Below are 126,933 nucleotides of genomic sequence, written 5' to 3' on the forward strand. Positions count from 1 at the left end.
GCTTTGTGGTACTGCTTTCAGTTTGTGTCCTTGTTTGTTTTCGTTTTTGTAACTGTGCTAGTTCCAATTTTTTGGAACTGGTCACAGTAAGACAATTTGATTTATAATGAAATCGGTGGGAAAACCCCACTTTTTCAACAAAAAAAAATACTAATTAATCCTTGTTTAATTAATTAAATTGAAATTAAATTGTAAAATCAAGCACTCAATTAAACAAACACAATTCAATAATGCAAAGGCTAAAATTAATTTGCCTATCACAATTTAAAAATACAAAAAATTGTTAGACAAGCATAATTAAACTAATAACACTTAATTTTAATATATTAAGCTAATTTTAAGTTAAGTTCCTATTAATCATAATCAATTATTAGTATTAATACACTTAATATAGTTTGATTGTAGTATTACATCTACTATAAAAAAAAAAAAAAAAAAAAACCTACATCCTAACAAATTTTCCGTGTATTTGTCAAACACCTATATTCTAAAATCTTCAATGGATTAAATAACTTTGATTTTGGCAAATTTAAATTCCTATTCTCATAATAAAAATTCTCATTCCCACAAAATTTTCATGTTACCGAACAGGTTATTCCACCAAATTTTCATGGAAAACAACTATATTACTACCAACAAAACAAAATCTCTCTCTCTTTTGCTACCTCAGAGCCCAGAAATTAATATATTGAAAAAGCAAAAAGGAAAATTTCAGATTCACATATTGAGACCTTATATATGTTGGAAGTTCAGACTAACTAGTTTTGATATTCATCCGGTTTATCTTATTTCCTGAAATGTTATTTTTATCAGTATTGTAAGAAAGGGGCTAAACAGTCAATTAATAGGTCATTTAGTCGATGATGGTGATCAAACTGTGAATAGATTTAGTGAAGGTGTGTGTTTGAATATTTACAATTAATCAACCGCATATCGATTAATTACTGAGTGGTACTATGTATGTCCGACGAGGGTATACCATTATTTCTTTTTTGAGAAACAATAAAGATCTAGCCCTCATTTCATTAACCTCAATTGGTTACAGTATTTTGAGTTCCTGAGAAGGAACTCTGAAAAGTAAATGCAAAAAAAGTTTTAGAGTCTGAAACATAAAGTTTGTGAAAAAAGGTTCAGAAAAATAAAGATGCAGGAAAGTAAATGACATAAATTAAATTACAATTATTGAAAGCAATTAAAGTTCTTCTTTGAGCGATTTCTCACATTTGTCCTGATCTACTTGTATTTCTTTTTGCTGATATCTCCCATTGACTTTTTACCTCTTCCACTAGCTCTGGTATTGTTTTACATTTATCTCTGAATATTTCTGCAGCAACGTTCTCTCCAAATTATGAATTGTGCAATCAGTAGCAGTTCTTTTTCTTTCTTTGATCCCCCTCCTTGTATCATGTTGATTGTGTCTGTTCTCCTTCTCTGGGTTGTTTGCAGGACTTGATCATATAACTAGTTGCCTATTGACATTCATTGAAGATCAGTTTGTTCTCCGGTATTGTTTTGCATTTATCCATGTGGCTGATTCAATTCATTGCAAGGTATATTTTATCAAAAATAAAAATAAAAACTCATTGCAGGATATCTTGGAAATTCCAAAAACAGTTTATCAGAATGGAGTTTTGAATCATTGCTCTTTTCGGAAAAAAAAAATAATGTTCTGCCATATGAGTTTAAAATTTATAATAGTTTATAACTCAAGTTCGTAGCACAATAAGAAAATAAAATTAATTAGAGTTTAGAGACAAGCAACTCAAGTCCAATAGAAAAAATGCAATTGAATAATTCGCTCTCTAACTCCAATTCGATCTCTCTAATTTCTCTCCGCTCCGGAGCTCCATGACTTGAAACGAAAAAAATAGTCTCTAACTCTAGATCTCTCCTCTCCACTCTGTAACTCGGAAAGAAAAATGCAAATGAAAACGCTGTCTGACTTGAAAAGAAAATCAAGTAGAAAGACGCTGCTCTCCGCCTACTTGTCCCTCTCTCTGTGGTACTTTAGACTTCTCATTTTTCTTTTTGGTCTTATGAAATTACAAATTAAGGTTTAAAATTTTAGATTTAATTTAGGTAGTCGATCGAATTCTAATGGATTGTTCTGTTGAATTTGTGATTGGTAGATTGAATTTTTAGATCTTAAAAGTTAGAAGTCTACTTAAAAATTCGTTTCAAAATTAAATTTGTGATTGATATATTGAATTTTTTTTATCTTAAAATTCTGAAAGAATAATATTTTTGTTGTTTTTTTGTTATGTAAAACATTATTATTTTATTTTTTTAATTATATTTTACCGAGTACTTCATTATCTAATGAATTTGAAGCATATTAACTATTTAAATTTGATTTGAAAATTTCTTGTCCTATATGATGATAATCGATAATCCTGCATATGTCCCTGTCCCTGCTCGTTCCTTTTTACAATTAATTAATCTGCTTTAATTGACTTGATGATCAGAAAAAGACAAGTCATGTCATATGCATTACAGACCGAAATTGTTATTAATATCTAAAATATTTAATTAATTTTAAATTCTAACCACTTTTTATATGATTTTCATAAATGACCAAACTGATCAAAATAATTCATATCAACATTTTAATTTATTAGAAAGACTGTGACAAATAATTCAGATTAGCATGTTTCAGACCGGATTTTTCGCGACTGTAAAAAAAATTAATATATTTTTCTTCATGTGTTATTGCAAAAAAAAATATGCTTTGAATTTGAGTTATTGATCGCGGTTTAAAAGTCACTTTTAGGTAATATAGAAAGTATTGTGATCCTTCTATTATATTTAATTTCTAAAAAGTTGTATATATTTAGAGAATTCTTTTTGAATAACAATCATTAAATAACTTGAATTTTTTTTTTCAAAAATAAATACAACTTTTTAGAAATTAAAAATGACAATATTTTCTGTATTTATTTAGAAGTGACTTTTGAACCGGGATCAATAACTCGAAATCCAAGCATTTTTATTTTTTCTAATAAAACATAAAGAAATATATTAATTTTTCTACAGCCGTGAAAAATCCGGCCTGGAAAATTTTGATCCGGGTTATTTGTCGCATTTTTTTAATAAATCAAATTATATTGTATTACATCTATTTTCAAAGAAATATATTAAATATTTCTAATATTTCAATACAAAAAATAAATAAATTATAAAATTTTATGTTTTGTAAAAAAAAAAAATAACTGGTGAGGTTTTAACAGGATGTAAAGGTAATGAATCGGTGAGTTTTTAACTGGAAAGGTGATTCAATACCAGCAATATTTTGACCGGTTTGGTCATTTCTAGAATCCTAATAAATAGTGGGTGTAATTTGAAATTAATTCAATATTTTGGATATTAACCTCACCTGGGTGTAAAGTATTGAACCAATGAGTTTTTAACTGAAAAAGTAATTCAATACCAGCAATATTATGACTGATTTGGTCATTTCTAAAAATTCTAACAAAAATTGGGTATAATTTGAAAATAGTGGGTGTAATTCGGCATTACAGCGGTTCCTTGAAAATAATTAGTTGCTTGAATTCCAAGCTTAGCAGCCCAAATGGTGCATGCGGTCCTTGTCAAGGGCTTTTGAACTAAGATCTAACGAAGTATAACTTCAGGGCCTGTTCGGCTGCACCGTGAAAATCACTGTTTACGTGGGAAAATGAAAATTCACTTGGACTGAATTTTTTTTTTTCCCACGTAAACAGTAATTTTCAGTTCAAAATTTTTCATTCCCGTACCCATTCCTATTCCCACTGGTGCAACCGAACAGGACCTCAACCTTAATTACCTGAGAGGGAAACAAATTTAGTCGACGAAACGAGCAAATTTTGCGCTATAAGACAAAAAAGAAAAAAAACTTCTGATGCCAGTTATCGAAGGAATCGATCGATCATTTCCGCTACTTTTCTTGCTTGTGTTGCTAGTTTTGTTCAAATATATTATATATTCTTTTATTCCCTTGCTTTTTGTATTGTGGAACTTCAATTCTGATTGGCCAGACCAATTGAAGAACTGGACAATGGCGATATTCGTAAATTTTGACAAATTTTTTTAAATTCAAATAAAATTTAAATTTGAAGAAAAGTTCATTTATAGTTTGTTACTGAATTTGTAGATAATATAATAATCAAATTTCATATAGTTTAAGTCACTTGATGTATGATAAAATACATATCAAATTATATTATAGACATTATGTATGAATAATATAAATCAAACTTATAAAGTTGGATTAAAATTTTAAACTTTAGTTGTTAAAATTGTCAAGATTATCGAAATAATCTCCTACATATTTTTCCAATTTCTTTATGGTTTTCGAGAATTTATAGAACATATATCATGCCATCGTGCCAAGGACTTGCAACTAATTTCAAACTAGCGTCTATATGTTACGATAATATGTTTTCTAGTGAAGTTGAAAAGAGGAAGCAATCAGAAAAGCTAGCCATAAATTCTAGCTCATGCATCCGCTCTAGTGGGGAAAACGGAGCGGATAATATTAATATCACATCCGTATTTGTTTTTTAATGAGTGGATTCAGATACAAATAATAAACATATATCAAAATTTAAAACCAAATTTTCCTTAAACAAATACGGATATGGAGCGAATAATTATCTACAAATACTGATTCGAATACGGATACGAAACAAATAATTGTCGGATAATTGAGTTATACACTTTAAGATACAAATAAAAAATAATATAAAAGACAAAAGAGTGCCTTGTTATTGTCTTCAAACAATGACTAAAACCAATTTAACATAGGTTAAAAAAAGACTACGGTCACAGGCTAAAATCTTGAATTGAAAAGAATGAAGAGTGAAGAAATAAAGGTAAAAATAAAAAATACATATATTATCAGACTGTATTCAGATTCGTATCTGAAAATTAAATATGGATATCCAATATTTGAATATCTGTATGGATACGGATGCTGATACGGATATGGTTTTAAATTTTAATTATTTGTATCTAAATAGTAGATATATATCATATAATTTAATATATATTATGAAAAAAAAAATATAATTTATTATTATAAAAAAGAGAATATATATATTCGTATCCATTTAATATCCGTATCGATCTAATATCTAATCCGTATCTATATCCAAAAAATAAAAACAAATACAGACATAGTTAATTTTATCACTATCCGATCCGTCTGCATTCCTATCTAAAGTGCAAACTAAACGATTAAAAAAATTTAAATCTATTGCCGTTTACAAATAATTAAACAACAGTCTTCGTTATTAATGCAGCCACAATCTTACGCAACACTAAACGCGTCCACACAGAAATTGAGTCAGCATCGAAGATTTCAATTTATCTAAAACAGGAGATATTGATGTCTATTCGAAATATACTGACTACTGAGCAGTGTTACCGTTGCTTTGAATTCATACCCCAAAAAAAAAAAGTAAACGGTCTGGATTTTCCACCGATAAACTCAAAATTTGATGCAAATTCCCGAAATGGGCATCCTGTTCTCGATCCTCTGATTAATCAAACGACGCAAGCTATGTTGAATTTGGAAAATGGAATACCCTGAGATCGACGGCTTGCTGATGTGCTTGTTACGCTAGTTGCTTCATCTCTTCGCAAGTCGTAACTGGGTTAGATTTTTTGGCTGCTCTCATTATTGTCATTGTCTGCTACATACAATGCATTAATGCTTTCAATTATATTAGTTGGGAACATGTGTTAACAACCATATATGCATGAATAAATAAATGTATATCAAGTAGTCTAACCAAAGAATCAAAGACTGTAAAACTAGGGGTACAAACGGGTCGGATATTACCCGTCCGAATCCGGATCCATATCTGAATTTTTGCGGATTCGGATATTCGGATACAGATAGTTATCAGAGTATATTTCCTGCATCAAATCGTGCCAAGATTTTCTTTCATTTATTTTTTGTTTCTTTAAAAATTTAGGAGAATATTTTTGTATTCATTTATCTTTTGTTTTAGAATTATATATGCTTAGAGAGAATATATTTTATATTGGTATATTTTAATTAAATTTATAGTTATGTTGGTGAATTTTAGTTAACTAGATATATATTTTGTAATAGCGTAACAAGTTAATTAGACATATATTTTGAATTAAAAATCCGAATTATATCCGTATCCGTATTCGTATCTGAAAATATCTGATCCGTATCCGTATCCGATTAATATCCGTATCTGTATCCGTATTCGAAAAAAAATACGGATACAGATATGAGTTGAGCACTATCCGATCCGTATCCGTATCCGATCCGTTTGCACCCCTATGTAAAACCCAGTCAAAATTTTGCATTTATTTCTGCTCACATTTAAAAAACTAGTCGTGCTTAATACTATCTGCTTCCAAAAACATGCCTGGAGTTGTACATATTTAAATATACTATTATGTTGACTTTTGCTGCGTTTTTCTAATTAGTAAATGGGCTTTGGGCTTCCTTTTAGTTTAAGACATAATTATTGGTAAGGTGCTTAGACGGGCTGGATTGAACTTGAACCATCAAATGGCCTGGTGCTTTTACAAACTAAAAAAGAAAAAAAAAGAAAATCTCACCCAAATACCCAATTAATAATTTTTGAATAATAGTGGACACCGATTTCATTGATATGAAACCATTGAACAGAAAACTGGTACCAAGATACCAGTCTCTGAAAATATCATACAAAATATAAAAGTGAAAATTACATCTAGAATCAAAGAGTAAGTAACAACAAAACAGAAAACATAATATGTTATCTAAACACAAAAGCTGGAAAAAGCTAACATAACCTTGAACAATTAAAAAAATAATCACATATTCATAATGACCCTTAAAGTTCTCAAAATCTCCAAAATCCAAGAAGCAGGGTTATTATCACTTCTCCTTCCACATCCAAGGGTTGGGTTGATTAGTTACCCCTCCCCTGAATGCTCCCAACCTTCATTTGTCATGTGAACATCTGATTAGACAAATCAGTTACATTTAAGAGCATAATGCATTTTAATTTATCAGCTAATAAGGAGATTTTGCTTACACCAAAATTAAGCTAGAAAAAATAATTGAACTCCAATTTTTCTCATGGAAGTAGAAGTTTGATTAAAACAAGAGAGCATTTTTATTAAGCCATGCAGTCCAAAGAGGGGCACCTCTAATAAAAGTTCAACTAACAACCTATCCTTTAATGGGATACAAGTATTAATAATTAAGTCATCAGTGGTAACTCATACCAACTATAAGTTCACTTTTAGTATGATTTATATTTAATCTAACCAGAAAAAAAAGGTTCTTAAGAGGAAGTTGTGAATCCCGAATTGTATTCAAATCATTATTAACAGGGTCAGATCTAGGATTTCCGTCGGGGGCGCGGGATGGGGGGATGGAAAAATAATAGCGAATCGGATTTAATAGCTAATTGGGGTTCAAACCCATTAGCTAATTGGATACTAAATAAAAAAAATGCTAACTTTTAATTTTCAATTCTTGGACTTCTAATTCTAATTATCAATCTGAATTTAAGAAATTTATTCTAATTACAACCCTAAATTTAATACAAATTACATATCATAATTTCATAGGAAGCAAAACAAAAATTCAAAGAGCAAATTTGATCCGGACCTATAGATTTCCATAAATTTTCAAAATTCATGGGGCCCCTGCTCCACTTGGATCCGCCCTTGATTGTTAGGGATATCCCCAAAATCTAGCCACTCATATAAAGAGTGCACAGTAAACCTATGATGTGAGGTCCATCTCGGTAAAATTGTATCCCTCTAATTGTACTAAGGAAATCACTCAATTAAAAATGATTTTAAGATCTAATTAGTTCAGAAGTTTTCAAATATCAGTAAGATTGGAGTGTTTTTTCACCGAAGAACTCGAATGTATCAACTGATGAGGAAAGGTAGTATCATTCACAAAGCATGTAACAGTAATGGCATGGATCGATCGGTTACAACAATCCACGCAAGATTCTAAAGTAGTGCTTCAACTTTTAGACAAGACGATCTTGATATCTGGCAGTCCAGTCGTCGTACCATCAAATGCTTCACCATGCTATCATTTCTAGACTAGTTCACCTCAATATTCGCAAGCTTCTTGCATTTAAATGATGAAATACTCCTCAAGCTGTTACTTGGACTTTCCACAATTTTGTGCTTACATTTCTATCTCAATACAGAAATCTCTTTACTCCTAGAGATCACCTTAGCATAAACGTTGTATTGGATACTATGTTCCAAGATTTTGCTTATCAAAGGCTACAGTTCTTTGTTTTTTCAATTGCTAAAAATAAAGAAGGGACAAAAATATCACGTACTATATATGATAGTTTATGGTGAACTGATGATATGATGACAACGGTGATTGTACCAGAGAAACATGTCCAATGGTCGCACCTTAACCTACATTGATTTTGATATACGACGACGATGATTTTGATATTTATCAACTTCATGGTCTTATCAACTAAAGCATGGAGCAGTTGCTTTACGAGTTCGTGTCACCCCAGGTACCTGAGGTGCAATTGAAACAAATGGACGGCCCAAATTAATTTTAATTTTATTCAGGCCAAACTCAATTCGGTGGTTGTTGAGGCTGTAGGGGGTCTCAGGGGCGGATCTACTGTAGCACAGGGGAGGGGGCAGCTGCCCTCCTGGATTTCGAGTTTTAGTGGTGATCTATTGGTACCCGATCGACATTGTCCTTCCCTGAAAATTTTTTTGCTCTCTTTTGATGTTTGATTTGTAATTCGGATTAAATTTAGTGTTAAAATCAAAATAAATTTCTTGAATTATGATTGATAATATTAATTATAACTTATAGGATCAGAAATTATAAGTCAGAGTATTGGAAAATATAAATCAAAACATTATTTTTTTATCAAATACTCAATTACTGGGTTTAAAACCGATAAGCTATTTAAACCTGATTCAATATTTTTTTGTCCCCCTTCCCCCCTGACGAAAATCCTGAATCCGCCCCGGGGGGTCTGCTTTAAGATTCGTGCCAAGTGAATGAACGGTTCAGATTCACCACTTGTACCTCAGATACCTGGGGTGATACGGATTCTTGCTTTACCGTGCTGTCACTTAATGCTCATTTTAGAAAACGCTCCTAAGATGAATAAGTTTTTTGATACATGACGAATGCGCTTCTTTTAGAAATATTGGTGCAGTTGAACATCCAAACTGTCATTTTATCCTTTCCCCCAAGTAGAATATTAATATTAATGAGGTACAGTTTTTCCTTTTTGGGAGTGAATGTCATTGTGCATCAACTGGCGATTCATGTTTCTCGTTACACATGCAATAAAAACATTAGCTAGCTTTCCTGAAATAGGTAGAAAGTTAGTTAAATGAGCATTACATGTCATAAAATGTACCAAAAATTTTCTTTCTACTACTGCCTATAAATATCACAATTGATCCCATCATCGATCAGTTCGTTCATCACATTACCGTTGTCTCTCACATTGACAGTACTGCCAACATGAAACTCTCCCTTTACTTTTTCTTCCCAATCCTTCTTTCATTATGCTCTCATTTTATCTCCGTCTGTGCAGCCGCTTCTCCTAAATACGACATGATATGCAATTTTGTCGTCACACATGGCAGTTTTCTTCATAATTCCGCACAGGAATGCCACTCTGTCTTTGAAACTGACCCTCAGAGTCACACAGCCGACATTAATGGCCTTGGAATTGTCGCAGCCAATATCATGGCCAGATCAGCAGCATCGGTTGCCGCAAATATAAAACATGTCATATACAATGGTTCGCTAAATTCCCAACAAGAAGCTTCCGGGCAACTGTGCGTTGATATCTACCTAAGTGCCGTTCCGACGCTGAAAAGTGCAGTGGAAGCGATAAAAAGTAAGAACTATATCAAGGCGAGTGATGCTCTATGGCAGGCCTGGCAGACTGTTGGAAAGTGTGAGGATGAGGTGAAAGACGATGAGAACGACAAGACAGATGACATGATCATGCCTTTTCTAGGCTTCTTCTGGAAAGCATCGTGGGTTGCTGCTGCGATGGGAGAATTCCTACTCGGATACCATGGTCGACACTGATTTTTTATTTTTTTTTTATTAAACAGACGGACTGTTATTGTCTTAAACTGAGCATTGAATATTTTATATTACTAATTTGTGAAGTTGACAAATTCTCCAGGATATCAAGACATCAAAATTTAGTTTAGTATTAATTTGATAGGCTTATTGTTCTGTGAAATCATATATACTAGTTAGAAGCAGAATTAAAAAACTTAAGATAAAGAAACTAGCTAAATATTATCTAGAATAGTGTAATTTTATGTTGTTAAAAAAAAACTGAAAAATATTGATCCACAATTCCACATACAAAAATTATAAAGTTTAATGAATAAAAATTTTAATTTTTAATTTATAGGGTCCTAGCTAGACATTTGCTAACGGGTAACCCGTGACCCGTTCCGGGTTACCCGTTACGGGTAACGGGTAGGACGGGTAAAGGGGTAGGTCGGGTACGGGTAAAACCCGTAACGGGTAGACGGGTAAATTTGCAAAAATGTATATCCGGTCCGTTTATTACCCGTACCCGTTGCGGGTTGACGGGTACGGGTCCGGGTATCCGGGTACGGGTCCGGTCCGCCCATTTTTTTTTTTTTTTTTCTGTTTTTTCCTTGTTTTTTTTTCTGTTTTTCTTTCCGTTTTTTTTTCTGTTTTTTTTTTCTGTTTTTCTTTCTGTTTTTTTTCAGTTTTTTTTTTTTCAGTTTTTTTTTTCAGTTTTGTATTTCCGTTTTTTTATTTTTTCTGTCTTTGTTTCTGTTTTTTTTTCCTGTTTTGTTTAATATTTTTTTTCTGTTTTTTTTACAGTGTCGTATAAATATTATTACGTGTTTATAATTCGATTTTTATAATATGAATAGTTCGATATCAAATAGAGTATATATATACATGAAATTATCAAGTCGCGTCTTTATAATTTATAAATGAATAAAATTTGTACCTTATATATAAAAATTATTCGTACGAAAATTTGTATATTTATACGGCTAAGTACAAATCTATTTATTTATTTCTTTAAGCAAGTCATTTTATTTTATTTTCAAATTCTCATTATAATTAAAACAATAAATTATTCGTACGAAAATTTGTATATTTATACGGCTAAGTACAAATCTATTTTATTTTATTTTATTTTATTTTATTTCTTCTAGCCTTCTTTGCTGCTGGTTGTTGTGGGGGGCGGGGGACAATTGGCGGAGGAGGAGCGAGACCTTCTTCTTGAATTTCAGTGACACTTGTCGAAGGAGTACCTGAAATAGGGGGGTTGAGTTGACTCGACGATGCAACGGAAGAAGTGCCTCCATATGCATACGGTGGTGGTAGTTGATGTGATTCTTGTGGAATGAATGTGTTTGGATCATTTGAAGTATAATACGGTGCACCCGTTTGGGGGTTTTGTTGATAATTTGTTTGTAGCATTTGGTCTCTTCTTTGATAATTTTGGGGAGGTTGTGGATAATTAGGTGGCGGCATTTGAGAGGAACTATCAAAATAATTTTGTGAATAATCTTGTGGATAATTTGTAGTTGGTATTTCGGGGCCAAAAATATCGGCCGACATTCTCGCGATATCTTCTTGCACCGAATCACGATGAGATGACATTTTTAAAAAATGTAAACCTATATTCAAAAATAAATACAATTACTTACCATATTCAACAAATAAATCTAACATAGTTATATAATGAATTTCAAATACAACTTCTTTAAAAAAAAAACAGAAAAAAATAAATCTTAAAAAATCCGGAAAAAACAGAAGAAGAAAAAAAGAATTTGAAAAAACAAAAATAAAATGATTAAAATCTAATCTATTGAAAAATAAATCTAACATATTAAAAAATAAATACAATTACTTACCATATTCAACAAATAAATCTAACCTAGTTATATAATGAATTTCAAATACAACTTTATTTAAAAAAAACAGAAAAAAAATAAAATTAAAAAAATCTGGAAAAAACAGAAAAAATAGGAAAAACAGAAAAAAAAAAAAAAAGAATTTGAAAAAACAATGATAAAATCTAACCTATTGAAAAATAAATCTAACATATTCAAAAATAAATACAATTACTTAACATATTCAACAAATATATCTAACCTAATTATATAATGAATTTCAAATACAACATTATTTAAAAAAAACAGAAAAAAATAAAATTAAAAAAATCTGGAAAAAAACAGAAAAAATAGGAAAAACAGAAAAAAAAAAGAATTTGAAAAAACAAAGATAAAATCTAACCTATTCAAAAATAAATCTAACATATTCAAAATCAATCTAATTATTTCACAAGTTCACATAATAAATCTATCATATTCGAAATAAATATAACTTATTCAAAATAAATTTATCATTTTCAAAAATAAATCTAACATATTCAAAATATTTCACATATTCACAAAAATGAATCTAACATATTTTTTTAACCTATTAAAAATAAATCCGAATTTCAAAAATAAAATCTAACATATTCAAAATAAATCTAATTATTTCACAAGTTCACATAATCACATCTAACAAATCTAACATAAATTAAATAAATGTAACATTCAATAAATCTAACAAATCTAACATAAATTAAATAAATCTAACAAATCTATCATAAACTAAATCTAACATTCAATTTAAATTATACATTTATCTACAACAATAAATCTAATATCAAATTTTAAATTACTCTACAAAAATAAATGAATCTAACAAAAATGAATCTAACATATTTTTTTAACCTATTAAAAATAAATCCGAATTTCAAAAATAAAATCTAACATATTCAAAATAAATCTAATTATTTCACAAGTTCACATAATCACATCTAACAAATCTAACATAAATTAAATAATTGTAACATTCAATAAATCTAACAAATCTAACATAAATTAAATAAATCTAACAAATCTATCATAAACTAAATCTAACATTCAATTTAAATTATACATTTATCTACAACAATAAATCTAATATCAAATTTTAAATTACTCTACAAAAATAAATTAATCTAACATAAAATAAATCTAACCTTTAAATTTCGCGGAAAAATCTTGCGGGAGGTGCCGAACTTTGTAATTTTGATACCTTCGTAATTCCGTAACGGGTTTAGCGAACCTCTAATTCCGTTTGCGTATTGGTAAAATGAATTAAATTACAACTATATATTTTTTTAAAAATAAATTTAAAAATTGAGAATAATGAAAAATGAGAATTTGAGATTGAGTTTGAGGGATTGAGAATTTGAGAATTTGAGAATTTGAGTTAGAATGTGGAGAGGAAGAGGATTAGAGGGGTGTATTTAAAGAAAAAATTGGAGAGGGAATAAAATTTGAAAAAAAAAAAACCGACGTGACCCGGGTGGGTCCGGCCGGGTTTGATTTGACCCGGACCGGGCCCCTCTTGAACCGGCGGTACAATTCAAAATTTGAATTTCAAAAGTGGGTACGGGTAAAGTTGGCGGGTACGGGTAACGGGTAACGGGTACGGGCAACCGGGTAAAGGGTACGGGTAACGGGTACGGGTACGGGTAGGCGGGTAGGCGGGTATAGGGGTACGGGTAGGCGGGTACGGGTTGGCGGGTAGACGGGTACGGGTACAACGGGTTATTTTTTAAATCACGTTCTCCGGTCCGTTTATTACCCGTACCCGTCTACCCGTCTACCCGTTTGTACCCGGGCAACGGGTACGGGTACCACGGGTAACGGGTACGGGCCGGGCAAAACGGGTTCTACCCGTTCCGGGTTTAGCAAAAGTCTAGTCCTAGCCACCTTTAAGACCCCTTTTATCGCCCCGGATGAGTATACTGTGTGCAGTACCACAGGGAACAAATGCTTGGGGACAAAGTTTGAAATTGCGGACACTTAATTTTGGTCCATAGTTTGTTGCATGATGAGGACAAAGTTTGAAACTGCGGACATCTAATTTTGGTCCGCAATTTCAAACTGTGGATGTGGTAAAAATTGAATTTTTCAGAAAACGTAGTTGTTTAGTTTATTTTTATTTTAAGATGGTGAAATAAAAATTTCGGGTTACTTATTCAATGAATAAATTTAATTTAATGTTTTGTAAAATATTTAGTATTTTTCATTTCAAAAAAATATTTAGTATTTATAATATTGTAAGAAAATAATTTAATTAAGTCTAGATATATATACTAAAATATCTAGAGTTTTTTTTTTACGTGACTGTAAGTTATTTCGATGCCTGTAAGTTATTTACGATAAAATTATTTCGATATTTTGTGCTAATTAGTGCATCATTTTGTGTAGTAATTAATATATAATATTTGATGAAACGAATAAATTACTACTCATATTACATTAGATAAAGTTTGAAGAAATGTATGAAATATATTTCTGAATTATTTTTCATTTTGATTATATCGTCCTTTTTAATTTTTTTTTTTACAAATTTGGAAGTGAACCGTAGCATTTGTATTTCGATAGGTGTAAATGATATTTAGAAATCGGAGCTCCCCAACTATTTTTATTTGATCAACATTTTTATTTACTAGTCAATGCTTTAAATAATTTATCTTTCTATCTAACGCAACCTCCGGTGAATTTCAACAAACATTTATTTCCTACTCAGATATCGTGGACGTTGATCAATTTTTTTTTTTCTTTCCTTGTATACAGACGTACTGTCATTCATATTCTCCAGGATATCAAGACTGTATCCCCTCAGGTACCTGAAGCTATTGCATGAGAAATCAACAGCCTGACCAAACTCAATCGGATACCTATGAATACTACAGTGGTCCGCTTTGAGATTCGTGCCAAGTTAAAATAACGGTCCGGATTTACTTTTTGCACCTCATGTACCTGGGGAGGGCCGAATTCTGTTCTTTTTATTGTTTTTTCACTTTGCATTTTTGCTTTCTTATTTGAATTGGGCTCTCATCTTCAGAAATAAAAGCTCCTACACTGACTGGGCCACCTTGGACATTATGGACCCAACAAATTGGCTAATAAAAACTGTTCAAATCTAGATGATTTAAATTATGTTCACAGTTTTATCTAATATTTTTTATCATTTATCTACTCCAATTCAGAATAGCACTTTAAAACTGTTCAAATCTTGATTTACATTTAATTTTCTCTCGAAGCAAAATTTTCCTATGCTTTCCATGAAGCTTGGTGTTCTTCAAATTTAGTGCACCATCTTAAACGGTCGCATCATCTCATTATCTTCATGATCCAATATCTGCGATAAACAAGTGATCAAATAAAAATTGTAAATCAAGTAACTGGTACCATCATTATATTATTGGTAGTCAATTTATTGTTTGATATTATGAGAATTAAGAAATTTTATCTTGACGGATATATTAAGCACAATGATATAAGTTTTTACGGTATTACTCCTAATGAGATGAAAAAAGTAAACTTACATGGCAATGGTACACATATCCCGGTTCAGCCGTTGGGTCAAAAGGAAACTTCTCATCAGCCGATAGTGGCCTAAACCGTACCAAAATCCTTGTTACAGTTCCAGGCCACATTTTGACAACATTTTTCCAACCCCTCTCATGTCGTACCACCTTGCGTTTTGTCCTCGTTACATGTTCGGCCAGATTACAAGACTTCACATCATTCTTTTTCATCATGCATTCCTTAAACTTATCTACATCTCCCAATTGCTGTGATTCCAATGCTGAAACCACACCTAAGTGCACGTGCAATGGGTGGTTATCGTCAGTCAGATTTATGACCTCCCAAATCTCATCTGTCCCTTCTTTTGGCATCTCTGTCACCGGATCGGTGAAAGATTTTGCATTTAGATACAGGTGGGTCGGGTCACCCGTTTTGCTTTCATATTCGTACATTACTATATGCCTTTTGACAGCAACTTCATTTAATTGCGGCTTTGGATATTTGAAAAGTGTGGAGGGTACATGAGAAAGGTCCTCTTCTCTCGACCGTCGAATCAAAAATTTCATTACCTTTCCATTTAAGTCATCCGTCGGATCTCCCGATGGGTATGGGTATGGTGCATCATTTAACAGAATTACTGAGTCTGAGTCAGATTCTGAAAAGTCGACAATAACATCAGCTCTTTCAGATGGGGCCAGGAGAAATTTTCTGGTTCTAACCGGCTTTGAAAGGTACACGGAGTCCGATGCCACATGGATGAATTTTGTACCGTCAGAGAAGTAAAGACTGAAGAACCGAGCATTGCTGGCATTCAGAATACGAAACCGGTATCGGCGACGGCGGACTGGCAGGTAGGGCCAGGCCTTGCCATTGACTATTATTGCAGTACCGAAGTACTCAGGTTGCCACTGTGGGTGGATGGAGGGATTGCAACCAGTGTTGTTCATATATACAAGGCCGTTGGTACGGAAGTCCCGGTCAAAGAGTACCAGTTGTCTATCAAACAGAGGACCTGAAGGGAGACCTAGAGAAGTCTCTTGAGGACTCGTGATGCGGTACGTGCCAAATAGGCCAGCTAGAATATTGACACGTGTCAAACCCATGGCATGATCATGGTACCTGTTCAATAATATCATTTAATATTTTGGTTACGCTGCTAATATTGATAGATATCATAAATAAACAAAAAAGGGTAATAAAAGTTGTAACACAATAAGCTACACAACTAGTTTTGACAAGGACATAAGGTCCGGACTGGTACAGTATGGTACCAGTACACTCATCATATTGTAAATGCTGTACCATAATGACACAACCATTCAACTCCCCTGATCACAAAAAGTTATCATGGTACGTACCAGAGATTGCCAGGTGGCTGAAAATTGGGATAGAAGTAGACAGGAGATGAGAACTGGGGTCCAGTGTCAGCGAATCCAGCCGTAAACCATGCCATGGAATTACCATCAGAAGAAGGTGGCTGGACCCCACCGTGCAGATGTACAACTGCAGGAACGCCTGAAATGGATTGTGCGGTGGTGATTGTGGTGTCCCACGGGAGGAAGTGCCGAGATGGCAGGTGATTGGTCCATGTGATGTATGTGGGGATGCCTTCGATTGCCTCGATTGTGGGCCCCGGTACTGTGGCCATCTCTTTCGTTATGCCATAAGCAAACACCCGGGTTGCTGGGAGATCCCGATGAAATTTCTGTCAAAATATAGGGCATAAAAGCATAATTGTGAATTCTTGCTTTTGATTCTTATTCACTCCACTAAGATATGCCTATGCAACAATCAAACGTCTTCCAAATATTTAAATTTAATTGAAGCCTTTTTTTGTACAACTTTTCTCTATTTATTTCCTTCTAAATTTAATTAATTTAAAAGTTACATACATGTGAGTGAGAATAAAAAAGTAACCCTTTCCGATGATAACATAATTAATTAAATTTTACTTAAAAACAATTACATACATTTAAATTATGAGAACTGACTAGCATCTATCTATAAAGAAGCACAGCATATTTGTTTAAGTTTCAGAAAATACATATACAACATGAGATATTGGCAGGTGGACATAGCAAATAAAATAAGCACAATCATTAATTTTATGATTGTACATAATTATTTTAGAATCCATACTCCATAGGCCGTAGCAAACTTTATCCTGCCAGTTTTCAAACTTTATCCTGCCAGTTTTCTGAATCTCAGAAAAGAGAAAAATCCAAAGAGGAAACTGCCAATATCTCACTGCAGGAGATAATGGGCTGGGCCAGGCTGTCTATTACCTTGGTCCTTGGCCTTTTCAATTTCATCAACAAATTCATATCCTCTCCAGTTTACTAAAACATGGAGATGCCTGTTATTGTATAATACTTGCGAGCAAGTGAGCATTCTGCCCAGATTTTTAGATTATTTAGAGAAATAAAACATAAGTATCTTATTGATTTTGAATGTGGGATTCATTATATATAAACTTATTCGACAATCATAAAAATTAATTTTTAATTTTTATTCCCAGTATATGAAATGTGAACATTGAATCTATCATGCACATAAAAATGATTAAATTTTATACAAATCTCTATAATAAATAACTTACAATTCACAACTCATATTTAATGTTTTTTATTGAATATTAAATACTATTTAAATTGTAGGAAATTTGAACATAATCACGAGTATTCTATAAATTCGTTTCTACTTTTAGAGTTATCTTTTAATCTAAAAAATATTGGCAAAATTATTAATGGATCCAAACCTTTTTAAAATTGCATTAATTATCTTGACTGGCGTGACAGCTTAAACAACAGTTGACAGAATGACAGTCTTAAATAAATGGAGACGATCCCAAATTGTTGTTGTGATAGATTTGGATAGGAGCGAACAAAACAACTATACTTGGAAGGTGACTCGGTGGCCATCTTGTCAGATAGTCTTGAAAAGATAACAAAAGCTGCTTCTACATTTGAACCTTTATTTGGATGGGAATAAGATCTTGAAAATTAATTTCGCAATATATTTTCTTTGAAAAAAAAGGTTTAATTTTTCAAAAATGGAAAATTGGATAATTCGAGCTATAGATTAAAAAAAAAATGCATCAGGGTGCGAAAATTTCAGTTTTATTTTTTGAAAATTTAACCAAATAATTGTTGTCTACAAAATTAGACAAATAACTTATTCAGCAAAGAAAAAAGCCACAATTTAAAACATGCTATTCACACAAAACAATTCCTTACAAATGACAATGTAAATTAAAAACAAAAAAGGTTGAGAGGAAAAAAACATACCCAAGTGGTGTCATACACAATTTCAGTATTTGTATTTATAATTTATGCAAGTAAAATATCTGTATAATTTCTTTTACAGAATTAAGCTGCATGCAATAAAGAAAGTCTTTTCCTTTTTATACAAAATTAGACAGATAACTTATTTCAGCAAAGAAAGAAGCCACAATTTTTTTTGAGAAATAAGAAGCCACAATTTGAAACAAGTCATATATATTCACACAATAATTCCTTACATATAACAATGCAAATTACAAAAAAAAAAAAAAAAAAAACAAAGGTGGAGAGGGAAAAAAAAAAACATACCCAAGTAGTGTCGTACATTCCGATTGTTAAGTTACCGGCGACAGGTACGCCGTCCTCGAAGCGGTACCCTTGAAGCTTAGGCATGTCCGGCAGCTCATCGACAAACATCTCAAGCTTCTTTGGTTGTAACAGGTTTATGCCATTGTCGCCATGCACATGCACAAACTCTATATATTGCACTAGCAACGCCAAGGAGAGAATGGAGGAGAGAAGATTGCTCTTCCCCATTTCTTGCTTCTTTGCGCCTTTTCTTAACTTCTATTATTATCTCTAGGTTTGTTTACTAGTATATATATAGAAAGAGAGAAGAGAAAGAAAGGTTTTAGAGATGAGATATGAATATATGATGATCATATGAAAATTGGGAATTTGGAAGTCAGAAAGTGGGTTTCATTTATGTTGTCTTTTCTTGAAAGGGATTTATGCAGATTCTAAAAGAAATATTCTTTGTATTTGTCAAAAAGAAAATAATTTCGGAAAATAATATAATAAAAAAAATATCTCTTTGATGAAATATAGAAGGCAAGATTTACTGCAGCAATGTAATTTGTAATGGGACCATCGAACAAATTAATTTCTTCTACTTAAATTTTAAATTGTTTAATACAAGACTACATAACTTTTAAATTAGCTCAAATTTAATGCATGCACAATTTAAAAAAATAAAAATAAAAATTTGTAATTTTAGCAATTCGAATTTGACTTCTCCGCCACAATTATTTTTGAGTCGCTTGAGGCCTCATGCCTTCAGCTTGACTAGAAATACAATGTATGTGTAATCAAATTATTAGATATGGAATATCTTTTTTTAGATACAAAAATAGAGATTTAGCTTACCAACTTTTATTTAATTGTTTATAAAAATATCTCTCTTTCTGGATTTTGAATCCACGATATCTCCTACGGAAAGTGTTATCTTTTGCTATTATACTAAAGGTTGATTTTATATCTGAAATAGATAATGAAATATAAATATATTTATAATAATTAAGTTCGTGTAGAGCTCGTAAACTGTAAAAAAAAAAAATTCTACACTGCTGGATAATTAGATTGATTTCAATCTAAACTCGACTCGACTTATATGATATTACAGAGATAATGCCACAATGCATCCTATCCTCAATCTACTCGCACTATAAAAAGCAACCTTGGAGCCTGACATCAAATAAAAATAAAAAAGCCAACCTGACATCATTTCTCCAAAGACCGCACCGCAGGTCGCAGGACCAAGAACGTGGAATGTAATTAATGAGCAATGAAGTACTTTCCATTTTTTTCTCACATCAGTCTTTTTGTTTCCACACATTAATTTTAAGAGGAATATTTTACATTTTAATAATATTGTTATCCGGCCCTTTAAAGTATTAAATAAAATGGTCCTCCATGCTTTCTTTTATTCTCTTTCTTTTTCCTCAAATTTCTTAGAGCAGTTATATCCGAGTAACTCAAATTAATTTCTAAATAACTATTAATTACTTTTTAAAAATTAAGGTTTTTAAAGTTTCTAACTCTCATATCTCTAAAATTAATTTTAGAGTTTCTATTAAATCACGTCAGCAACAAATTAAAAATTAAAAATAAGAAATAATTTGAGCTAATCATTTAACCAGCATAGAGTTTATAAACAGTTTCTTAATAAGAAACTCTCTCACATATCTAAATTAGAAACTATCACATCAGATTGGAAACTATAATAATACCAGGGATGCAGATTCTCTTATATTCTCTGTTATTTCTAATTGCGGGTAGATAGATAAAAAGGAAAAAAAATCTCTCACTATTACGAGACTACTTTGTTTTAATTTATACAATATTTGTTCTATTAGATAGTTTTTACACATATTAATTTTTCTATATATATCAAATAATTTGTACAGAAAAATGCAAAACTCAATCATGATGAAAAAAAACAAAAAAAGTAATATTTAAGAAATATAAAGTTTCAAATTAAAACTCTAAAAATATTAAATCAAATTACAGATTGCCGTATAATTTGAACAACTCTCAATTAATCGTCCGTACGGTTCTCCTATCCTGTAACAATTAAGGATCTAATTGATCGAGGCAGGGGCGGATCTACTGTAGCACAGGGGGGGCAGCTATCCCCCTTGGATTTCAAGTTTTAGTGGTGATTTATTGGTACCGATCAACTTTGCTCTTCCCTGAAATTGTTTTGTCCCCCTCTGGATGTTTGATTTGTAATTCGGATTAAATTTAGTATTGAAATCAAAATAAATTTTTTGAATTATGATTGGTAATATTAATTATAAGTTATAGGATCAGAAATTATAAATTAGGGTATTGAAAAATATAAATCAAAACATTGTTTCTTTATCGAGTACTCAATTAGTTAATGGGTTTAAATTTGATAAGCTATTTAAATTCAATTTGATATTTTTTTGCTCCCCTGATAAAAATTCTAGATCCACCCCTAGATTGAGGCCACCTGACTTTTATTCAGACCGGACAAATTGCAGAGCATTCTGATCTCTTAATGTCTCCACTTATCTTGACAAATTCTACACGGATCCATGGTGCACCACAATCACGTTTTTCTCTATTTGACATTTCTGTGGGCTCAATAATCTCTTAAAATTAAGATTGTGGTTTCTGAGTTTATGAATGAAAAACATCCATGATATTATGTCTGCCTCATGGCGAGAAAAGATTCCTGTTATATATCAGACAGAAACAGTTCAAAAGAGAAAGGAAGAAAATGAGAAAAAGCTGATTACTCTGTTTCTCAACATGTGAGGCGAAGTGAGGGAGGTTTGGGACCATTTTTTCCCTCCTGCTTAGAACCTTATTGGAAGCTCCACACAAGCTATAATATTCCAATCTTTTAAATATCTTCATATTGATTATTGGGTGTAGCAAACACATGTCAGCTTCTGACAAGATTTCAAAAAAAAAAAAAGATTATTGGGTGTAATTCTGTATCATACAAACACAGACTTGAGCACATGATGCACAGTCAGATTCTAGATTTTATGTGGATGGTGCCAATAAAGGAAAGTTATTGGTGGTGACAATTGAAGTTCCGTGGAAATGATACTTCCAAAAATTAAAATCTATGTTGCATGAATACGGATACGGGTATCGTATCGGATATGATACGGATACAGAGATACGGCAATTTTAAAATATCATGGATACAATACGTCTATTATATATATATATATAGAGAGAGAGAGAGATGGGCTATGGTGCATTGCAATGCATGGAGGGGTTTGTGCATTAGATCATAAATCTAAAATTCAAAATTCAAATGGCCGATCCAAACCGTTCATCTTGTTCTCCATATTAATATGTGCTTGGAGACCAAATTTTATATTTTTCTGAATTTGTTTACTATTTATTAAGTATTTTACAAAATTGTTGATCCAACGGTGGCTTAACAAAATAGTAAAATCAGCAGCCACCGTTGGATCAACAATTTTGTAAAATACTTAATAAATAGTAAACAAATTCAGAAAAATGTAAAATTTGGTCTCCAAGCACATATTAATATGGAGAACAAGATGAACGGTTCGGATCGACCATTTTGATTTTGAATTTTAGATTTATAATCCAATGCACAAATCCCTTCATACATTGCAATGCACCATAGCCCATCTCTCTCTATATATATATATATATTTTATTATTTTAATTATAATATTAATTGAACACATGTATATATAAATTAATTATTAAAAATTCTATGATGTATTCCAGTGGCAACATAGGTATAAACACAAATTGGTCTACGCACGGGATCTGGCACGACGCCATCCGTTACTATTGGTTCATATTAGCACACACTCTTTACAATCACAACTTTATATTAAATAGCAAAGCAGCTCTGTTTGAACACCAATTATGATGTATCCCAGCGGCGAAGGGGTGTGCTTTTAATTTAGACGTTCTAGGGTAGGGGTGAGTAATGAGCGAGCATGAGCGAGTTAGGGTATGCTCGTGCTCGCTCATTTAATAATGAGCGAGTTGTTAAATGAGCGAGTTCAAGCGAGCGAATAAATGAGCGAGTCAGAAATGAGCGAGTTTTAAATGAGCGAGTTATGAGCGGCTCACGAGTTATGAGTACTAAAATTTAATAAATTGTCATAATTCAATTAAATAGAATAATGACAAAAAAATCAATGGTATTACAAAAATAGAATAATAACAACATAAACTAACAATAGCATCAACAAACAACAATCAACAAAAACTAAAGCAGCACTAATAAAAATCCAACATAAATCCAAAAACATAAACTAACAACAACACACTGTTTTGAGGCGTCTGTTTAAAAAAATAAATAAATGTATAAACTATGAATATTTGGGTTGAATGTGGCGGTGGGATTAGATGTGGCAAATTTTAAATGAGCGAGTTATGAGCGAGTTGGGGCATGCTCATGCTCGCTCATTTAATAAATGAGCGAGTTGTTAATGAGCGAGTTTAAGTGAGCGGATAAATGAACGAGTTCAAGTGAACATTTAGTGAGCGAGTTATGAGCGGCTCACGAGTTATGAGCAATTTACTCACCCCTATTCTAGGGTTCGATTCACGCCAAGTGCTAGAATATATATTTTAGAAGTTGGTCTATGCGTGGTGCATGCATGCTTTGGCGCTAGTTTACGGTGCACGGGTCTACGGGCGGTCTGGCGTATCCAAGTTGGTCTATGCGCGGTGCATGCTCTGGCTTTAGTTCACAGTGCACGGCTGGCGTATCCGAGTTCGTATTCAGACACAGAACGCCGTATCCCTGTGTGTTAGGGCTGCATGAAAAGCTCGCGACTCGTGAGCCGCTCGAACTCAACTCGCTAACAACTCGTTTATTTAAAATTCGAGTTAATCTGACTCGAGTTGAGCAATTCGTTTAACTCATGAGCTGAGTTCGAGTTGGACTCAGCTCACTCGGTAACAACTCGGACTCGTTTAATTAATTATTTACCTCCGCTCCGGGCCTCCAGCCCATTTCATTTTCCTTATTTTCCTGGCTTGACTTGACGCTTTGACTCAATCACTAAGTAACTCAAGTTCTAACCTAGTTTCCACACACCACTCCGCTCTTGCTCCAGTCTCCAGAGTATCACTATTGACCCGGCGATCGTCGTCGGCGATCTGCGCCTGGCCGTTACCACCAGACTAGGAGACACGTCACGATCGCGGCCGTCTCCGTCCTCCGCGATCCGCACGATCCGTGCTCTCACTATCTAGTTCTTAGACAGTCAGACACTCAGACTCACTTCAGATTTCAGAAGTTCGGGTAAATACTCACTTTTTACTAATACTTTTGTTTTTATTTTCAGCAATCAGCTATAGAGGAAGAGAATTTGGATATTCCAATTCCAAACGAGCAATGATTACTCAAATGGTATGATATTACTTTTTTTTCTCAAAACTATAGCATATCGGTTTAGTACAAAGAATATAATTAGTTGGGTAATAAGCAACTTACAATTATTAGTTTCTAATTTCTGTCGTTGTTTCTTTCAACTAGAAAATTTCTCCACATTACCTAATATTTTATTGTAGGCTTGAATGAAGTAAGAAATTACCTTTCACAATGCCAGCTTCAAAGGGCTGGGTGAATGGACTTGCTCAATTCCTCTCTCTAATTCCTGGAATTTCAATTAATATAGGTTGAAGATTTGAAGATGAAGATGATTATCGGGGATCATTTGATCTTTTTTGTTTTGTTATCTGAAAGTGTGACATATTTTAAATATGTACTGTTTGTGTTGTTTAAATTCTGGATTGTTTGGTTGTGATATTTTGAACAGTGTGACGTATTTTTAAGTATGTCATTTGTTTCTTTTGTCAAATGATCACTGATATATTTTGAAAATGTTATGGGTTGGTATCAAATGGGTTGAGATTCTCGTAATATTTTAATTTTTAATTTGATCAAACTAGTTGCTGAAATGCACATTCACACTTTTATTTTGATTTTGATTACTATTTCGACAGTCAGCAGAGACTGTGTATGGCATATGCCTATGCTAAACTAAAAATTATAAAGAAAAACTTATCGAAAACGAGTTGACTCACGAGTTACGAGTCAACTCGAGTTACTCGCGAGTTACGAGTCAACTCGAGTTACTCGCGAGTTGAATTCGAGTCAACGAGCTAGCTCGGCTCAGAATTTCCAACTCGAGTCAGCTCGTTCCACTTTCTTCCGAGTTGAGTTCGAGTTATCCATAACTCGAGCTAACTCGGCTCGTTAGCAGCCCTACTGTGTGTCAACGCGTATCAGAGACCGTATCAAGCGGTAAAGGATACGCCAGCTCATCCGATACGCCACCTGGTGTATCTGATACGTATCAGTGCCGTATCGGGTGCATATCCGTATCCGATACGCGTGTGATACGGATACGGAGCTTAAACTGGCGTATCGGGGTAACATAGATTAAAATGGAAGAGACGCTAAACAAATTGTATATACTAAGATTATATTTATATTTATATTTTATTGAGGAATACAAGTAAATTAATACTAAATGGATTACCAAAGTGATAATTGTATCACAACTACATATAGGGATATTGCTTGGATAATTATTTAATGGATGAGAGTAATGACAAATAACATGTATATACTATTAATATTTATAATTAAACATGTATATACTATTGATATTTATAATTAAAGACTAGTATACAACACAAGAGCCTTTGACATAAAAGAAAAAGAAAAAATTAATATATTTTTACAGTAGATAGGTTAATAAATATTGATATATTTATATCCCTATGTGTTTTAATTTAAACAAATATAAATTATTTATATATGTACTGGAGTTGTGTTTATCATATTTAATGATTAATTATATATGAATGTAAATTAGCATATTCTCAAATAAAATTCTCAAACTAAAGAAGCAGATTTTCTTGAATTCTACGGGCAATTAAGCATTCTATAAGAAGGTATATTGATTCTTGAGTTCTGATTACAAACACAATAATGAAAGGACTGTTGATTGGTATTAAACTATTAATATAGCGTTCGAAACAATTTCTCCATCAAGTGATTACTCATTATGCAACTTATTAATATTGTGCTACCTCCACTTTCTCCATTAAGTGATTAATCATTATGCAATTGACTAATTAGATTTTGATACTTTACAGTCATACTTCATAAATCCACATAAATATTGCTATCAACCAAACACTAAAATACTTCCTCTCTCTCTCTCTATATATATAGTGCGATCAGAATTTTCTACCACCCAAATAAATAAAGAGATTTTGGAGGCTAGTAAGCAAAATTTGTGTTTTCTTACAAGGAAATAAAGTTGAAGCATTTTCTCAGCTCTCCTCCCTAATTATTCTTATTACTTTGATATCTCCCTTGTTACTCTTATTATTTTGAAGAGCGAAGAGCCACTCTTTATGGATTTACTGGCCTGTAGGCAATCTCAAGAGCAACTTGGAAAACATCAAACACCCGGGCATTTTAATTAAAACTCTAAAAAAAAAAAATTTACAAAAATGTCCTCAAGTTCAGTTTTTTTTAAAAAAAAAAAAACTGCCTCAACCGCTCGGGGTAGGGGCGGTCCATACTCCTAGCTGACCGTCCGGGCCAGAGGCAATCCACTAGGGACCAGACCGCCTGGGGGCCGCCGGGCAGTCCTCTATTTTTTTTTTTTAGAGATCTTAATATTTTGATTTAAATAATTTTGTGAATAAAATTTTTTTTGTTTAGAGTATATGCCAAAAAATAAGACATTTGATATATTTATGAAGTGATGTTGTAACTCTTTATAACTTTAATTTGTTTTGTCAGTTGGATATCACAAGTCTAAAGATAACACTAATTAAGAACTTGGCATTGATTCTTAATCATTTATTTTATTCAAATATACACAAGGAAATATAATTAGATTGCCTTCATGATGTCAACTTCTTCTTTTTTAGAGAATAATTAGAGAGCGAGAGAGAATAATTGGATTATTTGCTTATTGTCGACATATACCATTTGCTCGGAGATAGGCAAATGAACGCAATAAATAGTAAATGTATTTTAAAATAACTATATGAATAATTCTTGAATAATCTCTTAGGCTTTTGACTAAACAAAATACCGATCGTTGTGTCTACCGTTGAACGAAAACTTAAACTAAATTTTTGAAACACTAAACGATGTTTTTTTGAAATTCGGATGCCTGGGGTTTTTCTCCGAGCAAAATCCGAATCCGTCTCGTCCCTCCATTTCCGAAAAGTAGTCATACGCGCAAATCCGACTTTCCTAACCAAAGTTATGACTATTTAAAGTTTTTTCAAAAGCTGAACTTTGAAAATTCATAACTAATTATAGAAAAATTCAAATAAATTGAAATTTGTGTCAATTCTATGTATTTTTGAATGCTCTAAATGTTGGTGTAATCACTTTTGCAGTTTGATCCCTCTAGACTTGCTAATTTATCAGCAGATGTTAAATTTGATGTTTTTAGTGCATTAAACTATACCAGTGGTCTTTGCCTAGTGCTTGATTGCTGAGTTTGGACTTGGTACCATACCAGAGATCAATCTAGGGTGTCTAGAGTGCTTTGTGCATGGACAGAAATCTAATTTGAAATTTAAACATATTTTAGTAGCTCTAAACTACTGTTTTAGTACCAAAAATAAAGAAAAAAATCAACAAGCTATCAAAACTTGAAAATTTTTGAATCAAGATCAAGTCTTAATTAGTGTTATTTTTAGATTTATGATATCCCTGACAAATCAAATGAAAGCAATATAAGAATTCGGCTCAGATAATGATATTTGCAGCACAATAATGTAATCAATTTGGGAAAAGAAAAAATAAATAAAATAAGTCAAATAGACAGATGACAACAACAAAAAAGCCACAGCATATCCATTTGATTTGAGATCATATTTGAAACAAAATATACCAAAATATAAACTTATGACTGAAATATCGTAGAAAATTGTGCCATTTGCCCATTTCTAACATGCTCAAACAATAAAAAAAAATACAAGAAAAACAAAACAAAAAAACAAAACCAAGTCCTCCCTAGAACACGAACAGTGTTCCATGGAACTCCTCAAAGAGTCTCCAAACACCACTCTGCCACACATTTGGACAAATAACATAATAAATTCAAATCAAATATACTATATTAAACTTACTGTGGCACTATTTTCCAGACACGGATGCAAGCGTCTTCACCGGCACTGACGATACAATCTTCTTCAGTGAAGGTCAAACCGTACACACCTCCCAAGTGGGCCCCTTTGATGGTTATGCGGTGGGATGCAGGCTTCTCCAGTTCATAAACAATCACGCAGGTGTCCAGTGATCCTGTGGCTATCAGACGACTGTCAGGTGACCAAGTGAGACAGTTTATGCGGGCTGTATGGTACAACATGTTTTTCAGCTTCACCTGATACATTGCATGAACAGAATACTCTTGTTAGCATTTCATGAGCTTTATTAGAGAAAATTATCTAGGTTTCAATAATCATTAGGCACAATCCGGGTATCTATATATATAGTGCGTCAGATTGCTGCTTGTCCTGTAGTTTAACTATAACTTGTTAATACATAATAGTTAAAGATCACAACCTAACACAAAGGATATTAGTAGAAGGCAAGGATTGACAGCCAATTGTTTTTTTTTTCTTTTCTTTTAAATCTGGAATATCAAAATTCCACAAGTAGATGTGAATTCATATTGGATAAATGTGGAGTAGAAAATTTGAAGTTTTGAAAAACTTCGTCTGTGTCCCAAGCCAGGAAAAAGAACGAGGGTTCGTGATAGGCTTGGCGAGCCAGAGGTAAAAAAAAAAAAAGCCTTTTATGGAAATGAAACCCTCACGAATTGGGCAGTAGTACTAGGATAGGTGACCTCCTGGGAAGTCCTTGTGTTGCTGATTCCGGTTGGATTTCATTTCTAGCCCACCCCAACTTGTTTGGGAATAAAGGCTTTGAAGAAGAAAAGAAAAATTGCATGTTCTCTATGAGATAGATATCCCACGGGATAACAACTAGCACCTCCATTATTTTCATGGTTCATTTAATGAATCTTAAGGTAAGTACAAACACCCCCTTATATTTGCATCATGGTTTCAAACACCTTCTGCTCAAAGAGAACATGTATATCCTGACATTTCCTATACAGTTGGCAATACACTTTTTCATTTAATTTATAATTAAAAATGCCCTTCATCATCATCTTCTATGGCCATGCAATCACCAAAAAAGTTAGGATTGCAATATTAACATGGTAATAGGTATGTTGTGACATGATAATGAGATCAAGCAATATGACATATGCATATGCTGACATAGAAATCAATATATGGCAACATGACAGTGAGGTATGATGATATCAGATGCCAAAATGTGGCCAATTAGATGCACACATTAAGAGAGAAGAGAATAATTGAAGCTTGTTACAAAATTAAAGGGGTATTTGTTTTGGGGGGGCTTCAAACTTCAGTGTAAATGTAGGGAAATTTTTGTACTTTGCCTTGAATTTTATGGAAAATTAACTTTGTAAACATGTTAATGTTTCGACTAAAATCTTCAATTATTAAATGAATATGCCTGAATCTAAATTTTTTGAAGTCTAAGTACCAAAAGAAAAATGAAATTGGTCTTGACAGTTCCTATCAACCGATTTGGATTTGGCATTAAGGTTTTGTTTGTTCAAGAGCCAAAAGATTGAAAAGCAAGTTATATTTAGGCCTGTAATTAATTCACTGAATAAAGAAAAAATAATTTGACCCTCAAACATTTGTGTATCGCACAAGGATACACAATTGGAAACCTACCTCTCTGGTGGCACGGTCCCACACAACAGCCTCTCGATTTGTATCCGCAGAAGCATACATGGAACCATCAGGAGAGTACTTTATTGTTGTAATTGCCCCTCGGTGCTTCTCTATCACTGCCTCCTCTTTAAGTGCATCACCATCAACAGTATAAACATGCAATTTACCATCTTGCCCCCCCACGACAACCTCATTTCCTTCATGAGAGACAGCCACTGCTGTGACTGTAAAACCCAAATTGACATTTGAGACAATTTTTAGGTCTTTAAGTATTACGGCACCAGAGTCAGTTGCCACCAAAACAAGTCCAGGGGACCCACTTGCCAGACTCAGGTCCTTTGGTTGGGAACCAATGTCAATCGACTCAGCATCTCCACATTGATCTCCATTTAATGGGATCCTCCAGACCTAATTCGAACAAAAAGATAAATAAAAGACTCAAAAGAAGAGATAACTACTACTCAAAAGGTACCAGTTTAATGTCTACATAGATGGTATATGAAATTCACTTTCATTTTACTTATGGATTATATATTTAGTATTTATTAGAGATCTTGATTTATCTTTTTTTTTTCATTTTGCTGTGTATGATTCCTATGACACATACTTTACCATCAAGAATATAAGTTATGGAGGTAGATCATATCCTTCTGGAAAAAAAAAATGCTAATCCCCTCCAATGGAAGCATCTCAACAAAACAAGTAAATCAGAAGATATACAAGGGTACATTTGATCCAAAATAGGTGTACAAATTCAGAAAAGATACAAGGCCATAGACAGTACCCAATTCCCAAAACAACAATAACAAAACACGAAGATAACAACTCATCACCTTATTATCAAATCCAGATGTAAGAATTTCACCTTCGGTAACCAAAAAGCACTTAATTTGTGTATTCTCCTTTCTCAAGATCCTTCCACCAAACCCGAAACCCGGAATCCACTTCACAATTACACCATCATAGCTGGTTGACAGGATCCGCTTCTGTCCATCCTGTACCACGCACGACAAGGAGTTAACATTTTTCATGTGGCCTGAGAATGTTAACGGGTCCTGATCCAAGTCAGGTGCTGAGTAGAGATTGAACAACCCGCCAAGAGAAACAGTAAGTAGTTTGTCCTTTTGCCAGAAACAGGAGATCAGCATGTCATCTATGCCACCAATCCCTGGTGGGGTCAGGGTTTTTGTCACTTTTCCATTCCCATCCTCTGTTATATCCCATATTTTTGCTGTCTTGTCGGCTGACACTGTAAGGACCTATGTTGAAATATTTGTAGAGAAGAGCATGTGTGGTGGTCAATGTGCATAATTATTGGATGATAAATAAAAAAATATCATAGGTAGTGTAAATGAAAATTATCAGCCAAAAACCTTCATCTCCTTTTTGTGAACACAAATTAACACTCTACCACTCTTCTTAAATTACTAATTCATGCAAGTGATACTAAAGGTACTTTGGGCACTCTGACAAGTATGTTGTGTATTTTAGCGCACAGAATAAAAGGTTACGCAGGCTAATCTTTTCTATGCAGGGTATATTGAGCATTATATCTTTCTACAGAGTCTAGGGGATAACATAGAAGTCATTCAATAAGAGAAAAATATTTACTTGTTTACTGTCTGGGCTCCAATTAACGGCATATATGCTTCCAGTGTGGCCACCTTCAGTAGACAGCTCACCAATTTTGCTCCCAGTTTTTCCATCATAAAATAAACCTTTCTTATCAGAGCTGACGCTGATAAACTTAGTTCCATCAGGAGCATATCTCACACAATTTACAAAGTTTGTGTGATCCCTATAACAGAAATTTAGAAGCATAAAATTCAAACTATTGGTTTGTATGAGAAAATAAGTTCCAAAGATTTTTCGATTAAAAAAATAAGAAGAACAACCTGAGAGAGTGTGCGAATTTAAAAGGAGGTCCCTCATAGAAATTGACCAAGAAATCTTCACCACATGTCGCAATACGAAAGGGCCGTGTCGGCTTAAATGCACAGCTCAGCACCCTTCTTGAGTGGCCATCAAAATCACCAACTGTCGTACCAGTATCCCACCTGCACCATGTTTGAAATACTAAGAACAGCTATTTAGACTAACAAGAGTTACACACTGCATTTCCCTAAAGAAAAAGGATTGCATATGTTTTCTACATGAATCAGAATATACACATTAATTGATGCTTGAGAATTTTATATAGTATCTAACTAAAAACATAACAACGTCAAATTCTTACGCAATTAAGGCAAGATCGCAACTAATTTTAGTACAAAAAAGGAAGTATGCCTGGGAATCTAGCTCAAATCGTAGGAAATGAAATAAAACAAACTCACATACATGAATGCACGAACAAAAGATTTGCCTCTTCCATCTCCTGACACCACAATCCTCTGTCCATCAGGGGACCATTGCAAATCGTCGATCCGACCTGACAAAGGCCTGAACTCATTCTTTAGTGCCCGATCACCGTACCGACCCCACACTCTGACAACACCTGACACGTCAGCTGAAGCTACCCACTCTCCGTTCGGGGAGAACCGTGCCACCGTGACGGGATGCGAGTGCTCACCATAGACTAAGGCTTCGAGTGGGTTGAGGAGACTACGGATCACCACGGATCGACCGTTACAGTACAAGAATGAGTCCGTTTTTGGGTCGCCTGAGATCAAGATCCCACGGCCGCGCTCGGTGCTGGGTGCGCATGCGTAGGTTTCTTTTAGCTCCGCCATTAGAGAGAGAGAGACAGAGAGGTTAGCTGGAGAGGAACAAAAGAAAGCTCTGATCCTTTGATTGTTTCGTTTCCGAGCGCGCTGACACTTCCAAACGGGCCCCGCTATTCATAGTAAACGGTCAATTTATGGTCAAAGCGTGGTAATCGGAGAAATGGATGGGGGTGTCAATGGTTAGTTGGTTACTATATACCCATACCATTAAGCTTAATGACCTTATCTATATTCTAGGGTGTGCTGTGCTCACTAGGAGAGTTTGGTGAGCTAGGGTGTGTTGTGCTCACTAGGAGAGTTTGGTGAGCACAACTTCAAAAGTTTATCGGATCAATTTTAAATGTTGAATTCAAACCGTTGAAATCTATGTGCTTCATGAATGATTCATGTGCATGCAAAATTTTGAAAGTTTCGAGTTCATTTGCTACACGGTCAAGCGGTCAAAGAAATGAATATTTTATTAAGTTAATTTATAAGTTGTTTTATATAGTCAATTTTTATTATTTCTTTGACCGCTTGACCGTGTAGCAAATAAACTCAGAACTTTCAAAATTTTGCATGCACATGCATCACTCATGAAGCACATGGATTTCAACGGTTTGGATTTGGCGTTTGAAGTCAATCCGATAAACTTTTGGAGTTGTGCTCACCAAACTCTCTTAGTGAGCACATCACACCCTAGCTTTACTCTTCTATCTATATTCGTTAAGAATTTATTTTATCTTATTCCACTCATATCCATTAAAATTAGCAGATAACGAAACTGTAGTGAACGAATAACGAATAATACAAACATAATAATTTTATTATCTTTACAAATAAATAATCAAAATTTATCATGTCATACATATGCAATCACAATTACTAATATATAAAATTAAAATACAAACAGTGTTCTAAATAGCTAGCTATAGCTACACTATAGCTTTTTTCGGACCCTAAAAACTATGGCGCTATGGGTGATATATAGCTAGCTACTTAGTGCAATTGCTTATTTTTTTAACCGTCCAGCTATACCGCTATAATCACTATTTAAACCATTGAATACAAATATACAATCAATTCTAACTAATAATATTTTTATAAAGTAAAACAAATCAAAATCACAAATAACTTTTCTAACAAATTCAATTTGTTAACTAAATAACAAAACATTCAAATAAAAAAATAACATGTTTAGCATAATATTCTTCTTACAATAACATGCATAAATTTTCATATGATGTAATTTATTTTATATAATTATCTATTACCCAACGGGTACGAAATAGCATTTACCCGTACCCATATCCATTTATCTAAAGAAAAAAAATCCTTACCTATACCCATATCCATACCTAATAAGCAAACGACAAAAAAATTTATCCATACCCGTCTTATCGAATGCGATACGGGTAGGTTCAATGGGTATCATTGACACCCCTAGAAATGGAGATACTTATTTTGATCTAGAGCGTTTGAAGCAGATCGAACGGTTGGTTCTGCTCTGTCCCCTACCACCATGTGCCGTTTGTCGGTTTGTGTAGGATTATCTACACCGTCAGATTTAATAAGAATCCCTACAGATAATAACGAAGTTGTAGGGGATTATCAACATTGTCAGAGGTAACAAAAATTTACACAAACTTATGAAGTATTTTTCAATCATATAAGAAGTTTTTATTGCAAAAACTTGCAAAAAGTATGTTTGTGTGTAAATCACTAGACTTACACGTTGATTCTGCATACCACATTTTATATGCAACGTCAGATAAATCGACAAATTAAGAACATATAAAAGGGACACTAATGGTTATTATTACCCTTTTTACTCTTCTTTCTTTCCTCAATTTTTTGTATTTCTAAATCCCTAGGAATATTATTTTTTATTTATAAATCCCTAGGAATATTATTTAAAATATAGCCCATAACTTAATTTTAGTACAAGCCCCGTTCACAACCTAGCCCCCTTTTCCATTAAAAGCATCATAGTAATATTTCATATGGGGCATATGGCCATCAAACTTAACATTCTTTTCTATACTCTTTTATTTATTTAACTTGTTATTAAAAAATAAATTGACTCATTAATCAATATGCTTTCCTTTGCTTCTATTCTTGAGTTGCGGTAAATTGTAATTAAAAAAAGTATACTCTGTCCATGCAATTATGCAAATCGGGTGCATGCCAGCTTAGATGTGGAACCCAGTCGCGCCTATTTTTTTATTATAGAAATTATATAAAAATAATACAAAAATTTAATAGAGGGTAGGGAATTTTGATCCCGCGGAAGAAACCGTAAAATTTCTTTCTTTAGGTATTTCTAATTCTAAATAGTAAATATCGAATAGTTAATACAGTTTATTTAGTTATTTGGATTTTCTATAACAGTGGTTCACATTTTTGTATGAAATTAAAAATTAAAAAAATTTAGAAGTTGAATTTCTTATGTGGCCTTCTATGTAATCAATGGGTCCCAAAACAAACATTTTGATTTCTAATGAAATTAGTGGGTCCCCGCTTCTTCTGTTTAAAAAAAATATAGAAGCAAAGCTAGAGAAAACAATTTGGTGTAAAGCAGAGTAGATACAATGCTAGAAACAAGGAAGAAAAAATGACGCACAAGACAGCTAAACTTTTCAGCATTCAACTTAAGAATAATTTTACACAAAATGACATCACTATTCACTAATTACTTGAGATACAAAATGGCATACAGTTTGAGCAGAAGTTGCCTGAATTGTCAACCAAACTTTAGATCGCGAACACAGTTAGTAGAACCAAAATTGAACTCAGTTAATGTCTACATGCGAATGCACTATAATGGAATTATAAATGAACCCAAGAAGGAAAAAAACAAAAAAGGTGGAAAAAGAAAGAAAAGAGATGAATAAAGTATGGTACAAAGCAAGCTTCACTCGTACTAACAAAATCTAGCAATAAGAATAAATGACTCGATAAACCCCATTCATGTACAATTTTTGTAGCTTGCTTGCCCGTACACTCCGGGAAAAAAAGATAGACCAAAGGGGGGAGAAATGGAACAATCAATCCTTCTTATCGGGTTTGCGGATCTTAACATATGGCAAGAACCCGAACATCCTCTCGATGCGCGGGTCCCACCCAAGCTGCTGAGCTCTACAAAACATCAAGAACGTGTTTGCAAAATACGAATTGAACCCCATGAGAACATGCCACCATGCATGGCCTTGTGGATTGATGTACCAACCATTCATCTTCTTGCAAAAGGCGCGATCTACAACCCAAAACACACTTGCGAGCAGGATGGTTGCCACGTACAACTTGGCAATGCGCTTGGCGGCGTGGTCCTTGGTCTGGATGTAGTACTTGTACATGCGTGGGAGGCAAAGGAGAGAGAGGCCGATATAGTGCAGTTTGAACATGATGCCTAAGCGAAAGAAGAAGTGAAGCACTGCAAAGGAGGCGCCATAGAAGACCAAGAAGGTCGGCATCGTGCTGCGATAGTGCCAGTCGGGGGAGTAGAGCACGTACACATAAAGAAGGATCTCCCATACCATCGGGGTCTCATCACTCTGTTGCAATCTGTAGAGTCGAAAACAAAACCAAGGATTCTTAAAATTTGGGATGAAAATCAATAAAATAGGAAGATTTCAAATAATTAAATCAAAGTAGAATTGAGTTGAAAATTAGAACCCTTCCAATCCTAAATAATACAAATATAACCAGAGTGAGGCTATGGTACTTTGCAAAGCACATGTCGTTCCGTGCTATGGATCCATATCTTCATTTTTAAAAGTTTAAAATAGTCATCCAAAGTTCCAAACCATTCAACATGATCTCCATATGAAAATGAACTTGGAGACCAGATTTTATATTATTTTTAATTTTTTTACTATGTTTTTAGGTAAGTAGAAAATAACGTGATCTACAGATTCTAGACCATCCAAAAGCAATGATTGTCTACCTATCTAAAAAAATAGTACAAAAATTATAAAAAAAAATATAAACTTTGATCTCCTAGTAAATTTTCATGTGGAGATTATGTTGAGCGGTTCAGATCGACTATTTGTCAAAAAGATCCATAGCACGGACCAATCTGCGCTTTGCAAAGCCTCACTCAGATAACCAAACCTCCTGTTGTATCTCGTTACATTTAACAACAAAATTTCAAATGGGATCCTATGGAAACCTTCTCAGCTACACCAGTCAGACGATTTTTATTTCCAGAGAAGATTCACAAACACAGACCAAAAGAGAAGGAACAGAATCCGACAGACTTACACAATTTGCAAGGTTGCATGGAACAACATACTGCCAATTGAAAGTATCATGTTAAAGAGGTGAAGCGCGCTGAACCGCTTCTCAAAGCCCTGCCGTACGGCATTTATGAGCCCAATCAATGCAAGGAGGATGCATGGCACATTTGAGATGGTATTGTAGAACTCTGCAAAGTAGGAAGAGTGTGTGTAGTTTGCCTCACAATGCTCGGTTGTGGATGTTACAGGTCCCCAGAAACTCGCCACCACAGACTCGTCCATCCTTTCGCGTGCTCGTGTTCTCTATGGTCGGCGTATCTGAATAAAAAGTTGGGACTAAATCAAATTGTGTAGAAATACATTACCTCTATGGATGTAATATCAATTAATAAATTCATCTGTCCAGCATATATAGAAACTTGTAATCAAACTATCCGAAATCATACACGAGATTACACAAACATTACCATAAGTCATAACAAAAATATACTGGTAATGAAACTAACAGGTGTAATACTAATACTAATACCAGACATAAACAACAAGTAAAGAAAACAGGTAGGGAATTTAACAGCATCAACAGGAAAAAACAATGAAGGGTTATAGCTCAGTGAAATGTTATTTCGAATAATCTAAAAAATTTATTCGACATGGTTATAGCTCAGTTAAGTAGCGCCCCAAAAGCACCACCCCCTCCTCCCCTGCGCCTCCCCAACACCCGTATTGCTTCGGACTCGGGCTATTCAACCCGGAATCGGCAACCGACGATGCGATCCGGTTATTGGGCGATTTTCCCCAATGGGTCGCTTATTGGGCTTAAAAACTATTGAATCGAGGCAGCCTGATTCATCAAACTTACAGCCGAGTAACGCCGATTCGATTCTTCTAGTTTGTTGGTGACAGGCTGATTCTTCAGATTTGATTTCTTTACCAGTTCTTCACAGGGGGTGTGATTGATGAATGTTGATCGGGAAAAAAAGCCCCTTTATTCTTTTCTTTTTTTTCTTTTTGGTAGTGTTTACGTATGTATGTATTTAGGGTTTCATTAATTAAATTAAATCAAAGAGGAGAAGGGGAAAGAAATGGGTCTGGCGGGTTTAGGGTTCCGAATCTTTCGATGCTTTCTAAGTAAGCTGGAAACAATTTTTTAGGCCGTATATGTTTGGAGTATTGGTTTGCCGACTATGCTTCCTGATTTTTTTATTTAATTATAATATGAGGTTTGTATTAAGCATCTTTATTTATGGAAAATAATAATTTTATTTATACAGTTATAGATCAGTAATTTATTAGTTTTCTTCATATTAAATAATAAATATATTCCTTAAATGGAGTGTATATTAAATTTGAATAATATTCTCAAGATATTAAATGAATGTAACATGAGTTCTGCTTGGGTCCGATGTCCATTGGACTCAAAGTGGTTCCAATGGGTTCGGTAACTGTCGGATTTGCTTTAGGATTCGTGTCCGCAATTTCACGTCTGTTTTAAAATCCGTATACACGAATTTTAAAACCGATCCGACGGTTACCGAACCCATTGGAACTACTTTGGGTCCAATGGGCATCGGACCCAAGCTGCTTCCATGTAACATATATACGAGTTGGTTGTTTATACCTAGAACTACACTAAATTTTAAAAGAGGATTATAATACGAACATCTATTTTATACCTCAAAATTATGTGTACTAACTTTTTTTTGTTGATATTTAAAATTTTGAAACTCAAATGATGAACTCAAACTATTGATCTTGCTCATTTTCATGCAGTGATGTATGCACGTAAAATACTAGATCAAGTGGTCCGAAAAGGAATGAATCAAGTTAACTATGGTTGATTTATTTTAATGCATTTTTTTACTATTTTATCTAAGTATAAATTGAATTCCAAAAATTATAATATTTTCATGTGCCTTCGTCTCTAAGGATAAAGCACAAGATAAACGGTTTAACTTCGACATTTACTTAATTAAAATATAAATAAAACAATAAGTTTCTTGTTATAAATCAAATTAAATATGGTTTATGTGTGTAGATGATCATTCATCTTCGTCTCCCCACTATCTATTAATTTTCACTACTTCCACTGACCATTTATTTGTGGAATTAATTTACATGTATAATTTTTAGCCAATAAATAGAGAGCAGGTAAACTTGTATTTAATACACAGAGAAAAAAGACACAAAGAAAGAGAATAAAAATTATGCTATTCTTCTCTCTATTTCTCTGGTTACGTATTTTTAACTTTATTTAATTTTACAGCATTTGTAATATTTTATGACACCAAAATTTTATAACATTTTAGGACTTATGAGGTTGAAACATCCTTGCATTAAAATATCAAACAAATGCTCCTTTTAAGAAATATCATTTGGTGACTATATATTTCTCGGAACAACATACCCCGAAATTTTTAAAAATATCATATTCTAAAAAAAAAAAAAACCAGATAACCTCGAAATTCTAAAAATTTGAAAAATACTCTGACCGCATCCGCTAGATGCGGACCCCTTTTGTGGAACCACATCTAGGGAATGCTGACCATAAATAGAGTTCGCATCCCCTATATGCGGCCCCTCTCTCTCTTTTTTACCCCCTTTTCCTTCTCTCTATTAGTCGAAGGAATAGCATATGAGATGATTTGAATTGGTCAAATATTTCGGCATATGAGATGGTTTGAATTGAATAGCAGAAGGAAAAAAAAAAAAAAAGGGAGGGTCGCAACTAGGGGATGCGGCTTCCATTAATGGTCCACATTTCTTAGATGCGGCCCTCAAAAAAAGAGTCCGCATCTAGGGATGCGGCCGTATCAAAATTCGAATTTTTCATAAAACGTTATTATTTGGTTTTTTTTTTTTTTTGAGTTATGGTATATTTAAAAGAGTAAAGATGTTGTCCCCCTTGAATCTGTCCCCTATCTGTCCCCCTAACAACTTTCCTTTTTTGTTCCCTCACGTGGTCAAAATCTACCATCTTCAATCTTCAATCTTCTCACGTGGCGAGGAGAGCGTGGTGCACCGTCGAGATCCGGTGAGGAGAGCGTGGTGCACCGTCGAGATCCGGCGAGGAGAGCGTGGTGCACCGTCGAGATCTGACGAGGAGAGCATGGTGCACCGTCAAGATTCGGCGGGGAGAGCGTGGTGCACCATTGGAGAGGGTCCATGCTAGCCCAGCGAAGGTTGTCACAATGCAACATATGAATACTTCATTAGTTAGATATGAATACTTCAGTTGTTAGATATGCGTACTTCATGTTACATATGAATACTTCTTGGAAGAGGTGGGATGAGAGAGATGAATCTGACTTTGAATTTTGAATTGTATAAATTATTTCGAACATGTATGAATACTTCGTAATCGTCAGTATGAATAATTCTTTAGTTAGATATGAATACTTCATTGTTTTAGATATGCATACTAGTCTGTTGAGAATATTTCTTGGTCCCAATCTGGGCAAGTGTGAATATTATTAGTGTCAGATGTGAATACTTTATTAGTTAGATATGAATAGTTATATATATGAATATTTCATTTGTTATATATTGAGTACTTCATTAGTTAGATATGAATACTTCATTTGTTATATATGCATACTTCATGTTAGATATGAATACTTCTTGGAAGAGGTGGGTGAGAGGGATGAATTTGACAATGAATTTTGAATTGTATAAATTATTTTGAACATGTATGAATACTTCGTAATCGTCAGTATGAATACTTCTTGGAAGAGGTGGGGTGAGAGATGAATCTGACTTTGAATTTTGAATTGTATAAATTATTTCAAACATGTATGAATACTTCATAATCGTCAGTATGAATACTTCATTTGTTTAGATATGAATACTTCTATATTTAGATATGAATGATATATAGTTTCGCTGTAGTGGTCCCCAATTTTGGCAAATGTCGCTTTCAGACGATTGCGGTCCCCAATCTAGGCTGTCACAAGACGTCAGCGGTCCCCCTGGTTGTTACTGGTCCCCTCCAGCTTGTGTTTACATATGACAAATAGTTATGATAATAAGTATGAATACTATAAATTCGTAGGTATGAATACTATACGTTTTGACTATTAATAAGATATCATTAATCTTGCTCTTTGGTGGTAGTTAACACGTTTTAACTATTTTTTTTTGTCTTTTAGTGCGGAGGACAGATAGGGGACTGAAGTAGGGGGACTGTTAGTCGATCCCTTTCCTTCCATTTCCTAATTATACTCTCCTGTTACTAAATTTGCTGTCTTTTTTTTTCGCCTTTTGCAAATTTCTTTGTTCTTTATCAAATTTTGCCCGTTGCAAATATTTTGGTCTTAATAGCGTGCGTGATATATGATACATTTGTTATATAATGCCGACATCCGTACCATCTAAACAAATTAATAGCAAGGATCACTATCATTGAGATATATAATTAAGAAATATAAAAAGCGGCGGTTCTAGAAGTAAAGTAGAAAAGAAAAAGAAAATGTTTTACATTTCTATTTGATTGCTTGGACACATGACTTTTCAAGTCACACAAGTTACTTTTTCGTTTCTTTTGAATTGAAGTATAAAATTTAAAGAAAAAAATTCAAATGGAAAAACTTTCTATTTGAGTGAATGGGCACATGACTTTTCAAGCCACACAAGTTACTTTTTCATTTTTTTTAATTGAAGTATAATTTTTAAAGAAAATCTTTCAAACCATATAATATTGTATAATCTTTAAGTTTTGTTTTTCAGAGGACGAAAAAAATTAATTTATAAAAACAAATAGCTCAATGTCAATGTGGCATGCAGAAACCTCTCCATGGTGTAGCAAGTCACCACCACGTGAGTTTCACGGCTAACATAATTTAATGGAGGTGATAAATGCACTCCAATAAGCGTACCACCCAAAATTTGAGTTCGGATTTTGACCAACCGATCGGTTTCAGCACGATTATTAAAGATACCCTGAATATTCCACCTCAGCAGAATTGGTCGTACCATCCGAATGCAAACTCAAAATTTGAGTTCAAGGGATCCGGAGCCCCCCAAAATTTTTATTAATAAGAAATATATTAAAAAAATATCGAAATTAGATAACGCTTTTGATTTTTTTCGAGATACAAGGAAAACATTTTGATTTAGGATCTTGATAACAATCCCCGCAGGTCTATCCCTGCAAAAAACCCCGCACAAACTGCCAAAAATATCATGGGGGGACCGCTCAATAATTAATACTCCGCAGAAACTGTTAGTATTTAACTTGAAGCATCAAAGTATTTATCGTGAATTTGCAAAGTGTTAATCCCTATGCAATGATATCTATTTAGGAAAGAATAAATCAATCAATTAGTTGTCCCCGCACAAAATTTCCTTTTTTTTTAATCATCCCCGCACAACTGGGGACCATTAAATAAACAATCCCCTCATAAATACTTGCCATTTATCCCCACACAAATTTTCCTTTTTTTTCTGGATTGTCCCCGCACATTTGGGGACCATTAAATAAACTATCCCCTCACCCAATGATAAATACTTCTCAGACATAAGGATAAATACTTTATGATACATTGATAAATACTTTATGTTACATGGATAAAAACTTATCAGATATAATTGCAACTTTCAGTACAATATGAATGATAAATACTTCTCAGACATAAGGATAAATACTTTATGATACATTAATAAATACTATATGTTACATGGATAAATACTTATCAGACATAATTGCAACTTTCAGTAAAATATCAATTATAAATATTTCTCAAACATAATGATAAATACTTTATGTTACATGAATAAATATTTTATGTTACATGGATAAATACTTCTCAGACATAATTGCAACTTACAGTAAAACATCTGTGACAATGATAAATACTTCCCATATATAATCGTAAATACTTGTCAGAACAACGATAAATATTTTCTTGAACTTGTCAATAAGTAATGTTTAATCAAATCAAAGTATTATCATGTCAGGGACAATGATAAATACTTCTCAGACATAATGATAAATACTTGTCAGAACAATGATAAATACTTTCTTGAACATCAATAAACAGATAAATATTTATTAGCGGGAATTGTTATTAAAGGATAGTATAATTAATGCGGGGATTGTTATTAGAGGACAGTATAATTAATGTGGGGATTGTTAATTAATGCGGGGATTGTTATTAAAGGGCAGTAATTAATGCGGGGATAAATGAAAATTCTTAGAGAAATTAATGCGGGGATAAAAGACAGTTTAGGGAGTTAATTTGGAGAGAGAGAGAGTGCGGGGTTAAATGGGGGGACAGAGGTGAGGGGATCAATATAATTATTCTTTGATTTATGATGGCCTCTGACCGTTATGGCTTATCACGGTCAGGATTAGTGATGCTAATCACTAACTTACTAATAACTAATAACTAATAACTAAATATATATATATAGAGAGAGAGAGAGAGAGAGATGGGCTATGGTGCATTGCAATGCATGGAGGGGTTTGTGCATTGGACCATAAATATAAAATTCAAAATCCAAATGGCCGATCCAAACCGTTCATCTTGTTCTCCATATTAATATGTGCTTGGCGACCAAATTTTACATTTTTCTGAATTTGTTTACTATTTATTAAGTATTTTACAAAATTGTTGGTGGCTGCTGATTTTACTGTTTTGTTAAGCCACCGTTGGATCAACAATTTTATAAAATACTTAATAAATAGTAAAAAATTCAGAAAAATGTAAAATTTGGTCTCCAAGCACATATTAATATGGAGAACAAGATGAACGGTTTGGATCGATCATTTGGATTTTGAATTTTAGATTTATGGTCCAGTGTACAAACCCCTCCATGCATTGCAATGCACCATAGCTCATCTCTCTCTCTCTCTCTCTCTCTCTCTATATATATATATATAGAGAGAGCTAGGCTACGGTGAGTTGCGAAGTAAAGCGACTATTTTACTTCATGCTCATATTTTGTGATTTTAAAGTTCAAAACGTCAATCCGAACCATTCATCTTGTTCTTCATATTGAAATGTGCTTGGAGACCAAATTTTACATTTTTTGGAATTTTTTTACTATTTATTAAGCAATTTTGAAAGTCGCTGATCTGATGGTCCAGAAAATTTTACTGTGTTTTTACTGTTCACAGCAAAATAGCAATTTTAAAAAATGCTTAATAAATAGTAAAAAAATTCCAAAAAATGTAAAATTTGGTCTCCAAGCACATTTCAATATGGATTAAATATCTAACGGTTCGGATTCGTAATTTGGACTTTCAAAATAAAAATATAGCGTGAAGTAGAAATGCGTTTTACTTCGCAACTCACCGTAGACTACCTCTATATATATATATATATTCTTGGCCGTTATTGATAGTCACGGCCAGAAAACATACTGTGATTTCATTCAACAACCAGATAGATTGCAGGGTGCAGCCATTTAACTTAAAAAAAAAAATCCTGACCGTGATAGTCTATAACGACCAGTTTTTTTTTTAAAGTTAATTAATAAGTGTAAGAGAGGAGATTTACGCTAAACCTGGCCGTGATAAGCCATAACGGCCAGAGACCGTGATAAATCAAAATGTTTTCCCTGTATCTTGAAAAAAATCAAAAGCGTTCTCTAATCTCGATATTTTTTTAATATATTTCCTACTAATAAAAATTTCAGCCGGAGCCCCACCTCTTGCCGAATTCACATCCCGAGTACAATTGAATAGGACGGTTTGAAATTGAAATTTTCAACTTGGCACGAATCTCAAAGCACAAATAATAATGCCCCTAACGCCATCCCAAGCATCCACCGGCTGAAAATTAAATATGGACCGTCCATTTCAATTGTGTTGAGTCTGACACCTGGGAGGATACGGATCACCCCTTGCTGACATTCTATAATACACTGGTCAAAGATTCATTCATACCAATGCCCACTCGCTAGTTACAGCGTCTCTTTTCCGCCTGTAATGTACGAACTCTTTAATATCAATGATGATTTTATTAAATCCGATGGTCCGAATCTGAACTCACCATTTGAGATAACTCGGAGCAAGGCACCGTGTTTTCTAACAAAAGTGTTCATACCTTTTACAGAAATTGTTCGAAATGAAACGCAAAACGTGTTTATACCTGATACGGTCTAAGTTCTGGTAAGACTCGAGGTCCGTAATAGATTTTATGACTGAATGTGTACGTGTGTGTGGTGTCCCGTCTCGCGGAGACGGTCCAAGATATAAAGTCGGGATTAATTAAGAACACGAGAGAAATTATGAGGCACTATAACTCTACCCTATACCGTGTCTTGAGTAGTAAAAGTGTCAGCCCCGATTCAATAGAACTGTTCACCTTAAATAGTCTTCTTCAGTCCTGACATCCCGTGTTGTCAGAACTGTCAGGGGGGATCGCAATGGGGCGACCAAGCTTACGTGGAACGCAGCGACATCCGCATACACATAATGCAGGAGTCGCATAATGGACAGTAACGTCCGCATAAAAGCGGTGATTAAGTCGCACCCGCTCTATACAGACGGTTATTGGAGGTGATCTTAAGCCGATTCTGAACCGGACTTTGGATCAAGGTGTTCCCACCTCGGGTCGGGCCATGTAGTTGGGCCGCTTATATATTCCATCCTGCTCCTTTTATTTGCTCTTGGATTGATTTCATCATAGTAGCTTTTAACCTAAATCTTTTTTATAATTCAATATTAATTTTATAAGGACCTTGGTCAGATGGCCTATCAATACCACATATATGATATAAAAAAAAAATTGCCGATTGGAACTATTCATATGTTTACACTTTACACTATTACGTTTCATTTGAACATTCTTTAAAAAGATGTTTAAACAAATTTTAATACTAATTTTTATGGCAAAGAGAAGTGTTTGTGGTGGAGACGACGGAGTAGTGGGGTCAATGATGACGAATGAAAGAGGCCCGATTTTTTATTAATATACATAAATACATAAAAATTTACAAAAATATCCAAGATTTTTGAGGATTATTAAAAATTCAAATAGCCAGAATTTCTGATTTTCCTCTTTCTTTGAGAGACACCAGAAATCCTGGTGGTTATGAAAGAAAGGAAAACCAGGATTCCTAACGATTCTAGGTATATATTTATGTTTTGGAATTAGATATCATTGGACATAGCCGAACATTAAATTGTAATATTTCTGATTTTTCTATTTTAATTAAATAGAAAACTTTATGATTTTTTTTCTATTGAAATATTAGAAATATTTTTTCATATTTTTTAAAATAGATAGAATGCTATAGAATTGAATTTTATGATAAAGACTATGATAAAATAACCCGGATAAAAAAATTTCAATCATGATTTTTTGCTGGCATAAGAAAAATTAAAATATTTCTTTCTGTGTTACTGGAGAAAAAATAAATTTTTTTATCTGATTTATTGATTTTGGTTCAAAAGTCACTTCTGAGTAAATAAAAAATTATTATAGTTCTTCTCGTATATTCAAATTCTAAGGTACTCCATTTATTTCCTTAGTAGCTATTTTATATTTTTAATATTTTTAATATTTTTCTAAAATCATTTATAAATAAATAGATGAAGTACCTTAGAATTTGAATGTATTGAGAGGGCCACGAGAATTTCTTTATTTATCCAGAAGTGACTTTTGAACCGAGATTAATAACTCAGATTCAATTTTTTTTTCTCCAGTAACACACAAAGAAATATTTAAATTATTCTTATAGCCACAAAAAAATCTGACTGAAAAATATTGATCCGGATTATTTGTCACAGTCTTTATCGTAAAATCAGTTCTATCGTAAAATTTTCTATCAGATAGTGATAAAATGTAGATCCGGATTATTTGTCACAGAATTCCATCTGTTTTCAAAGAAATATAAAAATATTTATATTTCAATTGAAAAAAAATGATAAAATCTTCTATTTAATTAAAATAGAAAAATCAGAAATCTTACAATTTAATGTTCGGCTTTGTCGCATGATGTTAAATAAATAAATATATGTGTGTGTATATATATATATATATATATATATATATATATATAGAGAGAGAGATAGGCTAATGTGCTTTCGGTAGCATATGGGTGGAAATACACACGGTCCAAATTTGAAATTTCAAAATGTAAAAAAGTCGATCTGGACCGTTCATTTTGTTCTCCATATTAATATGTGCTTGGAGACCAAATTTTACATTTTTCTGAATTTTTTTACTATTTATTAAGCCACTTGGAAAATTGCTGATCCAACGGTGGCTTAACAAAACAGTAAAACCGTTGGATTAGCGATTTTCAGAGTGGCTTAATAAATAGTAAAAAAAATTCAGAAAATATAAAATTTGGTCTCCAAGCACACACACACACACACACACATATATATATAGAGAGAGAGATGGGCTATGATGCATTGTAATGTATAGACTCTTTTGTAAATTGAATTATAAATCACCGAATTCAAAGATCAATGACTGATCCAAATTGTTCATCTTTTTATCCATATTAATATGTGTTTGGAGACCAAATTTAACATTTTTTGAAATTTTTTTACTATTTTTTTAGATTTATTGAAAATCGTTGTTTTCAGACAAATTTGGACCATAAAAAAACAACAATTTTGAATAAATCTAAAAAAATAGTAAAAATTTTTCAAAAAAATGTAAAATTTGGTCTCCAAACACATATTAATATAAAGAACAAGATGAACGGTTTGGATCGGTTATTTGGACTTTGAATCCGGTGATTTATAGTCCAATGTACAAAAAAGACTATACATTGCAATGCACCATAGCCTATCTCTCTCTCTCTCTATGGATAAGCTACCATACATTACAATGCACATGCATTTTTGTGTATTGGACTATAAAACACCGGATTCAAAGTCCAAATGACCGATCCAAACCGTTCATCTTGTTCTCCATATTAATATGTTCTTGGAGACCAAATTTTATATTTTTTGGAATTTTTTTACTATTTATTAAGGCACTTTGAAAATCATTGATCCAACGGTGCCTTTTGATTTTACTGTTACTGTTGGATCAGCGATTTTCAAAGTGGCTTAATAAATAGTAAAAAAATTCTAAAAAATATAAAATTTGGTCTCCAAGTACATATTAATATGGAGAACAAGTTGAACGGTTTGGACCAGTCATTTAGACTTTGAATTGGTGATTTATAGTTCAATGCACAAAAAAATATTTATGCATTGCAATGTATGATAGTCTTACTCTATATATATATATATATATAGAGAGAGAGAGAGAGAGAGGGATGGGTTATGGTGCATTGCAATGCATAGGCACTCTTGTGCATTAGACCATAAATCATCGATTCAAAGTCCAAATGACTGATCCAAACCGTTCATCTTGTTCTCCATAGTAATATGTGCCTGGAGACCAAATTTTACATTTTTTGGAATTTTTTTACTATTTATTAAGCCACTTTGAAAATCGCTGATCTGATGGTCCAGAAATTTTTACTGTTTTTACTGTTCACCTAGATTTTCAATAAATCTAAAAAAATAGTAAAAAAATTTCAAAAAATATAAAATTTGGTCTCCAAGCACATATTAATATGGAGAATAAGATGAACAGCTTGGATCAGTCATTTGGACTTTGAATCGATGATTTATGGTCCAATGCACAAGGGACTTATGCATTGCAATGCACCATAGCCCATCTCTCTCTCTATATCTCCATTCTATTATTAAGCACGTTGGGTGTCCGATCCGCCAACGGCTACGATTGAAAGATGAAACTTTGGATTTGATCTCAGCCCTCCAATTACATAATTTGTCTTATTTTGATTAAATGCATCTATTTTATGTATAAAAGTCTAAATTTAGTTAAAAGTATACTCACCACATGTGCTGTCACACGATGGGTTACAATTAAAATTGAACAAAATTCTGAAATTTAGCGATATATTTATTCATTTCCTTATTTTTTTTGTTTCTATATTTCTTCTCTTTAATTGAGAAGACTCCACCTTCCATTTTCTTATTTCTTTGTTTCCTTATTTCTTCTTCGTTTCTATACGGATCATAATGGAAATCATTTTTTTTATTTCCTTATTTCTCTTTCTTTGTTTCTATAAATATTGGTGTGGGCAATTTAAAATATATTTTCAATATATAATATATCAATGTGTGCGTGTGTGTGTATTCTACATTAGAAACAAAGAAGAAGAAGAATACAAAATTGGAATGTGTGTAAGTATATATTTTTCTTATAATATGTGTGTGTATATATATCCTATACATACACATGATAACACTTTTTATTTATGTTTTTTTATATCATATTATATGTCGATATTGAATTGTTGTATGATATTTAATATTAGATTCGAATCAAGCTATTATTTGATATTATTGGTACATAAAAACAAAGAATCATCACATCATCAAATTGTTATTAGAGATCACAATTAAAGTTAATTAAAAATACAAAATCATATAAATTTTCTATTAACATGTGTCTTAATTTTTAGATAATTATTATTTTCATTGATATATTTGTTTCTTATAATATATCCCCGTTGCAACGCACGGGTATGATACTAGTGTGTGTGTGTATATATATATATATATATATATATATAGAGAGAGAGAGAGATAGAGATGGGCTATGGTGCATTGCAATGGATGGAGGGGTTTGTGCATTGGACCATAAATCTAAAATTCAAAATTCAAATCACCGATCCAAACCATTCATCTTGTTCTCCATATTAATATGTGGTTGGAGACCAAATTTTACATTTTTCTGAATTTTTTTACTATTTATTAAGTATTTTACAAAATTGTTGATCCAACGGTGGCTGCTGATTTTACTGTTTTGTTAAGCCACTGTTGGATCAACAATTTTGTAAAATACTTAATAAATAGTAACAAAATTTAGAAAAATGTAAAATTTGGTCTCCAAGCACATATTAATATGGAGAACAAGATGAACGATTTGGATCGGTCATTTGAATTTTGAATTTTAGATTTATGGTCAAATGCACAAACCCCTCCATGCATTGCAATGCACCATAGCCCATCTCTCTCTCTCTCTATATATATATATATGTATGTATGTATCCTGAATTGTAAGAATTCTTAGCGGCTCTAAAAAATAAATCAGCCGCCATAATTCCTGATAGTTTGAGCACTTTTAAAAATTCTGAAAAAACTTGAATATTTTTTGTAATATTATTTATTTATGGATATTAATAAAAAAAAATCGGGAAAGAGGCGTAGGATGATGAGTTTGAGATAACGTATTTTATCAAAAGACAGTAAAAAAGAGTTTTATTTAAAGAAAAAAAGAAAAAAAAAGAATATAAATTTTAAAATGAGAATAAGAAGTACAATAATAATTTCTGTAATGTAATTTTTTTTTTTGAGTCGAAGGCCCTTAGGCTTTGATTGAATTTGAAATTGTTTGCTAATACAGGAAAATTAAAGCAAAAGTTAAAACTATTTTAGATTTGCTGAAATGGAAAAATTCTACAGTAGAGATCTATTGCTACCAGTACACAGTTTAAGTAAAAGCTACAACAGTATTTGAGTAATCCCATTGCCCCTTCTCTGGAGCTGCTGGTACGCTGCTGTAAAGGACCACCACTGACTCTTTTTTGTTAGTTTCCTTGTTGCTGGAAAACTTCCGAATTGAGTTGTGTGTGGATGGTAAAGTTCAATTCCGAAACTTCACCTATTGTGCCTTGAAACTGTCTTCCCGTTCGTCTTGCCCAGTTTGCCAAATTGTGTGGGTCATGTACCATTTGTCTCGTAGCCTTGACAATGGCAGTGTAAGTGTTGCATTGTGAGAATATTCTCCCACATTCTGCCACTGTATGAGCCGCTCTCCAACTTGGTAAATCTTCCACACTGTTCCTATGAATTGCATTGATTAGTACCTGACAATCAGACATGATGGTAATCCTAACCATCCTCCTCTCTTCGTACCGATCCAGTACCATTTTCAGTGTTTTTGGCATTGCCATGGCTTCGGCATGTAATGGATCCATAGCCCTTGTTGCCCCATATTGTATTGTCAAGAGTTCACCTTTCTCATCATAGCAAATCAACCCCCAACCTGCTCTATTGGACCCTTCCCAGGATACATCTGTGAGGAACACTTCTGTACCACTCGGTATTGCAACCTTGGTTAGCCGTTGTACTCCATCTCTGCCTCCTTTAACATGCTGACTCCACTGTCTGTTGTCTGTGTTCCTTACTTGCACTTGGACTGAAACTGGTGTTGCCCTTTTGTTTGTGAAAATTGCCTCGTTCCTAGCCTTCCACAGATACCATGCTATACTCGCAATTATGCTGGCTTGTTCTGTATTGCGCCTTTGCATGAGCTGCAACAATGCTGCTGGAAAAGACAGTGGAAGATGGTCCACTGTTATTCTAAAATCCGAGGCCCTCCATGTATCCCGGGCAATTTGGCAGAAGAACAAGGTGTGCATGAGATATTCAGTTTCTAAGCCGCATCTTGGACATTTTGGATTGGTGGTGGTTATTCTTGCACTTAGTTTGGCTAGGGTTGGTAATCCATCATGGATTGCACGCCACAGAAAGAACTGTATGCGTGGTATGATTAGATTATTTGCCCATACCTCCTTCCATGCGGCAATCTGAATTGGGGCGAAGTGTGGAGCTGCTTGCACTTGATTAAATAATTTTTCATACCCTTCTCTAGTTGTATATGCTCCCCTAGTACTGCTCAGCCATATCAATCGATCACCGATCAAAGGATTTGCCTCAGGTTTGGGAGCCGTATTCTCAATGTGTATCAGGGCCCCCTATCCCATTAGTGCTCTGATTTTGTCTCGGTCCCACTGTCCCGTGTCCCCGTGTATAAGATCCGCTACCCGACTGTCTCTTTGGGCATTGGATGTTATCACTTGGGGTACCCAACCATCATACCACGGCTGATTTATCGCTCCAATACTCATACCTTCTCCCACATGCCACATCAGATCATCATTGAATAAAACTTTCAACTGTTGTATTGCCCTTCCTAACGGGCTATACCCTCCTCCCCTTGAGTTAGCCCACAGACCTTTTCTTGGGTAATATTTTGCTTTGAAAATCTGAATCCACAATTTATCCTGATCACTTGCCAACTGCCACACCAATTTAAGGAGAAAAGCCTCATTGAAGAGTCTAATGTCCCTCACTCCCAACCCCCCATCTTCTTTTTTCATACACACCTTATCCCAACCGATTAGAGATACGTACCTTGCCTTGTCGAGTTTGCCCCAAAGAAACTTGCGGATGATTGTTGTGACAGCTTTTACCGTCCTTGTTGGTATCTTTGCCACTGACATGTAGTACACCGGCAGCGAGAGTAACACCGATTTCACCAAGGTTAGTCCACCCGCATGCGAGAGCAGATTTGTCTTCCACCCCGAGAGCTTGTCTTGCACTTTTTCTAGTAGTTGTTTGTGTGATAGGTCTCTTGCCCCTCCTGCCTGTGTTACTAGAATTCCCAGATACTTCTCTTGTTCTTGCGCCAATTTTGCCTCAAATTCAGCCATGATCATTTCTCTTGCTTTTGGTTCACAATTTCCACTAAACCAAATAGTAGACTTTTGAGGGTTCACCACTAAACCCGAATAGTCCCCAAATAGGTCTAGAATGCCTTTGATATGTCTCACTTCAGCCACGGTTGCCTCTCCAAAAATAATTAAGTCATCCGCATACATCAGGTGTGTTATCTTTGGAGCCGAGTGAGCTAGTCTGATGCCTTGTATGTTTTTTGTCTCGTAGGGATTCATTGAAGTGTTTAGTTAAGATTCCATTACGAGAATGAAGAGATACGGTGATAATGGGCAACCTTGCCGAAGTCCCCTGGTCGGTTTTAGGAAGCCATCCCCTTTCCCATTTACTAAGATTGTGACTTTGCTCATATCCATGCAATTACAGATAAGGTTGATTAATCGGCTAGGCATTTTAATGGATTTCATGGCACCCACAACAAACCTCCAATTGACAGTGTCAAAGGCTTTCGTGATATCCGCCTTTAATGCAAAAGATTTCCCCTTGTACCCACGGTCTTGGAAAGAGTGCAGTACCTCCTTGATGAGGATTGTGTTGTCGGTTATATTTCTTCCTTTCAAAAAAGCCGTTTGGCTATTGGAAATAATTCGCATCATGTGTGGCTGAAGCCTGTTTGCAATTATTTTCATTAGAAGTCGGTACATCATGTTCCTAATGGTGATAGGCCGGTAGTCTTTTGGCCTTTGTGCTTCTTCCATCTTAGGAATCAATACTATCTGACTTCTTAGCCAATCGTGTGGTGGTTTTCCTTCTTGAAAAGTCTGAATTATTGCCTTTGTGATCCCCTCTTTGAAGGTCTCCCATGACATCTGTAGAAGCCTAGCCATAATTCCATCTGGGCCCGGGGCTTTGTCGGGTCCCATTTGGAAAAAGGCCTCCTTGATTTCAGCTTTTGTTGGCGGCCTGGAGAGTAACTCTTGGTCTGCACTTGTGATCACGGCCTCCTCTGTCTCATTAGCATGTTCAAAGTATAGGCCAAACTCTTCCTCACTTCTCTGTTGTGGTGGTTGCTTGTACAATTCCTTAAAGAATTTAACAAACTCCCATCGTATCGCGGCATCTGCTGCTGCCACCGAACCAGTTTCTGTTTCAATATGTGTTATCATGTTTCTTCTTCTGCGATTTGTGGTCATGATGTGAAAAAATGCCGTGTTTCGATCTCCTTCTGTGAACCATTGCAGCCTAGACCGCTTCCTCCAGTAATCTGACAGGTTATTCTCCGCTTGGTAATATTCTTCCAATAGGCAATTTCCCACCTCTCTGGACTATGTGCTGGGATGTAGTGACTGAAAAGCCAATAATCTGGTTTGGGCCTGATTTAAACGGGTTTGCAGATTCTCCACCGTACGGACCCATTCTGTTATGCCTTTTCTGAGTAGTTCTGCTCTAACATGCCATGGTTGATTTTCTGACTCCTTCCACCTTATCTCACATACTTCTTTAAGGTGTTGCGTCCATGAAGTTGTTGTCTAACTTTTTATTCTCACAGAACAGGGTCCTGATTTCCACAGTAACCCAAATTTTGAGTTTGGATCCGGACCATGCGATTTGAAATTCTGATCAATTTGGTTGGTGGTGGAAAGCATGTTTTTTCAAATATTCGTGCGAGAGCAGATCGGACAGTCTGGGTCCAAAACTAAAAATTTGAGTTACTTAAATAATTCGAATTCGCCGGAATGAGCGCCGCTGAAGGAGTTTGCACCTGCCCAAAGTAATAAAAACTGGAACCCATTCCCGTAAAAGGCCATAGGCCGTGGCCCATGGTATAGATTCGGTCGAAACCAGAATTCAATCACCCAAGGTACCTTAAATTTTGAATTTGGATTTGGACCGTCCGATCTCATTGACGCGAATATTGAATGAGCCCGTGCATTCCACATCGCAGATCCTGATCAGATGGTGGTGGTATAAACTTAAAATTTGAGTTACTTCAAGTGTCCGGACTCGACGAATCCGCCCCGTCCGACCTTACCTCTCCTCCTTCCCAGTCGGGACTTGCCTCTCTCTCTCCATCCGTCCCCAGCGTGGGTGCCTCTCTCTCCATCCGTCCAAGTCGAGATCAGGAGATCTGATCTGTGTTGCTCTCTCTCTCTTCACCGTCTGTGCACCCCTCTCTTCGTCGCGTCAAGCTCTCCTCTCTCCTCGGTAAGATTGTCTCCATCCAATTTATTGTAAATTTTTGTCCTACTGAATTTTGTTATATTTCATCCAAATTTCGTCCAGTTCGTTGGATCCCTTTCGTTTCTGAAGATGGTACTGGTACAATGGAACAATGACGTTTCTGTAATTATTTGATCCGAATGGTCTTGTACGAGTTTGTTTCTTCAACCAAAACAGAAGCTTTTTCTGTAATTGTTTCTGCCAAGGTATTGATTCAAATAGGCTAGATTTTGTGACTTTTGTTTTGAAACATAAGGAAGTAAATCAGCCAAATTCTTACTGGTCTGAGTAGGGCTCATAGATCTTACCTGGACTTAGACTGCACCAAATTTTAAGATTGTAATCCTTTGGCAATTCTGTGATCTAAAGACAGTTATTTTATATTGTTTATTTGTTATTGTTTCTATGTTCGTGAATTAGGTTTTGATTTTTGATATAGATTGTTTTCTTATTTCTTCAATAGCCTGAAGGAGAAATAGTATATTGGGCCTATACATCTTAAAGACCCCTTCTCTACCAGATACAGCAGGTACACCACTTTTCTTGTTAATGTTTTTGCTAAGATTTTTGAATTACATTTTTAGCCTTTGTCCAATTCCCTACGAGAATTCTTGTTTCGGATTTGCAATTTGGAGAAATAGATTAAATTTTAATTATGTCATGAGGTTGTTGTTTAGAATTTGCCTTGGAATATTCTGTTTGAATAAACCTGACACCACCAAAACTATGTTCTGGTATTGTTTATCATCCACTTGATACACAACTGAATCCCTATCAACCTACTATATCAGTATCCACGGCTGTAGTTTACGTCTTCTTGGAAAATCTTGTTTTTTAAGTAAGTTTCTCTCCTGATTTACATGTAATTTCAAACATGCCCTAAATGCATGTTAATGGGTTAAAATTACCACTTACCTCCATACATAGCTTGATAATTTGAAATACTGGAAAAAGGTTGTGAAACAAAGTTTGGTTGTTTGGCAATATATGTTAATCAAGTAGCTTTCTGCAACCAAACAAAATTGAAGTTACTAAATGACTAAATGTAATTCCTTGTTTTAATTAAGTAGCTTTCCGCAACCAAACAAATTGAAGTTACTAAATGACTAAATATAATTCCCTGTTTTAAGTGAGCTTATATTGAATTTTTGTTCTTTAATATACCTACTAAGGAGTCATATAAACTATATAGCCTATATTGTAATTATCAATTCTGGGCTATATAGCTTTAGTATTTCTAGTGGTATCTGGTTCCTAAGTTGCAAAAGTTAGGCTTTTTCGAGCCAGGCCAATATTGGACATTCTGTGGGAGAGCCAGGCTTGATCATTTTATCCTAAATTTGAGCTGAATCTGATCTGGACATGGCAGGGTATGAGCCGTAGGTTTGCCCATTAGCAGGCCTACCTATGGGCCACCCCCTTGACCGTTGTTCTACCTCTGGAATTAGTTATATATTATAGCACCAGATATGAAGAGAGGAAGCTAGGATTTCTCTTTTGAGGCACCTGATTTTACAATTCAAATTCACTTTATAAACATTCAAAAGCATCATGAATGATTATTGTGTTTTTGTTAACATAACAGTATTATAGTTTCTAATAGCTATGTAAAATTCGACTGAAAGCAAACCTAGGTAGGTTTGATCTGACTATCACCCTATTGGTGCTCTACATGATCAAACTATAACCAAGTCAAATAAAATTTTGAGATTAAAATTTATTTTTTCCATTGTTTCTCCTGTTGGTGTTGTTTAATTCCCTCCCTGTATTTCACTTGTTCTTTTGATAATTGAAGGCTTTGTGCTGTGCCAGTCTGGCATTAGTATTATACTCATAGTTTCATTACCAATATATTATGTTATGGTAATGTTCATGAAATCATGGGGATATATCCGTTAGTTTTATTACAAATTTCTATATATGCTGGATAGATGAATTTATTAATTGTTATAACATCCATACAGGTAATAATTTTTCTACACAGTATGATTTAGCCCCAACTTTTTTTCTCAAATCCAGATACGCCGACCACAGAGAACACACGCGCGCACGCAAAAGGATGGACGAGTCAGTGGTCGCAAGTTTCTGGGGACCCGTAACATCCACAACCGAGCTCTGTGAGGCGAACTACACGCACTCCTCCTACATTGCAGAGTTCTACAATACCATCTCAAATGTGCCATGCATCCTTCTTGCATTGATTGGGATCATAAATGCAGTGCGGCAGGGCTTTGAGAAGCGGTTCAGTGCTCTTCACCTCTTCAACATGATACTTGCTATTGGCAGTATGTTGTTCCATGCAACCTTGCAACTCGTGTAAGTCTATTGGACTTTGTTCCTTTTCTTTTTGTTAAAACAATTCTTGTGCTTGTCCTCTGGAAATCAAATTCGTCTGATCTGATTTTGACATACGGTTCGTCTTTAAAAAGACACAAATTTTCAAAAATATTTTTTTCTTAAAAAATAGAGTTATTTTGAAAAACAAAACATTAAATTGGAGTTTAATAAAAAAAACTTCCTAGGATTTGAACCGAAAAGTCAATTACATTGCTGAGCCGTATGCAACGAACAAAAGATGCCTGTACGGTGGTTCAATTATATATTATTCTTGTTATTTTCTTATCCTTTAGTTTAGCCCAATTCTGTAAGATAGAAGAACCGTTCATGATGTTATATCAATATCATCAGGGTTTTGATTTACCTACAAAAAGACATAATTCCAAGTTGTTCATGCTATCTAAGTTGGGAATATTCGGTGACCAGAGGCTGATTCAATTAGAGACAATGGGGGTCAATTGACCCCCATTGTTTTTTTTTTCAAAATCCATTTACTAGGGATGTATTTGTTATATATTTTAGTGTAAAATGCTATTGGTACTTTAAAATTGACCCCCATACTTTTGTTAAAATTTTATATACTTGAACCCCATTTTTTTTTAAGAAAAAAACTAACTATTTAATATGTGTGTAATCTGGGGACTTGTAGTGTTTTCCCTAAAAAAAAAATGAGAACTCAAGTACCTCTTCACGTGAAAATCTCACTCTCCCACTCTCAAATTCTCTCTCCAGCTGACCTACCCTTTCAATGTGGTATCCCCATTGAAACCTTTTTTGTTTTAGTATGTGTTTTGACCCTCATTAGTTAAAACTCTGCTTCCGCCCCTTTCGGTGACCCCTAGATGCCAAGCCCTTGCCTGCAGAATTGGAGAGATTTGGTTATATTTGAATTAAATAAGATAGGAAGGGTTCTGATTTTCAACTCAATTAGACTGATTTAGGCATTTCAAATCTTCCTCTTTTATTGAATTTTTCCCTATTTTTTAAGAAATCTCACTTTTGGTTGGACCCTACAGATTGCAACAGAGTGATGAGACCCCAATGGTATGGGAGATCCTTCTCTATGTGTACGTGCTCTACTCCCCCGATTGGAACTATAGGAGCACAATGCCGACCTTCCTGGTCCTCTATGGCGCCTCCTTTGCGGCACTTCACTTCTTCTTTTGCTTTGGCATCATGTTCAAACTACACTACATCGGCCTCTCTCTCCTCTGCCTCCCACGCATGTACAAGTACTACATCCAGACTAAGGACCACGCCGCCAAGCGCATCGCCAAGTTGTACGTGGCGACCATCCTGCTAGCAAGTGTGTTTTATGTCGTCGATCGTGCCTTCTGCAAGAAGATGAATGGTTGGTACATCAATCCCCAGGGCCATGCGTGGTGGCATGTTCTCATGGGGTTCAATTCATATTTTGCAAACACATTCTTGATGTTCTGTAGAGCACAGCAGCGTGGGTGGGACCCACGCATTGAGAGGTTGTTTGGGTTCTTGCCATATGTTAAGATTCGCAAACCCGATAAGAAGGATTGATTGTTCCTTTCCTCCCCCTTTGATCTCTCTTTTTTATCCCCAGAGTGTATGGGCAAACAAGCCGCAAAAATTGTACATGGAATGGGGTTTTGTCGAGTCATTTATTCTTATTGCTAGATTTTGTTAGGAGTGAAGCTTGCTTTGTACCATACTGATTCATTTCTTTTCTTTCTTTTTCTTCCTTTTTTTTTTTTTTAATTTCTTGGGTTCATTTATGTTTCTACTATAGTGCAATGGGATGTAGACATTAACCGAGTTCAATTTTGGTTTTACTAACTGTGTTCACGAACTAAAGTTTGGCTGCCAATTCGTGTAACTCCTGATCAGACTGTATGGCATTTTGTATTTTAATTGATTAGTTAATGGTGTTGCCATTTTGTGTAAAATTGTTCTAAAGTTGAAATGCTGAACAATTTAGCTGTCTTTGCATAATTTTTAATTCCTTGTATTTTCTTATAAAAATGGGTACGGGTTCAATTAGTGATACCCCTCCACCCTTGCATTTTTTATCACTCGATTAAAAAGATTGCAGATTTTCTGGAAAATGATATTAGTTCTCTGCAGTGTGCATACTGCAGAGGATAATATGATAAAGAGTTTATTTTTAAATTTTTTTTTCCTTTTCCTTCCATCTTTTGTTATTTGTTGACTAAATTTTCATTGACATGTCTTCTCATATTTCAAAATAAAATTTCTATCTAAACCTGTGGAAAAATATCAAAATTAAAAAGTTACTAGTTCAATTCAGAAATAGAATCTGACATAAACTATACTGGGCATATGCATTTTCTACTTGTATTAATTTAGTAGTTGATGCTATTCGTCAACCGATTTCACAGTTAGTTAACTAGCTTCCTCCTTTCAAAATAAGGGGTTCCCGACTGAATACACTTCTATCAGCAACCGGTGTTTATTGAACTTTGCCACATCGCAAAATGAACTCTTTTGCCGTCTCCCTTTTCACTTTCTCTGGGTCTCGTGAAAAGCTACATGGGCCAAAGCCCATTTTCCTTTTTTGCTTGAGGATATCAAATTTTTTTGTATCGGCATATCTTCTTTTGCTTGCTTCCTCCTACAACAAGGTTTGTGATGATTATTATGAATATTTTTCCTATTGTTTTTTTGTTTAGAGAAGGGAGTACAACAAGCTTTATAATTGGTTTTGTAGCTGATGTTCTGAGTCAGATTATGAATGAATAATTGAGTGAGCCTGTGATACTCTGTAATAGACATATATATGAAGTCATACTTTGGATTTATATTTTTGTTTTTAAAGTCCTAACAGCTCAAGATGACCTAAATAAGAAAAGAGTAAGGCTTGGGTGCTATGGATAGCATAAGGTCATCCATGCTACGGCCTCAAAATCCTATTATATAAATTTCAAACTTCAATTTAAGTAGCTCAACAAATTGTTTATATAATAAACTTGTAAAATACTAATTTTTACAATTTTTAGAATTTTTTTACTATTTTTTATGATTTATGAAAGATGTTCAAAAATAGCCTAAAAATAAAATAAAATTGTCAATATTTTAGGTCATTTTTTGTCATTTTCATAAATCATAAAAAATAGTAAAAAAATTCAAAAATAATAAAATTTGGTATTTCACAAATTTATTATATAACAAATTTATTGAGTTACTTAAATCGAAATTTCTTGTTTATACTATAGCTTTTTGAGGCCGTGCGTAGCACGGATGACCTTATGCTATCCATAGCACCCAAGCCTTACTCATAAGAAAATGTACTTCGAGACTAAATTTTACATCTGTTTAAATTTGTTTAGTAATTTTAGATAAATAGAACATTACTACTTTTGAATGGTTTAGAATCGTAATTTTCAACCTATCTAACAAAAGTATTTTTTTTTACAAATGTAAATTTGGTTTTGAAGTTCATTTTCATAAAAAGACCATGTATATTGTATATTGTGAAGTACCTATTGGTTTTTGAACTTTTTAAACTTGATTTGAAATAATATTTGCTCTAATTATAAAAAAATAAGACGTGTGTAAAAATTGGAATCCTGTTATTAATTATATCAAAGTCCATTACTGAGTCGCATTTCAATTTTCAAAAGGTTAAGAATGGAGGGCATGTATAAAATAAAGAAAAAGCAAAGCCCAATTTTTTTTTTTTGGGAAAACTTTTGCAGAGACTGCAAAGTAATGAGAAAGAATCAAATTCTCCACCTTTGAATAATTAACAATTCTAAGACTTTCATTCTAACCAACGACCTCCCCAAAAAAGCCCATTGTTAAATGCTCAAATTTTGCAACGGTGACACGCTGATGATTTCCCATGCAACTCAGAGCGCAAATCAAAGATGAGTAATGAGCCACAGACAGAGATGCGATAAGAATTTTGTATGCATTAACTTTGCAGCAAAAATATAGGGTAAATTTTCCTAAAAGTCACTAAACTTTGTACTTTGCCACGAATTGGTCATTCAGTTTTGATTTGTTCCAATCAAGTCACTTAACTTTTCATTTATTCTAAATTAGTCACTCTATAACTTTTTCATCCAAAATGCTAACGGAATATTCTCATTCCGTTAAAATTTTGAACGGAACGAGCATACTCCGTTAGCATTTTGAACGGAATGGATATTTTCCATTAGTATTTTGAATGAAAAAATTATAGAGTGACCAATTTGGAACAAATAAAAAATTGAGTGACTTAATTAAAACAAATCAAAATTGATTGATCAATTTGTGACAAAGTACAAAGTTTAGTAACATCTAGAAAAATTTATCCAAAGATATATCTATCATACGTAGGTATGATATCATGAGTTCCTTCGGAAAACATGACATCTGATTTCTTGCTAACCGGTCCCTCAAGAGCTGCCAAATTTGTTATCCTCTTTTTACAATATAATATACTCACACCATTTTGGTTAACTAATTAATATAATGATCCGTGTTAAGTGCAATATAATATCACTGATTTTTTTTGTTTTTTTATCAGAAAGCTTGTATTGCTCATATTCTTTAGCAATCTTAAATGATGGTGAGAAACAACTAAATAGGATTTTTGGAATTTAGGAACATATATTCTATCGTTTAACATAAATATTTATTTCAACAGAAATGTACAGAAACCGTTGACTATTCTATTACAATACAATAATAAAGATAATCAAACCTCGAATTATAATGTTCTTTCGTTTCTAGTAATATTTTTAAGAACATCACAATAATTTGGATATCCTAGCTAGAACCATCCTTGAAATATAACATGGAGTGTGATCTGGGCTGAAGGGACATGGGCCCTATGACGAGAGCGGAACAAATCCTTATTAAGCAAAAAATGGTGCATCATTTGATAAATGACACAGCACTGGAGATTTTTCAGTGGACAATCTTGCTTTGAAGAAACCGAATTAATTATATTTTGAGATTGTAAATATATAAAGTATTAGAATATTTTTGTAATAAATCTTTTTTATCAATACAATTATTGGCATTTTCCGCCAACCATAAAAAAGGAAAAGAAATATAACATGGACTTACATTTTATCTTCTTTCTTTGCTAGTTAATTAGCGAAAACCATCAAAAAATCAGGTCTGACTTTATTACTGGAATCCACTTTTTCTATCTCTAGGCAAGGAAATTAAGATGCACATTTTTTTTTTTTTGATAAAAGGCTTTCTTAGCCCGTTTCATATTACTGAAACAAAAAGAGAACAAATGTCTGGTACAGCACAAAATACGCAGAAGTTCAAAAAGAAAAGCTACAGTAAAAAATCATAGTCTTGTTCCTAGCTAGTTAAGGTTACTAATCAGTCAACTTAAAGTCACTTAAACAGTGGGGGCTTCATCTTCTTCCATCGGATCTGGTGTCACCATCAGCTCCTGTTCCTGTCCTTGATATAGAACGATTTGCAAATCCTCTGGTCCCCACACCTGCAGTGGTATGGCATCAACATCATATGGCAGCCAATACGGGATAAGCTCTCTTGTCTGTTTCTTGAGTATCCCTGTCCAGTAATGAAGTAAAGAAATAATCAGTAGAATGACAGTACGAAAAGTATGATGTGTAACAGTATTAAAGCAACGATCATTTCTAATTTTCCATACTGTCCAACAAAACGCACTAAACATGATTAAAAAGGCTGTTTGATGTGCTTTGCTCAATCTACAAGCAAAGTTGATGATATCCTGAATAGAGGTCCAATCTTTATAAAAGGAGGAACTATGACCCATCCAAAACCATATTATTAAGATGCACATTAGTTTGGCTTATAGCGGTTTCTAATTACTAAAACGTGGTGCGCCTAACAGAACTTGAATTTTCAAAGCAACCTTATTTTTAGCATAATAATGCCTGGCCTTATGAGAAATAAAGCTGTACTGGAGCATTATTTTCAGTATTGTACATTGTATATATACAAGAAATTAGCTGGTTACTTGCTGCTAAATTTATAATTAATTCAACAATTATTGAATTGATCGGGCCACTTTTGCTGACTTCAACTGTTGAGATTGCTACCCGGTCGAATGATGGAAAATTGATTATATTATATAAAATTTAATTAATCCATAATGATTTAAGTTGAAAGTTCCTATTTTTTTTTTCAATTATGATAAACAATTTAGCTGATAATATAGTTTGACACAGTTAATTATCACAAAACCTAATGTACAAGTCCCAATCGAAATAATTAATATAATTAACCAATTTTTATTACTTAACAAATAGGCTTTATCAAATTAATATTCAAATCACAAGGAGGTATGAGAAATGTTGGCTTATCAGTTTTAAGTAATTAACTGATTTGGGGTGAGTTCTAATAGTGCATGCATACTGAATTCTAAGAATATATGATGAATAATGTAAATGCATGTTGATTTTCTAAATGCGAGTAATTTAAATTAATATGATGAGAAAGAGTATCTAGAGTTACGGGTTCACATGCAGTAATATGTTAATTATATATCTTTATTTATTTTTCTAATATTTTGATTGTGATAGTTGATGAAATATTATTCTAAGATAAATAGTTATTTGCTTTTGTGACATCGATCATATCGTGCTTAAGTTAATTTAATCTTCTAATTATGTTTGTGACTTACCATTTTAACCAAAAATACAATATTTCTGATCACTCTCATCTCTCTTGTTTTGTTCACTCTCTTTGTGGATAGATTTACTTAATAAAGTCATATTTAATTGTCCCAATAGTGTGTGTGTGTGTATAAACTACTTATATGCGCTATTATTAAGTTATTAAAGTGTTTGTGAGCTTTAATTATAAAAAATATTGGATAAATTTTAAATGATAAATATGAAGCGTGCATGAAAATAATATATTGCATAAGTAATATATTTACATGAAAATTATATTAATGCTTAAAAAAATTAATATAAAATGAAGCATTCAATTATTATAACGTGGGTAACGATATGCATGCTTGCATCATAAGTTCAAAACGAGACAAACGGTAAGAGCCAAGCTATACATGGTCAATGTTGTTATTCAAGAGAAGATGGTGCACATGACACGATAATTAAATAATTAAATTCGCTTGCCTATGTGCCAATTTGCAAAAAAAAAAAAAAAAAAAAAAAATTAAATTCGCTGGTTGACCTTTAATCAACTATTGCTACCTACGTACGTCATCAGCATGACATTATGTCTTGCATTAATTAATTGCTTCTTAATTTTATTCAACTTGTCATTTGTAATTAATTTTGGAAAATACTTATATCAAAGATCAAATTAGATTTAATAATGGAGTTGCACTATAAAAGCATTCATGATTCCGTTTGAATTTGAAGGGAGCGGAGCATCATGGCCTCCTTCAGAAAAATAGTTCTCTGGCGTTTAATTTTTCTGCTAATATCTACAGTTTCTGTTCAAGTCCATAGTCAGCCTGATTCTAATGGTAACGCTCTCCTATTCAAATGCATTGTTATTGTAACATATTCTCTCTCTAAAATTTTAGCTCTAGCTGTGCCAAGTATTTATTTTCTCCCTCCCTCTCTCAATCCCTATTTTAGCACTAACTGTAAATGCTACTGCCAAAAGTCAATTTAACACCAATTAATTTTTGATATAAGAGTGCAAAGCATATTGTTTGAGCTTGCCTTTTATTAATTTATTTGACAAAAAAAAAATTGGTGACTTAATTATTTTTTACAGGATTTCTGAGCATTGATTGTGGACTTTCTGAAACATCTAGCTATGTTGAAGAAGATAATAAATTAAATTATGTATCCGATGAGAAATTTATTGACACTGGAGTCAACTCAAACATCAGTTCTGATATTATCTCTAAAGATGGCAAGAATTATTTGAAAGAATATCTCACCGTCAGATACTTTCCCGATGGAATTCGAAACTGCTACACCTTAAGATCCTTGACAGTCGGATCTAATTATCTTATAAGAGGCACATTCTTTTATGGAAACTACGATAACAAAAACAATCCACCTACCTTTGATATTTACTTAGGGGTTAACTTCTGGAATACAGTAAATGCAACAACGATTTCTTTTCCTGAAATTATTGTCGCTGCTAATGCTAGTTTCTTGGAAGTTTGTCTAGTTAATACAAAGAAGGGCGCTCCTTTTATCTCTTCATTACACTTGAGGCAATTGACGAACTTGTATCCATACGTAAATTCGACAACATCTTTGATTTTCGTGCGGAGGGATAATTTCGGAGCAAGCGATTTCATCGTAAGGTCAGTATGCAAATATCTATATTTATCTAAAAATTTTAGTGAAAATAATTAATATGCAATCTTGCTCAATTAAAATAGGTATCCTGATGACAAATATGACCGGTGGTGGCTGAATAACACATACGATAGCACATGGTCAGCAATCTCAACCAATGCAAGTATTGATTACGTCGATCTGGACTTCGGGACCCCTTCTCGAGTGTTTCAGACTGCTGCTGCCACTACAAGTACCAATCAACCCTTTGTTATCTATTGGAGTAGCAAAGACACAACCATCAAATATTATTACATCCTTCACTTTTATGAGACCCAGGACACATCCAAGACTGGTTCAAGGGATTTTTACATATCTGAAAGAGGAAATCAGCTTTGGGATTCACCATACCCAGGTTCGCGAAAGGGAGGATGGGTCGCTGGCCCAACCACAGGTTTTACCTATTATAATGTATCACTTAAGGCTACTGCAAATTCGACGCTTCCACCTGCAATGAATGCATTTGAGCTCTATACTGTTGCATCCGTCGGAGCCACAACTTATGCTCAAGATGGTAACATTTTGTACTTTTGAAATTACTAATCTTCGATTAAAATTTGGTTATATATATGATATTAGACGTAATTAGTTGAAACCCCACTTGGTTTTTTCATTTTTCTCACACACAAAAATTTGGTTAGTTGGTTATACTCCACTATTCTCTCCTTTTAGCTATTAATTAATTTACATTTTCTTTTTGGTTATAATTTGAAGAGCAAGTCATCCTCCTTTTCCTTTACCCAGAAGAGAACGTACTGAAAATGAAGGAAAATTTGTAGGAACACACAGTAAACACTTCATTTGAATTTTATCTGCCTTGTGTATGCCAAAAGTTTTGTTGATTTACTCAGGCATGGATTTTTCAAGGTGACTTTGCCTTTTACATGCAGTTGCTGCCATTAATAGTATCAAGGATTACTATGGGATCAAGAAAGGGTGGAGTGGTGATCCTTGTCTTCCTAGAGAGTTCATTTGGACTGGTATTAACTGCACCAGCAGCTCTTCCAGCATTACTAGGATCACAAGCTTGTTAGTTTAATTTCTTTCTCTTCTGACATATTTTCATCAAATATGACTTGATTAATTCTGAACTATATATACATTTTCGTTGGAGTAAATTATAGGAATTATCCTTAAATACAACTGGTATGTGATGCCATGCAGAACGAATGATTGTTCTATAAGCGTACGACACCAATAATCTTCAGAGAATAAAATTGAGAGAACACCAAAATAAAGGGGAGAAACGTCTCTCCTTAATTTTATAGAAATAATATCCAAAAAAAATGTTCTTCTTTTCTCACCCACAAGCCGGGTTATATAGCTATTAGCCTATTACTCAATGCAGAAATATTTAGGAAAACTACTAATATTTGGTAGCATATTATAGAAATAATTCAAATTACTAAAATAGAAATTAGACAATATAGAGCTGCTGTCTAGAGGCTAAATTCAGAAATAAAAATCTAAATAGAAAAGATTACTATAAATCCAAACTAAGTAAATAATTTTCTCATTTTGCTTGCTGGAATTAATCGTCTTAATCGGGCACTCCTGCATCAATATGACATTTTAGTCCTTAAAATTTTTAAAATGTTACTTTGGTCTTTAAAGTATTGCTCCACCATTTTGATCCTTAGGGTTCAAAAGTTTTACTTTGGTTCTGAAAGATTTTAGTCTATACCAAATTGCTTCTATATATGCTTAACATTAATTGAAAAAAGTGATACTTTCTCCTATCGTAACATTTGTCATTTTTAAATATTCAAAGTTTCAAACCAGTGCAAGTTCTGTAGCATTAATGTTCCTATCATAAATAAATAATTAGAAAACTACTTACATATATCATATCATAAGTATAATTATGACTTGGATGCGAATGAGATCGATCTTCATCTAATTTTTTAATCGGTGAAAATAGTAGAAATATTTGATCTGTTAAAAGTAAAAAAAAAATTAAGGATCTAAATTATGAAATATGTGATATTTTAAGGATCATAAATGTATTTTTGAAACTGTAAAGATATAATGAAAACTGAGTGATACTTTAATGACTAAAGAGATTGACATTGTTAAAATTTTAAGGACCATAATAAAAAATCTAGTGATACTTGAGCACCATTTATATAATTTACTCTTTTTCATGTTTTGCTTCAGAGTTAGAAGCTACGAACTCCACATAACTATTTCATCATATATAGATCGATGACTTTTTCTATTTTCAGGAACTTATCTTCTAGCTCATTGACTGGTCCATTAAACTACTCCTTTGGATATCTTACTGCTCTGGAGTATTTGTAAGTTCCATTAACCTACGAGGCCGATATTAGTGTATTTCAAAGGGTGCTCAGCCACCTTATAATTTTAAAACTTTTTATTATGTACATTGAAATTTAATTAAATTTTCTTCTTCTTTTAAGTTTTTGTATAGTTCAGGTATATACCTCTTATATATAAAATATCAAGTGTTTGTTTGTAGTCTATTGGTTGAAGTTTCTATTATAGTTGTTGTGAGAGACTTAGGATTCAAATCTTACCTATCACAGTATACATTTTTTTCATTTTATGTTTCAACTACCCCCATCCCTGTCTATCTAAATTTTCTAGTTCCCCCTCTAAGATCAAGTATCTTATAATTTTGTATAATGTAGCTTTCGTACCTTCATTTTGTATTGTGTTCAATGTTTATCCTGACAACATTTGGTTCTATATATTGGTTGATTATTTATTTTTTGTTACATTCATTTACATAACAATTGCTTCTTAATTATTTTTCAGGAACTTGTCTAGCAATGATTTGTTCGGAAATCTAACTACTCTAGACAATTTAACAGCTCTTAAATTGCTGTACGCTTTTCAAGCAACCTTAAATATATCCATTTTCAAATCTTACTCGATGCTTTTCATGATAATCATTTTGTTGGCTTTACTGCAGGGATATAACAGGAGACAAAAATATTTCGACTGCCCTCCCTCCTGAACTTCTGAAAAGAAAGGAAAATGGAATGCTAGATTATAGGTATTAATTTGGTTATTCCTCGTTTTTTTTTATGAAATACATATAAGTAAAAGGTTTGTACAGTTTGTAGTTGATTTTACTGGCACGATTCAACATAAATATACAATTGAGGATAAAGCACAGGACAAGATCATATTCATATTCCAGCAGTGACGAATGCAGTGACATTGTTAATTAAACATAATTAATATAAAGACAAATATTAGCCAATTATACCGACTCTAAACTACATTGACTTTGTTCTTTTATATAGACGAATAAAAAATTAAAAACACAAGCAAAAAATTATAAAACTATTAGACATTCTCTACTCACATTCACATACTTAGTAATTTATAATAATAGTTATTTTTGACAAGCTCTTGAACAAACTCAAAGATTCAAGTAAACTTATTTCTGTATGTGTTTATATAGTGATACCAATATAATTAGACGTCTTGATGGGGTTATGTTCATGATTAAGTTAATTTTTGTAGTTATATAACATTAAGAATGAAAGCAAATGGTTTTCAGTGGATTTTCTGTTTTAAGAAAGAATATTGAGAGAGAGAGAGAGGAGCTAGTTTAGAGAGACGCCAAAACGAAAGATCACATGAAAAATTAAAAATTAAAATTTGTATTACTTGATGGCTTTTGGTTGGTATTTCTAGTTCCCGTTGGCATTTTATTATTCTTTAATGTTTCGGATGATAGGTATTCTCCGAGTCTATCTCCTCCTCCTCCTCCTCCTCCTCCTCCTAAGAACTTTATAATACTGATTGTAGTGGCAGTCCTAGTGCTTGTTATTGCAGTTGCCATTGCAGTTATCTTAAGGTTGAAAAGGAGAAAATGTAAGTTTTGCCTGTTCTCAAGTTCATTTTTGTTGTTGTTTTATTTGTTTCATTTTATGACTGCCGATGATTTGTTTCCTCCAAGCATTTTGGATGCCAGATGAGCAAACTTATCAAAGCAAAGCCAGAAATATACAAATTGATTACACACCAACACAAAAAGATAATGGTCAGTCCTAAGTCCTAACCAGACAGTACTTTACCGACTTTCTATACTAAAATAAGTAAATAGCTGGTTCCTTTATGTGTTCCTTTAAAATACAAAAATGTAGATGTACATGTACATATCTGATACTATTTTTTATAAACAGATAACAGAATAATCGCACCAAAGCCAACTGAAAGTTTTGAATCAAATTTACCACAATCAAGCAACCTGAATGAGAAACCTCAATCAAGAGGAGGAGAACAAATTCTTCCAGATTTCGGAAATCGTAAATTCAGTTATGATGATTTGAAGAAAATTACAAATGACTTCAAGAATAATATCGGCACCGGAGGATATGGAAGCGTGTATCTGGGTCTCCTAGAAAATGGAGTTCAAGTGGCAGTAAAGATGCTCTCTCAATCGTCTTCACAGGGGCTTAAGGAGTTTCTAGCCGAGGTAAACTTTTGGAAAATGTGCTATACAAACAGTATGTTATAATACGGCTGCTGTGAAGTCCCTTAGATAATAACTCAATGATATATGTATTTAATACATCTTCTTCTTCTTTTTTTCCAGGCTGAAAACTTGACAAGAGTTCATCACAAAAATTTGGTCTCACTAATGGGCTATTGCATTGATAAAAATAGCATGTCACTTGTGTATGAGTACATGCAGGGAGGAAATCTACATGATAAGCTCAAAGGTGATTATACTCGTTGGTGATCTCTTCTCAAAGACAAAGATTATGAATTATCACAAAGTGGAAGAATCTTATGTTGTGGTTTTGAATCCTATAATTGCAGATAATGTAAGGCCTCTTGATTGGAAGCTACGACTTCGAATTGCATATGAGTCTGCACTAGGTACAGCTTGAAACACTTTATAATCCTATACAATTTATAAGTAATTATTCTTATCATTTTGAAACTAAATAAAATGTATAGCAGAAGAGAGACAGTTAATTTCTTGGACTAAATTAAAATATCAAAATATTACTAAATAAAATATGTTTTAGATTTCCCCAACTTCTATCCTTTCGAAAAAAAAACAACAACACAGACTCTCTAGCTAGGAATGTGTTCAAGAACAAAAAAACTAATTACATAGCTTAGTGTTAAGAACGTTCGTCAGTAGCTTGAAAACTGTATATAGTGAATAATACATTTCAAAACAAACACAATGAAGGATTGGAGTATTTGCATAAAGCATGTAATCCACCACTAATCCATAGAGATGTCAAGACTAGCAACATTCTCTTAAATGCAAATCTCGAGGCAAAGATTGCCGACTTTGGACTCTCCAGGGCTTTTAACAATGATGGAAGCAGCCATGTTTCAACCAGAATAGTAGGCACCCCTGGTTATCTGGATCCCGAGTAAGACCCCTTTCTATATTAAATCTGCATTTTATTTTCTATGTTTTCCCTAATGACATCTTAACTGCAAAAATATATATATAAATTATATATAATCATGTGATCTATGCTAAAATTAGCCAATTATAAGATAAGAATGTTTGGTTTTTTTTTTTTTTGGACATGAAGCAAATGTAACAAGTTTGATTTATAGTTCTCGTGCGTAGTAATTAACTATATATTGCATGCATTTTCAGGTACTATTTATCAAACCAGCTAAGTGTAAAGAGTGATGTGTTTAGTTTTGGAGTTGTTCTGCTAGAAATCATCACGGGTCGACCCCCTATTACCATGGGTCTAGAAGGAGGTAGCTTGATACAATGGGTGAGTCAAAAACTATCCGGAGGAGATATCAAAAGCATAGTGGACCCTAAGATGCAAAGCAAGTATGACATAAACTCAGCCTGGAAGGTTACCGAACTAGCATGTAGTTGCACTGAACCCACCTCATCTAAGAGGCCAACCATGGCTGGAGTAGTTGCTGAGCTAAAGGAAAGCATGGATTTGCAAATATCCACGGAGGAAATTCATATGAAAAGCACAGAGAACTTTGTATCTGACGTAAGTCAGGACAGTAATTTTGAGATGGCTTACATGGGTGGAATGCCAGCACCAGGTCCCAGTGTGAGGTAATTTCGTATACCACATAATTTCATCGATTCGATGTTCTGGCATATGGGGGACAACTTGCTGGAACTTGAAAAATAGTTATTTTTCTGTTGTATGCAACAATTTTTTGTATTTTATTGGATTAGATTTGTAGATTTGAAGCCTTTGGAAAGTTTATTTTGTTTTGCTGTTTGCAAGATGTTCGCTTTGGAAAGTTTATTTTGTTTGGTGTTGCTTTTGGATTCCATATTGTACATCATAACTTTCTAAGAGTAAATTTTCATTCTTAATCTAGATTACAAATTTCTCTGTACAATTCTTTACTATCCCTCCAATTTAAAAATTAGCAATTTTGTGCTTTATATATTTTTTTAATGAATACTTGTTATCTCCCTTATAAAGTCAAATTATACTGTAGCTTGTTTAGTCCATCAATCTCAATTTTCTATTTTCATCACTGAATGTTTGATAGAAGAAAATGTTGCAATAAGTTACGGTGAACCGCAATAGTAACGAAGATCGGCAAAATTGATACACGCATGCACGAGAGAGACATGCTCACAGATATCATGTCTTTCAAGGTCTTTGATAATCCTCTGAACCTGAAAGAGATGAGGCTTGCTAGGAGCAATAATTATGGAGATTACATATTTCCATGTGATAATTTTAAATGGGGCAGCCAGAGAAGAGTTTCTTTAAAAGGTTGTTGTCTAGTACCAGTCAACGCCAAAAAGAATTAATTCTCCCTATTTCTTATCTACAGTATGTATGCAATATAGATCCTGTGTAGAATGTTAGTGTTCAAAATTATAGTTTATATGTTACAATTGTGAACGTAATTTGAGTCGCTAAAAGAACCAAGTCTACCGTATTACATCTAATTATGTTAAATGGTTAATATGTCATTAAAATTTATAAATAAAAGTAAAATGTAACAACTTGCAATTATTATTATTGTTTTCATTTTGCATCAAGGATTAAGAAACCCAATAGAGTACTCCATTTATTTGTTCACCCGGAATCCGGCCCATCTGATCGGCCCGTGTTAATTGTCCGATCGAAAGGCAGCCCAGCGCTCATTGTTACTGGCTCCAAATCCTCCGAGGTAACAGAAATTTATTTTATATCAGGACCGTCCGTCAGAATCCGAGCAATCCGATCCAAGGTAGAATGCAAGGTGGACTTTCATATATTCGTGCCGATTATGATTGAACGGTGAGGATCTCAACATAAATATTCTGTTACCTTTTGTGATATGAATTCCGGTGTTCTCTTCTAAAAGACAATAACTGGAGACCTCCGTTATCTTATAACACTGCTCTCACTAACTCCCTCCATGGCACGCTTTCTTCCATCTCTCCGTCTTCTTCGAGACCGTACGCTCCAGTCACAAGTTCTACAGGTTGACGAAGTGTTTTCCAGGTTGTTTCGCGGGTGTTGTTGTAATGACGCTTCTTTGACTCGAACGATCCGAGGTACCTACGTCATCTTTCTCTGTCTTATTCCATACTAAAACTCATGCCCATAAGGTGTTTGATGTGTTTACTCTATTAATTATTGAGTAATAAGGTAGCTTCTTTCTTCTATACTAAGGGATTCTCATGGCCATGACTGTTTGTTGTTATTTTGGGTGTCAATTTTGTCAAATAATTTCTGATTCATTATTACCGTAAGGTGTTTGATAATATGCCTGTTTGGGTTGATTTCACCCATGGACATGAGGCTATCATTGGTTGATCATTTGGACACTCTTGTAGGATCACGGTTTTACACTAGAGACCCGCCACATTACGACTTATTCGGCAAAGGAAGAAGGCCAGGAGATGAAGAATTCAGGAAAGCATGGGCTCAGGATGTGGATGAAGAAGATTGTCTCTGGACTGGTACGGTACCAATCCTAGTAGTGTACTGATTGTCATCCCCAGTTACTATGTGTTGTGTGTCATCTGTTTAGTTTGTAGTAGGATGTCAATTTCTTCTGGTTCATTCCTGTAAATTGATTTTGGTAATTTGGTGTGATGGTACTAGTGAGGTACTCTACCCTGTTTACAAATATTCACTTTTTTGACCTAATTTTCCATGTCACCACAATTTCTTTCTAGTTATCTTCATATTCCCCACATTAATTTTTAAATTGTGCAATCAAGCTTCAACCCGATATACCCTCAGTTTAAACTAACCCCAATCAGGTGAAAAGAGTTTGTGAAATGGTTCATAGTTATTGCCATTAGACTTGTAAGAAGGAAATACTAACAAACTGCCACTCTACCAGTTGAATAAAAGAATCAGAAAATACATTACAATAATATACAATCAAGAACCCCAATGTAATCCAACTTTGAAGAAAAGCCTCAATCTAAGAGAATATCTCCGACAAGTTACCATGCTTGAATTTAAATTTGAATTTTCGTTCTAACCTAACGTAATGGAAATGACAGGGAGTGAAGATGAAAATGAAGAGGAAAGCACCACAAACCAAACCGACTTAGAAAAGGAGATGAGAAAAGTGAAGCAGAAAGCAAGAGAAAACTCAAACCTGATAGATGCGGACGACAGCGATGAGCTGAGGAGCATATGCCCCTCAAGCGATGACGACGAGATGAGTCTGTGGAGCGGCACCGAGGATGATGACGATGACGATGTGCCCACCGAACCACACCCCAATGAGAAGAGCGATGCATATATCGACAAGGTTTTTGACTTTGACGAGATGCCCAAGTACCGTACCATTTCGGAGATGCTCAAGGCTGAAGAGGAACCGCCCGAGCTGTCTCCTGGAAAACAGGTATGTTTGCGAATTTTGTGTGATGCTGCTCATAGGCGGATCTAGCTTAGCAGCCCCCATGATTTCAAAAAAAATTAAGCATGTATATTGAAATTTAATGAGTGAGGCTATGGTGCTTTGCAATGTACACCTACCAAGTGTGCTTCGATACAACAAAGGTTCGATGCGCTTCAATTTTAATCAAGAATGCATCTTGACACAAATTTAATTTAATTGAATTTTCCTTTTTTTAAGTTTTTATATTCATGGAATGCTAAGTTGTGCTTGCCTAGTGGTTAGTGAATTTCATTTATATATTTTCACATCCCAAGGACCACACATTATGTATTTTCACATATTATGCATTTTATGTTCAGCTCCCCATCTAAATTTTCTAGTTCCGCCCTTGATGCCGCTTGGTATAATAGTTATATGCCTTGACTTTAGTTTTGTTTTAGTTGTTTATGTTTTCATTTTGTCAGTTATTTTTTGTTCTTCCTTACTGCTTTAGAAGTTTTGATATATCCTGTTATGCTCAGAGTGGTCTGCTAGGTACCGGTACGAGTTACAACTGATACTGTGATCTGTAGAGTATCACTCAGACTAGTGATTTTCTAGTATTGCTTTAGTACATGAATTAGTACTGGACATCAGGTGGTACTAAATTGGTACAAGAAAAGATGAAGCAAACTATAGCCAATTTATGCTAGGAACATTTTTGTGTTCAACTGTGCCTAAGTGTTTTACAAAATCCATTCACAATGTGTATAGAATCAATGAGCAATTATGCTAATAAGTTGGCAAAGTATTTACATCCAAGAGTGAGGCTATGGTATTATGCATAGCTCAAATTGGTCCATACTACGGATCAATATTTTTGTTTTCAAAGTTCAAATAGTCAATCTAAACCTTTCAACATGATTTTCGTATGAATATGTACTTGCAAAGTAAATTTTACATTTTAAAGAATTTTCTTACTACTTTTGAATGGTCTGAATCTTTAGATCAAGTGATTTTCTACCTATCTAAAAAAAATAGTAAAAAAATTCTAAAAAATGTAAATTTTGATTTACATGTACATTTTCATATTGAGATCAAATTGAATGGTTCAGATCGATTGTTTGGACTTTGAAAATGGAAATATTGATCCATAGTACCGACCAATATGCGCTATGCATAATTTCGTAGCCTCACTCTTGTATCCAATGTGAGCACTAACCTATGGGCCCATCACAGGCTAGGAAATTAGCAGTTGAAAATGCACTGAAGAAACTCAAGAAAGGACCTGACGGTCGTTACATGAATGTCTATGAGGTGATAACCGACATTGACATTTTAATTGGAGCATTTGAAAATATTGTGTCGGGTCCTGAGTATGCTGAGCTGAGGGAAGGTGGGCCCAAGAAACTGAACATGCAATTCTTCAAGGACATACAAGCGCGCATGCGGGACCCCAATTTTAAATTTTCACCTGAGGTGAAACTGAAACCTAAGAACAAGCTTGTGCCGAAAAAGAAGTGGCAGCGGGCCCAGGCAAGAAAAAGAAAGGATGCTAAGCGTTAAGAGGAGTTTTTTGTTTTTAATCTCCTGGTTTTGTTGATGCGTGATTGAGCAATCTGTAAAGCAAAATTGTTGTAGCATAAAAAGCATAAAATTAGAATTATTTTATACTAAATGTTTATGCACTTCTGGAAATGTTTTGTGCGCTTCAACCTGGTACAATCAGGCAAAACTATAGGTGCTGGTTCATTTAAGCCCATATTTTTTTTTAAGAATATATGGGGAGTTTAGGCCCCAAATTTCATTAGTTTAACACATAGGTATGAAATTAGAAGAGTTGAGGAAGTAAGAAAGGTAAAACAAAAATAAAATTAACACAATTATATTACAAATGAAACAGATTAATCTGGAAACCACATTATGTAACCAGTTATTTCTTTGACCGCTTGACCGTGTAGCAAATAAACTCAAAACTTTCAAAATTTTGCATGCACATGCATCACTCATGAAGCACATGGATTTCAACGATTTGGATTTGGCGTTTAAAGTCAATCCGATAAACTTTTGGAGTTGTGCTCACCAAACTCTCTTAGTGAGCACATCACACCCTAGCTTTACTCTTCTATCTATATTCGTTAAGAATTTATTTTATCTTATTCCACTCATATCCATTAAAATTAGCAGATAACGAAACTGTAGTGAACGAATAACGAATAATACAAGCATAATAATTTTATTATTTTTACAAATAAATAATCAAAATTTATCATGTCATACATATGCAATCACAATTACTAATATATAAAATTAAAATACAAACAGTGTTCTAAATAGCTAGCTATAGCTACACTATAGCCTTTTTCGGACCCTAAAAACTATGGCGCTATGGGTGATATATAACTAGCTACTTAGTGCAATTACTTTTTTTTTTTAACCGTCCCGCTATACCGTTATAATCACTATTTAAACCATTGAATACAAATATACAATCAATTCTAACTAATAATATTTTTATAAAGTAAAACAAATCAAAATCACAAATAACTTTTCTAACAAATTCAATCTGTTAACTAAATAACAAAACATTCAAATAAAAAAATAACATGTTTAGCATAATATTATTCTTACAATAACATGCATAAATTTTCTTATGATGTAATTTATTTTATATAATCATCTGTTACCCAACGGGTATGAAATATCATTTACCCGTACCCATATCTATTTATCTAAAGAAAAAAAATCCTTACCTGTACCCATATCCATACCTAATAAGCAAACGAAAAAAAAAATTATCCATACCCGTCTTATCGAATGCGATACGGGTAGAGTCAATGGGTATCATTGACACCCCTAGAAATGGAGATACTTATTTTGATCTAGAGTGTTTGAAGCAGATCGAACGGTTGGTTCTGCTGTCCCCTATAGTGTTTGGTAAATGCCCCCGGGGGCCCAACCCAGACCGGTCCGCCCGTGCCCGTGCCACGGGTATGCACGGGTACACGGGCACGGGTATTAAACGGGCCAGACCCGGTTTTTTGGAAAAATGCCCGTGATAACCCGGACCCTCGTACCCGTAACCTGTACCCGTGACGCCCGTGAACCCGTGCGCCCGTGGCAGATTTTTTTTTTTTTTTACTTTTGATCTAAAATTCAAAATTTTAACTCAAATTCCCCCCCCCCCCCCCCCCCCCCCCCCCCCCCCATGCCCCCACAACCCCACTTTCTACTCGGACCCCTACCCATTTTTTTTTTTTTTTAAATTCAAATTTTAATCCCTCCAAACAAAATTCTATAAAATATACACCCATTCCTTACAAATTTTCACATCTCTCTCAATATTTTCATCTCTCATTTTCTCAATCTCATTCTCAATATTTTTATTATTCTCCAATTTTAATTTTATTGTTAAAAAAAATATAGTAGCTAATTTAACAAATACGCAAACGCAAACACGCAAACGCAAACGGAATTACGAAGGTATTCTCGAAGATTTTCCCGCGAAATTAAAAAGGTAACATTAATTTTTGGTAGATTACATTTTGGTAGATTACATTTTGGTAGATTAAATTTTGTTAGATTGAAATATTGAATATTAGATTTATTTTTGTAGAGTAATTTAAAAATTAAATTTGATGTTAGATTTATTTTTGTAGAGAAATTTAGAATTTAAATTGAATGTTAGATTTTGTTTATGTTAGATTTATTGAATGTTAAGTAATTAGATTTGTTATATTTATTGAATGTTACATTTATTAAATTTGTTAAGTAATTAGATTTGTAAGATTTATTTTATGTTAGATTTGTTAGATTTATTTAGTTTATGTTAGATTTGTTAGATGTGTAGTAATTAGATTTGTTTTGAATATGTTAGATTTTATTTTTGAAATTCGGATTTATTTTTAATAGGTTAATAAAAGATGTTAGATTTTTTTTTTTTGAATATGTGATGTTAGATTTTATTTTTGAAATTCGGATTTATTTTTAATAGGTTAATAAAAGATGTTAGATTTATTTTTTTGAATATGTGAAGTAATTTTATTTGTTTTGAATAGGTTAGATTTTATTTTTGAAATTCGGATTTATTTTTAATAGGTTAAATAAAGATGTTAGATTTTTTTTTTTGAATATGTGAAGTAATTTGATTTGTTTTGAATATGTTAGATTTTATTTTTTGAAATTCGGATTTATTTTTAATATGTTAATAAAAGATGTTAGATTTTTTTTTTAATATGTGAAGTGATTTGATTTGTTTTGAATAGGTTATATTTATTCTATTAAGAATGAGTGCCAACACAGCGGAATCTCATACGCGAGCTCTCAGCCCGATTGCAGAGCCCTCAGCGGAATCTCGTACACGAGCCCTCCCCTACTTCCGCTCAAGAGATCTCGATGAACTTATGAAAGAAGAAAACCCCGAGAACCTTCATGAAAAGTCCCAACAACGTACAAACAAAGAACCGGTAGATTTTTGCAATCCCTGTTACCAATATGGGAAGAGGAGTGAGATGTTCTGTTGCGTAGAATGTTTGCAAACTTTCCACCCTTCCTGCATTAGCGCCTACCCGACACGCACAAGGGAGAATATAAGGTTCAAGCATTTTATATGCCCATCCTGCGCCTTAGACAAGTCTAAGCGAAGCAGGCAAAAAAGAAAACGAAAGAAGCAGTGGAACTCTGATTTCGATTAGGATTATCTCAACGTTGTATTACTTTTATTTTCAAACGCGACCTATCAGTTGCTAGTTGTAATTTCCTTTACTTCAATGTTATTTTTCCTTCATTTATCTCAATTAATTTTTTATTTTCAAAATTGAGTATTTATGACTTTAATTCACAACAAATGAAATTTTTATCTTTTGATTTTCTTATTTTGTCTTGTATATATGTATTATTTATTTTTATAGGAAAGATATAATTACATAAGCAATTAAAATGTGTTAATTATAACAAAAATTATTGAGTTCAAAAACAAATATAATTACTTATATTTCAAATGGAGAGTGAACAAATAAATCAGAATTTTTATAGGTTATAATCTATTTTTAACAAATATAATTACTATGTCAAATGAATTTTAATAGGTATGAATTTGGATTTATAATTGATTGATTTTCAAAGAAAAAAAAACAGAAAAAAAAACAGAAAAAAAACAGAAAAAAAAACAGAAAAAAAAACAGAAAAAAAGAACAAAAAAAAAGAACAAAAAAACTGAACAAAAAAACTGAACAAAAACAGAACAAAAAACAGAACAAAAACAGAACAAAAAACAGAACAAAAAAAAAGCGAAAAAAGCGAAAAAAAAAGAAACAGAAACAGAAACAGAAAAACAGAAAAAAAAAAAAATCGGTCCGGACCGCCCGGCCCCCCGTACCCGGACCGTCCTGCCCCCGAACCCGTGACGGGCACGGGTATTAAACGGGCAGGGCAGGATTTTTGAAAAAAAAACCCGTGATGCCCGGCCCGTTGTACCCGTGTGCCCGTGACGCCCGTGACCGTGGCTACCCGTGCCCGGGTTTTGCCCGGACCGCCCGGCCCGGCCCGGTCCGGCCCGTTTACCAAACACGAGTCCCCTACTACCATGTGCCGTTTGTCGGTTTGTGTAGGATTATCTACACCGTCAGATTTAATAAGAATCCCCACAGATAATAACGAAGTTGTAGGGGATTATCAACATTGTCAGAGCCTCAGAGGTAACAAAAATTTACACAAACTTATGAAGTATTTTCAAATTTCAATCATATAAGAAGTTTTTATTGCAAAAACTTGCAAAAAGTATGTTTGTGTGTAAATTGCTAGACTTACACGTTGATTCTACATACCACATTTTATGCAGGGTCAATACAATAGAAGAATTAGAAGAGCAGTGGTTCAATACTTTGTTATTACTAATGATGTCAAGGTAACTCTTTTTTTATCATTTTTTCGCATGCAAATTTATCATTTTTTCTAAGTCTAATATATCATGAAATTACTAATGCAAGCTGTTTTCATTTATATCATTTTTCACATGCAAATTTAAAGAACTGTGCAGTTTTAGAAGTTCTGAGATTTCTAAGTCTAATATCATGAAATTAGAGATTACAAGTTGTGAAAATGAAAAGGAAGACAAGTGACAAGTCTAATCAATAGATTGTAAATGAACTACTAATTCAAAATACTTGTTGGCTGTATATTATTAGCACAATTTTGTAGAGATTATTGAAATCTTGGATCTTTTAAATTTTAGTAATTTTAATAGTCTTCATGTCTCTGTTGACAGAGAATGATAGAATCTTGGAGCTTTCCTTTTCTGGATAAATTCAGAGGCGATGCAAATATTCAAATATGTGAGGTAATTAGAGCAATCATTCTATTTTTAGTTTGGAACTGTTTTCTAAATTTGCTTGGATCCATATCACTAAATTCTGCTGCCATTTGTTTGTAAAAGGGGTCTTCAGGTATTCTTGAGATGTGCTCCTTGTTGGTACTGGTTGCTTTTGTTTGATGACTGCTGCCATTAAATAGTTTATAGATGAAATTAAACTAGTTTATACAAATTTATTTTTATTAAACAACATAATTGAATTAATTATGCAGATCAGAGCAATAGAAGAAGAGGAAGAGTAGTGCTTTGTAATTACTAATGATGTTGAGGTGTTGAGGTAACTCTTTTTTTATGAACTACTAAAACTATAATTTGTAAAACAGTAAATGAATTAGCATTTTGTACTATATCATAATATTGGTATTCCTAGCAGGTTGGAGCAAGAGAATAATTAGGTGAAGAGTGCTTGTTGCTTAGGTGCTAAATAATGTGTAACTGTTAAATTTTTATTTTTAGCTTAGTATTAAATTATACTTTGTTGTGTTGTTGTTTTGCTGTGCTGGAACTTTTGTTGTTGTGTTGTTTTGCTGTGTATTGGAACTTTTGTTGCTGTGCTGTTTTGCGTAGTATTAATTTATGCTTAGGGCTGTGCTGCCATCTCACCTTGGATATATATTTTTTAGTATATGCTTGCTATTAATTTATGCTTGTGCTGAACTGTTGATTATATAAAAAAAATATTGTTAGTTGGTTGGGCATGTTAGGGCCGGGCCGGGTAAGGCAGCCCATGGGCACAGACAGGCAGGTATGGGCAGGCCTGGGCTTGGAGGAAAGGCCCATGGGCAGGCCGGGCCTAAATTTTCAAGCCCGTTAGTTTGGGCCAGGCAGGCGGGCCATTGATTTTTAACAGGCAGGCTAGGCCTGGGCTAGGCAAAATACCCGTGGGCTCAGCCCATTGCCATCCCTAGTCAGAGGTAACAAAAATTTACACAAACTTATGAAGTATTTTCAAATTTCAATCATATAAGAAGTTTTTATTGCAAAAACTTGCAAAAAGTATGTTTGTGTGTAAATTGCTAGACTTACACGTTGATTCTACATACCACATTTTATATGCAACGTCAGATAAATCGACAAATTAAGAACATATAAAAGGGACACTAATGGTTATTATTACCCTTTTTACTCTTCTTTCTTTCCTCAATTTTTTGTATTTCTAAATCCCTAGGAATATCATTTTGTATTTATAAATCCCTAGGAATATTATTTAAAATATAGCCCATAACTTAATTTTAGTACAAGCCCGTTCACAACCTAGCCCCCTTTTCCATTAAAAGCATCATAGTAATATTTCATATGGGGCATATGGCCATCAAACTTAACATTCTTTTCTATACTCTTTTATTTATTTAACTTGTTATTAAAAAATAAATTGACTCATTAATTATTATGCTTTCCTTTGCTTCTATTCTTGAGTTGCGGTCAATTGTAATTAAAAAAAAGTATACTCTGTCCATGCAATTATGCAAATCGGGTGCATGCCAGCTTAGATGTGGAACCCAGTCGCACCTATTTTTTTATTATAGAAATTATATAAAAATAATACAAAATTTTAATAGAGGGTAGGGAATTTTGATCCCGCGGAAGAAACCGTAAAATTTCATTCTTTAGGTATTTCTAATTCTAAATAGTAAATATTTAGTTATTTGGATTTTCTATAACAGTGGTTCACATTTTTGTATGAAATTAAAAAAATTTAGAAGTTGAATTTCTTATGTGGCCTTCTATGTAATCAATGGGTCCCCGCTTCTTCTTTTTAAAAAAAAATAGAAGCAAAGCTAGAGAAAACAATTTGGTGTAAAGCAGAGTAGATACAATGCTAGAAACAAGGAAGAAAAAATGACGCAAAAGACAGCTAAACTTTTCAGCATTCAACTTAAGAATAATTTTACACAAAATGACATCACTATTCACTAATTACTTGAGATACAAAATGGCATACAGTTTGAGCAGAAGTTGCCTGAATTGTCAACCAAACTTTAGATCGCGAACACAGTTAGTAGAACCAAAATTGAACTCAGTTAATGTCTACATGCGAATGCACTATAATGGAATCATAAATGAACCCAAGAAGGAAAAAAAAAAAAGGTGGAAAAAGAAAGAAAAGAGATGAATAAAGTATGGTACAAAGCAAGCTTCACTCGTACTAACAAAATCTAGCAATAAGAATAAATGACTCGATAAACCCCATTCATGTACAATTTTTGTAGCTTGCTTGCCCGTACACTCCGGGGAAAAAAAGATAGACCAAAGGGGGGAGAAAAGGAACAATCAATCCTTCTTATCGGGTTTGCGGATCTTAACATATGGCAAGAACCCGAACATCCTCTCGATGCGTGGGTCCCACCCAAGCTGCTGAGCTCTACAAAACATCAAGAACGTGTTTGCAAAATACGAATTGAACCCCATGAGAACATGCCACCATGCATGGCCTTGTGGATTGATGTACCAACCATTCATCTTCTTGCAAAAGGCGCGATCTACAACCCAAAACACACTTGCGAGCAGGATGGTTGCCACGTACAACTTGGCAATGCGCTTGGCGGCGTGGTCCTTGGTCTGGATGTAGTACTTGTACATGCGTGGGAGGCAAAGGAGAGAGAGGCCGATATAGTGCAGTTTGAACATGATGCCTAAGCGAAAGAAGAAGTGAAGCACTGCAAAGGAGGCGCCATAGAAGACCAAGAAGGTCGGCATCGTGCTGCGATAGTGCCAGTCGGGGGAGTAGAGCACGTACACATAAAGAAGGATCTCCCATACCATCGGGGTCTCATCACTCTGTTGCAATCTGTAGATTCGAAAACAAAACCAAGGATTCTTAAAATTTGGGATAAAAATCAATAAAATAGGAAGATTTCAAATAATTAAATCAAAGTAGAATTGAGTTGAAAATTAGAACCCTTCCAATCCTATATGATACAAATATAACCAGAGTGAGGCTATGGTACTTTGCAAAGCACATGTCGTTCCGTGCTATGGATCCATATCTTCATTTTTAAAAGTTTAATATAGTCATCCAAACCATTCAACATGATCTCCATATGAAAATGAACTTGGAGACCAGATTTTATATTATTTTTAATTTTTTTACTATGTTTTTAGGTAAGTAGAAAATAATGTGATCTAAAGATTCTAGACCATCCAAAAGCAATGATTGTCTACCTATCTAAACAAATAGTACAAAAATTATAAAAAAAATATAAACTTTGATCTCCTAGTAAATTTTCATGTGGAGATTATGTTGAGCAGTTCAGGTCGACTATTTGTCAGAAAGATCCATAGCACGGACCAATCTGCGCTTTGCAAAGCCTCACTCAGATAACCAAACCTCCTGTTGTATCTCATTACATTTAAGTATTTAACAACGAAATTTCAAATGGGATCCTATGGAAACCTTCTCAGCTACACCAGTCAGACGATTTTTATTTCCAGAGAAGATTCACAAACACAGCCCAAAAGAGAAGGAACAGAATCCGACAGACTTACACAATTTGCAAGGTTGCATGGAACAACATGCTGCCAATTGAAAGTATCATGTTAAAGAGGTGAAGCGCACTGAACCGCTTCTCAAAGCCCTGCCGTACTGCATTTATGAGCCCAATCAATGCAAGGAGGATGCATGGCACATTTGAGATGGTATTGTAGAACTCTGCAAAGTAGGAAGAGTGTGTGTAGTTTGCCTCACAATGCTCGGTTGTGGATGTTACAGGTCCCCAGAAACTCGCCACCACAGACTCGTCCATCCTTTCGCGTGCGCGTGTTCTCTTTGGTCGGCGTATCTGAATTTGAGATAAAAAAGTTGGGACTTAATCAAATTGTGTAGAAAAACATTTGCTCTATGGATGTAATATCAATTAATAAATTCATCTGTCCAGCATATATAGAAACTTGTAATCAAACTATCTGAAATCATCCACGAGATTACACAAACATTACCATAAGTCATAACAAAAATATACTGGTAATGAAACTAACAGGTGTAATACTAATACTAATACTAATACCAGACATAAACAACAAGTAAAGAAAACAGGTAGGGAATTTAACAGCATCAACAGGAAAAAACAATGAAGGGTTATAGCTCAGTGAAATGTAATTTCGAATAATCTAAAAAATTTATTCGACATGGTTATAGCTCAGTTAAGTAGCGCCCCAAAAGCACCACCCCCTCCTCCCCTGCGCCTCCCCAACACCCGTATTGCTTCGGACTCGGGCTATTCAACCCGGAATCGGCAACCGACGATGCGATCCGGTTATTGTGCGATTTTCCCCAATGGGTCGCTTATTGGGCTTAAAAACTATTGAATCGAGGCAGCCTGATTCATCAAACTTACAGCCGAGTAACGCCGATTCGATTCTTCTAGTTTGTTGGTGACAGGCTGATTCTTCAGATTTGATTTCTTTACCAGTTCTTCACAGGGGGTGTGATTGATGAATGTTGATCGGGAAAAAAAGCCCCATTATTCTTTTCTTTTCTTTTTTCTTTTTGGTAGTGTTTACGTATGTATGTATTTAGGGTTTCATTAATTAAATTGAAACAAAGAGGAGCAGGGGAAAGAAATGGGTCTGGCGGGTTTAGGGTTCCGAATCTTTCGATGCTTTCTAAGTAAGCTGGAAACAATTTTCTAGGCCGTATATGTTTGGAGTATTGGTTTGCCGACTATGCTTCCTGATTTTTTTATTTAATTATAATATGAGGTTTGTATTAAGCATCTTTATTTATGGAAAATAATAATTTTATTTATACAGTTATAGATCAGTAATTTATTAGTTTTCTTCATATTAAATAATAAATATATTCCTTAAATGGAGTGTATATTAAATTTGAATAATATTCTCAAGATATTAAATGAATGTAACATATATACGAGTTGGTTGTTTATACCTAGAACTACACTAAATTTTAAAAGAGGATTCTAATACGAACATCTATTTTATACCTCAAAATTATGTGTACTAACTTTTTTTTGTTGATACTTAAAATTTTGAAACTCAAATTAACTATGGTTTGAAACTCAAATTATGTGTACTAGCTTAAGAGCACCCTAATTTTGAAACTCAAATTATGTGTACTAACTATTGATCTTGCTCATTTTCATGCAGTGATGTATGCACGTAAAATACTAGATCAAGTGGTCCGAAAAGGAATGAATCAAGTTAACTATGGTTGATTTATTTTAATGCATTTTTTTACTATTTTATCTAAGTATAAATTGAATTTCAAAAATGATAATAGTTTCATGTGCCTGTGTCTCTAAGGATAAAGCACAAGATAAACAGTTTAACTTCGACATTTACTTAATTAAAATATAAATAAAACAATAAGTTTCTTGTTATAAATCAAATTAAATATGGTTTATGTGTGTGGATGATCATTCATCTTCGTCTCCCCACTATCTATTAATTTTCACTACTTCCACTGACCATTTATTTGTGGAATTAATTTACATGTATAATTTTTAGCCAATAAATAGAGAGCAGGTAAACTTGTATTTAATACACAGAGAAAAAAGACACAAAGAAAGAGAATAAAAATTATGCTATTCTTCTCTCTATTTCTCTGGTTACGTATTTTTAACTTTATTTAATTTTACAGCATTTGTAATATTTTATGACACCAAAATTTTATAACATTTTAGGACTTCATGAACTTATGAGGTTGAAACATCCTTGCATTAAAATATCAAACAAATGCTCCTTTTAAGAAATATCATTTGGTGACTATATATTTCTCGGAACAACATGCCCCGAAATTTTTAAAAATATCATATTCTAAAAAAAATAAACCAAATAACCACAAAATCCTAAAAATTTGAAAAATACTCTGACCGAATCCGCTAGATGCGGACCCCTTTTGTGGAACCACATCTAGAGAATGCTGACCATAAATAGAGTTCGCATCCCCTATATGTGGCCCCTCTCTCCCTTTTTTACCCCATTTTCCTTCTCTCTGTTAGTCGAAGGAATAGCATATGAGATGGTTTGAATTGGTCAAATATTTCGGCATATGAGGTGGTTTGAATAGCAGAAGGAAAAAAAAAAAAAAAAAAAAGGGGAGGGTCGCAACTAGGGGATGCGGCTTCCATTAATGGTCCGCATTTCTTAGATGTGGCCCTCAGAAAAGGGGTCCGCATCTAAGGATGCGGCCGTGTCAAAATTCGAATTTTTCATAAAACGTTATTATTTGGTTTTTTTTTTTTTTAGTATGGTATATTTAAAAATATGCCCACTGCAAATATACAAATTTGTTCCCGTTTTTGTTGCCTCATTCATTCTAGTTTCGCTTATTAATTTCCTTCCATTTCCTAATTATACTCTCCTGTTACTAAATTTGCTGTCTTTTTTTTTTGCCTTTTGCAAATTTCTTTGTTCTTTATCAAATTTTGCCCGTTGCAAATATTTTGGTCTTAATAGCGTGCGTGATATATGATACATTTGTTATATAATGCCGACATCCGTACCATCTAAACAAATTAATAGCAAGCATCACTATCATTGAGATATATAATTAAGAAATATAAAAAGCGGCGGTTCTAGAAGTAAAGTAGAAAAGAAAAAGAAAATGTTTTACATTTCTATTTGAGTGCTTGGCCACATGACTTTTCAAGTCAGACAAGTTACTTTTTCGTTTCTTTTGAATTGAAGTATAAAATTTAAAGAAAAAAATTCAAATGGAAAAACTTTCTATTTGAGTGAATGGGCACATGACTTTTCAAGGGATCCGGAGCCCCCCGAAATTTTTATTAATAAGAAATATATTAAAAAAATATCGAAATTAGATAACGTTTTTGATTTTTTTCGAGATATAAGGAAAATGTTTTGATTTATGACGGCATCTGACCATTATGGCTTATCACGGTCAGAATTAGTGATGCTAATCACTAACTTACTAATAAAAAAATAAAAATAAATATTCTTGGCCGTTATTGATAGTCACGGCCAGGAAACATACTGTGATTTCATTCAACAGCCAGATAGATTGCAGGGTGCAGCCATTTAACTTTAAAAAAAAAAAATCCTGGCCGTGAAAGTCTATAATGGCCAATTTTTTTTTTAAAGTTAATTAATAAGTATAAGAGGGAAGATTTACGCTAAACCTGGCCATAATAAGTCATAACGGCCAGAGACCGTGATAAATCAAAACGTTTTTCCTATATCTTGAAAAAAATCAAAAACGTTCTCTAATCTCGATATTTTTTTAATATATTTTCTACTAATAAAAATTTCGGCCGGAGCCCCACCTCTTGCCGAATTCACATCCCGAGTACAATTGAATAGGACGGTTTGAAATTGAAATTTTCAACTTGGCACGAATCTCAAAGAACAAATAATAATGCCCCTAACGCCATCCCAAGCATCCACCGGCTGAAAATTAAATATGGACCGTCCATTTCAATTGTGTTGAGTCTGATACCTGGGAGGATACGGATCACCCCTTGCCGACATTCTATAATACACTGGTCAAAGATTCATTCATACCAATGCCCACGCGTTAGTTAATGTACGAACTCTTTAATATCAATGATGATTTTATTAAATCCGATGGTCCGAATCTGAACTCACCATTTGAGATAACTCGGAGCAAGGCACCGTGTTTTCTAACAAAAGTGTTCATACCTTTTACAGAAATTGTTCGAAATGAAACGCAAAACGTGTTTATACCTGATACTGTCTAAGTTTTGGTAAGACTCGAGGTCCGTAATAGGTTTTATGACTGAATGTGTACGTGTGTGTGGTGTCCCGTCTCGCGGAGACAGTCCGAGATATAAAGTCGGGATTAATTAAGAACCCGAGAGAAATTATGAGGCACTATAACTCTACCCTATACCGTGTCTTGAGTAGTAAAAGTGTCAGCCCCGATTCAATAGAACTGTTCACCTTAAATAGTCTTCTTCAGTCCTGACATCCCGTGTTGTCAAAACTGTCAGAGGGGATCGCAATGGGGCGACCAAGCTTACGTGGAACGCAGCGACATCCGCATACACATAATGCGGGGGTCGCATAATGGACAGTAACGTCCGCATAAAAGCGGTGATTAAGTCGCACCCGCTCTATACAGACGGTTATTGGAGGTGATCTTAAGCCGATTCTGAACCGGACATTGGATCAAGGTGTTCCCACCTCGGGTCGGGCCATGTAGTTGGGCCGCTTATATATTCCATCCTGATCATTTTATTTGCTCTTGGATTGATTTCATCAAAGTAGCTTTTAACCTAAATCTTTTTTATAATTCAATATTAATTTTATAAGGACCTTGGTCAGATGGCCTATCAATACCACATATATGATATAAAAAAAAAATTGCCGATTGGAACTATTCATATGTTTACACTTTACACTATTACGTTTCATTTGAACATTCTTTAAAAAGATGTTTAAACAAATTTTAATACTAGTTTTTATGGCAAAGAGAAGTGTTTGCGGTGGAGACGACGGAGTAGTGGGGTCAATGATGACGAATGAAAGAGGCCCGATTTTTTATTAATATACATAAATACATAAAAATTTACAAAAATATCCAAGATTTTTGAGGATTATTAAAAATTTAAATAGCCAGAATTTCTGATTTTCCTCTTTCTTTGAGAGACACCAGAAATCCTGGTGGTTATGAAAGAAAGGAAAACCAGGATTCCTAACGGTTCTAGGTATATATTTATTTTTTGGAATTAGATATCATTGGACATAGCCGAACATTAAATTGTAATATTTCTGATTTTTCTATTTTAATTAAATAGAAAACTTTATGATTTTTTTTCTATTGAAATATTACAAATATTTTTTCATATTTTTTAAAATAGATAGAATGCTATAGAATTGAATTTTATGATAAAGACTACGATAAAATAACCCGGATAAAAAAATTTCAATCATTATTTTTTGCTGGCATAAGAAAAATTAAAATATTTCTTTCTGTGTTACTGGAGAAAAAATAATATTTTTTTATCTGATTTATTGATTTTGGTTCAAAAGTCACTTCTGAGTAAATAAAAAATTATTATAGTTCTTCTCGTATATTCAAATTCTAAGGTACTCCATTTATTTCCTTAGTAGCTATTTTATATTTTTAATATTTTTAATATTTTTCTAAAATCATTTATAGATAAATAGATGAAGTACCTTAGAATTTGAATGTATTGAGAGGGCCACGAGAATTTCTTTATTTATCCAGAAGTGACTTTTGAACCGAGATCAATAACTCAGATTCAAAAAAATTTTATTTTTTCTCCAGTAACACACAAAGAAATATTTGAATTATTCTTATAGCCACAAAAAAATCTGACTGAAAAATATTGATCCGGATTATTTGTCGCAGTCTTTATCGTAAAATCAGTTCTATCGTAAAATTTTCTATCAAATAGTGATAAAATGTAGATCCGGATTATTTGTTACAGAATTTCATCTGTTTTCAAAGAAATATAAAAATATTTATATTTCAATTGAAAAAAAATGATAAAATCTTCTATTTAATTAAAATAGAAAAATCAGAAATCTTACAATTTAATGTTCGGCTTTGCCACATGATGTTAAATAAATAAATATGTGTGTGTGTGTATATATATATATATAGAGAGAGAGAGAGATAGGCTAATGTGCTTTCGGTAGCATATGGGTGGAAATACACACGGTCCAAATTTAAAATTTTAAAATGTAAAAAATCGATCTGAACCGTTCATCTTGTTCTCCATATTAATATGTGCTTGGAGACCAAATTTTACATTTTTCTGAATTTTTTTACTATTTATTAAGCCACTTGGAAAATTGCTGATCCAACGGTGGCTTAACAAAACAGTAAAACCGTTGGATTAGCGATTTGGTCTCCAAGCACACACACACACACACATATATATAAAGAGAGAGAGAGATGGGCTATGATGCATTGTAATGTATAGACTCTTTTGTAAATTGAATTATAAATCACCGAATTCAAAGATCAATGACCGATCCAAATTGTTCATCTTTTTATCCATATTAATGTGTTTGGAGACCAAATTTAACATTCTTTGAAAAAAATTTACTATTTTTTTAGATTTATTGAAAATCGTTGTTTTCAGACAAATTTGGACCATAAAAAAACAACAATTTTGAATAAATCTAAAAAAATAGTAAATTTTTTTCAAATAATGTAAAATTTGGTCTCCAAACACATATTAATATAAAAGAACAAGATGAACGGTTTGGATCGATTATTTAGACCTTGAATCCGGTGATTTATAGTCCAATGTACAAAAAAGGCTATACATTGCAATGCACCATAGCCTCTCTCTCTCTCTCTCTCTATATATATATATATATATATATATATATTATATGGATAAGCTACCATACATTACAATGCACATGCATTTTTGTGTATTGGACTATAAAACACCGGATTCAAAGTCCAAATGACTGATCCAAACCGTTCATCTTGTTCTCCATATTAATATGTTCTTGGAGACCAAATTTTATATTTTTGGGAATTTTTTTACTATTTATTAAGGCACTTTGAAAATCATTGATCCAACGGTGCCTTTTGATTTTACTGTTACCGTTGGATCAGCGATTTTCAAAGTGGCTTAATAAATAGTAAAAAAATTCTAAAAAATATAAAATTTGGTCTCCAAGTACATATTAATATGGAGAACAAGATGAATGGTTTGGACCGGTCATTTAGACTTTGAATTGGTGATTTATAGTTCAATGCACAAAAAAATACTTATGCATTGCAATGTATGATAGTCTTACTCTATATATATATATATATATATATATATATATATATATAGAGTTAGGCTAGGGTGCTATGGATAGCATAGTGGCCTCTATGCTACGGCTCAATATTCGAGTTTTCAAAATCCAAACGGTCGATCCGAACCGTTCATCTTATTCTCCATATTAATATCTGCTTGGAGACCAAATTTTATAATTTTCTGAATTTTTTTACTATTTATTAAGCCACTTTGAAAATCGCTAATCCAACGGTTTTACTGTTTTGTGCAGCCACCGTTGGATCAACAATTTTGTAAAATACTTAATAAATAGTAAAAAAATTCAGAAAAATGTAAAATTTGGTCTCCAAGCAGATATTAATATGAAGAATAAGATGAACGGTTCGGATCGACCGTTTGGATTTTGAAAACTCGAATATTGAGCCGTAGCATAGAGGCCACTATGCTATCCATAGCACCCCAGCCTAACTCTATATATATATATATATATATATATATATAGAGAGAAAGAGAGAGAGAGAGATGAGTTATGATGCATTGCAATGCATAGGCACTCTTGTGCATTGGACCATAAATCATCGATTCAAAGTCCAAATGACCGATCCAAACCGTTCATCTTGTTCTCCATAGTAATATGTGCTTGGAGACCAAATTTTACATTTTTTGGAATTTTTTTACTATTTATTAAGCCACTTTGAAAATCGCTGATCTGATGGTCCAGAAATTTTTACTGTTCACCCAGATTTTCAATAAATCTAAAAAAATAGTAAAAAAATTTCAAAAAATATAAAATTTGGTCTCCAAGCACATATTAATATGGAGAATAAGATGAACGACTTGGATCGGTCATTTGGACTTTGAATCGATGATTTATGGTCCAATGCACCATAGCCCATCTCTCTCTCTATATCTCCATTCTATTATTAAGCACGTTGGGTGTCCAATCCGCCAACAGCTACGATTGAAAGATGAAACTTTGGATTTGATCTCAGCCCTCCAATTACATAATTTGTCTTCTTTTGATTAAATGCATCTATTTTATGTATAAAAGTCTAAATTTAGTTAAAAGTATACTCACCACATGTGCTGTCACACGATGTGTTACAATTAAAATTGAACAAAATTCTGAAATTTAGCGATATATTTATTCATTTCCTTATTTTTTTTTGTTTCTATATTTCTTCTCTTTAATTGAGAAGACTCCACCTTCCATTTTCTTTTTTCTTATTTCTTTGTTTCCTTACTTCTTCTTCATTTCTATATGGATCATAATGGAAATCATTTTTTTTTATTTCCTTATTTCTCTTTCTTTGTTTCTATAAATATTGGTGTGGGCAATTTAAAATATATTTTCAATATATAATATATCAATGTGTGTGTGTGTGTGTATTCTACATTAGAAACAAAGAAGAAGAAGAATACAAAATTGGAATGTGTGTAAGTATATATTTTTCTTATAATATGTGTGTATATATATATCCTATACATACACATGATAACACTTTTTATTTATGTTTTTTTATATCATATTATATGTCGATATTGAATTGTTGTATGATATTTAATATTAGATTCGAATCAAGCTATTATTTGATATTATTGGTACTTAAAAATAAAGAATCATCACATCATCAAATTGTTATTAGAGATCACAATTAAAGTTAATTAAAAATACAAAATCATATAAATTTTCTATTAACATGTGTCTTAATTTTTAGATAATTATTATTTTTATTGATATATTTGTTTCTTATAATATATCCCCGTTGCAACGCATGGGTATGATACTACTACTATATATATATATATGTATGTATGTATCCTGAATTGTAAGAATTCTTAGCGGCTCTAAAAAATAAATCAGCCGCCATAATTCTTGATAGTTTGAGCACTTTTAAAAATTATGAAAAAACTTGAATATTTTTTGTAATATTATTTATTTATGGATATTAATAAAAAAAATCGGGAAAGAGGCGTAGGATGATGAGTTTGAGATAACGTATTTTATCAAAAGACAGAAATAAAAAAGAGTTTTATTTAAAGAAAAAAAAAGAATATAAATTTTAAAATGCGAATAAGAAGTACAATAATAATTTCTGTAATGTAATTTTTTTTTTGAGTCGAAGGCCCTTAGGCTTTGATTGAATTTGAAATTGTTTGCTAATACAGGAAAATTAAAGCAAAAGTTAAAACTATTTTAGATTTGCTGAAATGGAAAAATTCTACAGTAGAGATCTATTGCTACCAGTACACAGTTTAAGTAAAAGCTACAACAGTATTTGAGTAATCCCATTGCCCTTTCTTTGGAGCTGCTGGTACGCTGCTGTAAAGGACCACCACTGACTCTTTTTTGTTAGTTTCCTTGTTGCTGGAAAACTTTCGAATTGAGTTGTGTGTGGATGGTAAAGTTCAATTCTGAAACTTCACCAATTGTGCCTTGAAACTGTCTTCCCGTTCGTCTTGCCCAGTTTGCCAAATTGTGTGGGTCCTGTATCATTTGTCTCGTAGCTTTGACAATGGCAGTGTAAGTGTTGCATTGGGAGAATATTATCCCACATTCTGCCACTGTAAGAGCTGCTCTCCAACTTGGTAAATCTTCCACATTGTTCCTATGAATTGCATTGATTAGTACCTGACAATCAGACACGATGGTAATCCTAACCGTCCTCCTCTCTTCATACCGATCCAGTACCATTTTCAGTGTTTTTGGCATTGCCATGGCTTCGGCATGTAATGGATCCATAGCCCTTGTTGCCCCATATTGTATTGTCAAGAGTTCACATTTCTCATCATAGCAAATCAACCCCCAACCTGCTCTATTGGACCCTTCCCATGATACATCTGTGAGGAACACTTCTGTACCACTCGGTATTGCAACCTTGGTTAGCCTTTGTACTCCATCTCTGCCTCCTTTAACATGCTGACTCCACTGTCTATTGTCTGTGTTCCTTACTTGCACTAGGACTGAAACTGGTGTTGCCCTTTTGTTTGTGAAAATTGCCTCGTTCCTAGCCTTCCACAGATACCATGCTATACTCGCAATTATGCTGGCTTGTTCTGTATTGCGCCCTTGCATGAGCTGCAACAGTGCTGCTAGAAAAGACAGTGGAAGGTGGTCCACTGTTATTCTAAAATCCGAGGCCCTCCATGTTTCCCGGGCAATTTGGCAGAAAAACAAGGTGTGCATGAGATATTCAGTTTCTAAGCCGCATCTTGGACATTTTGGATTGATGGTGGTTATTCTTGCACTTAGTTTGGCTAGGGTTGGTAATCCATCATGGATTGCACGCCACAGAAAGAACTGTATGCGTGGTATGATTAGATTATTTGCCCATACCTCCTTCCATGCGGCAATCTGAATTGGGGCGAAGTGTGGAGCTGCTCGCACTTGATTAAATAATTTTTCATACCCTTCTCTAGTTGTATATGCTCCCCTAGTACTGCTCAGTCATATCAATCGATCACCGATCAAAGGATTTGCCTCAGGTTTGGGAGCCGTATTCTCAATATGTATCAGGGCCCCCTCTCCCATTAGTGCTATAATTTTGTCTCGGTCCAACTGTCCTGTGTCCCCGTGTATAAGATCCGCTACCCGACTGTCTCTTTGGGCATTGGATGTTATCACTTGGGGTACCCAACCATCATACCACGGCTGGTTTATCGCTCCAATACTCATACCTTCTCCCACATGCCACATCAGATCATCATTGAAGAAAACTTTCAACTGTTGTATTGCCCTTCCTAACGGGCTATACCCTCCTCCCCTTGAGTTAGCCCACAGACCTTTTCTTGGGTAATATTTTACTTTGAAAATCTGAATCCACAATTTATCCTGATCACTTGCCAACTGCCACACCAATTTAAGGAGCAAAGCCTCACTGAAGAGTCTAATGTCCCTCACTCTCAACCCCCCCATCTTCTTTTTTCATACACACCTTATCCCAACCGATTAGAGATACGTACCTTGCCTTGTCGAGTTTGCCCCAAAGAAACTTGCGAATGATTGTTGTGACAACTTTTACCGTCCTTGTTGGTATCTTTGCCACTGACATGTAGTACACCGGCAGCGAGAGTAACACCGATTTCACCAAGGTTAGTCTACCCGCATGCGAGAGCAGATTTGTCTTCCACCCCAAGAGCTTGTCTTGCACTTTTTCTAGTAGTTGTTTGTGTGATAGGTCTCTTGCCCCTCCTGCCTGTGTTACTAGAATTCCCAGATACTTCTCTTGTTCTTGCGCCAATTTTGCCTCAAACTCAGCCATGGTCATTTCTCTTGCTTTTGGTTCACAATTTCCACTAAACCAAATAGTAGACTTTTGAGGGTTCACCACTAAACCCGAATAGTCCCCAAATAGGTCTAGAATGCCTTTGATATGTCTTACTTCAGCCACGGTTGCCTCTCCAAAAATAATTAAGTCATCCGCATACATCAGGTGTGTTATCTTTGGAGCCGAGTGAGCTAGTTTGATGCCTTGTATGTTTTTTGTCTCTTAGGGATTCATTGAAGTGTTTAGTTAAGAATTCCATTACGAGAATGAAGAGATACGGTGATAATGGGCAACCTTGCCGAAGTCCCCGGGTCGGTTTTACGAAGCCAGCCCCTTGCCCATTTACTAAGATTGTGACTTTGCTCATATCCATGCAATTACAAATAAGGTTGATTAATCGGCTAAGCATTTTAATGGATTTCATGGCACCCGCAACAAACCTCCAATTGACAGTGTCAAAGGCTTTCGTGATATCCGCCTTTAATGCAAAAGATTTCCCCTTGTACCCACGGTCTTGGAAAGAGTGCAGTACCTCCTTGATGAGGATTGTGTTGTCGGCTATATTTCTTCCTTTCAAAAAAGCCGTTTGGCTATTGGAAATAATTCGCATCATGTGTGACTGAAGCCTGTTTGCAATTATTTTCATTAGAAGTCGGTACATCATGTTCCCAATGGTGATAGGCCGGTAGTCTTTTGGCCTTTGTGCTTCTTCCATCTTAGGAATCAATACTATCTAACTTCTTAGCCAATCGTGTGGTGGTTTTCCTTCTTGAAAAGTCTGAATTATTGCCTTTGTGATCCCCTCTTTGAAGGTCTCCCATGACATCTGTAGAAGCCTAGCCATAATTCCATCTGGTCCCGGGGCTTTGTCGGGTCCCATTTGGAAAAAGGCCTCCTTGATTTCAGCTTTTGTTGGCGGCCTGGAGAGTAACTCTTGGTCTGCACTTGTGATCATGGCCTCCTCTGTCTCATTAGCATGTTCAAAGTATAGGCCAAACTCTTCCTCACTTCTCTGTTGTGGTGGTTGCTTGTACAATTCCTTATGGGACCCGACAAACTCCCATCGTATCGCGGCATCTACTACTGCCACCGAACCAGTTTCTGTTTCAATATGTGTTATCATGTTTCTTCTTCTGCGATTTGTGGCCATGATGTGAAAAAATGCCGTGTTTCGATCTCCTTTTGTGAACCATTGCAGCCTAGACCGCTGCCTCCAGTAATCTAACAGGTCATTCTCCGCTTGGTAATATTCTTCCAATAGCCGATTTCCCACCTCTCTGGACTATGTGCTGGGATGTAGTGACTGAAAAGCCAATAATCTGGTTTGGGCCTGATTTAAACGGGTTTGCGGATTCTCCACCGTACGGACCCATTCTGTTATGCCTTTTCTGAGTAGTTTTGCTCTAACATGCCATGGTTGATTTTCTGACTCCTTCCACCTTATCTCACATACTTCTTTAAGGTGTTGCGTCCATGAAGTTGTTGTCTAACTTTTTATTCTCACAGAACAGGGTCCTGATTTCCACAGTAACCCAAATTTTGAGTTTGGATCCGGACCGTGCGATTCGAAATTCTGATCAATTTGGTTGGTGGTGGAAAGCATGTTTTTTAAAATATTTGTGCGAGAGCAGATCGGACGGTCTGGGTCCAAAACTAAAAATTTGAGTTACTTAAATAATCCAAATTCGCCGGAATGAGCGCCGCTGAAGGAGTTTGCACCTGCCCAAAGTAATAAAAACTGGAACCCATTCCTGTAAAAGGCCATAGGCCGTGGCCCATGGTATAGATTCGGCCGAAACTGGAATTCAATCACCTAAGGTACCTTAAATTTTGAATTTGGATTTGGACCGTCCGATCTCATTGACGCGAATATTGAATGAGCCCGTGCATTCCACATCGCAGATCCTGATCAGATGGTGGTGGTATAAACTTAAAATTTGAGTTACTTCAGGTGTCCGGACTCGACGAATCCGCCCCGTCCGACCTTACCTCTCCTCCTTCCCAGTCGGGACTTGCCTCTCTCTCTCCATCCGTCCCCAGCGTGGGTGCCTCTCTCTCCATCCGTCCAAGTCGAGATCAGGAGATCTGATCTGTGTTGCTATCTCTCTCTTCACCGTCTGTGCACCCCTCTCTCCGTCGCATCAAGCTTTCCTCTCTCCTTGGTAAGATTGTCTCCATCCAATTTATTGTAAATTTTTCTCCTACTGAATTTTGTTATATTTCATCCAAATTTCGCCCAGTTTGTTGGATCCCTTTTGTTTCTGAAGATGCTACTGGTACAATGGAACAATGACGTTTCTGTAATTATTTGATCCGAATGGTCTTGTACGAGTTTGTTTCTTCAACCAAAACATAAGCTTTTTCTGTAATTGTTTCTGCCAAGTTATTGATTCAAATAGGCTAGATTTTGTGACTTTTGTTTTGAAACAGAAGGAAGTAAATCAGCCAAATTCTTACTGGTCTGAGTAGGGCTCATAGATCTTACCTGGACTTAGACTGCACCAAATTTTAAGATTGTAATCCTTTGGCAATTCTGTGATCTAAAGATAGTTATTTTATGTTGTTTATTTGTTATTGTTTCTATGTTCGTGAATTAGGTTTTGATTTTTGATATAGATTGTTTTCTTATTTCTTCAATAGCCTGAAGGAGAAATAGTATATTGGGCCTATACATCTTAAAGACCCCTTCTCTACCAGATACAGCAGGTACAACACTTCTCTTGTTAATGTTTTTGCTAAGATTTTTGAATTACATTTTTAGCCTTTGTCCAATTCCCTACGAGAATTCTTGTTGCGGATTTGCAATTTGGAGGAATAGATTAAATTTTAATTATGTCATGAGGTTGTTGTTTAGAATTTGCGTTGGAATATTCTGTTTGAATAAACCTGACACCACCAAAACTATGTTCTGGTATTGTTTATCATCCACTTGATACACAACTGAATCCCTATCAACCTACTATATCAGTATCCACGGCTGTAGTTTACGTCTTCTTGGAAAATCTTGTTTTTTAAGTAAGTTTCTCTCCTGATTTACATGTAATTTCAAACATGGCCTAAATGCATGTTAATGGGTTAAAATTACCACTTACCTCCATACATAGCTTGATAATTTGAAATACTGGAAAAAGGTTGTGAAACAAAGCTAGGTTGTTTGGCAATATATGTTAATCAAGTAGCTTTCCGCATCCAAACAAAATTGAAGTTACTAAATGACTAAATGTAATTCCTTGTTTTAATTAAGTAGCTTTCCGCAACCAAACAAATTGAAGTTACTAAATGACTAAATATAATTTCCTGTTTTAAGTGAGCTTATATTGAATTTTGTTCTTTAATATACCTACTAAGGAGTCATATAAACTATATAGCCTATATTGTAATTATCAATTCCGGGCTATATAGCTTTAGTATTTCTAGTGGTATCTGGTTCCTGAGTAGCAAAAGTTAGGCTTTTTCGAGCCAGGCCGATATTGGACATTCTGTGGGAGAGCCAGGCTTGATCATTTTATCCTAAATTTGAGCTGAATCTGATCTGGACATGGTAGGGTATGAGCCATAGGTTTGCCCATTAGCAGGCCTACCTATGGGCCACCCCATGACCGTTGTTCTACCTCTGGAATTAGTTATATATTATAGCACCAGATATGAAGAGAGGAAGCTAGAATTTCTCTTTTGAGGCACCTGATTTTACAATTCAAATTCACTTTATAAACATTCAAAAGCATCATGAATGATTATTGTGTTTTTGTTAACATAACAGTATTATAGTTTCTAATAGCTATGTAAAATTCGACTGAAAGCAAACCTAGGTAGGTTTGATCTGACTATCACCCTATTGGTGCTCTACATGATCAAACTATAACCAAGTCAAATAAAATTTTGAGATTAAAATTTATTTTTTCCATTGTTTCTCCTGTTGGTGTTGTTTAATTCCCTCCCTGTATTTCACTTGTTCTTTTGATAATTGAAGGCTTTGTGCTGTGCCAGTCTGGCATTAGTATTATACTCATAGTTTCATTACCAATATATTCTATTATGGTAATGTTCATGAAATCATGGGGATATATCCGTTAGTTTTATTACAAATTTCTATATATGCTGGATAGATGAATTTATTAATTGTTATAACATCCATACAGGTAATAATTTTTCTACACAGTATGATTTAGCCCCAACTTTTTTTCTCAAATCCAGATACGCCGACCACAGAGAACACACACGCGCACGCAAAAGGATGGACGAGTCAGTGGTCGCAAGTTTCTGGGGACCCGTAACATCCACAACCGAGCTCTGTGAGGCGAACTACACGCACTCCTCCTACATTGCAGAGTTCTACAATACCATCTCAAATGTGCCATGCATCCTTCTTGCATTGATTGGGATCATAAATGCAGTGCGGCAGGGCTTTGAGAAGCGGTTCAGTGCTCTTCACCTCTTCAACATGATACTTGCTATTGGCAGTATGTTGTTCCATGCAACCTTGCAACTCATGTAAGTATATTGGACTTTGTTCCTTTTCTTTTTGTTAAAACAATTCTTGTGCTTGTCCTCTAGAAATCAAATTCGTCTGATCTGATTTTGACATACGGTTCGTCTTTAAAAAGACACAAATTTTCAAAAATATTTTTTTCTTAAAAAAAATAGAGTTATTTTGAAAAACAAAACATTAAATTGGAGTTTAATAAAAAAAACTTCCTAGGATTTGAACCGAAAAGTCAATTACATTGCTGAGCCGTATGCAACGAACAAAAGATGCCTGTACGGTGGTTCAATTATATATTATTCTTGTTATTTTCTTATCCTTTAGTTTAGCCCAATTCTGTAAGATAGAAGAACCGTCCATGATGTTATATCAATATCATCAGGGTTTTGATTCACCTACAAAAAGACATATTTCCAAGTTGTTCATGCTATCTAAGTTGGGAATATTCGGTGACCAGAGGCTGATTCAATTAGAGACAATGGGGGTCAATTGACCCCCATTGTTTTTTTTTTTTTTTTCAAAATCCATTTACTAGGGATGTATTTGTTATATATTTTAGTGTAAAATACTATTGGTACTTTAAAATTGACCCCCATACTTTTGTTAAAATTTTATATACTTTAACCCCATTTTTTTTAAGAAAAAAACTAACTATTTAATATGCGTGTAATCTGGGGACTTGTAGTATTTTCCCTAAAAAAAAAATGAGAACTCAAGTACCTCTTCACGTGAAACTCTCACTCTCCCACTCTCAAATTCTCTCTCCAGCTGACCTAACCTTTCAATGTGGTATCCCCATTGAAACCTTTTTTGTTTTAGTATGTGTTTTGACCCCCATTAGTTAAAACTCTGCTTCCGCCCCTTTCGGTGACCCCTAGATGCCAAAGGTGCCCTTTCCTGCAGAATTGGAGATTTGGTTATATTTGAATTTATTAAAATAGGAAGGGTTCTGATTTTCAACTCAATTAGACTGATTTAGGCATTTCAAATCTTCCTCTTTTATTGAATTTTTCCCTATTTTTCAAGAAATCTCACTTTTGGTTGGACCCTACAGATTGCAACAAAGTGATGAGACCCCAATGGTATGGGAGATCCTTCTCTATGTGTACGTGCTCTACTCCCCCGATTGGAACTATAGGAGCACGATGCCGACCTTCCTGGTCCTCTATGGCGCCTCCTTTGCGGCACTTCACTTCTTCTTTCGCTTAGGCATTATGTTCAAACTACACTACATCGGCCTCTCTCTCCTCTGCCTCCCACGCATGTACAAGTACTACATCCAGACCAAGGACCACGCCGCCAAGCGCATCGCCAAGTTGTACGTGGCGACCATCCTGCTAGCAAGCGTGTTTTATGTCGTCGATCGTGCCTTCTGCAAGAAGATGAATGGTTGGTACATCAATCCCCAGGGCCATGTGTGGTGGCATGTTCTCATGGGGTTCAATTCATATTTTGCAAACACGTTCTTGATGTTCTGTAGAGCACAACAGCGTGGGTGGGACCCACGCATTGAGAGGTTGTTTGGGTTCTTGCCATATGTTAAGATTCGCAAACCCGATAAGAAGGATTGATTGTTCCTTTCCTCCCCCTTTGATCTCTCTTTTTTTGTCCCCAGAGTGTATGGGCAAAAAATGTACATGGAATGGGGTTTTGTCGAGTCATTTATTCTTATTGCAAGATTTTGTTAGGAGTGAAGCTTGCTTTGTACCATACTGATTCATTTCTTTTCTTTCTTTTTCTTCCTTTTTTTTTATTTCCTGGGTTCATTTATGTTTCTACTATAGTGCAATGGGATGTAGACATTAACCGAGTTCAATTTTGGTTTTACTAACTGTGTTCACGAACTAAAGTTTGGCTGCCAATTCGTGTAACTCCTGATCAGACTGTATGGCATTTTGTATTTTAATTGATTAGTGAATGGTGTTGCCATTTTGTATAAATTGTTCTAAAGTTGAAATGCTGAACAATTTAGCTGTCTTTGCATAATTTTTAATTCCTTGTATTTTCTTATAAAAATGGGTACGGGTTCAATTAGTGATACCACTCCACCCTTGCAAAGCCCATTTTCCTTTTTTTGCTTGAGGATATCAAATTTTTTTGTATCGGCATATCTTCTTTTGCTTGCTTCCTTCTACAACAAGGTTTGTGATGATTATTATGAATATTTTTCCTATTGTTTTTTTGTTTAGAGAAGGGAGTGCAACAAGCTTTATAATTGGTTTTGTAGCTGATGTTCTGAGTCAGATAATGAATGAATAATTGAGTGAGCCTGTGATACTTTGTAATAGACATATATATGAAGTCATGCTTTGGATTTATATTTTTGTTTTTAAAGTCCAAACAGCTCAATATGAACTAAATAAGAAAAGAGTAAGGCTTGGGTGCTATGAATAGCATAAGGTCATCCGTGCTACAGCCTCAAAATCCTAATATATAAATTTCAAACTTCAATTTAAGTAGCTCAATAAATTGTTTATATAATAAACTTGTAAAATACTAATTTTTACAATTTTTAAAATTTTTTTACTATTTTTTATGATTTATGAAAGATGTTCAAAAATGGCCTAAAAATAAAAGAATATTGTCAATATTTTAGGCCATTTTTTGACATTTTCATAAATCATAAAAAATAGTAAAAAACAATTCAAAAATAGTAAAATTTGGTATTCCGCAAATTTATTATATAACCAATTTATTGAGCTACTTAAATCGAAATGTCTAGTTTATACTATAAGTTTTTGAGGCAGTATGTAGCACGGATGACCTTATGCTATCCATAGCACTCAAGCCTTACTCATAAGAAAATGTATTTCGAGACTAAATTTTGTATCTGTTTAAATTTGTTTAGTAATTTTAGATAAATAGAACATTACTACTTTTGAATGGTTTAGAATCGTAATTTTCAACCTATCTAACCAAAGTATTTTTTTTTACAAATGTAAATTTGGTTTTGAAGTTCATTTTCATAAAAAGACCATGTATATTGTATATTGTGAAGTACCTATTGGTTTTTGAACTTTTTAAACTTGATTTGAAATAATATTTGCTCTAATTATAAAAAAATAAGACGTTGTGTGTAAAAATTGGAATCCTGTTATTAATTATATCAAAGTCCATTACTGAGTCACATTTCAATTTTCAAAAGGTTAAGAATGGAGGGCATGTATAAAATAAAGAAAAAGCAAAGCCCAATTTTTTTTTTTGGAAAACTTTTGCAGAGACTGCAAAGTAATGAGAAAGAATCAAATTCTCCACCTTAACCAACGACCTCCCCAAAAAAGCCCATTGTTAAATGCTCAAATTTTGCAACTAGGGTGACACGCTGATGATTTCCCATGCAACTCAGAGCGCAAATCAAAGATGAGTAATGAGCCACAGACAGAGATGCGATAAGAATTTTGTATGCATTAACTTTGCAGCAAAGATCTAGGGTAAATTTTCCTAGAGGCCACTAAACTTTGTGCTTTGTCACGAATTGATCACTCAGTTTTAATTTGTTCTAATTAAGTCACTCAACTTTTCATTTATTCTAAATTAGTCACTCTATAACTTTTTCATCTAAAATGTTAACGGAATATTCTCATTCTTTTAGAATTTTGGAAGAAACGAGTATACTCTGTTAGCATTTTGGACGGAAAGGACATTTTCCATTAGTATTTTGAATGAAAAAGTAATAGAGTGATTAAAAATAAAAAAGTTATAGAGTAATTAATTTGAAACAAATGAAAAATTAAATGACTTAATTGAAACAAATCAAAATTGAGTGATTAATTTGTGACAAAATACAAAATTTAGTAACATCTAAAGAAATTTATCCAAAGATATATCTATCATACGTAGGTATGATATCATGAGTTCCTTCGGAAAACATGACATCTGATTTCTTGCTAACTGGTCCCTCAAGAGCTGCCAAATTTGTTATCCTCTTTTTACAATATAATATACTCACACCATTTTGGTTAACTAATTAATATAATGATCCATGTTAAGTGCAATATAATATCACTGATTTTTTTTTTTTTTATCAGAAAGCTTGTATTGCTCATATTCTTTAGCAATCTTAAATGTTGGTGAGAACTGAGAAACAATTAAATAAGATTTTTGGAATTTAGGAACATATATTCTATCTTTTAACATAAATATTTATTTCAACAGAAATGTACAGAAACCGTTGACCATTATATTACAATACAATAATAAAGATAATCAAACCTCGAATTATAATATTCTTTCGTTTCTAGCAATATTTTTAATAGGCAAATGTAATATCACAATAATTTGAATATCCTAGCTAGAACCATCCTTGAAATATAACATGGAGTGTGATCTGAGCCGAAGGGACATGGGCCCTATGACGAGAGCGGAACAAACCCTTATTAAGCAAAAAATGGTGCATCATTTGATAAATGACACAGCACTGGAGATTTTTCAGTGGACAATCTTGCTTTGAAGAAACCGAATTAATTATATTTTGAGATTGTAAATATATAGAGTATTAGAATATTTTTGTAATAAATCTTTTTTATCAATACAATTATTGGCATTTTCCGCCAACCATAAAAAAGGAAAAGAAATATAACATGGACTTACATTTTATCTTCTTTCTTTGCTAGTTAATTAGCGAAAACCATCAAAAAATCAGGTCTGACTTTATTACTGGAATCCACTTTTTCTATCTCTAGGCAAGGAAATTAAGATGCACATTAGTTTGGCTTCTAGCGGTTTCTAATTACTAAAACATGGTGCGCCTAACAGAACTTGAATTTTCAAAGCAACCTTATTTTTAGCATAATAATGCCTGGCCTTATGAGAAATAAAGCTGTACTGGAGCATTATTTTCAGTATTGTACATTGTATATATACAAGAAATTAGCTGGTTACTTGCTGCTAAATTTATAATTAATTCAACAATTATTGAATTGATCAGGCCACTTTTGCTGACTTCAACTGTTGAGATTGCTACCCGGTCGAATGATGGAAAATTGATTATATTATATAAAATTTAATTAATCCATAATGATTTTAGTTGAAAGTTCCTTTTTTTTTCAATGATGATAAACAATTTAGCTGATAATATAGTTTGACACAGTTAATTATCACAAAACCTAATGTACAAGTCCCAATCGAAATAATTAATATAATTAACCAATTTTTATTACTTAACAAATAGGCTTTATCAAATTAATATTCAAATCACAAGGAGGTATGAGAAATGTTGGCTTATCAGTTTTAAGTAATTAACTGATTTGGGGTGAGTTCTAATAGTGCATGCGTACTGAATTCTAAGAATATATGATGAATAATGTAAATGCATGTTGATTTTCTAAATGCGAGTAATTTAAATTAATATGATGAGATAGAGTATCTAGAGTTACGGGTTCACATGCAGTAATATGTTAATTATATATCTTTATTTATTTTTCTAATATTTTGATTGTGATAGTTGATGAAATATTATTCTAAGATAAATAGTTATTTGCTTTTGTGACATCCATCATATCGTGCTTAAGTTAATTTAATCTTCTAATTATGTTTGTGACTTACCATTTTAACCAAAAATACAATATTTCTGATCACTCTCATCTCTCTTGTTTTGTTCACTCTCTTTGTGGATAGATTTACTTAATAAAGTCATATTTAATTGTCCCAATAGTGTGTGTGTGTGTGTATAAACTACTTATATGCGCTATTATTAAGTTATTAAAGTGTTTGTGAGCTTTAATTATAAAAAATATTGGATAAATTTTAAATGATAAATATGAAGCGTGCATGAAAATAATATATTGCATAAGTAATATATTTACATGAAAATTATATTAATGCTTAAAAAAATTAATATAAAATGAAGCATTCAATTATTATAACGTGGGTAACGATATGCATGCTTGCATCATAAGTTCAAAACGAGACGAACGGTAAGAGCCTAGCTATACATGGTCATTGTTGTTATCCAAGAGAAGATGGTGCACATGACACGATAATTAAATAATTAAATTCGCTTGCCTATGTGCCAATTTGCACAAAAAAAAAAAAAAGCTACCAACTCCACATAACTATTTCATCATATATAGATCGATGACTTTTTCTATTTTCAGGAACTTATCTTCTAGCTCATTGACTGGTCCATTAAACTACTCCTTTGGATATCTTACTGCTCTGGAGTATTTGTAAGTTCCATTAACCTACGAGGCCGATATTAGTGTATTTCAAAGGGTGCTCAGCCACCTTATAATTTTAAAACTTTTTATTATGTACATTGAAATTTAATTAAATTTTGTTCTTCTTTTAAGTTTTTGTATAGTTCAGGTACCTCTTATATATAAAATATCAAGTGTTTGTTTGTAGTCTATTGGTTGAAGTTTCTTATAGTTGTTGCGAGAGACTTAGATTGAAATCTTACCTATCACAATATACATTTTTTAATTTTATGTTTCAACTACCCCCGTCCCTGTCTATCTAAATTTTCTAGTTCCCCCTCTAAGATCAAGTATATATATGTACAACTTAATTATGGAATCTTATAATTTTGTATAATGTAGCTTTCGTACCTTCATTTTGTATTGTGCTCAATGTTTATCCTGACAACATTTGGTTCTATATATTCACTACTAGAATCTCGGTTTGTTGCATGGATAAAATTTGACTTGTAGCATCGGCTTACCCATGCAACAATCCCTAAAAATGTCAGTTGCATGGGTTACCAATCAAACTTGTTGCATGAGTAACTGTTGCATGGGACTACCCATGCAACAAATTTAACTGTGTCAGAAATGTCAATATTTGTTGCATGGACTTAACCATGCAACAATTATTTTTAACCATGCAACAAACCGAGATTCTAGTAGTGATTGGTTGATTATTTATTTTTTGTTACATTCATTTACATAACAATTGCTTCTTAATTATTTTTCAGGAACTTGTCTAGCAATGATTTGTCCGGAAATCTAACTACTCTAGACAATTTAACAGCTCTTAAATTGCTGTACGCTTTTCAAGCAACCTTAAATATATCCAGTTTCAAATCTTACTCGATGCCTTTCATGATAATCATTTTGTTGGTTTTACTGCAGGTATATAACAAGAAACAAAAATATTTCGACTGCCCTCCCTCCTGAACTTCTGAAAAGAAAGGAAAATGGAATGCTAGATTATAGGTATTAATTTGGTTATTCCTCGTTTTTTTTTTATGAAATACATATAAGTAAAAGGTTTGTACAGTTTGTAGTTGATTTTACTGGCACGATTCAACATAAATATACAATTGAGGATAAAGCACAGGACAAGATCATATTCATATTCCAGCAGTGACGTTGTTAATTAAACATAATTAATATAAAGACAAATATTAGCCAATTATACCGACTCTAAACTACATTGACTTTGTTCTTTTATAGAGACGAATAAAAAATTAAAAACACAAGCAAAAAATTATAAAACTATTAGACATTCTCTACTCACATTCACATACTTAGTAATTTATAATAATAGTTATTTTTGACAAGCTCTTGAACAAACTCAAAGATTCAAGTAAACTTATTTCTGTATGTGTTTATATAGTGATACCAATATAATTAGACGTCTTGATGGGGTTATGTTCATGATTAAGTTAATTTTTGTAGTTATATAACATTAAGAATGAAAGCAAATGGTTTTCAGTTGATTTTCTGTTTTAAGAAAGAATATTGAGAGAGAGAGAGAGAGGAGCTAGTTTAGAGAGACGCCAAAACGAAAGATCACATGAAAAATTAAAAATTAAAATTTGTATTACTTGATGGCTTTTGGTTGGTATTTCTAGTTCCCGTTGGCATTTTATTATTCTTTAATGTTTCGGATGATAGGTATCTGAGTCTATCTCCTCCTCCTCCTTCTCCTAAGAAGAACTTTATAATACCAATTGTAGTGGCAGTCCTAGTGCTTGTTATTGCAGTTGCCATTGCAGTTATCTTAAGGTTGAAAAGGAGAAAATGTAAGTTTTGCCTGTTCTCAAGTTCATTTTTGTTGTTGTTTTATTTGTTTCATTTTATGACTGCCGATGATTTGTTTCCTCCAAGCATTTTGGATGCCAGATGAGCAAACTTATCAAAGCAAAGCCAGAAATGTACAAATTGATCACACACCAACACAAAAAGATAATGGTCAGTCCTAAGTCCTAACCAGACAGTACTTTACCGACTTTCTATACTAAAATAAGTAAATAGCTGGTTCCTTTATGTGTTCCTTTAAAATACAAAAATGTAGATATACATGTACATATCTGATACTATTTTTTATAAACAGATAACAGAATAATCGCACCAAAGCCAACTGAAAGTTTTGAATCAAATTTACCACAATCAAGCAACCTGAATGAGAAACCTCAATCAAGAGGATCAGGAGAACAAATTCTTCCAGATTTCGGAAATCGTAAATTCAGTTATGATGATTTGAAGAAAATTACAAATGACTTCAAGAATAATATCGGCACCGGAGGATATGGAAGCGTGTATTTGGGTCTCCTAGAAAATGGAGTTCAAGTGGCAGTAAAGATGCTCTCTCAATCGTCTTCACAGGGGCTTAAGGAGTTTCTAGCCGAGGTAAACTTTTGGAAAATGTGCTATACAAACAGTATGTTATAATACGGCTGCTGTGAAGTCCCTTAGATAATAACTCAATGATATATGTATTTAATACATCTTCTTCTTTTTTTTTCCAGGCTGAAAACTTGACAAGAGTTCATCACAAAAATTTGGTCTCACTAATGGGCTATTGCATTGATAAAAATAGCATGTCACTTGTGTATGAGTACATGCAGGGAGGAAATCTACATGATAAGCTCAAAGGTGATTATACTCGTTGGTGATCTCTTCTCAAAGACAAAGATTATGAATTATCACAAAGTGGAAGAATCTTATGTTGTGGTTTTGAATCCTATAATTGCAGATAATGTAAGGCCTCTTGATTGGAAGCTACGACTTCGAATTGCATATGAGTCTGCACTAGGTACAGCTTGAAACACTTTATAATCCTATACAATTTATAAGTAATTATTCTTATCATTTTGAAACTAAATAAAATGTATAGCAGAAGAGAGACAGTTAATTTCTTGGACTACATTAAAATATCAAAATATTACTAAATAAAATATGTTTTAGATTTCCCCAACTTCTATCCTTTCAAAAAAAAAACAACAACACAGACTCTCTAGCTAGGAATGTGTTCAAGAACAAAAAAACTAATTACATAGCTTAGTGTTAAGAACGTTCGTCAGTAGCTTGAAAACTGTATATAGTGAATAATACATTTCAAAACAAACACAATGAAGGATTGGAGTATTTGCATAAAGCATGTAATCCACCACTAATCCATAGAGATGTCAAGACTAGCAACATTCTCTTAAATGCAAATCTTGAGGCAAAGATTGCCGACTTTGGACTCTCCAGGGCTTTTAACAATGATGGAAGCAGCCATGTTTCAACCAGAATAGTAGGCACCCCTGGTTATCTGGATCCCGAGTAAGACCTCTTTCTATATTAAATCTGCATTTTATTTTCTATGTTTTCCCTAATGACATCTTAACTGCAAAAATATATATAATCATGTGATCTATGCTAAAATTAGCCAATTATAAGATAAGAATGTTTGGTTTTTTTTTTTTTGGACATGAAGCAAATGTAACAAGTTTGATTTATAGTTCTCGTGCGTAGTAATTAACTATATATTGCATGCATTTTCAGGTACTATTTATCAAACCAGCTAAGTGTAAAGAGTGATGTGTTTAGTTTTGGAGTTGTTCTGCTAGAAATCATCACGGGTCGACCCCCTATTACCATGGGTCTAGAAGGAGGTAGCTTGATACAATGGGTGAGTCAAAAACTATCCGGAGGAGATATCAAAAGCATAGTGGACCCTAAGATGCAAAGCAAGTATGACATAAACTCAGCCTGGAAGGTTACCGAACTAGCATGTAGTTGCACTGAACCCACCTCATCTAAGAGGCCAACCATGGCTGGAGTAGTTGCTGAGCTAAAGGAAAGCATGGATTTGCAAATATCCACGGAGGAAATTCATGTGAAAAGCACAGAGAACTTTGTATCTGACGTAAGTCAGGACAGTAATTTTGAGATGGCTTACATGGGTGGAATGCCAGCACCAGGTCCCAGTGTGAGGTAATTTCGTATACCACATAATTTCATCGATTCGATGTTCTGGCATATGGGGGACAACTTTCTGGAACTTGAAAAATAGTTATTTTTCTGTTGTATATATGCAACATTTTTTTGTATTTTATTGGATTAGATTTGTAGATTTGAAGCCTTTGGAAAGTTTATTTTGTTTTGCTGTTTGCAAGATGTTCGCTTTGGAAAGTTTATTTTGTTTGGTGTTGCTTTTGGATTCCATATTGTACATCATAACTTTCTAAGAGTAAATTTTCATTCTTAATCTAGATTACAAATTGAGTGAGTCTGGTACTATGCATATTACGATTTGTTATCGTGCTACGGCTCTATATTTGAGTTTTCAAATCCTAACGGTCGATCCGAACCGTTCATCTTGTTCTCCATATTAATATGTGTTTGGAGACCAAATTTTACATTTTTTGAAATTTTTTTTTACTATTTTTTTAGATTTATTGAAAATCACTGTTTTTGGATGGTCCAGAATTTTCATATCAAGTGATTTTCTAAATATCTAAAAAAATAGTAAAAAAAATTTCAAAAAATGTAAATTTGGTCTCCAAACACATATTAATATGGAGAACAAGATGAACAGTTCGGATCGACCGTTAGAATTTGAAAACTCAAATATAAAGCCGTAGCACGGTAACAACCCGTGATATGCATAGTACCATAGACTCACTCTTACAAATTTCTCTGTACAATTCTTTACTATCCCTCCAATTTAAAAATTAGCAATTTTGTGCTTTATATTTTTTTTTAATGAATACTTGTTATCTCCCTTATAAAGTCAAATTATACTGTAGCTTGTTTAGTCCATCAATCTCAATTTTCTATTTTCATCACTGAATGTTTGATAGAAGAAAATGTTGCAATAAGTTACGGTGAACCGCAATAGTAACGAAGATCGGCAAAATTGACACACGCATGCACGAGAGAGACATGCTCACAGATATCATGTCTTGCAAGGTCTTTGATAATCCTCTGAACCTGAAAGAGATGAGGCTTGCTAGGAGCAATAATTATGGAGATTACATATTTCCATGTGATAATTTTAAATGGGGCAGCCAGAGAAGAGTTTCTTTAAAAGGTTGTTGTCTAGTACCAGTCAACGCCAAAAAGAATTAATTCTCCCTATTTCTTATCTACAGTATGTATGCAATATAGATCCTGTGTAGAATGTTAGTGTTCAAAATTATAGTTTATATGTTACAATTGTGAACGTAATTTGAGTCGCTAAAAGAACCAAGTCTACCGTATTACACCTAATTATGTTAAATGGTTAATATGTCATTAAAATTTATAAATAAAAGTAAAATGTAACAACTTGCAATTTGTTATGAATAAAATATTAATGTAGATGTTCATAACTCCCAACATTCATTCTCCACTATTCTCATTACTCCATGCACTACAATTGGAATTGATGGCCACTACTATTGAAATTTATTTCTCTATTTATTTAGATGATTTTTCATTTACAATTTGTAGCCTATAAATAGAGGCTTTGTAATATTGTATTGTACACATATATGAGAAATATATGAATAAAGAGATTGTCATCTTTTTCTCTCTATCTAGTTTATTCTTCTTTATGCTTGTTTATCTTTATTTTATAACACAATTATTATTATTGTTTTCATTTTGCATAACCCAATAGAGTACATTTATTTGTTCACCCGGAATCCGGCCCATCTTATCGGCCCGTGTTAATTGTCCGATCGAAAGGCAGCCCAGCGCTCATTGTTACTGGCTCCAAATCCTCCGAGGTAACAGAAATTTATTTTATATCAGGACCGTCCGTCAGAATCCGAGCAATCCGATCCAAGGTAGAATGCAAGGTGGACTTTCATATATTCGTGCCGATTATGATTGAACGGTGAGGATCTCAACATAAATATTCTGTTACCTTATGTGATATGAATTCCGGTGTTCTCTTCTAAAAGACAATAAACTGGAGACCTCCGTTATCTTATAACGCTGCTCTCACTAACTCCCTCCATGGCACGCTTTCTTCCATCTCTCCGTCTTCTTCAAGGCCGTACGCTCCAGTCACAAGTTCTACAGGTTGACGAAGTGTTTTCCAGGTTGTTTCGCGGGTGTTGTTGTAATGACGCTTCTTTGACTTGAACGATCCGAGGTACCTACGTCATCTTTCTCTGTCTTATTCCATACTAAAACTCATGCCCATAAGGTGTTTGATGTGTTTACTCTATTAATTATTGAGTAATAAGGTAGCTTCTTTCTTCTATACTAAGGGATTCTCATGGCCATGAGTGTTTGTTGTTATTTTGGGTGTCAATTTTGTCAAATAATTTCTGATTCATTATTACCGTAAGGTGTTTGATAATATGCCTGTTTGGGTTGATTTCACCCATGGACATGAGGCTATCATTGGTTGATCATTTGGACACTCTTGTAGGATCACGGTTTTACACTAGAGACCCGCCACATTACGACTTATTCGGCAAAGGAAGAAGGCCAGGAGATGAAGAATTCAGGAAAGCATGGGCTCAGGATGTGGATGAAGAAGATTGTCTCTGGACTGGTACGGTACCAATCCTAGTAGTGTACTGATTGTCATCCCCAGTTACTATGTGTTGTGTGTCATCTGTTTAGTTTGTAGTAGGATGTCAATTTCTTCTGGTTCATTCCTGTAAATTGCTTTTGGTAATTTGGTGTGATGGTACTAGTGAGGTACTCTACCCTGTTTACAAATATTCACTTTTTTGACCTAATTTTCCATGTCACCACAATTTCTTTCTAGTTATCTTCATATTCCCCACATTAATTTTTAAATTGTGCAATCAAGCTTCAACCCGATATACCCTCAGTTTAAACTAAACCCCAATCAGGTGAAAAGAGTTTGTGAAATGGTTCATAGTTATTGCCATTAGACTTGTAAGAAGGAAATACTAACAAACTGCCACTCTACCAGTTGAATAAAAGAATCAGAAAATACGTTACAATAATATACAATCAAGAACCCCAATGTAATCCAACTTTGAAGAAAAGCTTCAATCTAAGAGAATATCTCCGACAAGTTACCATGCTTGAATTTAAATTTGAATTTTCGTTCTAACCTAACGTAATGGAAATGACAGGGAGTGAAGATGAAAATGAAGAGGAAAGCACCACAAACCAAACCGACTTAGAAAAGGAGATGAGAAAAGTGAAGCAGAAAGCAAGAGAAAACTCAAACCTGATAGATGCGGACGACAGCGATGAGCTGAGGAGCATATGCCCCTCAAGCGATGATGACGAGATGAATCTGTGGAGCGGCACCGAGGATGATGACGATGACGATGTGCCCACCGAACCACACCCCAATGAGAAGAGCGATGCATATATCGACAAGGTTTTTGACTTTGACGAGATGCCCAACTACCGTACCATTTCGGAGATGCTCAAGGCTGAAGAGGAACCGCCCGAGCTGTCTCCTGGAAAACAGGTACGTTTGCGAATTTTGTGTGATGCTGCTCATAGGCGGATCTAGCTTAGCAGCCCCCATGATTTCAAAAAAAATTAAGCATGTATATTGAAATTTAATGAGTGAGGCTATGGTGCTTTGCAATGTACACCTACCAAGTGTGCTTCGATACAACAAAGGTTCAATGTGCTTCAATTTTAATCAAGAATGCATCTTGACACAAATTTAATTTAATTTAATTTTCCTTTTTTTAAGTTTTTATATTCATGGAATGCTAAGTTGTGCTTGCCTAGTGGTTAGTGAATTTCATTTATGTATTTTCACATCCCAAGGACCACACATTATGTATTTTCACATATTATGCATTTTATGTTCAGCCCCCCATCTAAATTTTCTAGTTCCGCCCTTGATGCCGCTTGGTATAATAGTTATATGCCTTGACTTTAGTTTTGTTTTAGTTGTTTATGTTTTCATTTTGTCAGTTATTTTTTGTTCTTACTTACTGCTTTAGAAGTTTTGATATATCCTGTTATGCTCAGAGTGGTCTGCTAGGTACCGGTACGAGTTACAACTGATACTGTGATCTGTAGAGTATCACTCAGACTAGTGATTTTCTAGTATTGCTTTAGTACATGAATTAGTACTGGACATCAGGTGGTACTAAATTGGTACAAGAAAAGATGAAGCAAACTATAGCCAATTTATGCTAGGAACATTTTTGTGTTCAACTGTGCCTAAGTGTTTTACAAAATCCATTCACAAAGTGTATAGAATCAATGAGCAATTATGCTAATAAGTTGGCAAAGTATTTACATCCAAGAGTGAGGCTATGGTACTATGCATAGCTCAGATTGGTCCATACTACGGATCAATATTTTTGTTTTCAAAGTCCAAATAGTCAATCTAAACCTTTCAACATGATTTTCATATGAATATGTACTTGCAAAGTAAATTTTACATTTTAAAGAATTTTCTTACTAATATTTAGATAGGTAAAAAATCACTACTTTTGAATGGTCTGAATCTTTAGATCAAGTGATTTTCTACCTATCTAAAAAAAATAGTAAAAATATTCTAAAAAATGTAAATTTTGATTTACATGTACATTTTCATATTGAGATCAAATTGAATGGTTCAGATCGATTGTTTGGACTTTGAAAATGGAAATATTGATCCATAGTACCGACCAATATGCGCTATGCATAATTTCGTAGCCTCACTCTTGTATCCAATGTGAGCACTAACCTATGGGCCCATCACAGGCTAGGAAATTAGCAGTTGAAAATGCACTGAAGAAACTCAAGAAAGGACCTGACGGTCGTTACATGAATGTCTATGAGGTGATAACCGACATTGACATTTTAATTGGAGCATTTGAAAATATTGTGTCGGGTCCTGAGTATGCTGAGCTGAGGGAAGGCGGGCCCAAGAAACTGAACATGCAATTCTTCAAGGACATACAAGCGCGGATGCGGGACCCCAATTTTAAATTTTCACCTGAGGTGAAACTGAAACCTAAGAACAAGCTTGTGCCGAAAAAGAAGTGGCAGCGGGCCCAGGCAAGAAAAAGAAAGGATGCTAAGCGTTAAGAGGAGGTTTTTGTTTTTAATCTCCTGATTTTGTTGATGCGTGATTGAGCAATCTGTAAAGAAAAATTGTTGTAGCATAAAAAGCATAAAATTAGAATTATTTTATACTAAATGTTTATGCACTTCTGGAAATGTTTTGTGCGCTTCAATCTGGTACAATCAGGCAAAACTATAGGTGCTGGTTCATTTAAGCCCATATTTTTTTTTAAGAATATATGGGGAGTTTAGGCCCCAAATTTCATTAGTTTAACACACAGGTATGAAATTAGAAGAGTTGAGGAAGTAAGAAAGGAAAAACAAAAATAAAATTAACACAATTATATTACAAATGAAACAGATTAATCTGGAAACCACATTATGTAACCAGTTATTTCATAACTGTTGTCAATTGTTCCTCAGTATTCTACTTTCCTAGCTAAACAAAGTGGTACGTCAATTGTTCCTCGGTATTCTACTTTCCTAGCTAAACCAAGTGGTACCTTGCCCCCATTTGAATGCACGGGATAGTATTAAACTATAAATGTAAAATGGGTTGCATTAAAATCCGTGCTATAAGAATTTGAACAATGTCGATTTCGCAGCCTATGCGAAGATTTCAACAACAACAACAGTAACAAAAAAAAAAAAACAAGAAGAAGAAGAAGAGAGTTTGAAGGATGTAGATTTTTCATGGATTAAACCATATTTTTGAGATATCTTAGGGAGGTGAACTCCCATGCATATAACGGTAATGGATGCTATGGAGAATCAACTATTTTTTTTGCTAAGCATTACAGGTTACCTTTCTAATCTTAAGCTTATTGTTCCTTTTATTATTTTTATAGTATGGAAAGGGAAAAGGCTTTGCTTTTGGAAGCAGCATGGAAACTGCATAGGTATTACTATTTACTTCCAATCAGGGTTAGCTTTCATCTCACAAATGTTTTGCTTTTATAAAATTATATTTTTTACCAAAGAAAAAAAACATTTGAGGACCAATGTCTTTTGAACTTTCACAATGTCACCACACATTTTTAGGCATCTAGCTCAAAGATTGACAGTATACCTCTTTCATCTCAGTATACTCTTTTCTTGCTAATGGAAGCTTTTTCTTTCAAACAGTATGCCTTTCTTATACAGGGTAGTAATAAGGGTGGGGATCCATTGATAATTGATTAACGTTACAATCGTAACAACATTTTTCAAACTAAACTAAACGCTTTTCCAAAAAAAAAGAAAAAGATTATGGACATATTATTGGCATTATAGATTGGTTGTGTATTTTATTTAATTTATCTATCATTTAATGCACAATAAAATTTACATGAATGTTCATCAATTAATGTGTGAGATATAAGTATAATATAGATTGGATTCCAGTATTTTGAAATCGAAATTATTCTACACCATATGTATAACTTTTAGGTGTTCCTTTCCAATCTTCAGCGTTTTGTACCTTTTTTCCCAAGTTATTTCTTAATTTTATACTATGAAAAGAAAAAGAAAAGGTTGGCTTTTGGAAGAAACAAGGAAGCTACATAGGTATCAAGCTTTATCTTCTCTCAAATATTCTTACTTTCACAGAATTATTATTAGTGTACATAAACAATTGGGAAGCATCTAGCTTAAATCCAGCCCCTTTTCAATATAGTGCAAAAAACCTCCAGACACTAACAAGATAACCCAAAAATAAAATAAAAAGAGAGAGACAAAGCACTACCGTTGTGGCCCAAACTGTACCCAACAAAATGGGGCCCACTTAAACCTTGAGCACTTATCTATCATAAGGTGTCATCGTGATTGACAGCCACACTCAGTACAAGATACAACGGTTCATTTCTTATTTCAAATTTGAACTTTTAAAGAATTCATGAAACCAAACTTTATAATGCTGTCTGTGAGTCTGTCCCTATGCTATGATATTTATCCTTTGTTCAATAGTACTATTAATTTTATAGTTTAGCACTTATATAGTACTATCAAATTTAGTATAGTTCATGTCTCCAATTGTATTTATTATGACTAATTACTAGAGATCATAAACAGTATAAATTAAAATATTTGAGACTTGCAGTAAATTCAGAAGACGCTGATATTTATCTCTGGAACCAATAACTCATTAACTTTATATATATATCCAGTTGAAGCCAGCACCGAAGAATTAGGTAATAGATAGGTTCTAGTAAATATATCTCTGATTAATAAAATGATGAAATCTACCAAGTGCCTTGCACCTGTACCAGTGGTTTTATTTGCACCGTGGGGCATTCATGTGGTCCTAGCAAATGGTCGGTGAATGGCCAACAAATGGAAATTTTGTAATAGTTGGCAATGTGTATAGTTTATTTCATACGTATATATATATCGCAACATGCATATTTTATATTTATAATATGAAGTCGTACAATTAATAGGATCTGATAATAGTCCCTGACTTTTTTCCGCATTGTTCTCATATTATAATTATCATAACTGTTTGGAGGGACTATAAAAAATTTAGTGCGTAAATTTTGTTTTTATATCTATGCACAAAATTATTTATATCTATGAGGTGAATATTTTTTGACGTAAATAATAGTCTCCCAATCAAATCCCTCAAATGATCTCAAACCATAACTACCATAACTGTTTGAGAGGACCGCAAAAACTCCAATACTAATTTTTTTTTTTTTCTGAAGTACTAATACATATGCATGAATGTATTTAAAATTTTAAACCTATGAGGTAAATAATTTTTACATAAATAATTGTCTCCCCAACCAAATCTTCCAAACTTTCCCGCACCATAAATATATGTGGGGGACCACTCAAACTAAATGGGGGAGGGACCATACACGTTTCTAAAAATATTAATATATTTGTTTACATATGGTGTTGGATGATGTATGAAAGCACTAATATCAAATATTGCAAGTATTTATACATATATATGCACCGAAGTATTCATATGTATATGTATTGTACAAAGTTTAATCTTCATGCGTTTGATCGTATCAAGTTACACATCAAGTATTAATATCTTATTTTGCTAATATTATACATATGCACTGAAGTATTTATTTTTACGAGTAACTATTTTTGTTAGAGAAAGGTTGACGCGGGAACGATTGAGAAATGTTGATGCGGGGATATAGGGTCCCACTACTTCATTAGAAGAAGGTTGACGGGGGAGTCATTGGAGGACTGAAAAATGAATGATCATAACATGTTTCGCATCAAAATATTAATAATTATTTTTCAAGTATTAATATATTATCTTATTTTCTAAGTATTTATATCTGTGAAAGTTAATGCGGAGAAAAGTGTGAGACTAAAAAAAAAGTTATATAATAAGTGGGGATCATAAGTTTTCTCTAGTGTTACTGTGGGAACAGATAAGGGACTAGAGTCGAGACATTCATATAATTATTTCAACTAATATTATAAAAGATTTTGTCATGTTAGGGTTTGAAAGAAGGGTGGAAGGAAGCTTCAACCAAGTGGGTTCTTCCTCGTGCGCACTTGCTCTTCTGATTTTTGACTTTTTACATACTAGATTTGTGCTGACATCCCTGTAGCAAACTGTTCTGGTATATATCTGTACATATCAGGTGCTATACCGTTGGTGTACATATAACAGCAGTACAGTACAGTAGTATTTGACATTTTGAGTGTTAATGTGAAACAATTGTTGGTCCCCATGGTTTTTATGTTTTTGGTTGGTGTGCTTGATCAGAATTAAAATTAAGTATTAATGACCTATTTGTTTGGTAGTAATAATTGGGGCAAGATTCAACTGGTTGCATACCTACAAAAAAAAAAAAATTAAGCATAATTAGAGGCATGCTAATTTTGTTGTATTGAAGGCATATTTGTTGTATTGAAGGCATGTTTGTTTGATTGTAATAATTGGGGCATCATTCAACATTTCAACTGGTTGCATATATATCTACAAGTGTTTTTTAGCATAATTAGAGGCATGCCAAAGAATCTTGCTATAGCTCACTGTCTTATTAGCTGATAACTCTAGGACAAAAATAAAAAAATTATGGCTTCTTGAGAGCACCGCTTATTGCCTATATATTTAAAAGATCCAATATTTAGAAAATTAAGTTATATATACTTCATACTTCATAAAGACGGTACATGCTTTAAGGCCTGTAAGTTATGTCAAATCATCAACCAATTTAAATTATTGAATCAACTATTAATTATTGTGTGACAATCATATGGTTAAAAAAATTATTTACTAATATGTACAGATATATCTAATAAATGTACAAAATTAATTACTTTATAGGTGATCATATATAAAAAAATATAGAGGTGGGCTACGGTGAGTTGCGAAGTAAAACGCGTTTCTACTTCACGCCGTATTTTTATTTTGAAAGTCCAAACGACCGATCCGAACCGTTAGATATTTAATCCATATTGAAATGTGCTTGGAGACCAAATTTTACATTTTTTGGAATTTTTTTACTATTTATTAAGCATTTTTGAAAATTGCTGTTTTGCTGTGAACAGTAAAAAACAGTAAAATTTTCTGGACCATCAGATCAGCGACTTTCAAAATTGCTTAATAAATAGTAAAAAAATTCCAAACAATGTAAAATTTGGTCTCCAAGCACATTTCAATATGAAGAACAAGATGAACGGTTCGGATCGACGTTTTGAACTTTAAAATAGCTAAATATGAGCGTGAAGTAAAATAGTCGCTTTACTTCGCAACTCACCGTAGCCTAGCTCAAAAATATATATATATATAGTTATTAATGTTGCGTACTAGAATTTATTTTAAAACCGTAGATAAAATAATGACTAATGCTGTTTACGGAGATAGGTATTTCCGTAGAGATAGTTATCACTAGCGGAATTCTTAACATGGGTACATTTTTTTTTTGTAGTCGCACATTTTTATTTGAGAGTATTCATTTTAATTAAAAAAAAAGTCACGTATGTATTAATATTTTCTAGACGAAGTCCAAATAGTCCTAGTGTATTATATTTTACAATATAAAAATTAATTGATTATTTGTCAAGCGGCTTTAATTGCATTTATTCCTCAAGCAACAATTCTCAATTTATTTCCACAATCGATTCAAAATCACACTAATTTGTAAAATTGTTTTAATTTTTGAAAGCCCGTAAGCACTAATTTGTATAGCTACTACCGTCTCTATAAGCAATTAACCTTAGAATGACATTATTATTTTTATTTTTTTTAGTATCATGATGGTAATTTGTATAGCTACTACTGACATTATTTGTTTTTTTAAATATCATGATGGCATTCAAACATTCAAAGAAAAAAAAAAAGACAGTCTCATCTTTCCGTACATCGCATGTAATCCTTCAGACACGATCTTGTTTTTTGAGACCTTAAATTGCATGCCCCAACCTTTAATTTGCTGACAGCTGTGCCTTTTAATATAATCAGCTTTTAAATATCAGTCTAAATGACCAATGCAAAATCCTATTTTCACAAAAAGAAAATAAAAAGTTAACAAGTTAAGGTCAAATTGTCTGTGGTCGCACATTTTTATGTTACCAGATTTTACAGATTTGATACCATAAGTTTTTTTTTTTAAATACTTCAGATAAAAAAAATGGCATTCTTATGTTGATTTCCACTGTATCAATTTATTTGTCCTTTTTGTGGGAGTTTTTTTTTTTATGAATTTTGTAATTTGAAAGGTTAAATATTTATTTCTCTTAGAAAAATCACAAATATCTTAACCAATATATGAATTATTCTAAACGTAATTGGAGTAAAAATTTGTAAAAAGTCTTTAGCCCATTACAATTAATTAATGAGGAGGGTTCAAATGCCTCCATGTTTTTGTGCCTCCATCATGCCTCCATCTCTCTCCATCATTTTCAAAGTTCAAACAGTCGATCTGAACCGCTCAACCTAACCTCCATACTAAAATATGCTTGGAGACCAAATTTTATATTTTTAGGAATTTTTTTACTATTTTTTTAGATAGGTACAAAAATACTGTTTTTAGATGGTTCAGATTTACTGATTTTGTACCTATCTAAAAAAATAGTAAAACAATTCCTAAAAATATAAAATTTGGTCTCCAAACATATTTTAATATGGAGGTTAGATTGAGCGGTTCGGATCGACTGTTTAAACTTTGAAAATGATAGAGAGAGATGGAGGCATTTGAACCCTCCTCTTAATTAATACATCCTTGCATCTTTCTTTCTATCCCTTTATACCGCATTGCATCTAGCTTGCAAGTCTAAAGTAGTTCTGTGATTAACGAGACTATCTGCAGGTCAAAAAGCAAATCAATCTCTGGCTTGCTTGTCTCAAAGCCACCGCTCATAAGTAACTTCTCTTTTCTTGTTTCTCAGGTTTTTCTCATGGACCTTTGCTATCACACTCCAAATATTTGCATAACAAACGTGACCCATGCATGTTGTCAGTTGTCACTATGTCACCCAGAGTTATATATGTGATTGTTACTTCAAATAAATAATATGATGTAAAATCAAATAATAATAGAGGAAATTTTTTTTAGAACCCATCTATAGTCTCGTAACTAAGACAATATCTTTCGTGTAACAGGAGGTCACAATTTTGAAATCCATACGAAGACTTTATTATGAATATGAATATTTAAAAGAGGAGGGTTCAAATGCCTCCATTTTTTGTGCCTCCATCATGCCTCCATTTTTAAAAACTTAAATAACTCAAAGTTTAAAACTTAAATGTCAAAATAAAACCGTTAGATGTGATCTATGTTATTTTCTCTATTTGTCCATAAAAAATTATCACATTTTGATTTTGCTTTTATATGAATCAATAAAATGAAAAATCAACGTCTAAAAATTATCCACAATAGTATATATTTTTATAAGCTCAAGATGACAACCAAAACAAAGTTGAAATGTCATAATTTTCTACACGTGCATAGATAAAATGATGTAGTTCATATCCAACGGTTTTATTTTGAATTTTAAGATTTAAATTTTGAGTTATTAAAGTTTTTAAAAATGGAGGCATTTGAACCCTCCTCTATTTAAAATTAGAAGGCTTAATCTTCATTTTTATCTAAAAAGAAGATAAATGGAACATTTATGTCATTTTCTCATACAAATTGACAGTAGTAAAGATGAATGATTTTCTAACTTCAAAATTATTAATTCCAGAAAAAAAAAAATCTCTTTTTATGATATGATCACAAGATATTATTGGAACGAAAATATGTCTGCGTATAAAGAAAAATATGGTTAACAAATTAATTAATTTTAAAAAAATTACATAAAGTTCACATAGTTATTTAGTGTACATTTAGCTTTATGTCAATATCACAAGTCTCATAGAAAATTCATTCGTTTTGTTTTATCAATCACGACCAAGAAATAAATTTCAACAACTAAAATAGAATACTTCAGATTATTAACGCAAGGCACATGGGACCTTCTATATTATCTCCGACAACATAAAAATATGAGCCCATTAGTATGACTCATTTAATAGAGAGAGTTTAAAAAAGTTGGTCAAATTGACACCACACACATAATTGATACATATTTTCATTAATTTGTGTAATTAAAAAATACTACAAGACCAATGTACATGACTTCTGAACTCTTTTGACTTTATATTTTTTTTTCACAGCAAGACATCTTGTCTACTCTCTTGTAACATAATATTAATATGAATGTTGTAATTTATATTCCAAACGATAGAATTTGAAAATTCTGAATGAGCAAATTTAGGTTTGAGATGGGGGAGGCGAAGCAAAAACATACCAGGTATGATGCCTTGTTAAAAAAGTAAGTGACAACATCCCCCAATGATACCAGTGAAAGAAAGCCAAGCACTGAAACACATCAAAGTTCAAAGTCTAAAAAGTAAAAACTAAAAAGAGAGAGAAAAATATATCTTTTGTGTCCATGGTTTTCCTTCTTGCCTCCTCTCTCTCTCTATCTCAGTCTCTGCCGACTGCCTTTCTTTAACTTTGGATTTTGCATGCTCTCATTTCTCTCAGCTTTTGTCTATCCTTGGTCCTTGCTTCCCCTCAGCTTTTCTCAATCCTCAGCAATCATTTAGATTCTTCATTTCTGTAATTACTATTGCCACTTCACCCAACTTTTTGCAAATCCTTTTCTGAAATCATTTAAGTAATTAGCATAGAAAATACAGTGCATTTTATCATCTTGAAATTAGACAATTTCAGATGTATGGAAAATTTTCTATTGTTGGAAGATGTGAAGCGCATGAGGAAGGGAGATCGTGTAAAGTGGGTGTCACATGGATGTGGCCACGTGGGAATACTTGCTTCCCTTGCCTCGTTTATTTATTTTACCTTATCTTATCTTATAATTTTATATTCTATAAATTTACGGTAAAATATTGTATAATATTAGACATAATAATTAACGATATCAATTTAGTTAATACTATCTTTTATAGATTTAATTACTAAGTTATAAAAGAATAAAGTATAAAATATGTGAACGAAATAATATGCCTGGTAAGTTGTACATTTAAATACTACAATGCTATTATATTTCGTAATTTATAGTACTTTTAAGGACCTTAAAGAAAAGCTATATTTAATTTGCATCATTTCATAAAACTTATAGGATGTTTATGTGACTCTAACTTCATTAATTTACGTGCTGCATGTAGATAACATATTAACTAATTAACAACTTCTAATCACATGGATATGAACACATCCGATCAAATGAGAAATGTGAGCCAAAGCTCTTTACGGTTACCACTTCTAATGCATGAAAAACTTAATGTAACTTAACATAGCGTGATTTGATCACATCACATGATAATAAAAGACAATCGCGTTATGTAAATGATCACGTCAGTGGTACATAGTGCAATCAAACATGACTTAAGTGATACTTTTTTTTTTCAGATTAGAAGTTAATTCATTGAATAAAAATAAAAAAATTCTTCAAAACATAATCAAATTTTGCAAAAATAAAATAACAGAGAAATAATGTTGAAAAAACTGATCACATGACGTGCTATGATGAAACTGATAATGTCGTGATTAATTTCTTTCTCTGACCACACGTAGGTCCACAATCACGTGAGTGGATGGTGTTTTATGTTGCTTTCAAGTTTCAATATTGGTTTGCAAAATGAGACATTTGAACCTGTTATAAGTTATAACTTATAACTGTATACATTATCCGGTACACATTAGTTGCAGAATTTTTGTCACAGAAACAGTCAAATAAATTTCAGAGTAAATAAAGGGAAAATCGAAAAATAAAAGAGAGGCGAGTGAAAGCAACGCCGACCCAACGGAACAACAGCAAGAATGCGTATCCTCTGCATTAACTCAAAACAGAATCTTTTGAGTTCGATGAATCTCAACCGTCTCATTTTAAACGGAATCAATCCGATTCATGTCTATAATATAGGGATCCTTTAATATTAGTGTGAATTTAATCTGCATGAATCTTAAAATAGATTGGATGATTGAGATGCATTAACTCAAAAGATTCCCTTTTCAGTTAACGCATAGGATATGAATTCCAGCAGCAAGGGATTAATTATGAATGTGTTTCCTCTGCATTAACTCAAAATAGAATCTTTTGGGTAATAGATCTCAACCGTCTGATTTTAAACGGAGTCAATCCAACCGCTACTTATAATATAGGTGGTCCTTTAATATTAGTGCGAATCTAGTATGTACGAATCTTATGGTCAAGATTCATTAACTCAAAAGATTCTCTCTTGAGTTAGTGCAGAGGATACGAATTCGTTAATTCTATGCTTCAACTTTCAAGGGAAGCTCCTGTATTGTATGACAGTTCATCTCTGAAACTATACTATCCAATTTTTTCATGAAGAAGCTATAAGCCTGTAACATAATTTATTGAGCGTGTCATTTAATGTCAGACATTTACTATATTGGTTCAGCTCCCTGCTCCCCCCCTGTTGTACGAAATTCAGTGAAATGGTAAGGAGCTCTGGATCATTCATTTTAAATCAAACTGTTTATTTCAATCTGACATCCTACTGCTGTTGAAGATTTAAAATTAAATGTTCCATTAAAAAAAGAAAATAGGTTTACCAGCAAGTAGCATCAGAACGCTAACAATTAGCGCTCCAGAGTGTCAGATATATTCAATAAATGGCTCTTTTTTACAGTTTATTTGTCAAATTGTTTTTAGATCCTATCCAATGCGGCTGTTAATGCGTGATAACCAGTAAGTTCCTGTGAACTGATTCACAAAAAAAAGAAAAAAAAAAAAAAGATTTGCAAGGAGATCATGTTAATGGCATACTGTACATGGCAATTTTTTTTTTATATTGTTTCAATTAAAATTACTTAAATAAATTAAAATATATTTAATAACTTAAATTTGAGGAGGGATCAAATGCAATTCTTGGTGTCTCAATTATGACTCTATTTTTAAAACTTCAGTAACTTAGAATTTAAAATTTATATGTAAAAATAAAATCATTATACATGATATATATTATTTCTCCATGTAAATTTAAAGATTATTTCAACTTTGCTTTCATTATTGTTAAGAACTTGTAAAATACACTTGTGTGAATAATTTATGAACGTTGATTTTTTAACTTATTGATTAATATAAAAATAAAATCGGAAGTGATATTTTGTTATGTATTTGTAGAAAAAATAATCCATATCACATCTAGTATTTTATTTTTGACATCCAAGTTTTTAAATTTTTATTAATAAAATTAAAACAAATAAACACATGATTAAAACTAAAAAAAATTAAAATATTTGAACCCTTCGCTTCGGAGGACAATGATGAAAATAAACGGCTGATATATAAGCCAAAAATGCGGTTAATCAAATGGCATATTGATCTCATCATTCACCACATTCTTGTACCTATTCCTATCCCCCAACCATTACACTTGTGAATTCTAAATTTCTAATCCCGTGAACCAATGCGTTGACATCATAGCGCACCAAGCTAACAAGTGTGCATGCATGCTGCTCCATATAATATGATGTACTTTTTTTTCTTTGTATTTTAATTTTTAGTGACCAAATAGGATAAATGTCTCCGGATTATTAGCCCCGGTTCACTGTCAACAATGGATTTTGAAAATAATTTAAATAGCGATGTAAACATATTTATCTATTTCGTATTTAAGAAAAAAATTAAATAAAATTACGAATTGAAAAGCAAATTTGTAGTTATGTTGTTAAACATATAGATATCCTAACAATTAAGTGTTATATAATTTTAGTATTGTTTGTTGATGCATCATGGACATTAATTTCAGATTGCTTAAATTTCAAATTGATTAAATATACAACAATCTCATCATTTTTTATAAACGTGATTTATGAATGATGTAGATTATGTCTATAACGTTGAATCTCAAAATTAAATTTTATTTTTGAACCTTGTCAAGCAACCTTCTCAATTTATTAAATATAAAAGGCACATATTAAATACCTTTTCTGATAATTTATTTAACATAACATTAGTGGAGTAGAACTTGAGTGTTCCTAGTTGATCAAGTCTCTTTATGAACTCAACTCTAAAACCTACAAATTGATTTCAAACGATAAATTCAAACTATTGAAAGTATTTTAATTTACGAATAATGCGTTTATATGTGAAAATTTTAAAGTTTTGAATAAATTTATTATAAAGTCAAGTGGTCAAAATTAAAAGGTTTATAAATTAATTTTAATGCATTCATTTTTTGAACATTTTTTGACCACTTGACTCTATACAAAATTAGTTTTGAATTTTAAATTTGCATGTAGAGGCATCACTCGTAAGGTAGAATGATTTCAACGGTTTGAATTCATCGTTTGAAGCCAATCCGATAAGTTTTATAGTTGAATTCACAAAAAAAATTGATGAACTTAGAAACACCCTAGTTCTACTCACATTAGTGCGCTTCTTGACCGATAAAATAGCCTTTGGTTCTGTTTTTTAGTTCTCCCACTTTTACTATTCCATGGAGATAATATGGCATATTTTGTTTGGAGATCGATATCTCTGCTTATATATTTTCAACTGCAAGTAAACCTCACCTTCAGCAGCCATTTACCTAATATATTTTTATATATATTAGCCTCGGGAATTGTCTACTCCAAGAAAATTATGCAGGGAAGTGACTGCAACCCTCAAACCTAATTCACTGGTTATTTATAATTGATCACATGGGCTGTTGCTCAATTTTGTTCTTTTGTGTTTCTCTGTGTTGTGAGGTTATGAT

At 33.6% G+C, this 126,933-nt stretch overlaps 10 protein-coding genes and 1 long non-coding RNA gene across 29 annotated transcripts; 7 read left to right on the plus strand and 4 right to left on the minus strand.

Annotated features, from left to right (window-relative positions):
- Positions 1 to 15,009: 15,009 nt before the first annotated feature.
- LOC144568466 (multicopper oxidase LPR1 homolog 2-like) lies at positions 15,010 to 19,379 on the minus strand. 2 transcript variants are annotated; one of them, XM_078318823.1, is made up of 4 exons: positions 19,005 to 19,379; positions 16,773 to 17,119; positions 15,432 to 16,533; positions 15,010 to 15,244 (listed from the first exon to the last, which is right to left on the minus strand). In XM_078318823.1, the coding sequence occupies exons 1-4, from the start codon at positions 19,230 to 19,232 to the stop codon at positions 15,191 to 15,193; spliced, it is 1,731 nt and encodes a 576-aa protein (XP_078174949.1). In that variant the 5' UTR covers positions 19,233 to 19,379; the 3' UTR covers positions 15,010 to 15,190. The 2 variants fall into 2 exon arrangements, with proteins under 2 accessions (XP_078174949.1, XP_078174950.1); XM_078318824.1 differs by lacking the exon at positions 19,005 to 19,379 and adding an exon at positions 18,702 to 18,749.
- Positions 19,380 to 24,023: 4,644 nt separating this feature from the next.
- On the plus strand, positions 24,024 to 24,860 carry LOC144567918 (uncharacterized). Of its 2 annotated transcripts, XR_013515558.1 has the most exons (3): positions 24,024 to 24,219; positions 24,302 to 24,366; positions 24,635 to 24,860. It is a non-coding gene; the product is annotated as an uncharacterized LOC144567918 (long non-coding RNA). The 2 variants fall into 2 exon arrangements; XR_013515557.1 differs by having other exon boundaries at positions 24,024 to 24,366.
- Positions 24,861 to 27,826: 2,966 nt separating this feature from the next.
- On the minus strand, positions 27,827 to 32,582 carry LOC144568128 (actin-interacting protein 1-2-like). Of its 2 annotated transcripts, none has more exons than XM_078318363.1 (6): positions 32,115 to 32,582; positions 31,673 to 31,834; positions 31,389 to 31,575; positions 30,611 to 31,036; positions 29,778 to 30,185; positions 27,827 to 28,384 (listed from the first exon to the last, which is right to left on the minus strand). In XM_078318363.1, the coding sequence occupies exons 1-6, from the start codon at positions 32,504 to 32,506 to the stop codon at positions 28,127 to 28,129; spliced, it is 1,833 nt and encodes a 610-aa protein (XP_078174489.1). In that variant the 5' UTR covers positions 32,507 to 32,582; the 3' UTR covers positions 27,827 to 28,126. The 2 variants fall into 2 exon arrangements, with proteins under 2 accessions (XP_078174489.1, XP_078174490.1); XM_078318364.1 differs by having other exon boundaries at positions 32,111 to 32,582.
- Positions 32,583 to 35,105: 2,523 nt separating this feature from the next.
- On the minus strand, positions 35,106 to 37,857 carry LOC144568167 (alkaline ceramidase-like). Its single transcript, XM_078318413.1, has 3 exons — positions 37,577 to 37,857; positions 36,743 to 37,035; positions 35,106 to 36,043 (listed from the first exon to the last, which is right to left on the minus strand). Exons 2-3 carry the CDS (start codon positions 36,997 to 36,999, stop codon positions 35,527 to 35,529), a joined length of 774 nt encoding a protein of 257 aa, XP_078174539.1. The 5' UTR covers positions 37,000 to 37,035; positions 37,577 to 37,857; the 3' UTR covers positions 35,106 to 35,526.
- A 16,312-nt stretch (positions 37,858 to 54,169) lies between these two features.
- LOC144568332 (alkaline ceramidase-like) lies at positions 54,170 to 58,635 on the plus strand. Of its 5 annotated transcripts, XM_078318644.1 has the most exons (5): positions 54,183 to 54,364; positions 54,443 to 54,585; positions 54,843 to 54,908; positions 56,344 to 56,695; positions 57,733 to 58,635. In XM_078318644.1, the coding sequence occupies exons 4-5, from the start codon at positions 56,439 to 56,441 to the stop codon at positions 58,247 to 58,249; spliced, it is 774 nt and encodes a 257-aa protein (XP_078174770.1). In that variant the 5' UTR covers positions 54,183 to 54,364; positions 54,443 to 54,585; positions 54,843 to 54,908; positions 56,344 to 56,438; the 3' UTR covers positions 58,250 to 58,635. The 5 variants fall into 5 exon arrangements, with proteins under 5 accessions (XP_078174771.1, XP_078174769.1, XP_078174770.1 ...); XM_078318645.1 differs by lacking the exon at positions 54,443 to 54,585 and having other exon boundaries at positions 54,170 to 54,364; positions 56,399 to 56,695; XM_078318643.1 differs by lacking the exon at positions 54,443 to 54,585 and having other exon boundaries at positions 54,182 to 54,372; positions 54,853 to 54,908; positions 56,399 to 56,695.
- A 5,413-nt stretch (positions 58,636 to 64,048) lies between these two features.
- Positions 64,049 to 71,059, plus strand: LOC144568613 (putative LRR receptor-like protein kinase At1g51890). The gene is made up of 12 exons (XM_078318986.1): positions 64,049 to 64,142; positions 64,400 to 64,943; positions 65,022 to 65,491; positions 65,868 to 66,006; positions 67,203 to 67,274; positions 67,913 to 67,996; positions 68,690 to 68,826; positions 69,138 to 69,430; positions 69,551 to 69,677; positions 69,778 to 69,837; positions 70,160 to 70,349; positions 70,586 to 71,059. Exons 1-12 carry the CDS (start codon positions 64,049 to 64,051, stop codon positions 71,019 to 71,021), a joined length of 2,646 nt encoding a protein of 881 aa, XP_078175112.1. The 3' UTR covers positions 71,022 to 71,059.
- Positions 71,060 to 72,056: 997 nt separating this feature from the next.
- Positions 72,057 to 75,456, plus strand: LOC144568164 (uncharacterized). The gene is made up of 4 exons (XM_078318409.1): positions 72,057 to 72,472; positions 72,755 to 72,880; positions 73,436 to 73,782; positions 74,998 to 75,456. The coding sequence occupies exons 1-4, from the start codon at positions 72,334 to 72,336 to the stop codon at positions 75,322 to 75,324; spliced, it is 939 nt and encodes a 312-aa protein (XP_078174535.1). The 5' UTR covers positions 72,057 to 72,333; the 3' UTR covers positions 75,325 to 75,456.
- A 6,581-nt stretch (positions 75,457 to 82,037) lies between these two features.
- On the minus strand, positions 82,038 to 84,734 carry LOC144568165 (alkaline ceramidase-like). Of its 3 annotated transcripts, none has more exons than XM_078318410.1 (3): positions 84,463 to 84,734; positions 83,615 to 83,907; positions 82,038 to 82,916 (listed from the first exon to the last, which is right to left on the minus strand). In XM_078318410.1, exons 2-3 carry the CDS (start codon positions 83,869 to 83,871, stop codon positions 82,400 to 82,402), a joined length of 774 nt encoding a protein of 257 aa, XP_078174536.1. In that variant the 5' UTR covers positions 83,872 to 83,907; positions 84,463 to 84,734; the 3' UTR covers positions 82,038 to 82,399. The 3 variants fall into 3 exon arrangements, with proteins under 3 accessions (XP_078174536.1, XP_078174537.1, XP_078174538.1); XM_078318411.1 differs by having other exon boundaries at positions 83,615 to 83,962; positions 84,463 to 84,659; XM_078318412.1 differs by having other exon boundaries at positions 84,459 to 84,659.
- Positions 84,735 to 96,933: 12,199 nt separating this feature from the next.
- On the plus strand, positions 96,934 to 101,501 carry LOC144568168 (alkaline ceramidase-like). Of its 8 annotated transcripts, none has more exons than XM_078318420.1 (4): positions 96,934 to 97,267; positions 97,746 to 97,811; positions 99,300 to 99,596; positions 100,643 to 101,501. In XM_078318420.1, exons 3-4 carry the CDS (start codon positions 99,340 to 99,342, stop codon positions 101,157 to 101,159), a joined length of 774 nt encoding a protein of 257 aa, XP_078174546.1. In that variant the 5' UTR covers positions 96,934 to 97,267; positions 97,746 to 97,811; positions 99,300 to 99,339; the 3' UTR covers positions 101,160 to 101,501. The 8 variants fall into 8 exon arrangements, with proteins under 8 accessions (XP_078174546.1, XP_078174547.1, XP_078174548.1 ...); XM_078318421.1 differs by having other exon boundaries at positions 97,753 to 97,811; XM_078318418.1 differs by having other exon boundaries at positions 96,935 to 97,275; positions 97,756 to 97,811; positions 99,245 to 99,596.
- Positions 101,502 to 105,663: 4,162 nt separating this feature from the next.
- LOC144568082 (putative LRR receptor-like protein kinase At1g51890) lies at positions 105,664 to 110,028 on the plus strand. Its single transcript, XM_078318311.1, has 10 exons — positions 105,664 to 105,755; positions 106,502 to 106,570; positions 106,659 to 106,742; positions 107,427 to 107,554; positions 107,866 to 108,161; positions 108,281 to 108,407; positions 108,508 to 108,567; positions 108,890 to 109,079; positions 109,302 to 109,733; positions 110,013 to 110,028. The coding sequence occupies exons 1-10, from the start codon at positions 105,664 to 105,666 to the stop codon at positions 110,026 to 110,028; spliced, it is 1,494 nt and encodes a 497-aa protein (XP_078174437.1).
- A 1,916-nt stretch (positions 110,029 to 111,944) lies between these two features.
- LOC144568801 (uncharacterized) lies at positions 111,945 to 118,257 on the plus strand. 3 transcript variants are annotated; one of them, XR_013515729.1, is made up of 5 exons: positions 111,945 to 112,290; positions 112,847 to 113,193; positions 114,435 to 114,767; positions 115,586 to 115,636; positions 118,185 to 118,257. XR_013515729.1 is itself a non-coding variant. In XM_078319194.1 (4 exons), the coding sequence occupies exons 1-3, from the start codon at positions 112,119 to 112,121 to the stop codon at positions 114,759 to 114,761; spliced, it is 846 nt and encodes a 281-aa protein (XP_078175320.1). In that variant the 5' UTR covers positions 111,945 to 112,118; the 3' UTR covers positions 114,762 to 114,767; positions 115,586 to 115,708. The 3 variants fall into 3 exon arrangements, 2 of the variants coding, with proteins under 2 accessions (XP_078175320.1, XP_078175318.1); XM_078319194.1 differs by lacking the exon at positions 118,185 to 118,257 and having other exon boundaries at positions 115,586 to 115,708; XM_078319192.1 differs by lacking the exons at positions 115,586 to 115,636; positions 118,185 to 118,257 and having other exon boundaries at positions 111,947 to 112,290; positions 114,435 to 114,893.
- Positions 118,258 to 126,933: the final 8,676 nt, after the last annotated feature.

This window comes from Carex rostrata, chromosome 17 (genome assembly GCF_964058835.1).
Source record: "Carex rostrata chromosome 17, lpCarRost1.2, whole genome shotgun sequence".
In the NCBI taxonomy this organism is placed as follows: Eukaryota; Viridiplantae; Streptophyta; class Magnoliopsida; order Poales; family Cyperaceae; genus Carex; species Carex rostrata.

Coding starts and splice junctions, on each gene's coding strand:
- LOC144568165 (XM_078318410.1), bottom strand. CDS start 83,871: ATGGACGAGTCTGTGGTGGCGAGTTTCTGGGGACCTGTAACATCCACA. Junction 82,917..83,614: donor CATGCAACCTTGCAAATTGT/GTAAGTCTGTCG, acceptor TCGAATCTACAG/ATTGCAACAGAGTGATGAGA.
- LOC144568613 (XM_078318986.1), top strand. CDS start 64,049: ATGGCCTCCTTCAGAAAAATAGTTCTCTGGCGTTTAATTTTTCTGCTA. Junction 68,827..69,137: donor AAGGTTGAAAAGGAGAAAAT/GTAAGTTTTGCC, acceptor TTTTATAAACAG/ATAACAGAATAATCGCACCA. Junction 70,350..70,585: donor CCTGGTTATCTGGATCCCGA/GTAAGACCCCTT, acceptor ATGCATTTTCAG/GTACTATTTATCAAACCAGC.
- LOC144568332 (XM_078318645.1), top strand. CDS start 56,439: ATGGACGAGTCAGTGGTCGCAAGTTTCTGGGGACCCGTAACATCCACA. Junction 56,696..57,732: donor CATGCAACCTTGCAACTCGT/GTAAGTCTATTG, acceptor TGGACCCTACAG/ATTGCAACAGAGTGATGAGA.
- LOC144568128 (XM_078318363.1), bottom strand. CDS start 32,506: ATGGCGGAGCTAAAAGAAACCTACGCATGCGCACCCAGCACCGAGCGC. Junction 31,576..31,672: donor AAATTCGCACACTCTCTCAG/GTTGTTCTTCTT, acceptor TTTCTGTTATAG/GGATCACACAAACTTTGTAA. Junction 30,186..30,610: donor CATCTGGATTTGATAATAAG/GTGATGAGTTGT, acceptor TGTTCGAATTAG/GTCTGGAGGATCCCATTAAA.
- LOC144568164 (XM_078318409.1), top strand. CDS start 72,334: ATGGCACGCTTTCTTCCATCTCTCCGTCTTCTTCGAGACCGTACGCTC. Junction 72,473..72,754: donor TTTGACTCGAACGATCCGAG/GTACCTACGTCA, acceptor ACACTCTTGTAG/GATCACGGTTTTACACTAGA. Junction 72,881..73,435: donor AGAAGATTGTCTCTGGACTG/GTACGGTACCAA, acceptor TGGAAATGACAG/GGAGTGAAGATGAAAATGAA.
- LOC144568801 (XM_078319194.1), top strand. CDS start 112,119: ATGGACATGAGGCTATCATTGGTTGATCATTTGGACACTCTTGTAGGA. Junction 112,291..112,846: donor AGAAGATTGTCTCTGGACTG/GTACGGTACCAA, acceptor TGGAAATGACAG/GGAGTGAAGATGAAAATGAA. Junction 113,194..114,434: donor AGCTGTCTCCTGGAAAACAG/GTACGTTTGCGA, acceptor GGCCCATCACAG/GCTAGGAAATTAGCAGTTGA.
- LOC144568168 (XM_078318420.1), top strand. CDS start 99,340: ATGGACGAGTCAGTGGTCGCAAGTTTCTGGGGACCCGTAACATCCACA. Junction 99,597..100,642: donor CATGCAACCTTGCAACTCAT/GTAAGTATATTG, acceptor TGGACCCTACAG/ATTGCAACAAAGTGATGAGA.
- LOC144568167 (XM_078318413.1), bottom strand. CDS start 36,999: ATGGACGAGTCTGTGGTGGCGAGTTTCTGGGGACCTGTAACATCCACA. Junction 36,044..36,742: donor CATGCAACCTTGCAAATTGT/GTAAGTCTGTCG, acceptor TCGACTCTACAG/ATTGCAACAGAGTGATGAGA.
- LOC144568082 (XM_078318311.1), top strand. CDS start 105,664: ATGACTTTTTCTATTTTCAGGAACTTATCTTCTAGCTCATTGACTGGT. Junction 105,756..106,501: donor CTTACTGCTCTGGAGTATTT/GTAAGTTCCATT, acceptor ATTATTTTTCAG/GAACTTGTCTAGCAATGATT. Junction 108,568..108,889: donor TGCATATGAGTCTGCACTAG/GTACAGCTTGAA, acceptor AACACAATGAAG/GATTGGAGTATTTGCATAAA.
- LOC144568466 (XM_078318823.1), bottom strand. CDS start 19,232: ATGGGGAAGAGCAATCTTCTCTCCTCCATTCTCTCCTTGGCGTTGCTA. Junction 17,120..19,004: donor GAATGTACGACACTACTTGG/GTATGTTTTTTT, acceptor ATATTTTGACAG/AAATTTCATCGGGATCTCCC. Junction 16,534..16,772: donor CAGCCACCTGGCAATCTCTG/GTACGTACCATG, acceptor ATTATTGAACAG/GTACCATGATCATGCCATGG.